The sequence below is a fragment of the Ambystoma mexicanum genome, chromosome 10 (assembly GCF_040938575.1).
Source record: "Ambystoma mexicanum isolate Mex_15411 chromosome 10, UKY_AmexF1_1, whole genome shotgun sequence".
NCBI lineage: Eukaryota > Metazoa > Chordata > Amphibia > Caudata > Ambystomatidae > Ambystoma > Ambystoma mexicanum.
This window is the reverse complement of record NC_090932.1, coordinates 1608514558-1608658736: the sequence shown is the minus strand read 5'-3', so window position 1 is coordinate 1608658736 and position 144179 is coordinate 1608514558. Positions and strand designations below refer to the sequence as shown.

At 45.4% G+C, this 144179-nt stretch overlaps 1 protein-coding gene across 1 annotated transcript; it reads right to left on the bottom strand.

Annotated features, from left to right (window-relative positions):
- Positions 1-62453: 62453 nt before the first annotated feature.
- Positions 62454-137824, bottom strand: LOC138492670 (catechol O-methyltransferase-like). The gene is made up of 5 exons (XM_069619987.1): positions 137648-137824; positions 106669-106839; positions 81867-82060; positions 79397-79528; positions 62454-63108 (listed from the first exon to the last, which is right to left on the bottom strand). The coding sequence occupies exons 2-5, from the start codon at positions 106805-106807 to the stop codon at positions 62929-62931; spliced, it is 645 nt and encodes a 214-aa protein (XP_069476088.1). The 5' UTR covers positions 106808-106839; positions 137648-137824; the 3' UTR covers positions 62454-62928.
- Positions 137825-144179: the final 6355 nt, after the last annotated feature.

Below are 144179 nucleotides of genomic sequence, written 5' to 3'. Positions count from 1 at the left end.
AAGTAGTTGGGTCACTCTGAATTCTTTTGCAAAGTTTGGTGAGGATTCGTTCAGGGGGGAAAAGTTATAGGGGGGGTCCCAAAACTTTTTTTTTCCCATAGACTGAATGGGAAAAAACTTTGCGCACGGCTACAGCCCGAACCGCTGGACGGATTTACACCAAATTTGCGGCAGGAGCGGCGGCCTGGTCCCATAAGCGAGCTTTTGTAAATTTGGTGTAAATCTGTCCAGTAGTTTTTTTAAAAATGACCAAAATGTAAGGCAAAATAATTAGTGATATCTGCGTTCGCTTCGCGGACGGACTTCCCTGTTCGCTCCGCGGACAGCACCCCGATTTGCCCATGGGCTTGCGTCATGTTCGCGGACATGCGACGTGTTCGGTGATTGGACGGCGAGGGGCGTGGAGCGCGTCAGATTTTCTGTGGCGCCCGCCATCTTGTATTCGCAGTCGACCGCGTACAGCGCAGTGAAACGTGTATAAAAAATTGTATTTAGTGCCGTGTGTTGGTGTGTAAGAGTGTTTGGGGAGGGTTGGGGAGTATGAGATAGGTTCAATGCTTTGTTTTTTTATGTGCTAGACCTTTTTGTTGCGTTCGATTTGTCCGCGGAGAACACGGCTGTTCTGACATTTTGTAAATAAACTAAATTTTGTTTTACAGGCGGGTGAAATCACCCGATTTTGTTTTTAGCGGGTGAGACGCCCATTGGAATGAATGGGCGTGCAGGAGGCTTGGCGGGTGAGTCTGCCCTTTACAAGGCGAGTGACACCCGCCAAAAGCGTGTGAGTTGAGAACTATGGTTTAGAGGACGGAGTATGTGTCATTTTTGTTCGCAAGGAAGGTAAAAATGAGCTATGAACACTCGCGGTGTACTTAATTGTTCGTAAATACACAAACTGGGGGTGTCCTCAGGACGCTGTCCGTATTGTAATCTGTCTAGTTGAATGTGTTCTAAGAACACTCGCAGTGTCCCGAAATGGTTGCAATTACACAAAATGGGGGTGTTCTGAGAACGTTGTTTGTATTGTTCGTTGTCAGGGTGAAAGTGTTTTAAGAGCACTCATTTTGTTCGCTAATAGTACAATTTCCTAGGGGCGTCAACCGACTTTTTGTCCACTAAAGAAACGATAAATCCGGCTGGTGTACGTCGACATTATGTGATAATCCTATGACTGGCGCTATTGACCTGGCTGACTTGCTTTTGCGACACTAAATCATATCTCCCGCCCCTAAGCCTGATATTATCAAAGCATTCATATTCCCCGCCTTTCTCCGTGACGTTATAGGGTGCGTAATGAAACGCGCCCAGTCATCTCCAGTACTACGCGACTTTACACAGAACCCGGAAGACAACACACATTATGTCACAACACAGGGCGCCACAATTCGGAATATGAAACTGTGATTTAAAAGCAAAGAGCAAGATTGTAAATGTTGTAAAGTACATTTATTTGACATCAAATGTTTAGAGAATATTCAGCAATTTGCATTTGTCTTTGTTGTCGATCCGCAAAAGTTCATGTTGAGACACGCGATATTCCTTTGCGGTACAGAGAGTGTTAGATCAGCTTACAACTCAGTGCGCCACAATTCGGAATATGAAACTGTGGTTTAAAAGTAAACAGCGGGATTGTACATTTGGTAAAGTACATTTATTTCACATGAAATGTTTAGTGAATATTCAGCGATTTGCTATTGTCTCTGCTGTCGATCAGCAAAAGTTTATTTGGAGCCACGCGTTGTTCCTTTGCGGTAGATAGGCTGTTGGTTTATGATAAAAGCAGTAAATGGTCGCTCTGATATTCGGAAGGTTGCTCCAACAATGAGCCATTAGACCACCCTATTGGTTGGTATGTTGTTTGTAGCCGCTAGTACAGCGTAAGGGCATATTGGTCCTTGGCGATTGTCCCATAAAATGGTGAGGGTCATGAAGTTGCATATTTGGACTTGCACCTGGCAGTTGAAGACCCCATCCGCTGGAGTCTGTAAATCGTGACATAGACAAAATGGGGCCACGTACCTGTTTTAAAAAACATAAATTAGTCTCACCAGCCGATCTTCATTAGAAATCATCATTTTATTTATTAGGGCGTGAAACTATTTGCTATCGAAGATAGTGCAACAGAGTATGTTAATAATAAAATAATAATATTTTCCCATTCATATAGCGCTAAGAACTGTGAGGTATGTAAGCGGTGCTTATTATTAACAACGGTGTGTGGTGCTCATTTATCGACCACGGAAGGATGAAAGGCTGAGTTTCGCCTTGCCGGGATTCGAACTTGCGTTAGCAAGCTGTGCACGGATGTCAAAGCGAGCGCTGTACTCGCTGTGCCACTTGACAGGCTACAGTGAAGTGGCACACCGAGTAGAGCGCTTGACCGCCTATAGACCGGTTAAATTATTTATATTAACCCAATCTGTGTCGTCTGCCTTTTTCAGAGCCCTCTAAACGACAGGGGATCAATTCGGCGGTGATAGTGCGCGGTAGAAAACATTATGCCACTTTCAACGAACAAGTTAAACTTCAGCGGTCTTTAATGCTACGCTATTGTAATTATATTTGGTATAAAGTAATCTAAAGGGTTACTTACAGTACAATTGCAATTTCCATTGTCTACGAGTGGTGCAGTCCCAAAATACGACTCCGCGTGTGCCAACGATCTTTCGCATAGTGATATAATATGTAAAAGTGGTTTCGTTTCAGAAATTTCATCTTTATCTTCTCTTACGTTTTAGCAACACTCCTTCAAGAGAAGTCTTTCATCACAATCTCTGTCTGTCAAGGTCAAAACACAATACAACCTTATAGTCTGCTTCGTGAGCCTCTCCGGGGCCCGAGAAAAAAATGGAAGCAGCTGACCTTCACTGTGAACGAGCATAAATTCTTACTTTGCAACATTCTGTGTAAAGCCATCTGTAGAAGTTGGTTTTTGCACGCCATGTTTGTATATTGTTTGCGTGATATTAAAAAAAGTTTGTTTAAAGGACGTTATGGTTCTAAGTACAGCCAAAAGACCCCTGAAAATAGCAAGTTATGGTAAGCTATGAAAAATAACTCACGCCAACACCATGCACTGCTAAGACTAACACCCAGGACATCAAAGATGACATCGCAAATGTCATTGATGAAATCACTGATGACATCACATGTGTATGTACTTTTCATGGAATTTGTGTACTAGGGATTTTTATTATAATGTTCCGAAAAAAGTGTCAAGGATATTGCAATAAATATCATACCGTTATTAGTGCTTTGAACGATGCATTTATATCAATAAATAGCATTGTATTATGGGATTCTATGTAGTATACTGAGCTACTAATGGAGAAAGATAGCATTGTGTGCAAAGTACAAGATAAAAGTATAATATTTGTAATGTTAATATGTAGAATAATGAAATGATAATTGTCCTGAAATGTTCGAAAATTCACAAAATGGGGGTGTTCTGAGGACGTTATTCGTATTGTGTGATTGCTTAGCTGTATGCAATGAGGGAATGGTACAGAGAGTAAAGTGGACGCCGTCCGCGGACGGGGACAGGGCGTGGTAAATCCGGGTTTTTCCAGGAAATCCAACATGGAAAGAAGACTGTACGGATCAGCCAATCAGATGTCGAGGTTGTGGATTTGTGTTGAAAGAGACTGTGTGTGGTGAAGATGGCAGAAGTGGAGAAAGTCAGGGTGTTGGTGCTCGGAGATATGTTTGTGCATGGTTTACAGCAGTACGCTGAATTCAGGCATGTTGCAAAGAACTTTGATGTGAAAGGAGTGGAGGTGGTGTGGAGCACTGTGCCTGATTGCAATGTACAGGGAATTGTACACGTTTGTGCGGATATGGCCACGATGAACAGTCCGCATGTGGTAGTTTTGCACTATGGTGCTTTCCATTTGGGCAACGTCAGTGCCCCTACTTTGTTGGCTGATTTGGAACGCTTGGTTCAAGCCGTAATGAAGATCCTTCCAAATGCGAAAGTCATTTTTTCTGGATTACTACCTAGGGCAATATGGGACAATAGTTCAGTTTTTTGTCCTCAGCAAAACATTGCTAGATGTGTCATCAACCGAGGCATGTGTGCCTTCATGCTTAGAGCTGGTATGTTCTTCTGTAACAATGAGAATATTGATGCCAGTAATGCTGTTAATTTTAAAGAAGATGGCATTTCTTTATCTTTTACCGGAAATGCCTTTCTATTTTGGAATGTAAGGGTTGCTTTGGAGAAGGTTATGTGAAGATTTTAGGAGTAAAGTAAGAAAACAAAACAAGAAAAAAAATATAAAATAACAGGTGTCTGTCAAGCATCTGTAAAAAAAAAAAACGGCTCTTTTCAGAGCCAACTTCAAAGGGGAAATGGGGCACACTATTTAAATTTACATTCACCACGCTCAGATTTTCGATGTGTCCACGGACATGGTGGTAGTCCGCGGACATGAAAATCACTACGAGGGGGTGAGTATGTTCTATGCTACATGTCAGGGATATTATGGTTAAGTTGTGCTACTAAAAACCTATGAAATTCAGTGAAAAAACTTTGTTAAAGGAACGTTATAGTTCCAAGTAAAGCCGAAAAACCCTTGAAATTCGCCAGTTATGGTAACATAAGCAACCATAACTCGCGCCACCGTGCACTGCTAACACTTACACCCAGGACATCAAAGATGACATCACAAATGTCATTGATGACATAACTGATGACATCACATGGCTGGCTCTCCCTTTTTATCCTTTACTGACATATCAAAGCCACATAGTTTTCTACAGTAACAGTCAGGAAGTAAAAATTGAAAAGGTACTATATTTGTAGACTTGGGGTCCTGTCACATCATATGAAACATGTACATAGCGGAAGATACAGGCTTGAAAGAGAGCAATCCTTTCTGTGCATGAAGATAATCATTATGGTTATCAGCACTTTGTCATAGTTTTATTTTTATTACTCTACCTTCCCTCTATATGCTCATATTTGTATACATTATACTCACTCTCCATAGAGTGAATGGGAAAAAAAATTTGCTTGCGCATACAGCCCAAACCGCTGGACGGATTTCCACCAAATTTGGACCAGGAGCAGCGGCTTGGTCCCGAAAGCGTGCTTTTGCAAATTTGGTGAAAATTCGTCCAGTAGTTCTTTTTAAAATGACCAAAAAGTAGGTAAAAAAAAATTAGTGATATCTGTGCTCGGTTTGCGGATACACTTCCCTGTTCGCTCCGCGGAAAGTGTCCTGATTTGCCAATCGTCTTGCGTGATGTTCGCGGACATGCAAAGTGTTCGCTGATTGGACGGCGTGGAGCGTGAAGCGCGTCAGATTTTTCGGTAGTGCCCGCCATATTGGATTCGCGGTCGTCCCCGGACAGCGCGGTGAAACTTTGTTCAAAATGTGTATTTTGTAGAGTGTGTTGGTGTGTAGCAGTGTTTGGGGAGGGTGGGAGTGAGTGAGATAGGATGAAAGTTGTGTTTTTTATGTGTTAGACGTTCTTTTTGTGTTCGATTTGTTTGCGGACATCACGGGTGTTCTGAAATTTTCTAAATAAACTGACTAGGGGGTGTTCTAAGGAGTCAATATGTGTCAGTTTTGTTCGCAAGCAAAGTGAAACTGTTCTAAGAACACTAGCGGTGTCCGGGGAGTGTTCGTAGGGGGTGTCCTGAGGACGCTTTCCGTATTGTTCCCTGTCAAGTTGAATGTGTCCTAAGAACACTCGCGGTGTACTGAAATGTTCGCAAATAAACAAGATGGTGGTGTTCTGAAGAGGCTTCTAAGAACACTCGCGGTGTCCGGGGAGTGTTCGTAGGGGGTGTCCTGAGGACGCTGTTCGTATTGTTCTCTGTCAAGTTGAATGTGTCCTAAGAACACTCGCGGTGTCCTGAAATGTTCGCAAATAAACAAAATGGGGGTGTTCTGAAGACGCTTCTAAGAACACTCGCGGTGTCCGGGGAGTGTTCGTAGGGGGTGTCCTGAGGACGCTGTCCGTATTGTTCTTTGTCAAGTTGAATGTGTCCTAAGAACACTCGCGGTGTCCTGAAATGTTCGCAAATAAACAAGATGGTGGTGTTCTGAAGACGCTTCTAAGAACACTCCCGGTGTCCGGGGAGTGTTCGTAGGGGGTGTCCTGAGGACGCTGTCCGTATTGTTCTTTGTCAAGTTGAATGTGTCCTAAGAACACTCGCGGTGTCCTGAAATGTTCGCAAATAAACAAGATGGTGGTGTTCTGAAGACGCTTCTAAGAACACTCCCGGTGTCCTGGAATGTTCGTAGGGGGTGTCCTTAGGACGCTGTCCGTATTGTTAGTTGTTAAGTTGAAAGTGTTGTAAGAACTATCGCGTTGTTCTGAAATGTTCGTAGGGGGTGTCCTGAAAACGGTGTCCGTATTGTCCGCTGGCAAGTTCAAAGTGTTCTAAGAACACTCACATTGTTCGCGGACATTAAAAGTTTCCCATAGATCATAGTTGAAATGTTTGACTCTATGGATGTGATATGCTGCGGTGGTTGTTGCCAGGGCATAGAGTCTTGGGTGCATGGCCATTTGGCCATGCACCCAAGATTGTATGCCCTGGCAACAACCACCACAGCATATCACATTCATATTTGCTTATAACTTTGAGTGAAAAACAAATGTATAAGGAACAAAGGTATTAGATACTATGGATGTGATATGCTGCTATGGTTGTCCTTATTATTGTATACTTACTGTTTGGTCTAGTAATGGGAGTCCATGTTTTTCTTCTTCATTTCTGTGATAAAAGAAAATAGCATGTTAGTATTAGTATTTTGTAATGACTTATTACATTGTATAAGCAATATACGTTTATTTTTTTTTTACCCTCATATTTAGTAGAGTACAAATCAGAGTGTTGTGCAATTTGCTCAGTTTCTGTATTTGTTGCTAAAATCATTGGGTCTGTGGGAGAAAAATAAATCCATGTTGGATTAAAAAAAAAAACTTTTTCTGTTATGCTACAGTTTATTTGTTTGCTTGTTTTCAGTGTTCACTTGTTGTTTCTGGCTAATGCTTTATACTTTGCTTTGTTGTATTTTTTTTGGAGCAGTAACAGATTCTTCATTTGTTTTGATATTATAAAATTTTGGAGCAGTTAGATACCAATTGGCATATTCTAACTGTCTATTTCTTTAATATATTTTAGTGGTTTTGATTTACCTATTTGGATATTGTTAAATTTTGGGACAGTTAGATACCAATTGGCGTATTCTAACTGTGTATTTTTTGGCCTAATTTAGTGGTATTCATTTACCTGATTAGTTGTTGTAGAATCTTTGAGCTGTTAGATAGCCTTTGGAGTATTCTAACAGTTTATATTATTTTAACACACATTTATAATTTTGGGACAGTTAGATACCAATTGGCGTATTCTAACTGTGTATTTCTTGGTCTAATTTAGTGGTATTCATTTATCTGATTAGTTGTTGTAGAATCTTTGAGCAGTTAGATAGCTTTTGGAGTATTCTAACAGTTTATATTTTTGTAACACAAATTTACTTAAAGGTTTAAATACAGTTTATTTATCAAATTTTGGTTTTAAGAACATCAAATAAGCGTTTGTAAGATTTGCTGGTAATCTCTGCTTTAGAGTAATGGTACTATCATTACATTCAAACCATCCACATTTCTTTTTTATGTATGCAGTGTAGTGCCCTGAATTGGTTGTGGCTCCTGAGTGGTAGATTATACCTATTGTTGTGAAGGTTTTCTTACCAAGTGATATTTAACCATGTGTGAATCCAGTCAGCTTGCAGTTGTTTTTGGTACCATCTGCATTGTAACGTAGAAGCATTAGTATTACGTATTTACTATGTGTTTGTATTACTAACGTGGAGCGATTATCTGAATTGCAGGTAGAGCATAATCTACCATGGTTTGCATTTTGTACAAGTTGCTGAAATGGAATGGATTCACAATTTGGTATTGATATATATATGAAGCGATCATTGGGGATTTCTTCTTGTGTCACATTGTTGCAGAGAGTGCATGTATGTTTCCACATGTATGAAATCTGAAAGATTTCATTTATAGGTATGTTTTTGTTTTCCAGTACTTGTAGTAAGTACATTAGAAATTCTTGTGGATCTTCCTGTGAGTTTATAGTGAATTTCACCATTCCAGCACAGTAGTCCAATTGTCGTCTTATTCCAAAAACACTATATGTGTTGTCAGGATTGTTTGCTGCATTTCTGTGAAGTACTAACATTTGCAAACACAATGGGTCTGTACTGTGTGAGTAAATGTTGTCAACAATTGGTGGTAATTGAAATAGAATATTCATTGCTACATTTGCATAGCAACTTACACCAACTATATTTGAGAATTTAAATGGTCCAGGTAGTTCTTTATCTAACTGCTTTTTTTGGAGTTTGTCTTCCTTCTTTAAAGAAGTACCTGGTTTACTTTCTCTAATTGATTCTTTTTTGTTTGTGGTACTTGATGAAGTATTAGTTTCTTTTACTCTCTTTTGAGGATTTGCAGTGACGTCCTGTTGCATTTCTGTTTGATTTAGTTTTCTTTTACAATGTTTTAGTTTTTGTGGAACAGAATATGTGTTTAGATGGGGAGTGTATAGTGAGCGAAGTCTATTATATTCTAAAATGCAAGGAATATCAGCGTTTACTTTACTTGCATCAAAGTTGATTAGAAATAGACCGTCAAGTGTACGTAAGCGTGATAGTGCTACGTAGCTCATGCCTTCTTTAAAGACTGTGTTACCAATATCTATCATTGCTTTGTCTAGGGTAAGACCTTGTGATTTATGTATTGTGACTGCGTATGCAAGAGTTAGAGAAAATTGTTCTCTGCGTACATACATATCTTTGAAGAGAAAGAATCTAGCTGTTGAGCGTCCTATCCGTTATACTTCTGAAAGTTTGTCAAAGAGTATATTGACAAACTGAATTTTGTTGTCACGTGGGTATGTTTGAAAGCCAACAACTGTACCCAGTGCTCCATTAACTAGTCCTTGGTCCACGTCAAGGTTACGTTTAAGCATTACTCTGCAATTTAAGGATAATTTTAACATCTTTTCTAAGCCTGCTGTGTTTGAGATTGATGTTTCTAAATTATTTAGTCTTGTTGTGGCTTGGTCACACATGGGTAGTGTCATACCATGTACATCTAGTTTGTCTGTGGCGCTAATTTCCATTATTGGTTGCATTTCTTTACTTAGCATGATTTCATTGAATTTGAAACAGCTTGCAAGAGTTGGCATTAAGGCCATACAATTGACATTTTTGTGGGCTAATTGTTCCATAACATCTGTAGCACATGCATTATCGACATAAAGTGCATAAATGTGCCGGGTTTTCAATGTTGCTTCTGCTTCTTTAGAAAGTATACCAACTCTCAAACTTTTACAAATGTTGGCATAAGTTAGATCTGCAGATTGGTGCATGTTTTCTGTTAATTCTCTGTATTGGAAATGTTGCCAAAGGTTGACATTTCCAATGCTGCCAACAGTTTTACGGCAGAGTTTGTGCCCTAATGTTTTAAAAATAGGTTCACCTTTTACTGGTGTTAATTGAAGCAGATCTCCAAAAACAATAATGTGTTTTCCTGCAAAGAGCTCTTCATAGTCTGTTTTGAGTACTTCTTGTAATCTGAGGTGAATCAAAGCTAACATCAGGTTGGAGACCATGCTCACTTCATCTATTAGTAGCATTTTCATTTGTTTCAATACTCTGCGTAATTCCATTGCAGCTTCTGCAGAAAGTTTGTAATAGTCTAATTTGTTCTGGTGTTCTACTGGTAATAGTAGTAATCGGTGTAATGTAACACCACCTATGTTGTAGGCAGCTAAACCTGTGGGGGCAGTGACAACAGCTGACACTTTGTTGTTTGTCAATTGTTGAAGGAACTTACTAATGATTTTGATTAGGAATGTTTTGCCAGAACCAGCTTCACCACTGACGTACAGTAGTATAGGTTTATAATTATGGCAGGAACATTCTTTATTTTCATGTTTTACACCATGTGCAATTTGTTTTGTTACTTCTTGAAAAATGCTACTTTGCTCATTGTTTAGTTTTGATTGTAGTATAGTTAAGTCTTCCTTATCTTCATACTGACACATGGTGTTTTCTACTTCTATCATAGCTAATTCTGCCTCATTTGTTATTAGTGGTTCTCCCAGTGGTTCTTGGCTTCCTGTTACAGAAGGTTGACTACTGTCAGGAGTATCCTTATCTAGTTGAGCTTGGAGTTCTTCTTCATGTTGCTGTTCATTGTGCAACATTGTTTTGTACTGTGTAAAGTTTACATCAGTTATAGTGCTTTCATTTGCTTTGAAAGCATCCTCATATGAGTCATAGTTATCTAGTAATTGTTCTTCTTTTCTCCATGGTTTGAAGAGTTGTAGCAGGGACATGTAATATACTTCTTTATGTTGAGGAGTCTTCCATGACAATTTGATATGATTAATTAAATTTGGTTTAGTGAGTTTAACTAAGCTGCCTTCACAGTCTGTCACTCTATATTTACCTTTTTTTCATCGGGTTTCATATTATTTTTGTATGTGTAGTTTTGGGCTATTTGGTATAGACACATGTTTTCCAAAGTATTACTTCTGTTTGGGTAGTATGTGTCCAATAAATTGTTTTTTAAAATGTCTTGGCTGTTGGGATCATGTTTGGCTATTGTTTCTATATCTTCATAAGATTTTAGAACTCTCAAACTTTTTAAAATGTTGGCATAAGTTAGATCTGCAGATTGGCGCATGTTTTCTGTTAATTCTCTGTATTGGAAATGTTGCCAAAGGTTGACATTTCCAATGCTGCCAACAGTTTTACGGCAGAGTTTGTGCCCTAATGTTTTAAAAATAGGTTCACCTTTTACTGGTGTTAATTGAAGCAGATCTCCAAAAACAATAATGTGTTTTCCTGCAAAGAGCTCTTCATAGTCTGTTTTGAGTACTTCTTGTAATCTGAGGTGAATCAAAGCTAACATCAGGTTGGAGACCATGCTCACTTCATCTATTAGTAGCATTTTCATTTGTTTCAATACTCTGCGTAATTCCATTGCAGCTTCTGCAGAAAGTTTGTAATAGTCTAATTTGTTCTGGTGTTCTACTGGTAATAGTAGTAATCGGTGTAATGTAACACCATCTATGTTGTAGGCAGCTAAACCTGTGGGGGCAGTGACAACAGCTGACAGTTTGTTGTTTGTCAATTGTTGAAGGAACTTACTAATGATTTTGATTAGGAATGTTTTGCCAGAACCAGCTTCACCACTGACGTACAGTAGTATAGGTGTATAATTATGGCAGGAATATTCTTTATTTTCATGTTTTACACCATGTGCAATTTGTTTTGTTATTTCTTGAAAAATGCTACTTTGCTCATTGTTTAGTTTTGATTGTAGTATAGTTAAGTCTTCCTTATCTTCATACTGACACATGGTGTTTTCTACTTCTATCATAGCTAATTCTGCCTCATTTGTTATTAGTGGTTCTCCCAGTGGTTCTTGGCTTCCTGTTACAGAAGGTTGACTACTGTCAGGAGTATCCTTATCTAGTTGAGCTTGGAGTTCTTCTTCATGTTGCTGTTCATTGTGCAACATTGTTTTGTACTGTGTAAAGTTTACATCAGTTATAGTGCTTTCATTTGCTTTGAAAGCATCCTCATATGAGTCATAGTTATCTAGTAATTGTTCTTCTTTTCTCCATGGTTTGAAGAGTTGTAGCAGGGACATGTAATATACTTCTTTATGTTGAGGAGTCTTCAATGACAATTTGATATGATTAATTAAATTTGGTTTAGTGAGTTTAACTAAGCTGCCTTCACAGTCTGTCACTCTATATTTACCTTTTTTTTCATCGGGTTTCATATTATTTTTGTATGTGTAGTTTTGGGCTATTTGGTATAGACACATGTTTTCCAAAGTATTACTTCTGTTTGGGTAGTATGTGTCCAATAAATTGTTTTTTAAAATGTCTTGGCTGTTGGGATCATGTTTGGCTATTGTTTCTATATCTTCATATGATTTTAGAACTCTTTTTCTAGATTTAGCTGGACCAAAACTTAGCCATACTATATTTTCAGATTTACCATACAATGAAGTACCAGTTAAACGATCAGCTGCTTCATAAGATCCACATTCTCTATGGGTGAGCATTTTTATGCCCAAGCTGTATATTTTCTGAGATACTGTTTTATCTGATGACAGGTCATTCCAGAGGTCTTGGAGCTCTGTCTTTTCTGCTTTAGTTAAGTATTCTGTGACGTATCGTGCAACTGCAGTAGAATTGTCTGCAATGTACTGCACATCTATGTTTGCATTCCATAAGTGGGCAATGATTGCATTATAATCATTGATATATTTTTCTTCTTTTCTTTTTATGTAATATGTATTTTTAGGTGACTTTCCTTTAACAGTATGTCTAACTGAAGACATGAGGTTGTTTACTTGACCTGTATTTGTAACTGGTCTAGGGAAACCAAAGCGGCATTTGGTGTAGTATTTGCCTTTGTTTTTGTATTTGCAACAACAATATTTTCCACATGTGTGTCTTTGAAATTGTAAAATCTGTGCACAAAGATCACTATTTGTGGCTTCTGATGGAATTTTACAAGTGACATATTTTTCAATAAACTGTAAAACAGTGGCATCACTGTCTTGACCAAATTTAGGAGCATCTTTAATCCATAAAAGCATGTGGATATGTGGTGCTCCTCTGGCTTGGTATTCTTTTCTCCAAAAGAAGTGTTGCACTTCTCCAAGGGGAGGAACAGTTTTATTACAAATAAAATGTAGCATAGCAATGAAGCGATGGTGAAAATATCTTGAAACATTAACAGGATCCAAAGAACAAAGTTCTCCAGGTGTTAGAATATCTATGTTTTGTTTTTATTTGATATGCGTAGGAAATCATGTAAATCTTCCCATGCACATTCTGCACAACTTAATGTAACAAACCAAGTGGGTGGGCCAAGGTTTCTGATCATACAACGTACATCTCCATGATGTTGAAACCAGAACTCTTTAGTACCACGCATATTTGCTAATAGATTTGTAATATTTGATTGTAAAACCTCATCCTTTTGTTGCACTTTCTCTAATAATTGTGTAGCTGTCATATTTTGAAAGTGTGAGCCTGATTTTAATATGTGTGCAACTCCGTAACATAAAGTTGCTAGTTCACTTTCAAAGAGTAGGTGGAATATGTATTCCACATTTTGTTTAAATCTGGGATCTTCAGAATGCATCCGTAATGAGCGGTATTCTGAAGCTGATATTTGAATAGGTCTATCATCATACCTTCCTCCTTTGCCAGTTGGAAAGAGTAGAGGAAAAGCACGTGCTTCTATACTTTTTTCCCATATACTGATTGGCGATCCTTTTGTTTGACGCATTTGGTAAGTTTCCAGTACATCTTGTACGGTGTCATTACAGTGCAAAGGATGAATTGTATACTGGTCTAAAGTATTTGATATTGTAGCAGGATCTAGTAGCTCAAATTGACCAGCTTCTTCTGTTTCTTGAATTATTTCAGTTGTATCTTTCAAGTTTTCTTCAATATTAATTTCTTTGTAATATTCATTATTCTCTTTAAGATATTGGAAGGCTTGTCTAACTTTATATAAATCTACCAGCTGTTGCCATATTTTTTTGTCTTTTGTAGGTACTCCATTTACTAATATAATTAAAGATTGCTGCATTGGACGTTGCACTCCTAGAGTATACACATTTTCTTTTAGATTTAATGGTAAATAAACTACTTTTCCACGAATGCCTTTTACCAATTCAGAGGGAGGTAATTTTGCTGTTTTTGGTTGAAGGCGTATTATTGATTGAAATGGGTGTACTGTTTGAATTATGATGCTCTCATATAAATTAAGTTGTTGTAGAGGTTTTGGTACTGGGTATAATTCCAAATTATTTGTGATAGAACGTGAAGGAGTTTGGTTGTTGTCAAGTTTTGTAGTGCAATAACTGCAAAGTATTAAGGGCTCAGTTATTTCATATTTGTTTTCTGCTAGAAGGTAGAGAGCTAATTCAAACCATTTAGAATCTTCATTGTCTTCTATTTTGTATGATAGGTCCACAGTTTTTGTGTTACTTTTATAAAAAAATTCTACGGCAACATACACATACATGGTTTGGTACTTCAGCTGATGTACTTTTAAATTTTAGTATTTCTTTTTTGTATGTGTTTAGCAAAAGGTTGCCATGTGTAGAATTGTTGCTTAATTGGTTTAAAGCTATTTCATTCTGTAAATGGCTCTCACTTCCAAAATATTTTTTCTGGATATAGTGAATTTCTTCAAGTAGGTCTTTTGCTGTACCATGTAGAATGATGTTATTTAACTTTGCTAGTGCTAAAGCAGGACTTTTAGCATAGTACAGTTTATAGACTAGATTTCTTATAGTTGAATGATGTGTTGATATCCGTTTGATATCATGGAAAGTGGTTTTACAAGTAGGTCCTGTAATGCAGGCCAATGAATGTCCTTGTAGTCCTGTGTACTTGCGCACTGGACAGGTATCTATATTTTGCAGTAATTTAATTTTGATTTTGTCTTTGCTTTTTACATATTTATTGAGGAATTGGTGTAAAGATTTGAAACATTGTTTGGGAATGTTACACATTGATGTGCATGGCCATTTGTACACTAGACGTTCTGATTCAGTTGAATGGAGGGGTAATTCTAAGTTTTCAGGGCATATTTTTGTAAGGAGTACTTCTTGTTCCATTATGGTATTATTCACTTTTTCATAACCTCGACCACTGCTATTTATGGCAATTGTATTCGTTTGCTTTTGTTTGTACGCTTCTTCATTAAAATATGGTTCTGTGCTCGTAGTGTGATTCCATTCACCTGCGCAGATACTTAAGAAGTTCTTTCTGTTGACATTTCGCTTATTGAGAAGTCTTTTTTGTAATTTAGTTATTAGTTTTGTTAGTGGTTTCATTTTGTTTAACAGTAAAATAAATAAATTTCTTTTGAGAAGAATTGCACTGTCCATCAATGCTTCTAAGATTAATTTCCTACGATAGGTTTTAAGCATTGAACCTGATTTCTCTCCTGTTTTTATAAGATTTTGAAGGACTTTGTGACGGTATATTTTGGCTAAAATACTTTTCTTGGTATGCTTACTTTGCACTATATTAAAATTTGAAAAAGTAGTTTTATCTGTACTGATAGCTGATTTTCTGTTAATTGTTTTTTGGTTTGTTTTACATTTTGATAGAGGAAGCGAAGTTGTTGTACTTGAAACTTCTTGTGTTTCACTAAATGATTGTATTAGCTGTTTTGTTTCAACTTTTTTTACAAATTCTGCTAGAGATGGATGCTTATGTTGGATACCTTTATTTTCATTTGCTCTAATTTTGCGTTGCTTTCTACGGAGTTGTCTTTTGGTAGGCATTCTTTAGGGTCTGTTAAAAAAAATAAAGAAGATATGGGTTGGGGTGTTCTGGAATGTATGTGTGCTGTGTGCATGAGTGTTTGAGTAAGATGATAAAGATGTATGTAATGGTGTGTGATTGTGCATTGGGAACTAAAACTAGTAGGGATAGGTATTCTTGAATTTATGTGTCACTAAACTGGGGTTCAGATGACAAAAAAAAATTAAGCTAGTGGTGTGGAAAAGTACAAATAGTAAATGTAATGTATACAATTAAAACAGTTGTTTGTTCTATAATATGAAAATTGTAGTGGTTCAGTTGGCTAATTTGTGTGTCCAAAAATAGAAATTTGTGGGCCATTCTGGTTGTAAATCGCTGTTTACGACATGGAAATTTTGGACAAAATGGTACAAAATCTCTATTTTAAGAAACCAAAATAGCTGGTATTAATGTTATAGTATATTTGATTAATAATATAAATAATATGGTGATATTTTACTTACTTTTTTTTTTTAATTAACAGGTAACTTCTTAGTTTTTCTTTCTTCTTCGAATTCGGCTGCTTCTTTGCAGGAAACTGGTCTTCACTGCAACTGTAAAAGCTTCAAATTAGTAACTTTGTTTGTATATAGCACTATTTTTAATTTAGATATTGATTTTTTTAATTGAAATCCTCAGTGCCTTCTGTAAAACCATTAAACTAATTTATTTACATAAGATACATTGCATCAGTTCAGTACATATGATTCTTAATGAACAAATTGTATTGAATGACTAACTGTAGCAAAAATAAAATATCTTTACTATGTCTTGTGAAATGTATAATATATTAGTGAATACCACTATTTCTGTAAGTAAACTGTTCTAGGTAATAGCGCCTCAATGTCATGTCTCATTTAAAGTAATTAAGTAAATAAATAAAAACAAAAAATATGAAATTGTATAAGTATTTTTATAAAGGTTTAAACATAGATTGTGTTTGCATGCAATTTTGTTTGAATATATGCAGTCTATATAGTTCATTTAAAAAATGTTAGTTTAACATGATTTGAGTGTGTGTGTATAAAGAAAGTAAAAAGTATAAAGGTGTATAAGTGGTAGTTGATTTTAGGAAATTGAAAAAAGCACAGTAAATTCATTTTACAGATTTTACAAGGTAAAAGTCTGTTTGAAAATGTGTTCATCTACCATAGCTCTCAACTCACACGCTTTTGGCGGGTGTCACACGCCTTGTAAAGGGCAGACTCACCCGCCAAGCCTCCTGCACGCCCATTCATTCCAATGGGCATCTCACCCGCTAAAAACAAAATCGGGTGATTTCACCCGCCTGTAAAACAAAAATGGTTGAGAGCTATGTCATCTACTATACAGAAAATATGCATACCTGAAGTTTGTGTTCATGCATATGCATGGAGCTGCAAGTAGAAATCTTGAAGACTTGTACAGTATTTGTGGTAGATGCTGCTTGCCAATGATATGACACTTGTACTCAGAGAGATTCAGAGTACATTTGCAGTGCTGATCTATGATGATGCAGTTAGATGTAGAGGTCTTGAATGTGATTGGTGCATGGTCATGTGATTTTTGAGGTACATCCAATGAGGGAATGGCAGAGAGAGTGTAGTGGAAATGGTAGAAGGGCTGTTCATGTTACGATATGTCCGCAGACATGGCGGTAGTTCCCGGACATCGGGAGTTACATCCGGGGATTTTTGGGTTCAGAAGTCATGCAAATGAGAATAAGCACTGAAAGGGATTGGTCAGGAAAGTTTGGTGGGTGTGTTGTGCCAGGAGAGATTTTCTGAGATACTCTTTTTGCTGAGAGAACAAAAGATAGCTATGGCTGTGTGTTTCAGAAAACAGATTGTTTGGATTTTAGGAGATTTGTGGATACATTGGTTGAAGGTGCATGCAGAAAGCTGTGGAGTAGCTGTAGATCTTGGATTCCCACATGTGGAAGTACACTGGCATGGAGTACGTGGAATGAAGTGGTTGGATTTGCTACCTCTCTGTGCTACTTTGGAGACAGATCAACATCTAGACATAATTGTAATTCATTGTGGAGGGAACAGTTTAGGGCATGTGACTGGAATTTTTTTGCAATTTGCTATGAAAGAAGGACTCAGGAAGGTTATGGACATGTTTCCTAATTCTCAAGTGATATTTTCACGGAATGCGCAGAGACAAATGTGGCTTCGTTCTTCTTCATTTGGTCCACAAATGGAAAAAGCAAGGCGCAATGTTAATAAGGCTGTTTGTGGCTTTCTAAGAGATTTTGGCATGTCTTCTTTTCACAATGAAAATATTATGTTTTGTAGTACATACATTTTTCGCAGAGATGGAGTCCATCTTACTTATGCTGGCAATCAGATTTTTCTGAGAAATGTACAAAATGCATTGCGACCTTTTTTGGAATTACAACAACGATTTTGAAGTAGATGTTAAGTATTTACAATTTTTGACTTACAAACACCACCCAAAGGCTCTTTTCAGAGCCACCACTTCTTTCCAGAGAAAATTACAATGTTTGTGATGGAGTAGTAACCCAATTTTTTTAATGTTCGCGAACTGTCCGCGGACTTCTAAAAAATACAAAGAGCCCTGCTTCATTTATTTTCACTTCTATTTTTTAACTGGGAAAGGCGGCTCTGAAAAGAGCCTTATTTTTTTTTGATTTTTGTAATTTTGTTTTTTTTTTGGTTTTTCAGACACGACACACTTGGAGAGGAGGGTAAAGGAGGGTAAAGGGGGGACACCAACCACAGGGATAAGAAAGGGCGAGCTGAGAGAGGAAGATGTAGAGTGGGTTTTATTTGGGTAGTGAGCAGGTCTTCTCGTGCTCTGAGACGATAGTCTCAAAAGCACTCCGAAGTCGCTCCCCCCTGCAGAGTACTGTGTCACAGTACATACATACAACTGTGACCCTCGAAAGGTAAGGGTCATCAGCATTCTGTATGGCCTGTGAGGCAGCTTGAGAAAGACGCTGTCCCACAGAGGTGGTCCTTGTGGTGACAGGATCAGAAACAGAGGATGAAGTAGAGGAAATCAACCTGCTATGTTCTTCGCAAGGTACAACCCTGCGAATAGCCCCAGAGTGAAATGACCTCATGTGTCGCTTCATAGTAGTGGTCCCAAAGCTGTAGTTACCGTGCTTCCCACGACTGAGTATCATTTTGCACTCATTGCAGTTAACATGGTTCGCACGAGCCTTAGGACCATTCCCATGAATGGTAAATAACCGCCACACCCAAGACTCACGCCTAGTGCGGGTAGTAGGGATATCCTCTACCTCATTCTCATCATCCTCTTCTTCCTCCTCCGCATCCTCAGTCCTGTTCCCCTCTTCAGGCCCTTGGGGAGGTGGTGGTGTTGGAGGGGGTGGTGGTGGTGCTGAAGCAGGTGCAGCACCAAGTGGCAGTTCAGCAGCCAAGGATGCCATGTCGATGATGGTGTAGTCTGCAGGTGGCAGCAAAAATCACTGTGTTCTGAAGAATAGCCAGAAACACAATGGGAATAAGCTCTTGGGCGTGGTCTTTTATGGCGGTGCTTGTGCGCGGTCCGCGGACATGCGCACTGTGCGCGGACAGATCGAACACAAAAAAAGGATCGGAACGTTTCAAAAGGTATATAGAAACTCAAGATTGCTATGTGGGACTTGTGGCATGGTGAGATTTTATTGAAAAATATTATGGATTAACTGAAAATGTACTTTTAAATTGTTTGGGGACACGAACAGAGTCCGCATTTCAGGACACACGATGAGCGTAGGCGCGGTCATATGATCTGTTTGCGAACTAGTCTGCGAAGGAAGCGCCTGTCCGCAGGACACCAAGTGCACGGAGATTGGTTAGCGCATGCGCATTGATGTCCTACGGACACTGTTCGGGTTCTGAAGTAATTAAAAGTGTGTCACACGTGAAACGAATATTTCAGGACACCGCGTGTGTTCTTAGAACAGTTTAAACTTGGTAGCGAACAGTAAGGACAGATATAGGGCCTCATTACCCGGTAGGCGGTGAGCCATGGCGCTATTAGCGCCATGGCTCATGCCGGTAAAATACCGGCACCGCCTTGGCGGAAAGGGGATTTACCGCCCCATTCCAAGGTTGGAGGGGCGGTAAATCCCCCTTCCACCATTGCCCTTCCCCATTCCCATTTCTGCCCCATAGGGCTCTATGGGAATGGGGAAGGCGCTAATTACGGCACCGCAATTTTGTGGTGCTGTAATTAGCTCCGAGGTCCCTTAGCGGGTTGGATTTTAACGCCTGCAAAAAGCAGGCGTTAAATCCCCCAACCCGCAAAGGGACCTCGTAGTAAGGCGGTAAGGATTTACCGGTACCAGTATTTTACCGGTACCGGTAAATCCTTACCGCCATCCGTGTAATGAGGCCCATAGTGTTCTTCAGGACACGTGTAATTTAGTTTATGTACGAACATTTCAGGACACCAATTGTGTTCTTAGAACACTTTCAATTGGGTAGCGAACACAACGAACAGTTGTACTGTTGTTCAGGACACATCATTTTCGTTTATTTACGAACATTTCAGGACACCAATTGTGTTCTTACAACAGTTTTAAGTTGATAGCGAACATTACGGACAGATATAGTGTTCTTTAGAACACTTTAATTTTTGTTTCTTTACGAACATTTCAGGACACTACGAGTGTTCTTAGAACATTTTGAACTTCCATGAGAACATTACGGACAGATGTAGTGTCCTCAGGACAGTTAAATTTTCGTTTCTTTACAAACATTTCCGAACAACCGCGGTGTCCGTGGACACCTAAATTGGTTTTATTACAAGGAACTGAAAGTAATTACAACACAATATAAGAAAAGTAACTTTATTTCATATATATATATACAATTATGACTGGGAAGGTGGGGCAGAAACGGAAACAAAAACAGGAGAATTAGGGATTTCTAGATAACTGGGATCAGGTGAAGAAGGGAAGGAAATGTCATCGAAACGCTTTGGTCCATAGACAGGGTTTGGGGTTAACTGTGTGGGATAGGATGAGGGGGGACAAGTGCAGGTTGGACAATGGTATGCTGTTGGGGGTTTCACATAATTTTCCACAAAGTTTTTCAAATCCATAAAATTTTGCATAAGGTCGTCCATTTTTTGATGAATCTGCTGTAGAGTGATATCCTCTGATTGTTGTTGTGAGATGCTTGGAATTTTTGTATGGTCTGTAATAAAAAAAAAAAGTATATGTTAAATGTATACAAAATAATATTTATTAATTGGTTTATATAGTAAAGTGTGTACCATTAGGTGGACTATTTTCTAACATTTCCTCTCGTGGGAAATGCTCCTCTAGCCAGTCGAGAGTACTACAACATTTCTGTGAGAAAACAAAAAAGTAATGTTTTTTTTTCTAATATAGAAAGTTTATAAATATATGAGTAAAAAGAAGTGCACTTAATATGTCTGGTGAGATATGTAATCAGTAGTGTATACGTCTGGTCTTGCTGTTGGTTGTGGAGCGTCTGTGAGGTAATTATGGTGGAAGCCACTTTATCTTCTTTTGGTATATTCCTTTTTAAAACATATTGTATTTACATGAATGGTTAGTGTGTTACATATATGGGTAACATTTTTTAAGTATTACTACATATACTTTGTATGTGTGCTGCTTTGTGAATTTGTTAAATGTTCCTATGTTATGATATAACTATTACACATACCTCCCCAGAGTTTTTAGGTGGTGGTACTGTTCTCCGAACATGTCCGCGAACATTAAATAAGTTCGCGGACATCAAGTTCATAAGAAGAGATCTAGTCAGTTCCATATGACATGTATATAAAGTCAAAGTCATTATTGTTAAGTTGTGCTACTAAAAAACTATGAAATTCAGTGAAAAAACTTTGTTAAAGGGACGTTATGGTTAAGTTGCGCTACTAAAAACCTATGAAATTCAGTGAAAAAACTTTGTTAAAGGGACGTTATGGTTCCAAGTAAAACCGAAAAACCCTTGAAATACGGCAGTTATGGTAAGCTAAGCAACCATAACTCGCGCCGCCACCGTGCACTGCTAAGACTAACACCCAGGACATCAAAGATGACATCACAAATGTCATTGATGACATCACTGATGACATCACATGTCTGGCTCACTATTTTATCTTTTGCTGACATATCTAGGCCACATGGTTTTCTTCAGTAACAGTCAGAAACTAAGAATTTTATTTTATTTGTAGACATATCCTTCTAGTAGGTTCTTACAGTAATTCCCTTAGAGTACAGTCACATCATATGAAACATATACATATGGGAAAACACAAGCTTGAAAGACAGCAATCCTTTTTGTGCATAAAGATAATCACTAGACTAATGAGCACTTTCTGATAGTTCTGTTGTTTTTTTTATGGCTGTACTTTCCCTGTATATGGTCATATTTGTATACATTGTACTCACACTACTTTCCTTAGGGTCCAATCACATCAAGTGATACATATACATAAGGTAAATAGCAGCTTTGAAACAGAGCAATCATTTATTTGCATGAAACTAATCAGTTAAGTTATGAATTGTTTCTGCTACTACTTGTGCTTTTTTGCTAACTTCACTTTCCCTGTATATACCCATATTGGTATGTGTTCTTGTGTCTTTGTGTTTTGTCTATAGTAATGCAATTATGTAATGCATGGGTTTTATTAGCTACTTATTACATATTTCACAGTACACAAAAATCTGTTAAGAAAACAATTATCATTTCATTATTCAACATATTAACATTACGAATATCATACCTTCATCTATTACGCTGCACACAATGTTATGTTTCTGTACGAGTAGCTTAGTATACTAGATAGAACCCCATAATCGGATGCTATTTATATCAATGCATCGTTCAATGCACTTATTAGGGTATATTTCTTGCAATGATTCTTGACACTTTTTTCGCAACATAATAAGAATCCCTTCTACACATATTTCATGAGAAGTACATACACATGTGATGTCATCAGTGATGTCATCAATGACATTTGTGATGTCATCTTTGATGTCCTGGGTGTTAGTCTTAGCAGTGCACGGTGGCGGCGCGAGTTATGGTTGCTTAGCTTACCATAACTGCCGAATTTCAAGGGTTTTTCGGTTTTACTTGGAACCATAACGTCCCTTTAACAAAGTTTTTTCACTGAATTTCATAGGTTTTTAGTAGCGCAACTTAACCATAACGTCCCTTTAACAACATTTTTTTCACTGAATATATATATATATACAATGATTGTGTTGTATCCTGCATATGTATGAATGAGGTCTGAGTCAGTGTAAGAGCTGTGTTGGAGTGCTAGGGGAGCTTGGAGTCTTGGGGCACCTGGCGATTCCAGGGGAGACGGTTAGGGACTTGGAGCTGGGCAGGGAACCAGAGTAGAAGCTACTTATGATCTCTCTCTCCTATATTCTATACTGAAGCTATAACCAAGACAATAAAGCGTGTTTCCTCTTCTACATACCTGGGTCAGCCTGGTTCCTGCTCCTTGTTGTTACTGGCCCAGGGCAGATCCTGCAGGAGGCAGGATACATCAGATTGCTGTACTGATATGAGAAAGAACGGCAAGAATATTAATAGTACTAATATAATGTCAGTATTATTGTACGTACTAAGGTCCTTTCCTCCAACCTCCTTGTTATCATGTTGTCTCTGTCTTTCCTGGTTCACGGTCCAGCACGGTCAGAGATATTTCTCTATTCTCATGTCTCCGTCTCCAATGGTACGCGCTCTCCGGCATTTAAACGTTGATCCAGCTTGCGCTAACTTTGGCACTCAAGCTTGAGCCCTGAAGCCCTGAAGCCTGTCGCCCTTTACCTATGGGGATCCTCGGTCCAGATCCACAGACTATGGACCACAGGGAGCCATCCGACAATGCAAGTGCCACAGAGACCCTGTGGCACGGTTGGGTCTTCCTCTCTTGGTCCTGCACATGTGCTGTTCTTCCAGCCACTTGTCACCAATTGATATGTTGCAGTCCACACAAGTATGTTTCTTTATCCTCTTTTATTATGACTCCAACAACACCACTCTGCCTTCTCCCTAAGCAGTGCAACTGCTTCTCTCACATCCAATCATGACTAGGGAAGCTATAAGCACCCTCACATTCTAATCCCATTATTACCTCATCACTACAATACACCTCAATGTTTACCTGTTAACCTGATCAGGCACAAATGGCAATTTCCTGTTTCCCTCTATGCTTCCAGGTCACTCTCTCATCTTCCTCTAAGCTTCCAGGTCTCTCTCTCATCTTCCTCTAAGCTTCCAGGTCTCTCTCTCATCTTCCTCTAAGCTTCCAGGTCACGCCCTCATCTTCCTCTAAGCTTCCAGGTCACTCCCTCATCTTCCTCTAAGCTTCCAGGTCACGCCCTCATCTTCCTCTAAGCTTCCAGGTCACTCTCTCATCTTCCTCTAAGCTTCCAGGTCACTCCCTCATCTTCCTCTAAGCTTCCAGGTCACTTCCTCATCTTCCTCTAAGCTTCCAGGTCACTCTCTCGTCTTCCTCTAAGCTTCCAGGTCACTCTCTCATCTTTGTCTGCCTAGTGGTGCTAGTTTCCTTCGGTGACATCAATTCCCCCCTCAGAAGGCAGTGCTAACCCATGGGGGAAATAAAGCAGGATTTGTTTTAAAATGCCAATGTTGGACAAAACGAACAAGAAATCTGATTAAATATTATATTTTGTAGTCATATCTTAACGTGATGGAATATTTCCCCTCCCCCCCTACACTCCAATATCGTTGCTTTTTTTCCAATAAACCCAGCTCATCGCCCCATATCTAAAGGTCCCAAGCTATGTAGCATTGACTTGTCCCTCTATGATTTCATGATGATATGTTTGTCAAGGTGACCTCTGCCAGGAAGACGGGAAGCCACGCAGAAGAGTCCTACATGACAAACCACGAGTCGCTACAGTATTCAGTTTTGAACTCTTCCAGCCATCTGATCTTGCAAATGTTTAGTTTGGAAACTGCTCATTTAAACCGAAGTTTTAGCAGATTTTTGGCAAAACTGGATTTTAAAGGGGCACAGTCATGAATAATTTTATTTTAAAACATTGAAGTCATGATTAGTAGCCTTGACTCTCCACTGCAGGAGAATGTCTACAACAACATATCAATAATATGCTTGACTGCTGGAAACCTTTTTCGACTCGGAAGTGCAATGATGACATTCTGAAATTAACTAATGCACAAGGAGTGTGCTATTGTGCAATGAAAATGGGACCCTATGTCAAATTCTTTTCTACTTTCTGCCCTTTTTTCTAGCCCCTTCCTTTGCATTTATTTTTCTATCTTGTTCTTGCTTTATCCTCATTTTACTTTTTTTACTTTTCTTTTAGTTTCTTATTTCCTTTCTTCCTTTTTACATTTAGTCATCTCTTGTCTTCCATTCTCTTTCCTTTCATTTCTTTTTTACATATAATTCCAAATATTTTCTTTCCTGCTTAATTTGTTCATCTTCATTTCCTTCTCTTTTCCTGCGTTGACTGATAAACACCACCTGTACCCCAACTTTCTTCTAGATGTTTTCCTTAACACCATTATGTAGTGTACAGTGCATTAGAAGATTGGACAAATCAAACTAAAATGGACAAGAAACTTTACTTTCTCACTAAAATCATTGTAAAATAAATTGAATCTGATCCCTTCTTTTGGCCGGCAGCAACGTCTTTGCATTCCTCGAACCTGGGATTAGATAACGGATCAAAGAATCTCATTACGAATGGGTCTATTACAAGTGTTTGTGCTGTAAGCACATTTTTTCCTTTTAGTTATACCTTTCCCTTTTCTATTTTTCGGCCTCCCTCCTCGAGCTTCAAAGAATATTTAGTTTGTTGTGTGTGTTATGTAACTGGTCACTATAATATAATCTTAGGAAATGTACTATTACATAATCTTGTGATCCTTGAAGAGCCTTCAACTCAGATGAGCAAAAGGGCTTCGAATTAAGTGCTATGGTATGAGCATTACTGCATTGGGGTCCTTTACAAATATAGTCAAAGCAACACACTCTAGTGGATTTGAAGTTTCTTTTTTTTCCAAATGCCCTGCTGTGATGCATCCATTTTGTGAGGAGTGGATGGTGGTACAGGGTGGTTTAAACGATAATCTAACTTTTCACAAAAAATAGACAATATTCCTCTCGACTGAGGCGTGCTGAAAATAAAACCGAATAGGAAGAGGTTGTTAGTGTTAAGGCTCCCATCCGCTTTAATATTTCCAGCCTTTGCTTTATTCCCGGTTGGAAATGTATGAAGTCTTTTCTACCAGTCATTGGAAAGTGTGGCATGGGTTTACTTTGATCTAAATATGAAGGGACAGGAGGTGAGGTTGTCCTCTAAAACATTTTTCTTTTTTAAAGATTGTGGTTTGATAGTTCAGATATTTTCTAATGCATCATCCACTAGATAATTGCCCAGACAACAACAAAGTTGAACCTGGTGGAGGTAGTGTTGTATATAAGATGCAATAAAAAAAAAGTATGAAAGAAAGATGGAATGAAAAAGTAAGCAAAGAGAAAAGAAGAGGAACGAAGGAAGGCAAAAAGATCGAGGATAAAGAAAATAAAAATGTATTTCAGTAATGACGAAGAAATGTTAAAAAAGAAGAAAGAGATGGATAGACGCAAAGAAAGGAAGTGTGTGGATGAAATCAATGATAGAAACAGATGGGAGACAGAAAAAGAAAGAATAATGAATGTAAGGAAAGCAGAATGAGGGATGGATGGATGGGGAAGTGAAGAAAACAAAGGAAACAAAATAAAAACGTAGGAAAGTAAAAACAAAAGAGACATCAATGGGAAATTAAGGCTAGAAAAGCAGATGACCAAGTGGTCAAAATAGCAAATTAGCCAAGATGAAAATGTTTTCTTGCATTCAGGTCGTTATTGTTAGTATAGGATAGGAGCGAGCCAAGGGCCTCTGAGAGTTTGAGAGCGCGTCCTGCTGTCCTGCACACAAAAGGCCTCCAGCCCACTGAGCGCATTATTGACCAATCTCTGGAAGGTGGCAGGTGTATTTTTCAACCCAAAAGGCATGACTCTAAACTGGTAGAGCCCCACAGGTGTTGAGAATGCAGTCTGTTCCTTGGCCTGGTCCATCAGAGCTATTTGCCAATAGCCTGAGGTAAGGTCAAAGGTGCTCACAAATTTGGCATCACCTATGTTGTCCACAAGCTCATCAGCCCGGGGCAATGGGTGCGTGTCAGTTTTGGTGATGGCATTGACCCCTCTCTAGTCCACACAAAACCGCCAATCCTTGGTACCTGCCTGGGAACTTGCCTTGGGGACAAAGACCACTGGACTGGACCAGGGACTGGTTGAGGGTTCAATAACACCCAGATCCAACATCTTGTCGACCTCAGCCTGGATGTGGTTCTTCAGTGTCTGGCATCCTGGAGCATCTGCTTTGGACAGATACGCTGTCCCCAGTGCCAATTTTGTGCCTGCACCATGGAGTGAGGCCTGGTGTCAGCGAGAACAGAGGCGCATACTGCTGAAGCAAAGCCCTGCAGGCCCTCTGCTGCTCTGGTGTCAGATCTGGAGAGAGATGCACTCCCTCCACTGAGCCATCCTGAGGGTTGCTATGCAGCAAATCAGGAAGGGGCTCACTCTCATCCTCTTCTTGTTCTTGCTCTGAAGCTAGCGAGAGGCATGTGACTTCTGCTCACCTATGGAAAGGCTCGAGCCTGTTATTATTATTATTATTTATATTCTTGTAGGGAGCCGGCAGCCTGCAGGCATCAGGGTGCATCAAAATAGAACATACAACAACAACAAACAGTGGCTTCAACTGATTTAAAACCTATTACTAAGCACAAGGTAGACTCATTTAAACAAATGAGTTTTTAGATGCTTCCTGAAAATCAGATAGTTATTTTCAGGTCAGAGAGACAGTGGTCGCTTGTTCCAGTTTTGTGCTGCCTGTACTGGGAAAGCCCGACCCGATTCTGTTACTCTACTTTCTAACCTGGTTTGTGTTCCCGATCTCAGAGACCGCGTCAGGATATATCTCTCGAACTGTTTCTTGAGATACAAGTGGGCCGAGACATACAAGCAGCTGTGCACTATGGTCAGGGATTTAAATAGAATCCTGTCTTCTATCCTTAACCAGTGAAGAGCTTTTCTTCCCTCCAATACAGGCTCTCTTTTCTTAATCCCTTTAACAGTGCGCACCGGGTAATTCTCCATGACCTGACCACTCTCTATCCCCTTCTTTGTGGCCCCTAGCAGCAATGCATTTCCATAGTCCAAGCGAGACAGAATAATGGCCCTGACGATATTAGCCATGTTCTCCTCATTTAGAAACGGTCGAATTGCTCTCAACAACCGTAAGTAGTAGGCATTGTTTTTATGATGAAAGTTAACCTGTGCCTCTACCCCCACTGAGGCCTCCACCATCATACCCAAGGTTTTGACCTGAGCCATCACTGGGATCCATGTATCTTTGATGTCAAACGCTTCATATTCTGTGCCCAGCTTAGCACGTGCCTGTCGAGAGCCGAAGATCAACAGCTCAGTCTTTTTGCTATTAAGACACACCCAGTTGTGCTCCATCAAATTATCTATTATCCTGTATACTTCCTCGATCTTAGCACTACCTATGGGATAATTCCCCTCCATCTCAAGCACCAACTGGGTGTTGTCAGCATCATTGGTGAAAAACACACTGATGCTTTCTAGACGGTCACACAGGCATCTCATGTATAAATTGAACACCAGGGGAGACAGGCTGGCTCCCTGAGGAACCCGAAAGTTGATGGATGAGGCCTATTGACATGGAATACCTGAGGGGCTACCCCAGGGACTCCCATATCAACCAGATAATTGACTTCGCCCATCTTGGAGATGATCGTGAAGGGTCCAGTCCACTTATCTGCCAAAGCTCTAGGCTTGGTAGGCTCCATCACAAGGATCTCCTGACCTGGAGTCCAATCCACTTCTGATGCTTTAAGGTCATGCCAGTATTTGTTCAATTCCTGGCTGGCCTTAAAATTCACTGTCGCCTGACCCATCATCTTTGTCATCCGCCGTCTGAGGCCTAACACATAGTTCCCCACTTGCTTGGCAGGACCTGGAGGGGTGACTTCCAAACCTTCTCTGATCAAGGCAAGGGGCCCCCTCATGGGATGTCCAAAGGGTAACTCAAAGGGGCAAAACCAACACCCTCTTGAGGTACTGCTCTGTAAGCGACCAGCAGGCATGGCAGGATGAGATCCCATTTCCTCCTTAGGGGCTCTTCCAAAGCACCTAGCATTCCCTTGAGAATTCTATTAAATCTCTCAACCAGACCATTGGTCTGGGGGTGGTAAGAGCTGGAGAACTTGTAGATTACCCTGCACTCTTTCCACATGGTTTTCATGTAACTCACATGAAGTTAGATCCTCTGTCAGAGACAACCTCCTTAGGGAATCCAACTCTGGTGAAAATGCCCAGGAGAGCCCTGGCAACCACCTTGGCAGTAACAGTCCAAAGGGGTATAGCCTCAGGGTACCTGGTGGCATGATAAACCAAGACCAGGATGAAACGATGTCCAGCTGAAGTGGGAGAGTCAAGGGGACCGACAATGTCAATGCCCACCCTCTCAAATGGTGTGCCAACCACTGGCAATGGCTGCAATGGGGCAATGACACTGCCTCCATTCTTGCCAGACAACTGACAAGTTGGGCAGGTCCTGCAGTGGGACTCCACTTCTACTCCCATCCGGAGCCAATTGAAAAAGGCAGAGAGCCTCTGCTTAGTCTTCTTGGTAGCAATATAACAAGCTAAGGGCACCTCATGCGCCAACTGCAGTAGGAAGGGCCTGTAAACCTGGGGTACCACAAACCTCTTGAGGGCACCAGGTTCAGGATTAGTGGGTTCACTACAAAGGAGCTCACCCTCCCAATATATCCGGAATACCCTAGGCACTTCTCCTTGTACCTGGGCCAAGGCCTGTTTCCTCAGACCCTCGGGAGAGTGGCACTCTCTCTGTCCCCTACAGAAGTCGCCCCTAGAGGGTTGAGCACCTCTCCCGCAGGAGGGTCTTCTGCCTCTTCTCCTTCAGGAGTGTATGGGTTCACCACTGGACCCAGCCCATCCGGAGCATGAATCCCAGTGGGTGCTGCTGAATCAGTGGGAAGAGAATGGGGGCCCCTTCGCAGAGGTGGCCTTCTTACTCTTCCTTCTTCTTGCATTGGGTTTCACTGTCGGCTTGGGTACCAGACTCACAGCCGGACCCGGTGTGACCTGAAATCGGGTGACCGCCACAGCAGCCATGGGTAGACCATCCATGATCATCATCATTTCATTACAAAATGTTAGCAGGCACATTGTCCTGAACCAGGACAGGAAGCTTTGCTGTCTTGTTTCCAATCGTAATGTTGACTAAGGCTACAGGCGATAATTTGGGAGGCCCAACAGCTAACATGGTGGCTCTCAGAGGAGCACCTACATAGTCCTCTGGCTTGAACAGGGTCCTGTCCACCACTGTCCTGTTTGCCCCAGTGTCGCTCAAACCAGTAAAAGGCTGGCCATTCAGGAGGACACTTCTCAAGAACCTACGGGTGTCCTGTGGGATTGTCGCCAGTACTTCTGCATACTGGTCCCAGGCCCGAAGGGACACTAAGGAAATCTCTACAGGAGCACCGAATGTGATCCCTGTAGAGGAGGGGAGGACAGTGGCCTCCACCTCAGGCATGGGGTAAGGGTAGGTCAGGCTGGCAGCCTGGATTCAGAGCCCCACCGTCCCAACGAGTGCCGGTAGTGCGGGGCACGGCAATGGAACCAGTGGGAGCCTGCTTTGCAGCTAATGGACCACTACTCTTACTCCCACCCACATAGGACTTAACCCCACTAAATATTTGGGTCTTAGGAGAGGAAGGTTTTGGTTTACTCGACTGTGATTGCTTCTGGGACTCCTCAGCCTTCTGAGATGACCCCTTTTCTTTGTCCTTGTCCTTCCCACTGGAGTCCTAAGGGGACACCCGGTGGGAGACCCACTTGTCAGCCAGCCTGGTCAGCTTAAAGGGATCTAAAATGCTCAGGCCAGCAACATACTGACGCAGCTCTGGTGAACAGGCTTCAGAAAAATGCTCAAAAAACAAAAGGTGGGACAATTCAATAAAAGTTTTCACCTTGTATCCATCAATCCGCCCCATCATGTTCATATGTGCAGCACTAACCCAGTCAACCCAAGACACAGTCTCTCTTTTCTTAAATTCCCTGAACCTTTTAAGGTATATGGTAGATGTCTTGCCAAACTTGGCAAACAAAGCAGACTTCATGCACTCATACTGACCCCTTTCATCCACACTCAGCTTCAGAATACAGTCATAACCAGTCTGAGGCACTCTGCTTAACCAACACTTAGCCCAATCTCTTTTATCAACATCATGGATTCCTCAAGCCATCTCAACGCTTCAATCCATTGGAGGATATCAGAACCCTCTGCATGCACACCAACCAACTCTTTCATAAACTTGGTGGCTGGGGACCTGAAACTCAACTGGTATTGCTGAAGTCTCCACTCTAGCTTTCTCTAGCTGGATTTACTGGCATTCAGTGTCCTTGTTTTTAAGTTCAAGGTCCTTATCTTTGAGTATCACTTGCTGTGCCAACTCCTCTTTTTCAAGTTCAGCTCCAGTTTCCATCTTTCTATATTCAAAGGCCAATTTCAGCCTTAATAATTCAAGTTCCAAGGAATTCCCTGAAGAAACATTGCTGGAGGTCGGAACAGAGGCAGCAGGAGTGGTGGCATTCCCAGATTCAATAACAACCCCTGTGGCAGGGGCCTCAATGGTTGCATCGCCCTCTTCAAAAGCTTCACAATCAGTCTAGTAGTCCACTGAGGCAGCTATCAGTGTAGATATTTTGTAAGTGGCAAGGTTACACACCGATTCTTAAAACCATAAGCATCCAACCGCTGCCGCCAGTGTACATGGCACAGAGTTCCATGGCATCGGACCGAAAAGTCCTTTGACACAAAAAGTTGATTTTGTTTTTCCTGAGCACATTTTTAACATCTGTAGATATACATTTAATGCAGCTTTTTCTAACTCCCCTGAATACAGTCCTTTTCTTGCATTTCTCACAAAAATGTTGAAAATGTTCACACTTTGTGTTACTGCTGACACAGAGATAAAATGTATTTTTCTTGGCGAAGGAAACACTTAGAGTGTTGAAAATGCACCGTGAGCTCACTAGCACCATGGCATTGCAGTACTAATGACGTATTTTGCCCGGACATGAAAATTAGTGACTTCTTGGTCAGAGCCGTCATTTTTTTCAAAAAGATGCCTTGCTTGTAAAATCTTCTTCACAAGATCCCAAGTGCTAAATATATTGGCTAGCATGCACAGTTAAGCTGCAAATATGCAAATTTAAGGTGTACTGGTGTCAACAGATGTCAGTCTCAGAATCAGTCCTCAACAGTGAGCCGAGCAATAAGGCTTCAGACTGGAAATTTCAAGTTTTCAACAAATAAAAAGTTGTATATATAGGTTAGATACATATGCGGGCCACTCCATCAATACCAATTTTACCCAACACAGAGTTTCATGGCATCAGACCTAAAATAAAACGTTCACACAAAAATATTCTTTTTCCCTATGCACTTTTTTAACATCTGTAGATACACATGCAATGCAGCTTGTTCTAAATCCCCTGAATACAGTCTTTTTGTGCATTTCTCATAAAGCCCTTGCACATCATCAGCAGGGACTGATCGTATGTGAGACTGCCCATTACAGGAAAGCAGCACATGTGATGCACAGACATCACTCAGAGACAAAAGGTGACTCCCAGACATCCTGACTCAAGTCCAGAAAGAAAGTTGTGTTTTGTTTTAGGACAGCCCCATTCATTTGAAGCTCACTTGGTTTAAAAATATTGAGGCGCTGAATTTTTTCAGAGATCATCATTGTTTCTCTGGCCTCAGGTCTAGTGCTTTTCAATTAGACGTTTTTTGTACAAATCGTCAAATGTATGAATTTACTGCAAAGTTCTATTTTCACCGAAAATAGTGAGTTTTTTGTAAAAAAGTGATTTTACATGGTTTTTTCGCCAGACTTAGTTGTTTTTGCACAGAATCATGTTAGGATTTGGGCCAGTATGTCTTTTTAATTTTCCATCTATCATCAACAAAATCCTTTGGAGGGCGCAAGCATCACATATGATGCTCTCTGAAAAAATGCACCCTCAATATTTTTTTTACAAATAAAGTGGGGTACAAATGAATGGGGGTGTCCTAAATCATTAAAAAACACTACTTATCTTTCTGCCCTTGAGTTGAAGGTCAGGCTATTAGGTTGACCTTTGATTCATATGTGTAGTTTGGGTTGCATATATGACATCTCTGTTAAATATGTGACGCTTTCCCGAAATGAGATGATGCATGTATTGAGATAAAGTGAGAGACAAGGGCATTGCAAAGAGCCTGGGAGGCAACAGGAGGGGTAGAGACTGCCGCAGGGCTGGCCAGCTCCTTGCAGATTTAAAAAGAGTTGAGCCGAGTTGGTAGATGCCACAGAGACACGGGCTTGAATATGGACTCTCTTCTTGGTGAGAACAGAGAGTCGGTATTGCCTTTGGAGCAGGCGACAGGTCAGTTTGTCAGAGGATGAACAAGAAGCCCTCCATTTCCTCTCAGCCACCCTACACTTACGTTTAAGTGTAGCTCGGTCGGAGTCATACCAGGAATTGCACTTTGCTTTGGACGTCAAACAGATCCTCATGACAGGTGCAAGAGCATAAAGCGTATCAGAAATTGAAGAGTAGAGCAGAGACAGGGCTATGTCAGGATTTGAGTCAGCCAGAGGTGGATGGGGGGTTAGGGGGGAGAGAAGGTAGCAGCGAAAGCCTCAACTGACACATGCTTCATGGGTCGGATGTCCGAGAAGGTAGGCGGCAATGTTGGGGTAGGCTTGGCTTGGGGGGGAAGAGAGGGAGAGATTAGAGGAGGCAGTGATAACTCCAGGAGAGAGAAGTGGTCAGAGGGATAGAGAGGGGGAGGCCAGAGGAGATCAAGACATCAAGTGTGTGTCCTGCAGAGTGAGTCGGTCCATAGGGGAGGATAGAAAGAAAGAGGGAATCGCAGAGGTCACGAAAGAGAACGGATGAGGAACAGGGAGAATCAAGATGGATATTGAGGTCACCAAGGAAGAGGAGTTGAGTGGTTGAGGCCAGGAGGGAGGAGGAGAGGTCCACCTCCTCAGAGAGAAATGAGGTGATTTGACCAGGGGGCCGGTAGAGTGGCAACAGTAAGGCATTCAAAAGAGTTTGTTTCCATTCCCCAGAGCGCCCTTGTATGGGTGTTTCCCTGTTTTCCCGGTTGTATACGACAGCGCCCTCTAATTTATTTACGCTCTTCGTTCTGCTTTCCAGCTTCTAATATCTCTGCACCTCGCTTGTGGCAGCCACATCAAGCACAGCTCTCTCTCTCTCCTGGAGTCCTATAGTGACTAGCTCCACACTCTCTTTCCATGCAGCAGCTACAGAGAGCACTGATCGCTCTCCTGAAGCCCTACGGAGACCGGCAGGCTTTGTTGGCCCACAGCTACTGCTGCGTGCACCTGACAGGGAGAGCAGCATGGTTTCCAGACCCGCTCATAGCCAGCCTTGGCCTCAGTGTCTCTCCCTCGCTCACTCCTGCTCTGCATGGCTCCTCTCCAGCCCGTTCATCTCCAGCCTGCTTCTTTCTCTCCACGTCATCTCTCCCTTTGTGCTGGGGGCCAGCATTGTTATACACCTTGAGATTGCTATATGACCGCAGTTGCGAGTCATTGAGTTTAATTGCCTGACCATTGTGAAACCTATTAACTGGACATGCCTGACTGGTCCAACTGAAATCCTTCATAGCCCTCTTCCTCATCTCAGTACCAGAGTGGTGTTTGGTGAGGTTTGAATTAAAGAAATTGTGTATAACTCTGTGTTGTCTCCTCCTTGTCTTGGTACTTGACTGATGTATATCTGTATTAGTAATATAAGACTGATTTCTATCGGTCTTACCCAAATGAGGATCTGTCCTCCTAGTTGGTCTCTTCCTTGTTCCAGTATTAAGGTGATGTTTCTGCACGTCCAGGACCCGCACTCAAGGGAGGCAAAGCCTGAGAGAGGTCAGGGAGGGGGTGACCCCTTACCCTGTGAACCTTTGCAAAGCCATAACAGTTACAAGTCTGAGGAGCAAAGTACAAGAGAGCTTAAGGAGAGAGAAAGAGAGCCCTTCACCTCATTAACTGTTGCAAAACCATAAGTACACAAGTGTATGAGAAAGCCCTGGCAGGAAAGCATACCAGGCAGATGCAAGTTACAAGTGTGTACATATGAGAGAGCCCATGCAGGAGAGTATACCAGACAGATGCAAGTTACAGGTGTGTTCATATGAGAAAGCCCTAGCAGGAGAGCATACCAGTTAAAGTCAAGTTGAACAGTGTGTAAAGTACATCACATGAGGAGATCCTGATAAGGATACATCAGGAATAGCCAAAGACTGAATAGAAGGCATTTTAGAGAGGAGAAGAAACCTGGCAAGAGAATATACCGGATATCCTATCAAGATTAAAATCAACAGCAAGTTGATTTGCATTCCAGTTGTTTTGTTGAATGAGAGAAACTCAAGAAAACTAAGGTCTATAAAAATGGAAAGCACAGCAGATAGGATTCATAGGTTAAGGGAAAACTCCCTGGAACTGTGACCTTTATCCTTTGGGAACTTTTATGTTAGAGTTGAACATTTGTGCACTTTCAAGGCCAAATACATTACCCTTTTCACCTTAGAGTTAATTTTGTTAGAATGTGAGGGCCAGAATAGTACTTTGGACATGGGATATTTTGCTTTGGACATCTTGACAATGGACAGACCCTTAGTTTTATGTTAGGTAGGGAAATGCCTCTTAGAGTAGGGACAGAGAGGCATTTTCCAAGCACTCAATAAAGGTTTGTGGCCAAAATCATGAACCCCCCTGTGTCCATGTCTCATTCCTGGATCTTCACACAGTGTTTCATAAAACAAAAGGTTCCGGCTTTCATTATAAAAGCTATTCAACTTTTATATAGTGGGATGTGGAGTGGGGGAAGAAACATCCCAGACGTTCCCCATATTGAGGGGAGGCACCATCGATGCTATATTTGTAGTCACGCCACCAGTTGATAGCTTGTTCCTCTCTCCTTCCTCATGGTGCCTTTCTCGCATCTGCACATGCTGGGCCTCCGGCGTCTCGTACTGGCGTTCTCTGCCTTGTTGAAAGTCTTGAGCTCCATGCCTTCCCTTTGTTCCGACTCCACAAGGTGCCATGATGTAAGGGGACTTCCCGAGTGCCCCAGGTTCTCCTCCTCCTACTCCTCTCTTACTCGACCCAGTTAAATATGCATCTCTTACTAAAGAGACATCATCCTTTTCTTTCACAAATGGATTTATTTTTGAATTGCCTTCAGCCAACGGTAAAGATGCCACATTATGCATTCCAACAGGTAGTCCCATGTGTGCAGCTATGATATGTGACCAATGGAATACCTCACAGCAACAGGAGTCCTTGTCCCCAAAAAGGGGCGTCTCTCCCAGTGAAGTCCCACTTGCCTCAACCCATAGGGAGGGTCTTGTGGGGAAGGCTCACCTCCCTAGCCTCACAGGAGGTTGGCTCGCCCTTGGGGAGTAGTGGTGAATAGCTGTGCGTTATCACACTTATCACCGCTGCTGTTCATTATAGCTATGGAACACCTTGCAGTTAAACTATAGGCCATGATGAAAGTGTAGGGGGTGGACGTTAAAGGTGCATTGCAGACAACTTGCTGCTGGTTCTTAAAAATCTGTCATCCATTTGGAGAGCCCTGCTAATAACTGATGGCATTGGAGGCTTATCTGGGCACCCAATTAACTGGACAAAGTCTAAGATTCTTCCTCTTTCAATAGCATGTCACAGGAGCACGTTGGAAGGACCAGGCATCACATTGTGCCCAAAATAACTACGATACCTAGGAGCGCTCAGGTGAATGGGACCAGCTCTGTGAGACTGAATATGGACACAATCTTGCGTGAATTCCCGACAATGAAAGACCGATGCTTTTTGATTACATTGTCCATGTGGGGAGGATCAACTCAACTAAGATGGTCATGGCAACAAAAGCTAACTATGTTCTGCCCAAGCTGCCCCTGCCCTTCAAGGCGCTCAATGCAGTTATGTGAGAGATAGTAGGCAAGCAAGGGTCCGCCTTAAGGAACTCCAGGTGCCCCAATCTCAGAAATAGGATGAAATGTCTGAATAAACATTACTGACCCCACCAAATGACATAAAACACACACCACAAAAAGTTCTAACTACCAAAAGTTTGAACCTTTCGTGGTATGTGTTTAGGTGTTTCGGTGGGGTCGGTATGGGGCTGGGGGGGGTGTCCCCTGCAACACCCCGCTCACTATAGTGAGCGGGGGTTGCGGGAGACATCCCCCCCGCCAGAAGAAAACCAAAAAAAGCCAGGGAATGCGGGGGTGTCCCCCGCAACACCCAGCTCACTATATTATGCAGAATAGTGCGCAGGGTGTTGCGGGGGACACCACTGCAGCTCACCTGGCAAAGAAAATAATAATAATAAAAGCCTGGGGCTGCGGGGGTGTCCCCCGAAACACCCTGCTCACTGTACTATACAGTATAGTGAGTGTGGGTTGCGGGGGACACCCCCGCAGCTCAGCCGAGCAAAAGTGACTCGCTATCACAGAGTCATGGCTGCACGACGCAGCAGGACCCCTACTCTCCCTAGCAATCCCAGAAGACTATACCATATTCAGACAAGATAGAAACCAATATGCGCGGTGGTGGCATTGCTATCATCGCAAAGACCAGCTTAGGCATGAGAATTACACCCACCATAGCATCCGATTCATGCGAAACGCTCACCATCAAACTTCCTCTAGCTAGCTCCCAAACACTAACCATCCACCTTATCTATAGACCACCGGGACCTATAGGGACATTTGAGGAGGATATCCACAACCTACTCTCTAACAACCTCAAAACTTCATCCCAGCTACTTGTCCTAGGGGACTTTAACCTGGGTTTCAATGACCCTCTAGACAAAAATGCCACTATCATTGCCAACTCTCTTTCTAATCTGGGTATAATGCAAAAAAACTCTAGAACCCACTCACAATAAAGGGAGAATCCATGATTGGGTAGCAGATTACAACTGCACCGCCAATATCAAAGCCATTGTCCCCCAACCCTGGACAGACCACTTCTTCTTGTCATTTGAATTATCTACCTCCAGACCATGTCCGCCAGTATCTATCATGGCCCCACCATGCCTAACAAGAAATAAAAAGAGCATCACTAGAGATAAAGTGATCCCGGCGATTCTACCCACCCTTAACCGACTAGAGGATCACTTACACCCAGAAACATTAGTCAACGATTATAACAAAATTATGTTAACCACCCTTGACAGTATCGCCCCTCTGAAACTTAGACAGAGTAAACCTAAATCTCACCTAAACAAATGGTTTACTCCTGAACTAAAAGGTCTGTGACTACTTAGGAGGAGCTGTGAAACAGCATGGAGGGTATCCCTTCAGAAGATCACAAAATGAAACTAAGAGAAATCTCCTCCCAATATAAAAAAGAAATCCACTTGGCCAAGCAGAACTCATTCAACAAGTGTATATCCAATGCTAATTCAAGCATGAGGGAACTGTTCACTATCCTTAAGGAACTAGGGTCACCCATCCCCATTCCGGACCCAACAATAGACCGAGCTCTAAAGGAACAGGACCCAGATGCGCAATTTAAGTTCTCTAAAACATCTATCCTTGAGGTGGAGAAAGTTATCCTCTCTCTCAAGCCTTCAAACTGTCAGGGTGATACCTGCCCTGCCCAGCTGATAAAAGGTGCCGCTAGGGATCTTTCTTCATTTATTTCAAAACTTGTCAACTCCTCATTCACATCCGGCATTGTGCCCACCAATCTACAACAATCTTGGGTGCTACCCTTGCTCAAAAAGCAAACGCTAGACCCTCTTATACCCACGAACTACCGTCCCATCACGACAGTTCCTTTTCTGCTTAAAATCCTATATAAGATTGCTTATAATCAAATCCAAAGGTTTCTGGAACAACACAAACTCTTAGGAGAGCGTCAATCAGGATTCCGACCCCAACACGGCACAGAGACTGCCCTCATTGATTTGAAGGCACAGATAGATGCACTGAGAGATAAAGGAAAAATGGCACTCCTTTTGCTGTTGGACCTCTCAGCGGCATTTGACCTTGTGGACCACGGGGTACTTTGCAGCCACTTAGACTCTGCCGCACATTTCTCCAGAGAGGCCATAACTTGGATTGAATCCTTTCTTAGTGATAGGACCATGAGGGTGTTCTCCCTATCGGCAGCGGCCGACCCAATTCCCATCTTGTGTGGAGTTCCTCAGGGTTCTTGTGTCTCCCCTACTCTATACAACATATTTACCAAGCCCCTTTTTGATGATCGGGACCTTCTTGGTATCACCTACACTAATTATGCAGATGATACCCAGATTCTCCTCTCACTTTCTGGGGATTATCGTAAGGATTTGGCCTTGGTGAATAGGTTGTATATCATCATCCATGCATGGATGGCTACCCACAGTCTATGCCTGAATGATGACAAAACAGAGCTCATCATCCTAGGGACACATTCTAACCTCAAAAAACTAAGCCAGGGCTACACCTCATTTGAGATATATGGTAATGTCATTAAGGTGTCTAAAGAGGTGAAGACTCTTGGCTTCTATCTGGATGCCACCCTCTCTTTCGACAAACAGGTGAAGTCTCTGGCATCTGCCACCGCTTACACATGTAAGCTCATTAGAGCAGGCAAACACTTTCTCTCAGACAAAAACTGCCTTATCTTAGCGAGAGCCTTAATCCTCTCTAGGCTGGATTATTGTAATGCCCTCTATATTGGAGCCAATAAATCCATTACCCATCGAATTCAAATCTTACAAAATAATGCCCTGCGAGCCGCCCTTGGTGTGTCTTAAAGATCGCACATTTCAAATATCAGGCGCCAAAACAACTGGCTGTCCACCCAAAATAAAATCAACTTAAAAGTGGCCTCCCTTGTTCACAAAGCCCTGAACAATGCTGCACCGAGCTATCTCACAAACAAACTCAAAAAAAGAAACCATACACGCCCAGCTAGAACTTCTAATGCCAATAGCCTTATCATACTTATATTTAGTCTAACTAAGGCGGGGGGAGGCAGCTTCCAGGTTCGAGCGGCCCAATTATGGAATTCACTGCCTCACCCTTTACGTGAGGAGCAGCCCTTTCCGAAATTTAGAACCAACTATATCAATCTGCTGAGGTCTGCCAATGATTAGCGCACTAGCGCTTACTCTTCATCACGCGACCCCTTCTATAGTCACATCACCGTCCTGCCTACTTTTGCTCTTGCGGACACTTTCACTTTGCCCATCTAGCCGATGAGTTATTGTCCATTTAGTGTCTGTACATATACTGTCTTTATCATACTGTGTACTTACTATGCTTGTATGTAAACTGCAATTGCTGCTCTAACTGTAACATATTGTATTTGTATGTAACCCATGACCCTGCCCTGTAACTTAAGCCTTGCATTTTCTGTACTGCTGCGCCCGGCTACCTTCGGGTCTGGTGCGCATTATAAGTGAATAAAACAAACAAACAAACAAAAGTAAAAAAAAAAAAAAAGACGAAGAAAAGAAAAGGACCCTGCGGCGCTGCTTCCCAATCACGGAAGTGAAAGAGAACCAGCGCTGCAGGGACACAGCGCGTCTGAAGGAAAGGTAAGTAAGGGTGTGTTGGGGGTGTATGTGATGGTGTGTGTTTGAATCTGTGTGATTTGTAATTGAAACGTTCGCATGGGAAATGGAGGAACATTTTGTATTGCGTACATTTCCCATGCAAACATTTCCGTCGTGGGACTCAGGGGCGATTTGGCAGACTTCAAGAAATACCACTTGATATTCACAGCCTTTATGGATGCCTGCTGGCAGACAATTTGATTAAAGATGTCTTGGCAAGAGCAGAGGTTAACGAAGAGGGATTTCTACCATCTGCAGCACCGGTTATCTGAAAACCTCGCTGACCGCCTTCCTGGGATCTCTTGGGTTATGATATGAATGGTATGACCTGGAACACACCTGTTTTCAGCAGCCTTGCTTCAGTGCAACTCTGTAGGCATGTGGATGGGAAAACCATGTTCTGGCCGAACTACTTTCTGAGCAGCAGGAGGCACATCCAAGACCTTCGGGAAGGCAGTGGATGGGGAAACTTTGCTGAGCTGGGAACGGTGGGAGGAGTACAGTCTCCAAGGCTATACCTTCAGTGGAACATCGCAAGCATTGAGTCCTGATCTCTCCGAACTTGGATGATAGAGTTCATAGATGGACGCAAACGGTTCTAGAAGGCCGGCTAAGTATTATGCTAAGGAAACTGCATGGTCTGTGATAATTTATGGAATGCTTCTAGACGGTGGACAGGAAAAAGGAGGCATTCCTAGATGCCTGGTAAAGGGGCCTTGGAAGGGAGTTGACTCATGGTGAACAACTCTTGGTACTTAAGTAAGAAGAGTGTCTCACGGTATAGAAAGCCAAATTGTTGCTTACTGAATGTCCGACAGAATGTTTCGAAGGGTCCTCGTGGCTGCAAACTGTGAACACTTGATGGACCTGTAGTAGAGTGACCAGATGTCCCAGTGTTGCCGGGACTGTCCCGGAAGAGGTTCCCAAGAGTTGTTACTTTCTTTTTTAAACCCCATCCCCGTTTTGGAGGGGTGAGGATGACCACTGGCAGAGTTCAAGCAGCATCTGCAGAGATGCACAATGCTAGTTTAGCAACTACTCAACATAGCAAACCAAATAAACATTAGGTCTCTGCTGTCCTAGAGTGGGCGCAACCCCCCTAAAACTTTAATTAAGAGCCACATGCATTAACGGAACGTGAGCCAGAGATTGCCTGGAAAGTGGTTACATAGCAAGGCCAGGAATAGCAATCTATACACAGTTTAACTCAGGTGAATGCCTGAAACATTCCGTGCCCCCTCATCCCCCCCACCCAAACCTTTTCCCACTGCTGAACAGTAGTCACTGTATCCACTGTGAAATTGTAGTCCTACTTTTATGTCAGGTGCTGGTCCTTTTTTTATTTTGTTTAATCTGGTCACACTCTCTTGTAGACACCTATTGCGGTTTCGTGCCAGGGTTCATGCATTTTGGCCTGATCTATATGTCTCGGGATGGCCTTATGGTTCAGGAGGGTGGCCGCGTTGGGCTGGACACAGATCCTTCAGGTCTGGAAGCCATCATGTCACCCCTCAATCGGGTACTGGTGGTGTGACATACGTAATGTGTGTGTCATGGAAAGAGCTGCCTTTATTTACGCGGGAGAACAGGAGGTTCAAGGATTAGTACATGACATGAGTTGACGGTGTGGTACTATGCACACAACCCACTTGTTTCAGTTATTTGGGCCATTCATTCTGCGTGAATAGCTTCCACGAAACGAACAATCTGCTTTTCTGATTATTTTATGTAGCATTAAAAACTCCTCTTGGAAATCTTTTTAGATTTCACAAATTATCTTTATTTAAAAGCTCGGGTGCCCAAATACTTGTTTGTGTAACACAAACAGTCTATCAGATCAAAGATCTGCAATGTTACTTTCATAATAAAATGAGCCAGTAACAAGGAGTTTAGATATCAAACACCCCATAATCTCTTTATACAAATATAATCTAGTTTATGTTAAGAGCCTTTTATAATGCTCGTGTGACTGCCGTAGTAGTCCTATAAAGCTCACCGTTGTCCATATAGAGACGAATTGGGACCACAGCCAGAGTACAAAGTAGACCACAGTCTATGATATGATATGATAGGTTATTTATAACACGCTTAATACTCAGAGGTTTCTAAGCGTGGAGCCGAGGATCGAACCACTGTTCGATCCTCCGTTGGAAGCAACCGCTCTGTGTCGTCTTGCTTCCAAGGCGAGCACGTTGCTGCTGAGCTATCCTCCCGAGACCATGTGTTGAAAAGAAAAGAGAAGAAGTTGGGAGGGAAGGAACAGCAGGAGTAGGAAACAGACCAAAAGCAGATGGCTGTGAACTCTCAATGTGGTTAACAACCACTGAACAGGTTATCATGCCTTGTTCGTCTGAGGGAGGGGCGCCTGCTACCTTTGTTGAACAGACCAACACCTGGCTAGATACAAGGGAGGTCAGGGAGGGGGCGGCGGGATAGAATAGTGGTCACATGGGTGCACGTGTAGTCAAGGATAATTCAATAACAGGAAGGTTAACTGAGAAAAGGGTGAAGCAAGCCACCCATGATGGTAAGCAGTTTATTTCTGAAGGCAGTGTCTAGAGCAAATGTCACCGGTTGTGTTACTAGAGTCAGTCGGAGATGAGTCGAGTGATGGCCTGGAGATGTGCTCAAGTGTGCCCGTCAAGAGTGGAAGCTTGAACTTCTCTCCAGAGTCCCAGAATTGCTAGTGGAAAGATTAAGCCGTCTATAGGCGAATGGGAGATAGAGGAGGGACACAAAGGAAAGTGGGAAAGGAAAAACGGAATGGCTCAGTCCCGTCCCATGCCAAACCTGCTTGGCCACCAGAAGGGTGAAACAGTTCATCTAACCTGTCTGGCCACTAGGCGAAGTATAGGATGCGCGATCCCCGATTTGGTATGAGTTTCTTATGTAAGGTAGTAATTTTGCATAGCCCATGACCTTATACTTGAGCTGAAACCTTCTGTAATATCAGGAGCCCCACCCCCCCCCAGGCTCACTCCAAGAGGTGCTAACGTGGCTGCAGAGAGTCACCTCCAAAGGCTCACCCACACCGCCGCCAGGAGAGCCGTACATGTGATTAAGAGTACAGCAAGACTGAGGAAGAGGCAACCTCTATGACTCACCAGAGACCTCTGAAAGCACTATAAATAACTGCATCGTCATTATCAGTTACTCTGAACTGCCTTTAGAAAAGTGGAGTGAATATAAAGAGGAATATTGTTGCTTGCCACGTAGCTGCCAAGTTTCCCTGTTCCATAATATATTTATTTCTTTATTTCTTATATAGTGCTACGCACCCATAAATCTCAGAGCACTCAAATAACAAAAGACATTATTATCCCGCAGAGTGTTACTCATGTGTGAGATATGGAGTCCATCCTGCTTTCCCCCCCGCCCCCCAAGTCCATACTTACAAAGGGAAAACGTAAACTTCAAGTCCCAGAATGCAACAGGAAAACCAGGACTGGCCCCAGGTGTCGCACATGGAACTGGGAACCTTGTGATAAGGATTTGCAAGGGATACAACAGGATGGTGGGACTGGCTCTGTTCCATGGGAAGGGAGAACGGTCTTGCCTAACACATCCAGTAAGATCTGTCCTGAAACCAGTAAGCAATTTGGGGAAGGTCGCTCGGCCCAGGACCGGGTATATGATTTGGGGAAGGTTTGCTCGGCCCCAGGACCGATTAGGACCAAGTATACAATTTGAGGAAGGTTTCTCGGACCCAGGACCGAGTATACGTTTTGAGGAAGGTCGCTCAGCCCTAGGACCGAGTATATGATTTGAAGAATGTTGCTCAGCCCCAGGAGCGAGTAGGGGCATAACACAACACGTAATTGACGGTTGTAACTGTGTGGTTAATAACGCAATCAAATCCCCAGTTTTTATTATGTTAAGGGGGGCCATTTTGCCGCAACAGGAAATCTCTCAAGGGGATGGGAGGGATTGTGATACGTATCCATCCTCTGAGGAACCGGCAACTGACAGCCCCAAGTAGATTGCATCAATTACTTTTGGAAAGTCGAATTAGGGAAGTCACCCCCCCCACTGTTAAACAAGTCAAATGCTTAGCCCCATTTTCAGAAGACCCCAATTGAGGGCTATTTCCACTTGTAATATTGCAAGGCTTGGTTTTATACATTACAAAAGTACTAATGTTGTAGTTCTGGATATCTTTTCCAAAATAGTTTTTGATATTATTCTATGGGAAGCTTCTCCATTACTCCCTTCAGGGCACCAATAGGGAATGGACAGGCTTTAATCCCAGTCATTCTGTGTGATCATAAAGGTATCCAGATTGTGTTCAGAACAGTGGGGCAGATAGAGATGTCCAGTTGGTTCCATTAGTATCACGCCAAGGTGGATAGGTATGATTGGACATGGTTGGCCGTTGCATCAGTACCAGTAGACGATAGGGGGTGGGGTGCCCATAAACCCCTTTAGCTGTGAGAAGCCGTTGAATCTGGTTTATTGGAATTCTCAAGGCCACATTCAATGAATTATATGAGAAACCTGAAGGTGTCTCCCGGGCTAAACCCCAGGGATCTGTCATCCAGATGGCCAGGACACGGCCATCACTATTGGATCCAGTTCCTGGGGTGAACCAGTGAGGGAGGATCACCTGGATGGGGGTGTCCTCGGGGAGTGGGACACTGACGGGTGAGACACAGTTGTCAGTCTAGAAAATTAGACACCCCTCGAATGGAAGGCAATGCAGGATAATTGGTTGGCCGAACACCAACCGCCTCATTTAAAGTGTTAAGAATATATGCTCATTAGTCATTGCATAGTTACTAGCTTAACTAGAGTGCGGCCATTTTAAAATGACCAGAATCGCCATTTTGTTTTCTCTCTCTGTTCTCTTCAACGTTGCTACTTTGCCTCATGTAAAACTGCTTTGCTGAAGATATTATTCCGCTTCAATGGTCCAAGGTTACTAAAGACATGTTGAAACATTACGCTGGAAAGCCAGACAGAAATGCCCGGTTCCCTCCCGCACATATCCTTGAAGGCAAGGAGCAAGGCATTTTAATCAGTACACGGATGCCAGTGAGTCTCCTTAAAAGAATAGCAATGCACAAAACTAATATTAAAGGGTTGAAATTATGTTCTTCTTGATGGCCCCCCCTTCTGAGCACTGTGAGGCCCCGGAGAGCAAGCTGACCTCTAGAGCGTGAATCGAAACGAGGAGATAGTAAGGCCTGGAATGTGCCAGTCCCCCTACGCGCAGCTTGTCCATGAAAACAGAAGCGCTGTGTTCTGACAAATAAAGAATAGTGTCTGTAAATTCGAGATTGCAAACTGTTATTAAATATGGTGATCTAAAGTGTCATATTCGTCACCATGGCCAATCATCGCCTCCACTTCAAAGGGAATGAATTAGGGGTGCATCAAATGTGTCATTACTGATTTTAAGATGCTCATTTTGTATATATGTAACTGATGTATGATTTTCGCTCTTTTGCATCCCCCGAGGTCTGTTAGACACACGTCGCGGGGCGTGAGACCATTTGGCCAACTGGGACTATTTGTTTTGCAATAAACCCTAGATCTTTGGGAATACAACCTCGTGTCTGGCGTATCAGTTTGTGTGTTGTGATTGTGCCTTGTTTCCACATCCGAGGGTCCCTCAGGGGCCCCTTCAAGATGGCACCCAAATAGGGACCCTCCCCCACTTGTTCCATCGTGTACGTTGCAAATTGATTAAGGCGGAAAGAACGGCGAGGAAGGGAGCGATCGAGCCGGGATCAAGAGATGTCCAGGGCGCCCTGCGAAAGTGATGAGACTCCTTTGCAGATCTGCGCACAGCTGATCCCTGATCGACGTGCCTGGCCAGCGAACAAGGGGGCGAGGGTCCCGAAACGAGGCAGAGCTGAGATACGCAGACACAACGTCATTGGTTGCGTCAGTATACAGACGAATTGTGTCTTGAAAAGACAAATTGACTAATCAGGTGAGCCGTGCCCCGATTCGTAAGTAATCCTGATATTGGTTGAGAGTTGATTTTGCAAAATCAAACGCCCACAGTAAGTTTGATTAGCCAAGGGTAAGGTTAAAACATGCCTGGGGTATTGTCCACCTTAGCGGGATTTTTCCGCTGCGGCGAACAATCTTTGGAAACTGGCCAGGTCGCGCCTCCGGGGGGCAACGCCGGCTTATGATATGTATGTGAAGTAAGGTGTGGGAGCGATAATGTTTTGTGAAATTTGGCATAAGCAAACCAGAAAGCAGGAAGACCTTCAATGGCCGAGGAATGGTAGTTTTGAGATGGATCGGATAGATAACCTGGAAAAAGGTTTTGTTAAGTAAGAAAGCGTGTCCTGCAGCACTCGATATCCTTAGGGATTGGAGGCGGGAAGCGATTCTCCGATTTAGAAGTAGAGAGAAACATGCGCGCAGGCATAAGTCAAAAGCAGAGAGAGTGGAGGAAAAGGAGGAGGAGGAGTGGAGCAATAGTTTGAGAAAGGCAAATAGATGGAACCAGTTGAATATTGAAAAAATATATCCACGGAGAGAGTTACATTCATCAGATGAATTAATAAACAAAATACTAACCGAGACAAAACAAGGTCCGAGGAGTGAAACTAAGAAGACCACGTCAGTAGTCGCCACCCAATCCCCTCCTATTGCTCAGCCTGTCCCAACTCCAATACAGCCACAGGCAGGGTTAGTAATAGCACCGCCCTTTAGTCAGCCAGCCCCGAGTGTTTTGCAACCATTGCAACCCCAGCAGATCTCTCCCGTGCCCACTGCCCCTTCCACACCTTCCGCTCGAGGGGGTAATCCTGTTCTGACTCCCCCCATAAGCATATTAGAACAAAGCGAGTGTGTGAGAGTGACCCGCAGCGCGATCAGTAAGGAGAGAAAGCATGAGCTGCAAGAGCAAGCAGAAATGTATATAGATAAGAACGATGGGACGGCCACGTTAGCGTCAATACATGACTTCAGGAGGAGCAATGAAAAACAGGTATTGTTGGAATGCATGGGGGAATATTTGTCGGCACAATGGAAAAAGTTAGTTGGGAAGTTACCACCTCAGCGATTGTTGGATTTAAATGCATTGGCCCGTTGTAGAGGGAGAGATGAGGAAATAGAAGAGCATGTGAAGCGACCGTTTCAATTGAAGAATTAACTTGATGAAGAATATTCTGAGATACTCGCCACAGCGGGGTATAGGAGAAAGAATATTGAGAGGGATAGACAGCAGCGATTCTTGTCACCAACAGCGCAAATTAGTGCGGAACTAAAAGTATGTATACGGGAGGCACTAAAATGGATTTCAGATCCTAGTATTCCCACAATGAAAATACATGGAATATTTGATGAATACACTCTATCAATGAAAAAGAGAGTGTTACAGACAATGGTTGAATATTTGATAAAGATATAAGCGAGAAAAAGGTCAGCCCTCCTGATCTGTTGGCAGTATATAAGAGGGCAATGGAACGGGGAACAGGAGAGACAGCTTTATCCCTCGATTTGGGAATATTGTTGCATATGAGAGAGGGGGGAGGAACAGTGAGTGTGGCATTCCCCATGAGAGAAGTGCCCCCTACCTTTGTACTGAAGGTACAGACTCCCGGGGTAGGCAATGCGCCACCTCAGGTAATTCCGGCACATTACACAGCCCAATATGTGCACGTTCCCTTCTCTAGACAGGAAGTGAATAATAAACAAACGATCCCTGACATACGGAAAAATCCATCATGTTTTTATAAAGAAGTACAGTCTTTATTGCAATCCTCGGTGTTCACTATGAGTGATATAGATCTAATATTCCCCGTGATTCTGCCAGCGGATATATGGAAATGAATAAGGAAGGTAGATGATGAGACGGCCTATGGTGCCACTTGGGCAAATTTAATGCTGGAGGGTAGAAATAAAGAGGTGGGTGCATAGATAGGGGCGAATATGTTAGCATTACCGGCACAAATAGTACAAAGGTTTAAAGAATTTGTCCCAGAGAAAAGAATTCAGTGGGACAAAATTACTGCGTGCGTTCAAGGTAAAGACGAGCTGGCCACAGATTATTTTAACAGATTTGAAGAAGTATTTACAGATTTCAGTGGGCAGGATGTGAGCACGGAAGTGGGAAAAAGGTTATTTGTTGATAAATATGTGAGGTGATTAATACTCCCGATTCAAAATTTGATAATGACATCAGAAAGTGCATGGCAAGCAAAAACGTTAGGAGAAGTATTACACATGGCCCAATATTATGGCCCAATATTATGAGAACCGGGTAAATACTGAGAAAAAAAGAGAAGCAAAGGATAGAACAAACTTGAAAACAAGGGTCTTACTTCAGCAGGTAGCAGGACATAACTGGGGAAGGGGAAATGTGCAGAGCAGAGGCAATTTGAATATGCATGGAGGGCCTCTGGAGTTAAACCAATGTGCATATTGTAGAGAGGAAGGACACTGGCGGGCACAATGTCCGCACTTGCAAAACAGAGACGGATATGGTCAGAGAAGACAACATAGAGGGCATCCAGGAACAAATGGCCATAATAGAAACCATATGCAGCAGCACCAGAATAAATAAGGGAATGGTGCACAGAATCAGGGCCAGGCGCCAAATCAAAATGCCTTTACTCAGAGTCAAAATCATCAGGCCGGACAAAATGGAAACAGAGGAAGAGGCGGGAATATTTTTGATACTCAGACAGGTGCATACTATAGTAACAGTAGTGATTAAACCTCGGATGATGTGTGATTACCCCAATAGAACAGCCCAGGACAGGAGTCAGAACCAGTATCCATTCCCGTGAATCAGAAAGGACCCTACGTAGAAATGAAAGTTGGGAATGAAGAGCATAGATTCCTCGTAGACACGGGGGCACAGAAGTGCTCGATAGATCATCACTTGGTTCCAGATATACCTCCGTCAGGCCGACAAAATATCTCAGTAGGGTTCGCAGGTACCCCAGTAATAAATCCTGAGTCCAAACCAGTAGCAGTGACATAGAGCCTTTTACTGAACATTGTCCATTTCTTTTGACAGAGAATTGTGGGGAAAATCTCCTGGGATTGAATCTATTGGAAAAGCTAAGCACGGTTATCCACTGCACACCAGATGGGGTATTTTTGACTATTTCTCCTCAGAGTGGGGCGACTTCTGAATTTGTGACAAAATCTTTAAAAGGGGAATTGAGTGAGGTGCCAACTTGTATTTGGGCCGTGAATGACAATGATGTGGGATGCTTGAAAATACATCCAGTGAAAATAGTTTTAAAAGAAGGAGTATCGCAACTGCGTATTCCGCAGTATAAAATTTCAGCAGAAGGGGAGAAAGGATTGAAAAGTATTGTTTCTGATTTGGTGAAATTGGGAGTGATTGAAGAGATTACAGGCAGTATATGTATAAGAAAGGGGGTAATGACGTACCGTACCGTTTCATAATTGATCTTCGTGCACTAAACAAAGTAGTAGATTCCCAATTCCCGTTAGTGCCAGATGTCACAACGATTTTGACAATGATCCCTACTTCGGCAGAATAGTTTAGCGTTATCGATCTGAAGAATGCTTTCTTCAGCATTCCAGTACACAAAGAAAGCAGATATTTATTCGCTTTCACTTTAGGAGGACGATCATTCACATTCCCACGCATTCAACAAGGCTATACTGAAAGTCCAAGCATATACAGTGGAGCATTGAAAGAACAGCTAGACATGTTAGAATTACCGGCAGACTGTGTGTTGCTACAATACATTGACGATTTACTAATCGCTGCTGACACGGAAGAGATTTGTAAAAAAGGTACTGTTTTATTATTGACTCACCTAGCTGTGCATGGCCATAAAGCAAGCTTAAAGAAATTCCAGTACTGTCAGAAGGAAGTAGCTTATTTGGGTTATCTACTTTCAAAGGAAGGGAGAAGATTAACGCCAGAGAGGATAGAGAGCAATTCTGGTATGCCTATTCCAACAACACAGAAAGGAGTGAGAGCTATAATCAGGATGGCTTCATATTGCCGTCAATGGATTGTGAACTTCGCCTTAATTGTAAAACCAATGGTGGGATTGACAAAAAAAGGATGCTGTGATGCCTTTGCAGTGGAATGAAGAATGTCAGAAAGCATTTGATTTGCTAAAAATAATTTTGATTTCTGCTCCAGTTTTGGGCACACCGAATTATGAAAAGGTTTTTAGGCTGTTTGTGCATGAGAGCGAAGGATGTGCGTTGTCTGTCCTAACACAGGAACAAGGTGGAAGAAATAGGCCGTGCGGTTATTTTTCTTCTGCGCTGGACCCTGTAGCGCGCGCACTACCACAAGCTTTGTGAGCTGTTGCAGCGGCTGCTGCATCAGTGAAACAAACTGAAGGGATGGTATTGGGAAGCACTTTAATTTTAATGGTGCCACATGCCATAGATGTTCTACTCAATAGAACGCAGATGCAACACTCATCTCTGCTAGATTGACTAGATATGAAATTGTATTGTTCGCCCCCCACATCCACATTATGAAGTGTAGCGCTTTGAATCCAGAAGAATTAATGCCAATGCCCGGGGAAAACATTGATGAGACTGAATCACCTCCACATGATTGCTCAATGGTTACTGAGGAAGAAACAAAAGGGAGAATTGATCTACATGATACGCCATTAAAAGAACCAGATGGAGAAATGTTTTGTGATGGTTCTTGCTTTAAATTACCTGACGGCACATCAACCGCAGCATACGCTATCACCACGTTAAAAAGCATCGTGGAGAGTAAAAGAATCCCATACAACTCTGCCCAAGCAGCAGAGATAATTGCCTTAACAAGAGCTTGTGAAATTTCAGAGAACTTAAGCGTAAATATCTACACTGATAGCCAGTACGTCTTTGGCATGGTTCATAACTTCGGCCGACTGTTGGCCGAGAGAGGTTTCCTAACATCACATGGGGCTCGAATTCATCATGGCCCTTTGATTGTACGATTACTGTCTGCACTTACGTGTCCAAAGCACCTGGCGATAGTGAAATGCAAGGAGCATAAAAAGGTGACATGCAGGGTGGGAGAAGGAAATGCATTTGCAGACAGAATTGCGAAACAAACTGCCACTGATTTGAATACAAAAATGTTAGCAGTACACTCGGAGGAAGTACTCTGTATGACAGAAAATGGAATTGTAACTGTCAGAGAGATGCAGGCAGAAGCTACCGCCGACGTAATACAGGGATGGGCCAAGGGCTCTGCAGAACTGGACTTGTAGAGTTGTTGGGTGGACAAGAAGAGCAGGAATTGGATGTTGCTGAATGCTTATGTAAATGCGATGGTAACAATGGCTCACAGTCCCACCCAAATCTGTGCGAAGAAAATAGTCCAACATTTAGCCACAGTCTGGGAAAATCCTCTCATAAAAAAGAATGCCGAAAGGCTAGTACAGAACTGCATAACGTGCCTACAGCACAATGTGGGGAAGGGAACGGTGACTCCAACAAGAAGTTTCGGACTTCCCTCTATGCCATTCGAAGTGACCCACTTTGACTTCATAGAAATGGAGAGATGCCAAAACCTGAAGTATGTTCTGGTGGTCATATGTGCATTCAGCAAATGGGTGGAAGCGTATCCATTGAAAGACTGCACAGCCATGAGCACGGCGAAAGTAATGCTAAAAGAGTATTTCTCTCGCTTCGGTCTGCCCCGTGTCATATGGTCGGACAATGGTCCGCATTTTGTAGTTGCAGTAATATTGCAGATTTGTGCAGGTCTCCAAATCGATAAGCTATTCCATTGCTCCAGGCATCCCATGAGTGCCGGACTTATTGAACGTCATAACGGCATCCTGAAATCCAAAATAAGTAAGATTTGTGCAGGCAGCAAGCTAAATTGGGTAGATGCATTTCCAATAGCGTTACTGTGTATGCAAACATCAGTGTAAGCCAGAACTGGGCTCTCCCCATACGAAATAATAATGGGGAGACCGGCGAATGTGTGGTGTGCACCCCAGCCGAAAAGAATGAGAGAGGTAGAATACCCTGTACTCAGCATTTACTGTAATCTGTTAGTAGAAAACTGTGTTTGATTCATCAGCAGGTGCAGGAGGCATTACCAGTGCGGTACACCGGCCCAGGACATGCATTGGAGCCAGGAACCTGGGTGCTGATTAGAAATTATGAGCGAAAACATCGCTGGTACCCAGGTGGCGTGGGCCCTACCAAATCCTTTTGACCACGCACACAACGATACGCGTGGTTGGGCGGAAAGCGTGGATCCACACCACACACGCCAAGAAAGTCCCACTGCCATTTGACACTTCGACTGATCCGGACAAAGACCAGAAAGAGACAGCAGCGGCTCCAGAAACGAAAAATGCAATTGCCAGTTCTTTGCCACAGAAACTGCCTGATCCTGAAACAAAGCCTGATGAGATTGCCATAAAAGAGGAAGGGCAAAGAGTGCCCCAACGTTGTCCCGCAGATTCTGCATCACTGCTGGCCGATATCAAGCGTATACCTCTGTGGTGCCCACCATCTTCTGTTGCGCCGCAGCCTGCATCATCGCCTGGGCACTCATCATCATCTGCCATTGAGCCCCAGGCTGACTCCAAGCTTGAGACCGGAAGTGCATCCGCACTATTTGTCGACCACACGATACCGGGAGCAAATCGGTATAACCTGCGGAGCAGAAAAAAGGAGTGATCACATCTTCATCTTTTTGTGATTTTATTGCCTCTGTTTCCTATTCTCGGATGAAGTAGGAACCGGAGGCCTAGAGGAGAATGGCGTGATTGGTTGTGCAAACCAGACAGCTCAACAAACGCAACTCCTCGGTGCTAAATCCATTTGTCATGAACCCGAGCGAACAAGCGGGGCGCACATGGTACAAAGGCAACTGCTCTGAGACTCTAGAGCAATGTGTGAATGCACAGAGATCTTGCCAAACGAGTAAGCAATCCAGGCTGGTAAGAACTGGCATCGAGAGACTGTAGACATTTATCGAACTCTTGAACATCCTAAGAAGCGCATCATCAAGAGCGATTCACGACGAGCACAGTAGAAGAAGAAGGACGAGAAAAAAAAATGTCGGAACCAGCAAATGCCCCCACCTGCACCAATGCTGATAGCGAGTTAAACGCAGTACATAGAAAGGTGAAAAAGGGACATGGTCGAAAGAATTGTATGTTGGGTTTAACGATAATAATGTGTATAATGAGTATATTAGTCCCGATATTGACCATATCAGTATTATGGTACCTAGAAGAAATGCAGCCCCTTGAGGTACTGTTGCTTATTGGGAACATTTCCACGATGGAAATCCCAGTTCATGTGATTTCCTATACCTTGTCCCCAATGGAAGAGAGAAATAGGGAAGGATACGGGAACAACACATTGTTATTGATAATGAACATGACACACTCAATACTAATAAAGAACAACTGTTGGGTTTGTGCCCACTTGCCCCAGCATGGTGGTAAGGGAATAGGATGGTATGTACAGCTCCTGCCATTGACTTTTGCATGTTATGCTTCTCTGAGTGCCTTATATTATGAGAAATGGAACGAAAGTGAAACTGGTCAACTAGACAAAACAAACATGAATGAATTCGAGGAAGTGATTATGAAACCGGTGGGTTGCTCCATATTTCATAAAAGACGATTAATTACACCAGCAATAATGCCACAGGATAGATTGTCTGTGCCTTATAAATGATCTGTGATCACGTTTCATATGAACCCAGAAGGAAACAAGGATGCGAAGCCGTCTTCCCATACAGTAAATTATAATCCACGTTCGGTCCCTTTTTGATTACAGAAAAAGGGCTCTTTTCAGGTGTGGACATTCACTGGTTGCAAAAACATAGCATTCCTTGATAAAGAAGTGGAACCAATATATGTGGGAGATCCTGTGCACTTTATATGTGGAGAAAAAGCATATCCTTTGTTACCTAGGAACTGGGGAGGCACGTTTTATTTAGGCTTTCTGTTTCCTGGGGTGTTTCTTTCAAAAACAGCAGACATAGCCAAATTAACAAGGTCACGACCTCGCCGGAATGTTGAAGGAGGGTTGATTGCAGAGGACATAGCAAAATCATTCATACCATTTTGGGACCAGGCGATAAACTCTTATAACATAAGACGACGGTCTAGAATATTGGAAGAAACAATAAATGGAACCACCGACATATTATATAATATGACTCTTGAGGAAAAAGGAATTAGATTGATGTCACTGCAAAACAGAATGGCCCTTGATATAATCTTCGTTGATCACGGCGGTGTTTGCAAAATCGTGGGATCAGTGTGTTGCGTATTTGTAAGTGACTCCTCCCCCACGATTTTCGAAGCGATAAGAAAATTGGACGTATTAAGCTCTGATCTTCACCCCCCCCCCCGAAGGAGGCTGGGAATTGAACATAAGCTCCTGGTTCTGGGAAGTGTTGCGGTCCTGGGGATGGAAGCTATTTGCAATCTTAGTAGCAATTTTAGGAATATTTGTGACATGTTGTTGTTGCATACATTGTCTCCCCATAGTATGCACTGAAATTAGTGAGGAATGTGTACAAATGGTAGAACGAAAACAAATTACTAAATCAAACACTCACAATAGTAATGAATCCAAAACCATTAAAGAATTCATGGTGATCGATAATGATAATAATGAGGAGGAGACAACGAGTGTATATGAGTCAGAGTTCGAATCAGATTCCGAGTCTGATCTAAACACTTAGTCGGAGGAAGATGCAATGAATGGATGAGGCGTTTGGCATACGGCCAAGAGGAGGGTTTGTCAGTCTAGAAAATTAGACACCCCTCGAACGGAAGGCAATGCAGGATAATCGGCTGGCCGAAGACCAACCGCCTCATTTAAAGTGTTAAGAATATATGCTCATTAGTCATTACATAGTTACTAGCTTAACTAGAGTGCGGCCATTTTAAAATGACCAGAATCGCCATTTTGTTTTCTCTCTCCGTTTTCTCTAACGCTGCTACTTTGCCTCATGTAAAACTGCTTTGCTGAAGATATTATTCCGCTTCAATGGTCCAAGGTTACTAAAGACATGTTGAAACATTACGCTGGAAAGCCAGACAGAAATGCCCGGTTCCCTCCCGCACATATCCTTGAAGGCAAGGAGCAAGGCATTTTAATCAGTACACGGATGCCAGTGAGTCTCCTTAAAAGAATAGCAATGCACAAAACTAATATTAAAGGGTTGAAATTATGTTCTTCTTGATGGCCCCCCCTTCTGAGCACTGTGAGGCCCCGGAGAGCAAGCTGACCTCTAGAGCGTGAATCGAAACCAGGAGATAGTAAGGCCTGGAATGTGCCAGTCCCCCTACGCGCAGCTTGTCCATGAAAACAGAAGCGCTGTGTTCTGACAAATAAAGAATAGTGTCTGTAAATTCGAGATTGCAAACTGTTACTAAATATGGTGATCTAAAGTGTCATATTCGTCACCATGGTCAATCATCGCCTCCACTTCAAAGGGAATGAATTAGGGGCGGCATCGAATGTGTCAAGTGTGTCATTACTGATTGTAGGATGCTCATTTTATATATATGTAACTGATGTACGATTTTTGCTCTTTTGCATCCCCGAGGTCTGTTAGACACACGACGCGGGGCGTGAGACCATTTGGCCAACTGGGACTATTTGTTTTGCAATAAACCCTAGATCTTTGGGACTACAACCTCGTGTCTGGTGTATCAGTTCGTGTGTGGTGATTGTGCCTTGTTTCCACATCCGAGGGTCCCTCAGGGGCCCCTTCACAGTAACCCCTTCTTTCAACACCTTTTCCCCATCCTACCATGTAGGACATTCAAAAACCACTGCCCCCCTTTTCCGACACGAACATTTTTGCACGACGCACCAAAGAACGGACTAACACCAGAGCCATTTACCTGACATGTCCCAATACAAGGGTCAGCCAAAGTCAGGCAATTGATCAGAATCACACATACCTGATGGCCCTTTCCCTTACACACATGGATAAAAGGTGGAGCCAGAGAGCACAGTACGAGCAAGGTAGACCGCACGACGAAACATCTATCCAGACCTGGCAGTTCAAGAGGGGGAGAAAGGCGGCAAATATCGGGAGGCTGACAAGGAGAGACACAACCTTACCCATCTGCAGAGGGAATCGTAAGTCCGAAGACAATAGCCCAAGTGTGCTGCAACAGATGTCAATGGTACACAGAGCGTGGCGACGCTGATTAGCAGAAGCAAGGGAAACTCCTTCTACGGTGGTACCGACCTTGACTCCAGCGAAGAAGAAAGCCAACCATTTCATCACAGCTGGTGAGTCGTGGGGAGAGCCGATAAGACCCGGACAGTGGTGAATGTAAGTCTGAACTGAAAAAGGGGAAACCAGCTGCAGAGTAGGACGGACACCACGTGGGTGCTGCTCCAAGACTCGAGCCCCATCTGAGAAAAACTACTGAGTAAAACTACAGAAACCAGAAGGCCGTAAGAGAGCCGCCAAGTTAGGTCAAAGAGGTCATACAGGAGGTCAAGCAAAATCCCTGAACAAAAGCCTTTTATCTACAAACTTGAGAAAGCAAGGGAAGTGAATCCTGCAAACTAATGTGAATGTGAAGTTGTCAAGTGTAAACCCGCAAGAGGGATGACGACGAGAAGGGGCAAAGTCTAAAGCCCCAAGAAACAGTGTGTTGCCAAATGGAAACCCGGCCGAGGGATGTCCACTATAAACTGATTGAAAAGACATTAAGAAGATAAAGAGAAGTGCACTGTCCCGCTTGTCTTATGTGGTCTGAGCCCGATCGAGGGAGAAACCAATAGACATTAAAAGGCAAAGAGAAGCACTATCTCGCTTGTCATTTGAGGGGGTCCGAATCCAGCCGAAGGAGACCCAAGGGTGGAAGGTTACCACCCATAATTCATTGAGAAAAGAACTGTTATACAATTTGTGGAATACAATTGGTGAAGGGTCAGTGCCCAGAAGAAGGGGACCCAGGGGTGAATCTATCACCCGAGAAATACAGAGACCAGAACTTTGTGTTTGTTTGTTGTTTTTCTTGATAATCCTATCCGTCCCACAGGATCAGGAAAGCACACGGCCATCACTGTTGGATCCAGTTCCTAGGGTGGACCAGTGAGGGAGGATCACCTGGATGGTGGGTCCTCAGGTAGTGGGTAACCGACGGGTGAGACACGGTATCCCCCTTCTTTCAACACCTTTTCCCCATGCTATCATGTAGGACATTCAAAACCACTGCCCCCCCCTTGCTTTACCGACGAAAACACTTTTGCACGGCACACCAGAGAACGGACTAACACCAGAGCCATTTACCTGACATGTCCCAATACAAGAGTCAGGCAAAGTCAGGCAATTTATCACAATCACACACACCAGACGGCCCATTCCCTTCCCCACAGGGATAAAAGGTGGAGCAAGAGATCACAGGAGGAGCACAGCAGACAGCACGATAAGACGGCTAACCAGGAGCGGCAGTTCAAGCGAAATAGAAATGCGATGGGAATCAAGAGTGTGGCGAGGGGAGATGGGGTCACTGTGAAGACGGAACTCAAGTCGCTCACCAAATCAGCTGCTAATCGTTACCTCTGGTGATTGACATTTCCTTACCCTGTGGGTTCAAGATGTGTCCCCAAACTTGCTGGTCTCCTTATCCAACAGGCTCTTTCAAAGTACAGGCTTTTGCTCCAGGACAGGTACGAATTTGAAATTGATGCGACTGTATCATGCCAGTGCTTTAGACTCGTAACTGGCACACTTTAAAATTGTGCACCCTGCATTGTGATTTAAATTTCGGCAGTAAGGTGGGTCGGGGAAGATGGGGAGGGAGTGCTCTCAGGCGAGGGATTTTGGTGTTTATTGTGGAAAATGGAATGTTATGTTTTTAAACTAACAATTCTGTTGTAGCGCTTACAGGCACAATAAAGCCTAGGAGAGGTGGCTGGAATGAGTGACTTAAATACAGTGAAGTGCGTGGGGTCGAGTTGACAGACACCAGTTCGAGTTTTGAATACAGTGCCCTGCGAACGGGGCCATTCAACCTGCCATTACTGCTAGAATGCAGTCCCACCTGCTCCTCTCTCCACCACCCGCAGTGCCCGCAATGTCTCCTTCAGATCCCACCCTGCAGAACAAAAGGAGAGACAAACATGCTCTCAGCACACTCGGCAAGGAACACTATTTCCCCAAGTGGGCTTCACCTTTTGCTTGATGGAGCAGGGATTTATTTGGAAAGACTGGCAAATTACTATTTTAAGTTGTTTCTTTTTTATAAGCAGGGCCTATTCTAATAGGCAAATGTTCAAGTAATTGGAGTTGAGATTGAACTTTTCGACTGAAAACCCGCACACAGCTCCAGTTACCTACTGAATTTGAAAGCGAGCAATAATAAAACTCCCCTTCTAAAGCTTAGTTACAGCTGTGATCTATTTATAAGCACTATGCAATAAACTTTATTATAATACGTGAATGCCTGCAATATGTTCCCACACAAGACCGAGAGGTACCTGATTCCCGGGATAAGTGTGATGTGATAAAGAAGTTCTTTATCAACAAAAACATTCTTTTTTCAAACTTTATTTAATTTGAAACCATAACTAACATCAAAACATATTGGTGAGAGTCAGAAAAGTAACAATTTACATAACATTTCCTCCGTTAAAATAATAACCATCAGTTCGCAGTAATCCCTCATCGTAAACCCCCCCCCTCACATTCCAAATTGAACTCCGACAGCACAAACAACACATCAGGCTCCTCATCGAGGGCTCCAAATCCTCTCCTTCCTCCCTCGCTCGCTCGCCTCCCTGCCACAGGTTGTTCAACCCTGGACTGACGTCTCTCACACACATCCTTAAAACGGACCTCTTACACAAGAACAGCCCCCAACGCCCGCCCAAGCTACCACCTTTAAGAAATAAAAACATACTGCTCCTGAAATCACTATTGGACTTCGGATAGTCAAGGCCACCCTCAACAAGGGTGCATTCCCAGACATCCTAAAACAGGGTTGAAATGACCACTCCTGAAAAATACCACTCTCAACCCAGAAGACGGAACATACTACCGGCTGATCACAAGCCTCTCGTTTATCGGCAAAGTCATTGAGAAGGTACTTGCTTATTCGAGCAAACATGTTCTCGCCCGTGATTACCCATCCTATTTACAATGTAACTGCAGCAATGGACCAGCCACCATCCAGGTGGTCGACATGGCCCTTCAGATTATCAATGAAACGGTAATGAAAACATTTGACATGTCCATTCATCACAAACTACTCATTCTCTGCGTATATCACATCTTAAGTATTTGGCAGACACTAGATTGTCCAGATGGGCACCCTCTGCTCTGAATGCACTACGTCACCTGTGGAGTTCCTCAGGTCGTCAGTCTCCGCCTGGTCCTCTTTAACCTCTATAACAGGAACGAGTGGGCTCACTTCTACATAACTGCAACATCACAATAACACCGTTTGGAGATGATACACAATTGTACCTAAAGGTCAAGTGCCAGAAGATATCACTCGCCTTCACTCATGCCTTGCAACCGTAGATGGCCAGTGCCTATGTAAATCTTATCCCAGCAAGACCAAATTCATACTCCTGGGTCACGCGCTCCCCACCCCCAGCCAGGAATCCACTGAAAGTGGCCGGACGAACTAGAGGCTCAACCATCAACTGACTTATCTAGCAAAATCCCAAGGCTTCATTGTGGATAGCAGTGTATCCTTTCAACAACACATCACAAAAAAGCTCAAAAGGCTTGGTGCCAGATCTCTCCACTCTGCAAATGGCTTGGTACCAGCTCTCTCCACTCTGCAAATGGCTTAGTGCCAGATCTCTCCACTCAGCAAACGGCTTGGTACCAGCTCTCTCCACTCTGCAAATGGCTTGATGCCAGATCTCTCCACTCTGCAAATGGCTTAGTGCCAGATCTCTCCACTCAGCAAACGGCTTGGTACCAGCTCTCTCCACTCTGCAAATGGCTTGATGCCAGATCTCTCCACTCAGCAAACGGCTTGGTACCAGCTCTCTCCACTCTGCAAATGGCTTGGTGCCAGATCTCTCCACTCTGCAAATGGCTTGGTGCCAGACCTCTCCACTCAGCAAACGGCTTGGTGCCAGATATCTCCACTCTGCAAGGTCATGCTCTTTCTCTTGCCCCTGCACCTCAGAACTGTTGTGCAGACTCCAGTCATCTTGCATATTTATGGGGGTAACACCTTCCAAGCAAAGCTCCCATAAACTCACCTGCCCGCCAACTGAAAAGGTTGCCCATCAGCCCAGCACACCGCTGCTCGCCTAATCACAGGCTCTGTCTAGGAAAATGTGGCCACATCACCCCCACCTTGTGCAAAGTACTTTCACCTACAAGGCAACCACCACCAGTATGCCAGCCTACCAGACGTGCAAACTAAAATCGCGGCACATGGACATCATGCTTTAAGACCATCTCTGGACTAGAAACAAGATTGGCTTGCATGGAAAAAAACAGGTTCTCGGAATGCCAACAGTCAGGGCCTTTGTGTAGGCAACAGAAAGGCACTGCCTTTGTGGTATTAACTGGTCATTGATGGTAGTAGGCGCAAAATGGTGCAAGCACCTTTGCATCTAATAGTAGTGCCTGGCAAACACAGAATAATTATACACAAGCCAAAACTGGAGGCTTTGTCAGGACTTCAGTGAAGGACACGCATAGTGCTTATAAATCGAGTGGTTGAAGGCAGACCTGGTTGACTATTTTACTACAGTGAGTTTACAGCACCTATTAAATCATTAATTCTCAGAAGTCTGCTTTGAAATCACACTGGCAGGAACTTCAACAGCAAAGTTTGATTGTAAGGCTTGATTAAGGTGTTTTGGGCGGAGAGGCGTAGGAACTGGGTGGGAATGGCCATAGGGATTAGAATGGCCATGGGCAGTCATTGGGTGGGCCATAACACCTACAAGCTTTGTGCCCCTCCTCATATGTCTATTCTCCCTATCCATAATCTAATGCAATAGTTGCAGCTGATAAACTAGGAAAGAGCTCAGGTACTTGTGTACAGGTGTATTATAGATGCTATGCCATATCATATCATGCTACACTCCGGTCCTCTGCAACTCCCTCCCGGTGGCGATCAGGACTGCTCCAAGTCTCCTTCAGTTTACGAAAGAACGGGAGACCAGGCTCTTCCAACACCACCTTGGTGTAACCTAGATTCCTGCTATCATGGGTGCACCCCCACCCGTATATTGTACTGTGATCATTCTTACTAATGTTTACTGGATAACTTGTTAAAACAGCGCTACAATGATGCTGAGCAAGGTTTGCGCAATACAAACATATAATTATAAAAAGGGCTTAAAAGGGTTGAAGTATCTGCACTGGCTCCCAGTGGATTTGAGGATTAAGTTCAAAACCCTCTGCATTGTCCACAAGGCCTTCTGGGGCCTGGGGCCACAATACCTTCAACTCTCTCTTCCTAAATACCTTCCTTCTGGAGCTCTTTGCTCATCCGCCTCAAACTCCCTCAGGGTCAGTCGCTTCTCCAAGCAACAAGTTGGTGACAGATCTCTCCCTTCGGTTGGGGCCTCCCTCTGGAACAGCCTCTCTGAAACTTGAGGAGAACCATCTCTGGTTCCGGAAGCAACTCAAGACCTTCCTCTTTGCTTCTGCTTTCTCTCCTCCTCTCCCCTGCTGAATTCCTGGTTGAAACTGCACTGGTGACCTGACTACTCTCTGATCTCAGGCCCAGGCCCCCTCCCCCACCAGCTGCACACCTGCACTGCCGCCAGGGCAACCCCTGCACTGGGGGCTGTTTCTGTATCCCTACAGACCCCCCACCCAGCTCTTGACACTGGATGTCTGCACTCACCCCTGCACTCGCCACTTGCTGGTCGCACTTTTACCTATTGTTTTATTTATTGTATTCATTCTTTACTGTTGATCCTATGTATTGCACTGCTCTGTCACTCTTTCCCCCGCACTTTCCCTTTCTCCCCTCCCTTTGCACTTGTGCGATCTCAATGACACCTGGCCTAGTAGGGTCGTTGTCTTTGTCTTCCCTCTGTTCCTCCTCCCCTGCCTCGTCTCGCCTTGAAACACCTCTGTATAGGCGCGATATAAATTCCATATCATATCATAAAAACACGTATGTCATTTTCTAATTACAGTTCAGTTTTGACATGCTTACTTACCCAAGAAACAAAAGTGACGTCATGATTCAAATGCTTCACAATTGCACTGAGATGTAAATACAGAATTTCAGCTGCCACTAAAACAAGGCTTAGTTCCTCCCGAATCCTTACTGCTGTACTTTCTTTCTCTGACAATTTACAGGCATTAGATCATAAAACATACAGGGCAACCTGTGTTCTAAGTGCGCTGATGGAGTTTAGTACACAGAACATGAATCTGGCCACATGTTACCAATTAATTTGAACAACTACCGCAACTTTTATTAAACTGCTTAAAATATGTTTGCAACACATTACAAAATACATGGGTTGTGTGTTTGCCAACAGTACATATGTTGCACTCCGGATATGAACAGCAGCAAACGCCCTTTCAGAAGAGTGACTACCAGGCCAAACACTGAAAAGGTGGACAGCATATTACATGGGATAAAATACTCCCTTCTGTATGTAAACAGGGTAGTACCAGTCCCTGCTTAGTTCTATGTTCTTAGCAAAGGATCAAAAAGGCAGTGTTATTCCTTATGGTCACAGAACTCCTCTGTGACTTGTAATCTCCTTAAAATAAATGAGTTTATATACATATTTAGAAAATTGTAAATAAATGCCTTATATTTAACATTGCTCTGCCACTCATCCTGAAGTCTGACATGAACCCCCACGCCCTCCATTACAGAGACCCTGCCATTGTGTGGTCAGCTGCGATTCCACACTCATCCCCTGTACACAGCCTTTTCCAGCGCATCTTCCTTAGTCGAGTATTCCAAGTGTGATGGGAAGTGTGTGCAGTCATATCGTCCGCTGTTTCGGACGTACTCCAGGAATTCTGGGGCACCAGGATATACAACATTGTCAGCCAGTAGAACAGAGCCAGCCTTGAGCAAGCCACATTCCTAGAAAGAAAAGAAATGTGGGGATTCACTCCAGTAACTCATTAGGGCTTACACACACAGAATGCTTATAAACACACACAACATTAAAAAAGACAAATAATATTATTGAGAAGTAAAATCAAAAGAAATTCATAAGGAGCTGCATGGAAAGTAAAATCATTCTCTATTGGAGGAAGGAGTGGGTTAGGTTCTTGGTTTCCAAGTACATTGACACGCGAGGCTTTGGGAACCTCTTCACCAGGAATCTACAGGCTTTGGCTTTCCAGATATTTTGGACCACATATTCCAGCAGCCCTAGTCATCATAGTCATGGGTGAGATCATACAATACTAGCCCAAAACATCTGGAAAGCCTCAGGTTGCAGACCGCTGCCCTATATGCACAGCTTCCCATTGTGTTGGGGCCAACACCTGAGACGCATCATTAGTGCTTTTGAAGAATCTCTGGGCACGGCCGGCATTGGTTTGTGGACAGACTGAGAAGGTGTTTGGCGATTTGCTCAGAAGCACTCTCAAGAACTTCCAAATCGTCAGCCTTACCTGCAGACTTCTCTTGCTTTTTCTGGGTAGCCGAGAGGATCTGAAGCAACAACCGGGAGCCAGTGGAGAGGTTTTAGGGCTGAGAGATGCGGTCCCTGGGCGCGAGGCCAGGAATAGGTCTTGCAGTCCATGAGGTGGTGACGGTTCCAGATTCTTGGCCAAACCCAGAATTTTTAGGCTGGAGCCAAATAATTCAGTTGATTGGATCGCACTGCTCGGAGCAACCTCTAGATAGCATTCTCTCCTTTTCCAGCTTAATCTTTCTTGCGCATGATCCCCTCTCTTCCCACTAGCCCATTGTTTACACTGGCCTTTGCTGCATGGGCAGCATTTCTGATGACATCAAATCTTGAGAGGTCGTCATTCCAGACTGAAAACTCTGCTTGAGCCGCACGAAGGCAGATCATCTTAGTGGTCTTATATAGCTCTTTATGGTAGATTCTTCAAACTTCAAAGCACTGCAATAGCCAGGGTGTTTCTACTCTTTTTGATGGTCCGCTGCAGATTTTGAACATGTGGGCCCAGTAGCTGATGCAAGTGCTTACTCAGGAGCGATCCACCAAGACCGCTACTGCCTGCGGCTTTCTCGTAGGCTTTGCCCACATTTAAGCACACCGTCTTTTCTCTAATATTAGGTCTTGTATAGAGAATAAAGCCTCATGCCTTGACTTTCAATCTGTACTTGCTTTTGTTTAACAAACAACTGCTAAATACAATCTGAGAAGCACTAGAACCTCAACACATTACATTTTAAAGTGAAATACATACATATATACAAAACCAATGATATATCAGTTCTAAACAGATATGCAGGGAAGCCGGCGACCTATCTTTCAGCAGATCTTAAGTGTTGGAAAGGAGGGCCAAATACACCATATTTCCTAGGCGCCATTACGGTAAATCCTAGCAAATATCAGACATCCATGGCCAACTATGAAGAAGGCACCCATTACTGCGCTTTGTTAAAGATGAGGGAAGAGCGAACAGCGCTACACACACCTCGCTCGACTACTTCCTTCCAATGTCACAACAGGGGTACCACAAATATGGGTAATAATGATGCTAGTTAGTAACACTGTGCTGTAAAACTGGAATTACAGGTACGCAGAGCTTTTTTTTAATCGTTTACATTTGTAAAGCGCACTAAGCCCATGGGCATCGAGGCGCTGATTGCAGGACAGAGAAACACATTGAGGGCCCAATTCCTAAACGGGTGTTAATTACCGAAAATGTCATAAAAAGTGGTAATAACATTTTCGGTAATTAACACCTATTCTGAAGGTGGTGCATTCTTCCGAAGTCGGACTGAATGCGCCACTTTCGGTATACTGGTGTCGGTTGCTAGGAAGGGCTGGAAACTGGCTTAGCAACCGGCACTTTCGTTATCTGTCCTTTTGCATGGGTATTCTTGTGCCACTCCTCCAATTTTGTAAGTGCGTGAAATTGGCGCCGAAGTACGGTATCAAATTGGTGTCATACAGGAGGAGTGCCAGAATAAGAGACTGCTCGTGGTGACGGATTAGTACTTTTAAGTACTGTCTTATTTTTTTTCAGCAAAATAGAAGGGTGGCCAACCCATAATGGTGGCATGGTGGTAGGTAGCCCCAGGGTATGTGCGTCGACACCGCAGGGGATCTTGCCACGCCAAAAAGAATGTGGGCCCTTTAAGGTATTACCCACTTTATAATTACCCCACAATGCCAGGACTTTACAGTTTTCCCCACCCTCTTGCCAGGCAGAGCGCATGTGCAATTGCTATTCTCTCTGCAACAGTTTCGTTAAATAACAAACTCCTCTTTATTTAACGAAAATGCTGCTATTCTCTCTGCAACAGTTTCATTAAATAACAAATTCCTCTTTATTTAACGAAAGTGCTGCCCGAGATTCGTCAATCCGCCCGTTACTGCCGTGCTCTGCGAAGACTCCCGGGCCCACATAAGATTGGCAGTGGTGCCTGAGCATCAAGAAATGGCGCAGTGAGTCATGCTATTTAGCACGCTTACTGTGCCTACATAAGAAATGGGCCCTTAGTCAGTTGTAACCAGTGTCGGGGTGTGGTACTTCTATAGTTCCATAGATTGAGAAGAGTCTTGAACCCCCCTAGACAAAGAGCCAGGTTTTGAGGTGTTTTTGGAAGGTCCAGTATGACTGTTCAGATCTCAAGGCCATCGGTAGGGAGTTCCAGAGTCTGGTTGTATGAAACTGCAAACATAAAATGGGGCAGTGGGAATTCTTGCGTGGCAGGTGATCAAATTCCGTACATAGTCAATGGGCTTCCAGGGTCTCCTGAAGCTTTGTTTAAGTGGACGGCTGTTGAAGAAATGGACCCTTAGTCAGTTGTAACCAGTGTCGGGGTGTGGTACTTCTATAGTTCCATAGATTGAGAAGAGTCTTGAACCCCCCCTAGATAAATTGCCAGGTTTTGAGGTGTTTTTGGAAGGTCCAGTATGACTGTTCTGATCTCAAGGCCATCGGTAGGGAGTTCCAGAGTTTGGTTGTATGAAACAGCAAACATAAAATGGGGCAGTGGGAATTCTTGCGTGGCAGGTGATCAAATTCCATACATAGTCAATGGGCTTCCAGGGTCTCCTGAAGCTTTGTTTAAGTGGACGGCTGTTGGAAGGCATTATATTCTGGTGGTGCCGTCATGGTCAGCTTGTGCTGTCCAGCATTTCTTGGCTTTATTGGTCAACCTCTGTCTCCCCAACACCTTCTCTCTTCCTTTTGTCATATTTGGTTTCCTATTCAGGGCTCGAGATTATATACTAAAGCAGGAGTATTGCATACTCAACGTTTCTAAAGTTCTGCTTCAAACCAGGCAGTAATAATATTAAAGCTTGTTCCTGCAACACCCCTCTAATGGCATCACTACAGTTGGGTAGCCTGTGTGTTGGCCAAAAGAGCCATTGCAATGGCATGGAAAACTCTGAGGGGCCCCCTATACGCCAAATGGTATAAAGAGTTTGAACACTGGTCGGAGGCGGAAACCAGAACCTGGGGAGAGGGCATGGGCAGGGGACGAACCAAGCATGCCCTTCGAAGCCTGGAAATCCTTGATATGGGACATGTTCCACCAGTCTGATGACAAACCCCTGTGAGAAACTGAGCCCCGCTATCGGTTCTCCTTTAAACTAACGGTATCACATCATCAGGGTTTGGAGGCCCGGTCCCAACCATTGGTCTCACATCTTCTTGACATTATGACTAAATCCACCCTGTCCCGGAAGTGACTCCAGCACCTAGGAAGAAGGCGCTAGTTGGCGAAGACTCTTATTGTTTGTTTAAAAGTTATTATTGTTGTTACTTGTTATTTGGTTTATTGATACATGTTTATAAGCACACTGAATGCTACTACTAAATGCCAATAAAAATATTTTAAAGTAAATCACTACAGTTGGGTGCATGGAAGCAGGAACAACTTCCTATGTGTCGCTCTTTTCCTTTTTAGCCAATCAGATAGCTCACTGGGTTGAGCGCTCACTGCTGTGACCCGTGATATCTGCAGGCCACAGGTTCGAATCCCAGGTAAGTCCAACTCAGCCTTTCATTCTTCCAAGGTCGATAAATGTGCACCGGTTGAAGTTGAACAAACACTGTAATAAATGCTGTCTGAAGATCTTTTGCAAAAGCGCTATATAAATAAATTGTTAGGCCTCGTTTTTAAGGTTGGGATATCTGCCTGTAATTGGGGACTGAAATTGAAGGGTACGTCGCTCATCTGTGTGGGTCCCAAAGGTATGGGAGGGTAGATAGGATTCTGGTCAATGCAGTTGATGCTACAGGGGCGGTCATGGCACTGCATCTCCCATTTCCTCGTCTCACTCAGAACATAGCCCTAATTCCATGCCCCTCTTCATCTTTTCAATCGTCAGCAGAGGCATTGCTGGGGGAAGCGGGGGGGGCTGAGGGGGTTATAGCCCCGGGTCTTTTGGTTGCAGCCCCGGATAGAAGCTCAGGGACTACAACCAAAAGGCTATAGCTAGCCCCTAATCCTGCCAGCTCCGACATTAGTGTAGCCCCTGAACTTTTCCAGACCTAGCAACACCCCTGATCGTCAGGCAGCACATGCAGTTGAATTGTCTGGGATTGCAGGACTATTGCCCCTTCTGGTCTATACGGTCCTTCAGAAAGGCTATTTCGCGATCACTGGTTCACTTTGGAGACTGGACGTCAGCAACCATGGAAACCAATCAAAAATGCAAGCTTCTCCATAGCTACTATCACAGCACGAGCCTCTGAGTGACAGCTATTCCACCCAAGCAGCAGAGGGTCAGGACCTGGGCATCTGGACCAGGCAGGGCCAGCATCTGTCCCTTTGCCCCAGGGGGAGGTGGGACTTGTTCAAAATCCCGGCACAGTATCCTCCCAGTGACACATTTACAAAAAGGCTAATTAGGCCTAGGCAGTAGATTTCCACTGGAGAAACATTTGTATAACAGTTTATTTTAATTTACTCATCCTTTTTAAATTAAAAGCAGTTTGGTTTCTTGGAGTCTGGCTGGTCCACAACATTGCACAGGTGTTAGCAGTAAATGCGATCTAACAGCTAAAATGTCTGCCAGCCTAACATGTATATATGTTCCATATATACAAAAGCTTAATTGTTAGGATGACTTTTGTTTTTAAGAGAAAAAAGAAATGTGTACAAACCCCAGCGTGCATTAGGTATTTAGTGATTCATACAACTCTCACTGACATATATAAACCTCTTTGGTCTTTCTTATATTCCCAGAATGCTCCTTAATATGCAAAACAGCCGGAACCTCATTGGTTTTATTGGTGCCCCTCCTCATTATCATTGGAGTTTGTTCTAATCAACACACATACACTGTTAAACAATCACTTTTATGTTAAAAAACATATGGCCTGCATTTTTTAAGCCATTGCAAAAATGAGGGTTTCCCTCCAGAAAAGTAAAGGTTAAAAACGATGCCTCATTTCACAATATTAAACGCATGCCTATGTCAAGCACAGAGATCCCACAGGTGGGAATTAAAATGATGTTCAGAAGCAAGCACTCATTTCCCTCCCTGACCCCACATTTCTGATGTCTGTGGACACCCAAAGGTGCAAGAATAAAGAGATCAAACAGAAGTTAAAATGGCGAAGAGTACATCTAAATGCACAAGTGCATCAAGAAGCATGTGAAATGATGGCCGAAGCCAAAGAAGGGTGAGAGAAAAAAACAGTAATAGCTACACAGTGTTTCACAGCTGTAAAGAGGCGAAAGGTCTGTGGTGTCCTGTCAAGATGTCCGTCCAGCCGGCATTACTGAAGCTTTCCAGTGCGAAGCAGGCAAATGGCTCCCTGCTCGATGTATCACGAAATGTAGCTGCACACACAGCACTACCAGGAGCACCAACTGCAAAGCATGCCACACAATGCATAACAGTCACGTTTATAAGTAACCTTCACATGAATTAGATTTTAAATACAAGGTGTGAAGCAGCACCTCAACGACAGCAGGGAATCGAGATCTAAAACCCACAAATCCCAAAATGTCCCTTTGTATTGTACAGACTAGCCAACACTAATGAATGAACCAAACATCTATATTACCACAAACGCAAGATGGCTAGACCCATAGCCTAAATATACCACACCCACAAACGTAATGTTGTGCTGGAAAGCCTGACCCATTACTCAGTGTCACTCTTGCGGTGTTGGCTATTTTGGACAATGGCACAAACAGCGATGATGTATCCGTATGTACTGTTTAATGTGTTACAAAAGCTGCCTGCGCTGCAAAGCTATGAGGAATACATTTGCTTTCCACTCATGAATGTTCGGGGTCAGCCTCATTCATTAACCCCACCGTGAGAATGCTCAGCCAAAGGTTCCAAGCACCTTCTCCAACTAGCTTTACTCGACTGAGGTGTTCATGGCCAGAGCTTCACTTGTGATTTTGCCATCTTTTAATGGCGTTCCAGTCCAAGGGTTTGGAGGTACACAGGCTGCAGCAGGTGGCAACTTGACTTATCTCCATTATGCCCCCTGCTAACCAGAGCTGTAACCATGAAAAGGGGGTTTAGTTATTTTTGTAATCTTTAAGGTGTGCCTGAACCACCTGCATGTGTTCCATAAGCAAACTATACCATTTCACAAGACCGTATGTAGAAGTGTAGTTACGTTGCCTGAAACTCATATTACAGAACAATCTAGGCGGTTCTCATGGGCTGACAGCAGGCAACTTGGGAGAAACCAGTGTGTTCAGCTGGCAGACAGTTTATGTTCTGATTGCTTCCTCTAAAAGCAGGTTTTCTGACCTAATCAAAAGTAGGCAGATGGCCTCAACAATACCTCTAGTAGACACAACTGTAGAACACACTGCCTTCTCCAAATCCTGGGCAGCAGAGGCCTGAAAACGCTCTTTCAAATAGTATAACGTAGAGGATAACATGCTTGAATTAATAGAGAGGTAGCAATATGTTTCTAATCCCATCAGCCTTAAAAACGTTCTTATGCCTCTATGGAGCCAAAATGGGACAAGATGGTGGTAAGGGGGGTAGTTTGGCCAAGGGGGACCGGATCCGTTGAAGAGGCAGAATCTGGTGAAGGTGCTGAACCTGGTAGAGGTGGAGTAAAGCTGGGGTTGAGGGGGGCGCATATACTTAGTTGGGCCTAGAGCAGCAGAAAGCCTAAATACGCCCCTTTGTTCTCCCAGAAACACCAGCTACTTAGGGAATGACGGTGCGTGCACCTGGTAACGCCCTCTGTACTTTATCCATCCAAGTAACATCAGCTCTGGTCGCACCCAGGCAAATGTATTCATTTGGGACACAGCCAAGAACTAGGAAGACTCAGTCTGAAGAAGAAGGTATGCTTACAATACCTCAAATCATTTAAACTCTAGACCTTGTAGTTCCTGAAATCTATGCAACGTCCCAAAACATCAAGCTCTACATGGTCTGGCATACAAAATAACTCTTATCTTTGTGATACAAGATCCGTACTTCAGAAAGAAAATTAAGAACCCCAGCCTTGTAAATCTTGTGGCGATACACTTCAACATTTGACATTAAAAAATTGTCAAGATTTATAGTTCTATTGAGTTTAAGCATGTAGCAACCCACACATGGTGATTAAAGCCAGAACCCATGTGTTGTTCTCCTAGCTTCACATGTAATCCTATGATACCAACAGATATGACCTTGTGAACTTTCTGATAGACCACAGCCCCTGGTGACTCTGGTCCCTCAGGAACTAGTACAATTCACCTGTATATGTTGGGTCCCATCTTAGCCAGTCTATTTAAAATTGTTGCTTATAGCACGAACCTTGCTCAAGAGCAATGGAGAGCTTTACAACAGGATTGTGGCAGAATTGGGCTTGGCATTTTATACAGTAATGCAGTACTGTTGGTGGAGGTAGAGCCACATTATTTAAAATTGTCTTTTGAGGAGGATTATATTCCCAGCAATAAAGAGATTGTGGAATAATCCGCCTCGAAGAAGCCTTCAGTAGACCCTGTATTGCACTCAGACTTCAGGCTAATTTCCAACTGTCCATTCCTATAAAAAAAACAATCCCGGACAAGGTATCTTCTGTTCAGGTAAGAGAATAATTTTGGGACAATGTTGTCTTGGGAATCTGTCAGTCGGCTCCAGGCCTCGTCAAATTACAGAAACAGCCCTCCTAGACGTAAACGACAATCTTCTGAAAAGAATGGACACCAATGGATCTTGAAGGCTGTGCTGCTCAGTTTGTCTGCAGCCTTTGACAGCATTGACCATCAGATCCTGCTCGATAGTCTGGCACTGAATCCTAGACTCAACCCTGCTACTTACAAGTGGCTCCATTCGACAAAACTGGCTTTCTGCTTTGAACATGGAGAGGTTTTGAATCATTTTGCCACCCTGAATTGCGGTGTCCCACAGGGATTATGTCTCTCACCCATCTTGTTTAATCTATACATGACCCGCTGATCACCACTGGAGCCATATCTCTGAACTCCGCTGATGGCATTCAGAGTTGCTTAGGCTCGGCAATTCTTATTGCAAACCGGATGAAAGATAATTATCTCAGTCTCAATCGGTCTTAGACAGAATTTCTTTTCTTGCATCCCGATTATGTAAAGCCCAACAGAATTTCCATTTACTGCCAAATCCTTCCCTCATCAGAACTTATTAAAGCCACAGACAAGGTTGCAATGCTTGGTGTCCTGTTCGATGATGCCCAGTCTTGGTAGGATAGCTCGGGGCAACGTGCTCATCTTGGAAGCAAGACGACGTAGAGCAACACCGGTTGCATCCCCAGGTCCACGCTTAGCAACCCTGGGTATTAAGCATGTTATAAATAACCAATTAAAATTACAATTCCACAAGTATGTAGCATGAAATAGTAGGACGGAGAGCTCAAAATGGAAATGAGACAAATTCTTCACCTACTGTCGGGGGAGATTAGAACTGTGCCATAGTGGCTCACACAATAACAGGCCCAAAATTGGATTACTGTAAAGTTCCACTCCTGGCAGCAAACCAGAAGAGCAGCCACTGTCTTCAGGTTCTCCTGGTGTTGTATCCCACATTGTCACCAATATGCCCAGGAGGGCTCACATCACACCTCTCCTTCGGAAACGGCACTGGCCCCTAGTCTTGGCCCGGGTGAAATTTAAGGCCATGATCTAAATGTTTAAAATCCTCCACAGTTATGCTACAGTCGACTTAAAAGAGAAGATCTGGTCTGAGCTAGCTCAGTCATTATACTCAAAGCTACGGTGCCCTGCTATAGGTCTAGCTGGGACATTCCGCTCAAGCTACGGTGCCCTGCTATAGGTCTAGAAAAGCCCCTGCTGCTCTTTGCAGGCTTTGGTTCCCCTTGCACACAAACTCCCACCTCTGGTGATCCATAGAGCCACTTCCTTGTTGACTTTTAGAAGAAAACTGCAAACCTATCTCTTTCATCAGCATCTTCATGTAGTGGTCTTTCCTCATCCCAGAGTAGAGTGAAAGACTCTCTTCCATTTCACCCTGCTCTTTGACTTGGGTTGAATGGCTTATACTGCATAAATACCAGTCTGGTCATTAACTCTCACAAATGAATTAGAACAACCTCCCCACCTCTACTATTCCACGCTCCCCTCCATTATCCTTTAGCCCATAGTGCTTTGAGACAGCTTGAAGGTGCTACTAAACACTACACACAAAAGAACCCACAAAAAATGCATCTTCAAGGGTGAAAGTAGGTTTTCATTCTTGTGAATTGCAAATGGGATCGGACCTTAAAAATGTTGCTATGTTACCAAAAAGCAAATGGTCTGTGTTTTCAGGGAGATTCAGGTTATCAAGTGGCAAATAATTTCTTTTTTAAGCAAATCCTTCATTTAGCTGAAAATCTATTTGGTTTCATTACTAATCCATTTTTGTTTATTTTTTAAGAATCGATTAATATTTCAGAAAATATCTTCTTTTAACAAATCAGTGTTTTCGGAATGGCTCAGTTGTAGAATCTGGCTGGGGCGAGTGGTGCAAGGGCTTAGGCCTGTAGTTTAATTGTAAGTTGCGGCACAGTTACAGTAAAGTTAATTTAAGCAGATAAGTAAGGATCACCAACAGGACAATGCACTCCCCAGACAGGATCCAGCTGCCATTCTCAGGACACTCACTCAAGGTTCCATCATGCACAGTACACTCGCAGCCCTCACAGCACTCACTCAAGGTTCCATCATGCACAGTGCACTCGCAGCACTCACCCAAGGTTCCGTCATTCACAGTGCACTCACAGCACTCACTCAAGCTTCCATCATTCACAGTGCACTCGCAGCACTCACTCAAGGTTCCATCATTCACAGTGCACTCGTAGCACTCACTCAAGCTTCCATCATTCACAGTGCACTCGCAGCACTCACTGAAGGTTCCATTTTTCACAGTGCACTTGCAGCACTCACTCAAGGTCCCATCATTCACAGTGCACTCGAAGCACTCACTCAAGGTTCCATAATTCACAGTGCACTCGCAGCACTCACTCAAGGTTCCATCATTCACAGTGCACTCGCAGCACTCACTCAATGTTCCATCATTCACAGTGCACTCTCAGCACTCACTCAAGGTTCCATCATCCACAGTGCACTTTCAGCATTCACTCAAGGTTCCATCATTCACAGGGCACTTGCAGCTCTCCCTCAAGGTTACATCATTCACAGTGCACTCACAGCATTTCACTCAAGGTTCCATCATTCACAGGGCACTTGCAGCACTCCCTCATGGTTACATCATTCACAGTGAACTCTCAGCACTCACTCAAGGTTCCATCATTCACAGTGCACTCGCAGCACTCACTCAAGGTTGTATCATTCACACTGCACTCACAGCCTTCACTCAAGGTTATCATTAACAATACACTCACAGCATTGACTGAAGGTTGTGGACCCTCAGGAGTGGAGGAAATTCCATAGAACAGGGTATTTGACCCATGTTTGTTCTCAGTAGAGGGGCTCCCACACTCTTGCTTAAAATTGTAAAACTCTGGGTTTCACCCTAAGTAACCAAAGCTCACTGTGCCTTAGAGAGGCTCAGCAGGGCCTCACTGAGGAGGCCCAACAAGGCCGAAACAGGTGTCTGGGGTTTATAGTAGGTCGGAAGAAGGAGGCAGACCAATAATTTCAATTTTAAAGGATGTTTATTGAAAACAATAGAAAAATGCCTACCTTTCCCTAGTCTAAGGAACTCCCTGCCTAACGCAACTAAACGAGGGTGCTCGTCGTCTGGTCTAGAGTCCAAAGTAATTCTGTCCTCCATCCAAAAGCAATTTTCCTTACTAACCCTACCACTTATTCTAAATAACTAAAGAACAGGAGAATGACTCCCTTCTCCTGGGGTTGCTTTGCCAGCAAGTATTTCTCTATTATAGGATCTTCAAATAGCTTCTCACTATTTGCTGTACCAGTCCTTTTAAGTGATTTCTCCACCCCCCTTTCTTTGGTTCTGTTCAAGCTCTCAAGTTCCTGTCTCTAAGCACTATGGCCCTTGAATATTTATTTTGTCTGTTCCTCTCAACTATTGTTGGAAACTGTTCTTTTACTGACACCAGCTCCTCCAATTTGCTAGCTCCTTGATTATTACTTCTTATTCCTTGTGGTGTCCGTGCCGTCACACAGGGATCTGTGCAATGTACCCAGTGGCCTGCTTCACTCCTTGTATAAGCTTTCCATTCATTGGGACAAGCAGGTTGAGTTCCTGAACAGTTCTCACTCTTATTTTATACTATCACTAGGACAAATATATTGCTTCCCTGTGTGATTCTCACTCTTCTTAGCAGATACACGCTCACTGGGACACGAAGGGTGAATCTCTGTATGATTCTCACTCTATTTAATGTATTCACAATCACTGGGGCGAGTAGTTTGTGTCCTCTTGTGATTCTCACTCTTCTTAATGCATTTACATTCACTGGGACGAGTAGGCTGAGTTCCTTTGTGATTCTCACTTTTCTGAATGCATTCACATTCACTGGGATGAGTAGGCTGTGTCCCCTTCTGATTGATTCTCAATCTTCTTAATGTATTTACATTCAATGAGATGAGTAGGCCGAGTCCCTTTGTGATTCTCACTTTTCTGAATGTATTCACACTCACTGTGACAAATAGGCCGAGTTCCTTTGTGATTCTCACTCTTCTGAATGTATTCACCCTCACTGGGATGAGTAGGCTGAGTCTGCTTGTGATTCTCACTCTTCTGAATGTATTCACATTCACTGGGGTGAGTAGGCAGAGTTCCTTTGTGATTCTCACTCTTCTGAATGTATTCACACTCGCTGGGACGAGTAGGCTGACTTGAATCTTTATATTTGCTCTGTTATTTTTATGAGGGATATTATCATTAGATGTGCCTAGTCACCCAGGTCTCCAACTCTCACCGTTACCTTTAGTGTAATACGGCTGCGTCACTGGGTCGGCACTCACCTTTGGTGTTCCTCCATGGTTCGCCAGAATGGCTGTTGCATTTGGTTTATTTCCTCTCTCCGACAGGCTTCTGTGTCTTTCTCCCTTTGTGGTCTCGGTGTGGATAGGTGTGGTCTTTCCATTTCCTTCCCAGCCACCTCCAGGCGAGTACTCTCTCTGTGTCCTGTCATGGCTCGGGCACTTCTCACCCACGGCGTCTCTCCTCCGTGCTTGTTTCTGAAATGTCAGGGACGGTCCCTTGTTTGGCAAACTCCCTCGCATCTGCCCCTCTCACAGTGCAGCCCGGGCACTAATGGGTTCTAGTTGGACACCTGCACAGACAACAGCGTCCTCACCCCGTTACCAGCATCCATCCAGCTGGCTTGGAATTCCAGTGTCTTTCTCAGGTTCTCTTGCTCCTCCCTCTTTCATGATGCTGCTATGGAGCTTCCCCAGTTTCCAGTAGCAGTCCTTTCTTTGTGTCAGACTTAGGCTCAGCACAACTCCTTTGGCTTTCTTCACCCCAGTGTCAGGCAATTCTGTATTCTTTCTTTAGGTGTTTACTCGTCTCCGTATCAGGCAGAAACTTAGGAGGATTCTGGTCAACTGATAAAGCCTTAGGGTGTTTCTGAGTGTTTCTGAGTGTAATGCAAAGAGAGTTCCTCATTGGAACGGGAATGCTTGTCCCCAGGAGGGGAGTCTCTCCCTGTGAGGACCCGCTTACTGCCACCCCAAGGGGGAATGTTGCATAGCAGGCTCACCTCCCTAGCCTCAAAAGGAAGGGCTCACTCCTGAGGAGAAGTAACTGAATCCCTCGATTCATCACAGTACTCTTGTTCAGAGAAGAAATGCCTAGCATTTTGGTGCTGGACTGCCCTTGTGGGTGAGACAAAGACTGATATGCAAATGGATATTTCTCCTCTGTGAAGGGTGCAGTGAGCTAAAACGTGGTCTTAGACCCACTGATTGGAACACATTCCATAGAACAGGTATTTGACCCATGTCTGTTCTCAGTCTCGGGAGGATAGCTTAGTGGCAACGTGCTCGCCTTGGAAGCAAGACGACACAGAGTAACACAGGTTAAATCCCCGGGTCTACTCTTAGAAACCTCTGGGTATTAAGCGTGTTATAAATAACCTATCATATCATATCAGTAGAGGGGCTCCCACACTCTTGCTGAAATTCACTCAAGGTTCCACTCACAGCATTTACTCAAGGCTCCATCATTCACAGTACACTCACAGCATTCACTGAAGCTTCCACTCAATCTTTCATCATTCACGTTGCACTTACAGCACTCACGCAATGCTCCACCATGTACAATGCACTCCCAGCATTCACTCAAGCCTCCATGATTCACAGTACAATCACAGCGTTCACTGAAGCTTTCACTCAAAGTTTCATCATTCACAGTGCACTCACAGCACTCACTCAAGGTTTCATCTTTCAAAGTGCACGTATAGCATTCAATCAGGTTTCCACTCAGAGCATTCACTCAAGGCTCCATCATTCACAGTGCACTCAATGGATTTGTTCAGGCTTCCACTCACAGTGCACTCGCAGCCTTTACTCAAGGTGTAATCACTACTATTAAGGTATTTATTGAGCTCGGACCTCGCTTCGGGAAGCAATGGAGTGCTTTACAATGATAAGAAGCATCGAAACAAGGGTACCTCCCCTCTTAGATCCCCACTCCCTTGTTTCTATGCTCCCTATGACTGCAAAGCGATAGTCAAATAACAAGCGGATCAGGTTATGGGAGTCCCTCCATGCCCCGACATTAAAAATCTCTGTTGTTTGTCTGGATGAAAATAATTTTACAATTGCTCCGAAATTGCAGATGCACAACCCCCAGTGGTTGGGGCTACAGTTACAGTAGTGAGGGCAAAGGTTACGTGCATACGATGAGTTGCATTAGAGATCTGGTGTCATTTGTTTGTGAGTTGGTGGGGGTGGAGTCTTAATTTTAACTTCCCACATATGAACTTTCTTGAGCTCAAGCTCTGCTGTTGAAACACAGAAGGGGGGTTTAGCTTTGAAACCCAGGAGGCTGTAAACTGGGAAAGATGGTCTACAAAAAATGTCCTTTAACTAATTTTGCATTGGTACCTTTATTTATTTATTTCATTTGTAAAGCGCACATACAACCTAGAGGCATTGAGGCACTGTTGCACGTACAAGTCAGGTACATGTGGGTGAAACACAATTAGTCAGACAGTAAGGTATAGGTGGACAGACAAGGAGCAATACGTGAGGTTACATTGGTTGCACAGTGAAGTGTTACATACATACAGGTCAGGCCGAGCATAACATGGTCGGGTGTCAAGGAGTAGTTGACTGGGTGGTCAGGGTGGGAGATTAGGAGAAGAGCTGGGTTTTGAGGGCTTTGCGAAAGACCCAGTAGGACTTCTCAGCCCCCGGAGAGGCGGGGAAAGTCATTCCAGAGTTTGGCAGCGCAGTAGGGGAAGTTAGAGCCTCCCGCTTTAGATCTTCTCACTTTTGGCACTAGCAGTCTGTCCAAGTAAGGGTTCCTGGTAGGTCTAAGGGAATGTGCTTTAGAAATTATTTGTGCGAGTCAAGGAGGCGCTGTTCTAGCGAGGTACTTGTGTGCAATGGACAAGGCTTTGAAGTGGATATTTCCCTTCATGGGCAGCCAGTGAGCTTCCCTTCCGGCATTGGTGATGTGTTCCCTTTTTGGGATGTTCAGGGCTGATCTCAAGGCATTATTTTGAATGATTTGCAGTTTTCTGATATTGCTAACGGAAATGCCTGTAAATAGGACGTTACAGCAGTCTAACTTTGATCCAATAACAGCCTGGGCAATGGTTGCGTAAGCTGCCGAGGATGCAATAGCGCTCACTTTTCTGGATAAAGTTAGAGAGGCATCAAGGTGGACACTATGTGTCTTTACTGTTTGTGAGACTGGAATCACACACTGGTCGATTTGAAAGAGGTGTACTGAGAATTCAGAGACTTACGGGCATAGGGAGAGCTGACAATTAGAATTTCAGTCTTGTCGCTGTTTAGACAAAGGTGGTTTTCTGCCATCCATGACTGGATTGTGGAGTAGATGTTGTTGAGAGTATTGGAATCTTCTAGGTAGTTAACGGAGAGGGCGATAAGGATTTGTGTGTCATCGACATAGTCGGTGTAGGCTATGCATAGGGGGTCTAAAATGTTGAATAGGGGCCTGTTGAAGATGTTGTAGAGGGTGGGGGTGATGCAGGAGCCTTGGGGGATACCACAGGTGATGGAGGAGGGAGAAGCATTGGCTGTGTCTGAGAAGACTCATGATTCTGCCTTCCAGAAAGGAGGTAACCCAGGCAATGACTGGCGGGGAGAAGTTGGCGTGGGTAGTGAGGTATTGGTAGAGGAGTTGGTGGTTGACCAGATCAAAAGCTGCAGATAGAGCTAGGAGCAGGATCAGGGCTCTGTTTCCTTTGTCCGTAATCTCGTCTAGCTGGTTCTTGAGGTCTAGAAGTGCAGAATCCTAGCCGTGTCCTGGGCGCAAACCGGATTGGCACATCCCTAGGATTTTGTTGTCCTCCAGGAATTGCTGAACCTGCAGGTAGTCTGCAAGATCTAAAATTTTAAGTAGGAGCGGGACTGTTGTAATCGGCCAGTAGTTGGTTGGTATGGTCCATGTGCTGAAGCTCCATGTTTGATTACAATTGATACGTCTGATTTTTTTTGTTTCACTTTTGTGCAAGTATTTGTGGGAAAGTATCACCCCACTATATAATAAATATATATGTACCAGCATATACGGTTCTGCAGGAGGTCGGCCAAGACCCAAAACCACAGGAACATGCACATGACACATGCATAATGCAATGAGAGACAACACTTACTAGAATAGTCTCCAGCTTACCTCCAGCAGCTTGGTGTCCGGGGCATATCCCTTGCCCCAGTGGTCAATAAACACAAAATCCAGCGTGTCCACCCCGTGCTCCTTCTTGAGTTTTGGGATTATCTCCTGGGATGCACCTTGAAGAACCTTGACCTGCAAAAATTGGAAAATGCAGTAATTCTTGAGGCAGTCCATACTGCCCTGCTCTACCCCCCTATACCTCTCGTGTCCCTCCAGCGGCCCTCACCCCTTCTACAGGAAACATTTAAGTAAGAGTATTGAAGAAACTTTCATTGGGACTAAGGACCAGGTCAGGTTGGACAATGCACTCAGCCATAAATAAAGTCATCAGTGATCACCGCAGTGGAAATATAGAAGTGAAATGAATCTTCTACTTGGAAAAGTATATTCAATAGAAAGACGGACGCTCCTCTCGATGGGGAATTACAAATATGTAAGAACTACAAGGATTAAAGCCTTCAGAGAGGTTGTATAAAACCCACCAGTTCTGATGCTGAAGCATCATTTTTGGTGAGGATTAAATTGGTGATCTCTAGGTCTTTAGCGCAGAATGAATTATCTCACCATAGACTAATGGGCATTTGTTGCTTTAATATAATAATAATCAAGCGTACTACAGATACACAAGGGCCTTTAACGAGGGTACCCGGTGCTGTTATCACACGTTCCAGCCTGTGGAATGGGTGATTATTGCTATTACCACACCAGGTTGCCAATCCGGCAACCTGCGGTGCTGATGGCAGTATCCTATGAATGAATTAACGGCACGCATCGCGGGGTCCCATTCATTCATACAAATTACTTTCTCAAGATGGCTGCCACAGGGCTCCCAGCGGAGCCCCTCTCCCATTTCCATGGTGGCCAAAAGAAGGAAGACAAAGCGGCAGCACGACTACCGCCACTGCCATCAGGTAAGTGGAGGTGGGGGGGACAGGAAATTGGACTTTAAGGGAACTGAGGGTGGAGGGAAGATGGCAGGGCAGGGGAAGCAGCCGTGAGGTTGCTTGGAAGGCAGGCTTGTATAGTGGGACTCAGCCCACGATCCAAGCAACCCGATTTGTTGCTCCCCCCGCCCTGGGTGCTAATGGACATTCGCTGCATTTAAGTAACAAATTACTCTGTCCTTTACAAGAGGTAACTGTTTTTATTAAATTGGACCTTTGTGGAGCATGTCGTTTCTTATGGATTTGGGGGACAGACCACTGAAGAACAACACTTAAAATTAAAACAGTGTGGTTAACCATATAACATCCAGTTTAGCGCAACACAAGCATTACAAAATTAATCCAACATTCCAAGGTTTCATTTATTTGCCTAAAGCTCCTCAGTTAGGCCTTCTTCCCTTTTTAATGTCTCAGTGGGGCGCTTATTCAGTTTACGAGCAGGGGTCAGTCACTTTAATGGAGACACCTCAGCTCCAGGCAGCACATACTGAACACGGGTTATTCTTGGGGGTCAATTGTTACCTCTTATTGATTGGGAGGGCCAGGGCATGAGAATGCTTCCTAGTATAAGTCATGCTCTTTATTCATTGGGTATTTATAATGCGCCTATACAGCAAATGGTGTTTCAAGGTGCAACGTGACAAAGGGGGAGGAGGGAACAGGGATGAAGAAAACAAAACCGGTCCTACCAAGCCTTGTGTCATACGGATCGTGCAAGTGCAGTAACAAGAAGTGTGGGGGAAGAGGGGACGGGGAATGCCGGTAAGAGCGGAATGCGCTAATGCGAAGGTGGGAAGAAGTGCAGGTTGGAGCAATGGCGAGCGCACAATAGCAGGGGGGCTAACGGTGACGGCCCATGGGTTAGGCGAGTGCTAAGAGGAGACCAGGTGGCCAAGTGCCAGGGGACTGCAGAGAGTGCGATGGAAAGAAGGTCCACGAGCAAAGCGCGAGGAACGGACTGGATGGGCTCAAGGGGTGCAGGCCCAGCCGGGGCAGGGGGAGGGAGCCCGGTAGGGCAAGTGCAAGTAAGGGGTGGGGGTCAGGGGAGACCAAGTGCAGGGGTAGACTGGTCGTGGAGGGGCTGGTGCCGTGTAAAGGTCTGAAGGGACCAGGCAGCCAGTCAAAAAGAGGAAGAGGGGGACATTAGCACGGTGGAGGGAAGGAGGAAGAGAAAAGGAGGGTCTTGAGAAGCTTCACCGCAATCTCATCTATGCCATTCTACCCACCATGCTTACTGGTATCCAGCACCGTGCCACTGCTTCACCTTTCTCTTCTCACAGATTGGAACTAGTCTGTTGGAAAATCAGGAGACCCTCTGGCGGGCTTCAACCTCTGCATGGTCTGGGACAAATGGGGCTTGCATCAGGGGTCAAGTCCGTGGGGAACTCATTAACATACCAATTGAATGTGGTGTCACCAGAAATTAGTATATCAAGGTGCCCTCTGAAAAAAAGGGGAGGGGGGACACCATCCACCCGCATGCTCCCTCGACTTGAGACGGACCTATCCTGCAGGTACGTACTTACTTTGTCCTGCACACCAGCAAAGTCGACCATCTGTTGGGCGATGGCAGCATGAGGCGGGCAGTTTTCAATGGTTAAAAGCTGGGCGCCAGACTTCAGGAGCCGTGAAACCCTTACTGCGGAATACCCACAGTACGTGCCCAGCTCCAGACAGGTGGAAGGGTTTGTCTCGGTCACAACCTTATCCACAATGGCACCTGAAAAACAAAGGAAGCATGTGAGGCCCGGACACCACCAATGCCCACTTGAATTAGCTGAAGTGCTCAGTGCCCTGGGCAGACAGTTTCTCTCTGTTCTTATTGGCTATTTTATAGGTCTGCAGTTTTCTTTTTCACAGTCCCAGGGCCTGAGATTTGCAGCCGGGGACCTTAAGAGCGTCTTTAGTACGAGAGTCTAAACACTCACAACCAAGAATATGGACTGTGGCACAGATTGGGAGTCACACATAAGGTAGCAGAATAATGGATGGGCAGGGCTTCCATGGCAGAGTAACAGATGGAAAACAGTATGATGGCCATGCCTTCTGATCTACGCAAAGCAATTTCAGCAAATGATGGGCAGGCATGGCATGCCATGTAACCGGTGAACCCATCTTCTGTGACCAACTAATGAATAGGTGGGCATTAGGTGCACATTAGCCATTGGCCAGGCATTCTGTAGCACAAGTCGCCTGTGGAAAAGTACTGCACACACAGCAGGCACCTGGGGCACTGGGCAATGTCACTTAGCCCAATTACTGTAATTTCTGAACGGGCATTAAGCATGCGGTTATTAATGCACAGGCAGTCAATGACAGAGGCCAAAAGGCAGGTATTCTGTAGCACAATACGTGATCAACAGGTCAACTACCGTGTAAGAAGATTCAATCCAGCACTACAGCCAAGTCAATGCCTAGCCTGGGATACTGAATGAAAAACCCTTATTGATATATCTTTATGTCCAGGTTCATATTCTGGATGGCAACCCCTGTATAACACCCCTCTCTTAGAATCCCCCTGACCCCACTGAGCCAAGAAGTAGATCTGTTTTGCAAGTTTAAAAGGTTTATTTGAAAAAAAATTAAACAGTACATATATATATCACACTTTTATAATGAATTAATAATTGCATATCACACTTAATCTGAGCAGTAATCAATAATGGATAGTCTGGCACTAGCACACTTCTTTATAAATCAATGATGAGTGGGTATAGGATGGATAAGATAGCAATACTTTTATGGTTTCAAAAAGATGCAATGTGGAATGAAAATGCAGTACAGAAAATAACTTGATAGGATTTCAGCAAAAGACAATGCAATCACTTTCTTGGACAATTCACCCCCCCCCTTTATGCAATGTAAGGAGATGAAGATGAGAGCAAACAGTTCTTAGGAATGCAATCAAATAGAATTCAGTTTGATTCCCCCCCATCAGCTTATACAAGCGATAGGAGTTTTGAAACACAGGCAAAATGCTTTGAATATGGTGACAATGCAGTGAGAAATATGCTGAAAATGCTTTTAATTCCCGTCAGGAGGTTCAGGGTGAGTGAAAGATACTTGGGATGAGCTCAGGCTCCCTTTAACAATGCTCTAGGAGTAACTAGCAGGTTAAACGAATTTTTGGCAAGGGAAAGCAAGGAAGCTGCTGTTTTCACACGTGGCTGGATTTTTAACCAAATCGCGAATCGCTGCAAAATTCGCGAAAGCGTGAATCGCGATTACGGCAAAAGTATAAGGAGAAGCAAGGCGGTTCTAGGTTCGTTGAAAAGCTAAGATTCTGAGCTTTCAGAGGAAAGTTGGACCAAGTTTCTAGCCCAAACGGTTCCAAAGATATGAACGATTTTGTAAAGGTCGTTTTTCGAATTAAAAGTAACTCAAATTGACAGGTGACAGCTTTTAAAAATGACAGGTGACAGCTATGCGGCTGCAGAATTGACAAGTGACAGTTAGGAGGCAGTTCTACTTAGATTAAATAGATTGAATTATATCACTGGAAACTAAGAGATTTGGTTTCACACCGTCCTAGCTGTACTCACAATGTATTTGGAAGGTCTAGGTCTCACGGATCGGGTCAAGATGGCTTCGGTTTCGCCCCGGACGGTCTCTGCGCACAGCGTCTGGTCTCTGCTCTGCTGGTCTGGTCTGACACTGCTCCTGGCCCGGCTCCTGGATCTCTGGGTACAGCATCTGTGCACAGCTCCAGGATCTTTCTGCACAGCTTTCTCTGGACACAGCGCTGATCTGCACGGCTCCTGGATGCTGCTACCGCTGTTAGGTTTGCTGGATGCTGAGGCATGCTGAGAAGAGTTCTCAGTTTGTGAGTTTAGGCCCTTGCTTTGAGTTCTGAATCAAGTTCTTTGGAGTTTTAAAATCTAAGTGTTGGATCTGGTATCTTCTGGATGTTGTGTGGTCCGGCAGAGCGCGTTGCAGCAACTGGATTTGAATGCCCCTACCTGTCCCAGCAGTCTCTTTTTATGTGTTTTGAAAATGGGTGTGTGCCTGGGCCTAGCAAAGCCTACCCCTCTCTACTTGTCATTGGCCCAATTCTCCCCTCTCCCATGATTGGGGAAGGAAATGTGAGTCAGAGTGTTGCTGTAGGTTTTATGGGTCAGAGGATCCTCCCCTGGTCAGTTTGCCCACAAATCTATATTTGATTCAAATACATATTGCACAGATACACAGTTGTTTAAAATTACATGCACCCATCACATATCACATGAGGTATACTCTGTTCAAACTCTGCTCTTCCTGGGGGCTTGCATTCAGAAATGGCAACATTTTGCACTTTGTAACTGGTTTTGCAATATCGGACATTTACCCAAATTTACACACATGTGCGCAAGGAGTATGGACATTAATTGATGAAGTGTCCGATTTTTAGCATGCAGACATTTGGAGTGAAACCCTATTTTCCGCTAGCAACCCCCCAGATCATACCACCAGGTCCTAAAACCTCTTAAAATGTGGGCAGAAAAATCACAAGAATTATGGTATCATTTAGCTAATTTTGACAAGTCCGCACCATGAGTTATACATCTTTCTTAAAATCATATTCTGGCCAACAGGGGTGTGTCTTCCCAGGTCACATGGTGGAGAAACCAGTCTATCCACTTTCTTTAAGCTCAGCCTGTCCTCAGAGGGGCTGCCCTTCCCCGTTTCTGCCAAGAGGAAGCCACTTTTACGACACCCCCAATATAACTTCTGCCTGAGTCAAGGAAGGGCTTTGTTCAAAAGGAAGCCATTTACGATCCCCCCCAATAAACCATCTGCCTGGGCCCAGGACAGGCCTTTGTTCAACTCCCTGCACTGCTCCACCCCTAATCTAATCACAGAGGTGACAACTCCTTTTGGCAAGGGGAAGTGTGGCTGAGCAGGTTTTAACTCCTGTGGGGGTAGATGTCAGGCAGAATTCAGTTTCATTAAGCCAGGTTTCAGCTAAATGTCACTTTTTGTCCCCCAGTTTAAGTATATTACGATTTTTACATACACATTAAATAATTACTTCCTTCAAGTCATTTCAGAGTATAGTTTTACATTGTATCCACCTCTTAGCAAGTCTTTCCTTGGTCTGGTTTTGTTTCATTTGTTCAGTTTTACACAAAGGTCTGGTGGTTTTAAAACGCCGGCTTTCTGATAGTGGTGAGTACTGGTAATGCAACCATTTTTGGGATTTAAGAAAATGAATTCCCCACTGTTCTAGGTTGCTTTTGGCAATCAGCATTGCCATTCCCAATGGTTTCAGGCTACTGTGTGGGTAGCCCAATGGTGGTTTTAGGCAGTGCCCTCCTGTGCACACAACCTAGGCAAAAATGGGTGGCAGCCTATTCTTCATGCATTCCCCAGTGCATTTTCTGGGAATTTCTGGCCATCATGATGTTTTCCATGCCAGTACTGCACAGTTTTCCTATTCTGGCGTACATGTGGGCTTTTTGGCCATCTTGGATTTTCTAAGCCCACAGCACCAAATGTTGCTCAAACGTGGGTCAGGACACCCAACAAAGCCCCCCCACGCGACTGCACTTTGAATTTGAGTCGATGGGGAGTCGGGTGCACAGAAGGTTATGACCCACGCACTGGTATGTCCGCATAATCTTCTTCCAATTCTGCAAATGGCACAGTTCAGCATCTTTTACTCCATCCGGTACTGATCGATCGGTTCTCCTCGCCGGTCCTGATGGGAATATTGGGCGGTACCCCGGGCCCCTTGGGTCTCTGCTCCCGGTCTCCAGGTCGTCCTCCCTGGCCAGTCTCCAGGTTTTCTTTCTCCTTCTTTCTCCTAGGACGACAAAGGAAAAGCGGCAATACCTATTCATGGACATTTCTCCCCCACCATTGATATAGTAGGGTGGCATATATATTTTAGAACTCAACAGATATGAACATGCACATTTTTTTAAATTAAGCGACAGGAACACAAACTTGAGAAACACAGAATTTGATAGGTTATATGTAGGATATTTTAGGGTTGGAATTGAATTACTCTGGAGCGGTACCCTCTGGGATTACAGAGGACTCCTCCAGTTGCTGCAAAGTGTGCCTGGGATGGCAACACTTCAACTGGTTGACGTGGACCCACTTGTCTTCCCCCTCTGCCCAACCGCCTTTGGGGATGCGGATCTTGTAGGCCACAGGGGAGATCTTGTCTGTAATCTCAAAGGGTCCCTTCCATGTAGGCAAATATTTGCGCTGTCTTGCCTGGTTTCTTTGGAAGTTGTATAAATAGACCCGGTCCCCCACCTGATATTCCTTCCGGGAAGTTTTGAGGTCATAGTGGATCTTCATACTCTCAGCTGATCTTTCTAGATTCCGCTGAGCATAGGCAAAAGCATGTTGAAGGTGTTTCCTTAAATTCTCCACATACTCATGAGTTGTGGAGGCATTTATCAACGTTTGCTCTTGGGTTCTGTAGAGCAAATGCTGGGGAAGCACCATCTTGCGTCCAGTCATCAACTCAAATGGTGACATTTTGGTTGCAGATGAAGGGGTAGATCTGATGGCCATTAGGACTAGAGGTAATCGGATATCCCAACTTGGCCCAGAATCTGCCACAAACTTCTTTAATACGCTCACAATGGTTCGGTTATATCTCTCTACTGCCCCAGAAGAAGCTGGCCGGTAAGCAATATGTAACTTCCTCTTGACCCCCAGTATCTCCCACATCTTTGTCATTACTTCACTGGTGAAGTGGCTACCCCTGTCTGACTCAATCCTTTGAGGTAGACCAAAACGGGAAAAGATGTGGTTAATCATCAGGGCAGCTGCAGTTTCTGCCTTGCAGTTTGGGGCTGGGAGACATTCCACCCACTTGGTAAACAAGCATGTAACGGTCAACATGTACTTGTTTCCTCTAGACGAGCGAATCACAGGGCCTACAAAGTCGATTTGCAAATCTGACCATGGCAGTGTCATTCCCCTCTTTTGGAGAGGTGCCCGGTGTGTGAGAGATGATGGCTGAAATTGTGCACACACAAGACACCCCTTCAAGTATTGGTCGAGGTCCTGCCCCATGTGTGGCCAGTATGCAACCTCTCTTAAGATTTCCAGTGTTGTGTGAAACCCCCTATGACCGGTGGTGGCCGCATCATGGGCGTGACTTAACATCAGGCTTCGGAATGAGGTAGGAACCACCCACTGATCGTGGCCAGCTTTGGATTTTCTTACCAGCAAACCGTCTTGGATTCGGAACATTTTTGGACATTTCATCAACACTCTTAGGTCCTCTTTCCCAATGTAATCGGTATCCGTCAGGGGAAAGTTCTCAGGGTCCTCAAGGTGTTGGTAAAACTTACCAATAATTGGATCCCCCTTCTGAGCTGTAATTAAATCAGCATCAGGGGTCTCCTTACTCCATTGTGCAGTTGAAAGATCATTGTGAGCATTTGTCTGGGACATAGTGATAGCAGTGACCTGGATTTCCCCCAACAGGGACTCTATTTCGATTAGATCCCCTTGGATGGCCCCGGTTTTGGCCAGCTGATCAGCTAAGTCATTTCCAGTTTTGTCTGGTCGCTCTACTTTGGAATGACCCTTGATCTTTTTCCAGTAGATGGTCATCCCATTCGATGTGACCAGATCATCAATGTTTTGGATTAACTTCCCATGTTTCAGGGGTTTGTTATTAGCGCATAACATGCCTCTGGTTTTCCAGTTGACCAGGTGCTCCACGAACCCGTTCCGTACATAATCTGAATCTGTGATTATGACCAGTTCGTGGAGTTGATGCTGGACAGCAGTGAGGGTTCTGGGAACTCCTTCACCCATGAATTCCCTACGCCAGCCACCAGTTCTTTCTCCCCGTCGTTGTCAACATGGTAAGAGCATCCATCCACATAGACAGTGGGCATTCCCTTACACTGGTCTTCTTCAAAGACTTTGTGTGGGGAATTAAGATATGCCTCCGTGTTGTCCTGGATTTTTAGACTTTTGTCCTCGAGACAGCTTTCTCCGGCACAATCATGCAAGTCAGCCAGACCTTGCGTGAGGGGACTCTTCTTGTTTTGGCCATATCTGACCTCCACAGGAAAGCCTTGCATTGACAGAATCCAGGAAGTAATTCGGGAATTACTCACATTTCCGGCCCGGATTCTGTCACTTTGGAGATATTGCAGAGGCTGGTGTGGAGACTCCACTATGATGTGTTCCCCATGGATAAACGGGCGGTAATTCTTCAATGCCCACACCGTTGCCAGGAGTGCCTTCTCACAATCGTTGAATTTTTCCTCCACAGAGGATAAAGTTTTGCTCGCATAGGAGATTACTTTATTGACCTTGTCATGCTTTTGGTATAATACTGCCGTCAAGCACGTATTAGAGAACCCTGTCTCCAGGAAGAACTCCTTGTTTCTGACAGGGTAAGCTAGGCAGGGTGCTTGTGAGAGGCTTCTTTTGAGTTGTCTTACTGCCTCGGCTTGTTCTGGACCCCATTCCCACTTGACCCCCCCCCCCCCCCCTTCAGGAGATGAATCAGGGGTCTGGTGATCTCTGCGTAGCCCTCAATGAACTTTCTGCTGTAATTAGTCAGTCCAAGGAGGCTCTTTAGTTCCCGCAGAGTTGTGGGGTCTTTCAGTTTCTGAAGTGCTTCCACTTTCTTTTCCTGTGGACAGAGACCCTGAGGAGTAATCTCATGCCCCAAGAAATTAACACGGGTTCTACACCACTGTGCTTTCTGAAAGGAAAGTTTTGCTCCGGCGGCCCTTAACTGGGTCAGAACATAACGGATCTCCGCTATGTGTTACTCCACAGATGACCTTTTGATGAGGACATCATCTACATAAGCCAGGTTACCCCTTGCACCCAGGTCAGGCATGGTCTTGTGTAGGGAAATGTTGAATTAATTGCCGGAGTTGAGGTATCCGAAGGGAGTCCGGGTCCATGTGTACTGCTGGCCCCCAAAAGGTAAAAGCCAGCTTGTATTGGCCCTCCCTACTGACAGGCACAGTCCAGTATCCATTGGTCAGGTCTATTGCAGTGAATACCTGTGACCCCTGGATCTGGGCCAGCCCTTGGTCAATGTAGGGCAGAGGCCATCGGGAAGTATGGACCCATTTGTTGAGCTCCCTGAGGTCGGCGCAGAGTCTCCACTGGCCGTTTGGCTTCAATATTCCCAGCACCGGATTATTGAAGGTGCTGTGTATTGGACGAATTATTCCCCGGGACTCAAGGTTCTTAATTATTTCAGTAAGGGACTCCATGGATGCGAGAGGCAAACGATATTGCTTCACAAACACTGGAGTCATTCCAGGGTCTGTGGGAATTGTTGTGGTGTGGATGTCGGTGCGACCACAGTCATATGAGTCTACCGCAAAGAGATCTTGGAAATCCAAGAAAACTTGTTTCAACTTTTGCTTCTGTTCCAGAGTCACACAGGCATCAGCTAGGTTGACTCTCTCTTCCACCATCTGCCTGAAGCCTGGAAAGACTTCTGGTTTGGCTATCTCAGCGGCCTCCTCCAGCTGGGTGGAGAGGTCCCTGGTCAGAGTGCTGATTTGGACTGGAGGCTTCAGGTGGGAAAGGCAGCCCTCATGGACCTGGAAAATCACCTCATCCCTCCTGAAGTCACAAGTCACATCTTCCTTAACATAAGGGCAAGAAGTGTACACCAAGAAGTCCCCCCCATGCCGGGTGAAATTCCTGTCTGGTGTTGTATTGTCCTCACTGTCACTGTCAAAACAGTCCTTGGGGATTGGTCCTAACAGTTCATTTCCTAAATCAATGGAGAAATGTCGGTCATCAACCGCCATTCCAATAATGGTGCCTGCGGCTAGAGTAATACTCTTTAAGTCGCTGTTATCCACCTCTATTGGAATGGTGTTATGTTCTATGTTGACTAATGGTGTTGGGTTTACCCCTAACCCTTGCTGTTGGAGAGAAGCGTTTAGATGTATGTAAGCATGAGGGTTTTTCAAATGTTGTCCTCTTTTAGCTTTCACTTCCAGGGAGAATTGTCGGGTCCTTTCTGGGATGGTGACTTCCTCTTTAATCTGAATTTCAACTGCATAAGGTAGCAATTGAGCTGACCTAAATGCTTTTTCTGGATCATCAAAGCCCATGGGATTATCCGCTAATCGGGACCAAGCTTTGAAGTTCATTAGGTCCAAACTAATGGCAAAGCGATTGAGAATGTCACTGCCTAAGTAAAAGGCGGCGGTGGCGTCTCGCACAACCCAACAATTATGGACTATGCTCTTGTTGCCAATGGAGATTTTGAGCATACACCTGCTTGGCAGGAGATGTTTGGAATTAGGTGCTTCCAGGTCTATTTCCCATTCGTCTATCAGTTTGACTGTGGGAATGGCTGGATCTTTTGGGAGTTGGCGGAACATGGCTTCGCTGATGAAGCTCTTACCGTTGTTCACACACACTCGAACGAGAACAGAGTCCTTCCCATCATTTAACTGAACAGGGATGAACAACTGCTCTCCAATTTGCTGAATATCAGCCAGGCTCTGAGCTGATTTCACATCTTTCTGGACTATAGGAGTGGGAGTTTATGATTGTGGATTGGTGAAGAATTTCAGAGTGTTTCCTTCCAGTGTGGAATACCACCTTAAACTGGAAGGAAGGTTGATTTTCAGAAATAGAGAGGACCCCCCCATCACCAGTCTGTTGTCCTACTGCTATTACTGTCACGTCTGGAGTTTGGTTGTTCTGGAAGCGAAATTCTACTTGGTCAGATTTTTGTTCAACCATGTGGCAGGTGCCGTTTAAACTAACATGGTTGACACTCTGTTTTAATTTTATTGGTCGGCTAGTCTGGGTCCAGAGGACTTTGTTTACACAATCTATTAGGGGTGACAACCTTCTCAGGAGTAAACAAGGGCCCTCTGGAGTCACTACTATGACCGGGTGTTTCACCTTGTGTCGCCCAATTTTAATGTCCAAGTCTGCAGTCCCCTCAACGGGAATTTCCTTCCTGTCAAAGTTCTGCACTTGTCCAGGAAGAGAGGTGAGAGGAATTTGGTAATTCTCCCCCCTTCCTGCATTTAGTTCCTCAAAGGCCCTTTTGGACAGAAGGGTAGCTTGGGATCCAGTGTCCACCAGTGCCAAAATTGTACCCTGCCCCTGTACTTGTACCGGGGCATAGTATCTTCCCTCCTTCTCCTCAAGGGGGCACAGATAATGCACATTTTTGGACAACTGGTGGGCTAACTTTCTGGTTTTGGACATTGCTAGAGAAGAGATTTGGGCAGAATTCTGTGGAGAGTCTTGGGAATCTGAAGGAAAAAGTTGGCAACTGGAGATCAGAGCCATTGTGGGTTCCCCTGGTTCCGTTTCCAGGCCGCCCCCCCCTTTTTGGAGGCAATCACCAGGATGGGTTTGAACCAGGGGATTTTGGTATTGTGGGTTCTGGGATGAGATGATGGGCGGCGGTAGCCCAGTCTCCATATCTCCCCAGTCTGGATTGGAATCCCTTGGGACCCATTTTTCTTTGGGAGGAGTTCCCCCATCTCTGAAGGAGAAGATCCTTTTCCCGGGATCTTCTGAGGATCCCTCTCCCTCAAAATGGAAGATCTGTACCTCCTCCACAAAGTGGGTCTGTTTGGGTCCTTTGTTTCTCCTACCCCCCTCTGCTCCTTGGGAGGCAGGCTTTCAGGGGTAGGAGATTTTGTTTCCGGTTCCTGGTTTTCCAGGGGTTGTTTACAAGTTGGGAAGGAAGCTTCCTCCAAGGCTTTACACCCCCCTTCCCCTTGTGCCTCCTCCCTGGGAACCGATGTGTTATCGGGGTGCTGCCCCCGTCATTGTTCTGGAGTACCAGGTCCAGAGTTTGGGGCATTCGGCGGTGGCATGCTCATCTGAGGGTTCTGTTGAGCCCTCAGTTTGTGACCCAGATCTCGTGCCATATTTTGGACCTGGCGCTCAAGTTGTGAAACCTGCTCAGGCTGATACGGGGCTCTATTTTCTCCCCTGGGCTGATCCCGGGAAGGGTAGCTATCCCTTCTCTGGTAGTACCCCTGGTTGGGAAGATTTTGGTACCCCTCCACCCTTGGCCTCCACTCTCCCGGATTAGGTTGTCTGGGATCAGGGAATTGGGGAAAGAAGGATGGATGATTTTGGGGCTGGAAATTGGGTGGATACCTGGGGAAAAAGTTCTGCCCAGGATTTGGAGAATTTCTGCCCTCGTGTGGGAAGTTGGGAGGGAAGTTCCCTGGGTTAGGTGCTTGGCCGGATCCCCCCCTTGGGCTGGAGGAGTCCACACATAACCCAGGATTGGTCGGTTTCCCTTGTAGCGGGGACTTACATAGTCAGGGGAGCGGGGGACCCCATTTGTGGGACTACCTCCTCGACTCCCTGTCGGTGACTGGCCCGAGGGCCTTCTGGTCTGTGAATTATTTGGTGCAGGCAGGTTTTTAGGCCCCCCCATCTCCAAATCTAAAACAGGGGCAACCTTTACCTCTGCCACCTTGGCAGCAGCAGGGGTGCTGTTGGTTTTGGGGGTTTTCGGCGCGTTATTTTTATTTTCGATAGGCTTCTGCACCTCATAGATCCGGGTAGCCTGTTCAATGACCCAGTCTAAAGATCTTTTCTCATGAAAATCTCTCACAAGCTGGGTCATTATATATTTAGGGAGAGCATGGAAAAATGTATTGACAAACTCTTTGCTGTCTGTGCGCACCCTTCTGGTGGTCTGCGCAAAAGCACGCTTTAATTCTTGCACAAACTCTTGTGGGGCCTGATCCTCCCCACATTGCAAATTGTAGGCTGCCTTGCGAGCCTCTTGAGGATTTCTGTGAACAGAAAAATGTTTCAAGATGGCCGCCTTATAGGTGGACCATCTTAAATGATTTTGGTCCTCCAGCCCCGCAAAGAAACTGGAGTATTCTGGGGAGAATGTCCATTTGACGTACTGGATGCAGCTACTGCTGTCCTTCAAATGGAAAGTCTCCATCATTTGCTCATAGAGCTCCAAGTGTTCCCAAACGGAATACTTGGCGTTCTTATGATAAGGCGTGATGACACTCCTTATTGCCTTTATTTGCTTCAATGGATCCTTGAGCAAGGCCCTTTTTGCCTTATTGGCCTTTTTGGTTCGGGTAACCCTGGTCCATTCATCCTCCGACTCAGAGGCACTGCTCCCAGAGGTTCCTGTCTGATCTTCCAGGTTTTCCCGGATTCTGCGAGCCTGGGAATGCCTGGCAGAATGTGGGGACCTGGTCTCCTGTGTCCTGCGCCATTCAGAGGAGTCTTCAGATTCCTCCTTGCTGCCAGGATGTGATGGGTACCCCCCCACTGACCTAACTGGGCAGAAGTTTTCAGGATGCCCTTAATGGGCCTACTCTTCTGGGGTTCCCCACTAAATTGCACTGTGCTTGGGTGCCCATACCCAGATGCCCGCCCATCCATTCCTGGGAGGTACTGGCCTATGAGCCCCATACTTCTGGTTGGATAGTAATCTGCCAACCCAGTGGCCCTGGGCTCATGTGCGCGAGGGGACATGGGGGTGGCAGAGTCCAGGGACTGAGAGATATGAAGGCCTCTGGTACTAGGGCTCCTGAGGTTATGCTCAGGAGTCTCCCTCTCCCAGCGAACCTGGTCTCTATCCGCCCCTGCTCCCTATTGCAATGCAAGAGCCTGCGCTTTCAGTTCCTCAGTTAAGGCCTTACTAGACTATCAGTCTCTCCTGCATCGCTACCTGTTGTTGGAGTCTATCATTGTGCTGACAGAGAGCCTCATTTTCTCTCTGTGCCTCCTGATTGGTCCTGGAGTACTGTCCTGGAGTACTGGGCCAGTCCTTGCTGCAGGAGGGTTACCTCCTGAGTCCCTTCCCTACTGGCCTGCTCCTTTCTTGCCAGAGCCTCCTCCACCCTTCTGGTGTGCTCTAACAAGTTCTGGTGTTCTTTTTGGAGGTCACCCAGTCCCTGGAGGGCCAGGTGATTTTCTTCCATTTTCCTTTTTAAATGGCAGACTTCCTGGCCTAAGGTGTCCCTTTCCTGACTAAGAGTCTGCATCTGTGCCGCCAGGTCGTCCCTTTGCCTTTGGAAGGCACCAGCTTTCTGGTGCTCCTGATCAAACTCTGCCTGGGTATCCAGGTCTTTCAGAATCAATTTATTGCTTTCCTCTTTCTCTCTGTCTAATCGAATTTGCAGGGTGGCTACCTGTTCTGTGCATGCCCTGTTGAAGTCCAGTTGTTGCTCCAGCTTTTTCTGGCTCTGCAGAAGGGAGTCCAACCCTTCTTGGTACTCCTTCCGCAAGGCCAGAAATCTGGTATCCTGATCAGCCTTCCCCTGTTGCAGTCTATCCATGTCCTCTTTTATTTTAATGATATACTGCCTACTATCATTTTCTGACTCCTGGCTCCCCTGCAGCCTCTGCTCAGAAGAGACCAGGTCAGATTGGACCTTCTCTAACGCCATCTGTCGCTTATTCGCCAGATAATGGCTTTCAGTACATTTATCCTGCATGTCTCCCATATATAGATACAGGTATGCCGCTATCCTGGCAACCTTATTGTGTTCATCTTTGGCTTTAGGAGCCATATATAGTTCACTCAGGGCCACATGTAATGGACCCTGATCTCTCCATATGTCTGACCCTGTTTCAGTGACCTGTTGCGCGATGGCCTGCAACCAGACCGTTTGGTCCTGGTGAGTCCACTCACCTCTCACAAATAGCTTATGTAAGAGGTGCTCCCTCGCTATTTTCCTGTCTACCAAGGTTGTCATTCTAGAGATTGATCTCTGTCCTGACTTACAGAAATTAGTATTTTATTTTTGCAAAACAGACCTTTTCCTTAGAGTGTCCCTTTGAAGAGTGCTTTACAGCGTAAAACAGCGTGGTTATCCGACCGGATGTATGTATCCCGTCAGTTAGCACACTGTATTAAGCTGCACAAGTGATAGATCTAACCCAGACGTCCGGCTCGAGCCCCCACTTTGTAAGAAGATTCAATCCAGCACTACAGCCAAGTCAATGCCTAGCCTGGGATACTGAATGAAAAACCCTTATTGATATATCTTTATGTCCAGGTTCATATTCTGGATGACAACCCCTGTATAACACCCCTCTCTTAGAATCCCCCTGACCCCACCGAGCCAAGAAGTAGATCTGTTTTGCAAGTTTAAACGGTTTATTTGAAAAAAGATGAAACAGTATATATATATATATATACATATATATATATATATATCACACTTTTATAATGAATTAATAATTGAATATCACACTTAATCTGAGCAGTAATCAATAATGGATAGTCTGGCACTAGCACACTTCTTTATAATCAATGATGAGTGGGTATAGGATGGATAAAATAGCAACAATACTTTTATGGTTTCAAATAGATGCAATGTGGAATGAAAATGCAGTACAGAAAATAACTTGATAGGATTTCAGCAAAAGACAATGTAATCACTTTCTTGGACAATTCACCCCCCCCCCCTTTATGCAATGTAAGGAGATGAAGATGAGAGCACACAGTTCTGAGGAATGCAATCAAATAGAATTCAGTTCAATTCCCCCCCAGCAGCTTATACAACAGATAGGAGTTTTGAAACACAGGCAAAATGCTTTGAATATGGTGACAATGCAGTGAGAAATATGCTGAACATGCTTTTAATTCCCTTCAGGAGGTTCAGGGTGAGTGAAAGATACTTGGGATGAGCTCAGGCTCCCTTTAACAATGCTCTAGGAGTAACTAGCAGGTTAAACAAATTTTTGGCAAGGGAAAGCAAGGAAGCTGCTGTTTTCACACGTGGCTGGATTTTTAACCAAATCGCGAATCGCGGCAAAATTCGCGAAAGCGTGAATTGCGATTACGGCAAAAGTATAAGGAGCCCAAACGGGTTCCAAAGATATGAACGATTTTGTAAAGGTCGTTTTTCGAATTTAAAGTAAATCAAATTGACAGGTGACAGCTTTTAAAAATGACAGGTGACAGCTATGCGGCCGCAGAATTGACAAGTGACAGTTAGGAGGCAGTTCTACTTAGATTAAATAGATTGAATTATATCACTGGAAACTAAGAGATTTGGTTTCACACCGTCCTAGCTGTACTCACAATGTATTTGGAAGGTCTAGGTCTCACGGATCGGGTCAAGATGGCTTCGGTTCTGGTTTCGCCCCGGACGGTCTCTGCGCACAGCGTCTGGTCTCTGCTCTGCTGGTCTGGTCTGACACTGCTCCTGGCCCGGCTCCTGGATCTCTGGGTACAGCATCTGTGCACAGCTCCTGGATCTTTCTGCACAGCTTTCTCTGGACACAGCGCTGATCTGCACGGCTCCTGGATGCTGCTACCGCTGTTAGGTTTGCTGGATGCTGAGGCCTGCTGAGAAGAGTTCTCAGTTTGTGGGTTTAGGCCCTTGCTTTGAGTTCTGAATCAAGATCTTTGGAGTTTTAAAATCTAAGTGTTGGATCTGGTATCTTCTGGATGTTGTGTGGTCCGGCAGAGTGCGTTGCAGCAACTGGATTTGAATGTCCCTACCTGTCCCAGCAGTCTCTTTTTATGTGTTTTGAAAATGGGTGTGTGCCTGGGCCTAGCAAAGCCTACCCCTCTCTACTTATCATTGGCCCTATTCTCCCCTCTCCCATGATTGGGGGAAGGAAATGTGAGTCAGAGTGTTGTTGTAGGTTTTATGGGTCAGAGGATCCTCCCCTGGTCAGTTTGCCCACAAATCTATATTTGATTCAAATACATATTGCACAGATACACAGTTGTTTAAAATTACATGCACCCATCACATATCACATGAGGTATACTCTGTTCAAACTCTGCTCTTCCTGGGGGCTTGCATTCATAAATAGCAACATTTTGCACTTTGTAACTGGTTTTGCAATATCGGACATTTACCCAAATTTACACACATGTGCGCAAGGAGTATGGACATTAATTGATGAAGTGTCAGATTTTTAACATGCAGACATTTGGAGTGAAACCCTATTTTCCGCTAGCAACCCTCCAGATCATACCACCAGGTCCTAAAACCTCTTAAAATGTGGGCAGAAAAATCACAAGAATTATGGTATCATTTAGCTAATTTTGACAAGTCCGCACCATGAGTTATACATCTTTCTTAAAATCATATTCTGGCCAACAGGGGTGTGTCTTCCCAGGTCACATGGTGGAGAAACCAGTCTATCCACTTTCTTTAAGCTCAGCCTGTCCTCAGAGGGGCTGCCCCTCCCCGTTTCTGCCAAGAGGAAGCCACTTTTACGACGCCCCCAATATAACTTCTGCCTGAGTAAAGGAAGGGCTTTGTTCAAAAGGAAGCCATTTACGATCCCCCCAATAAACCATCTGCCTGGGCCAAGGACAGGCCTTTGTTCAACTCCCTGTAGCTGCTCCACCCCTAATCTAATCAGAGAGGTGACAACTCCTTTTGGCAAGGGGAAGAGTGGCTGAGCAGGTTTTAACTCCTGTGGGGGTAGATGTCAGGCAGAATTCAGTTTCATTAAGCCAGGTTTCAGCTAAATGTCACTTTTTGTCCCCCAGTTTAAGTCTATTACGATTTTTACATACACAATAAATAATTACTTCCTTCAAGTCATTTCAGAGTATAGTTTTACATTGTATCCACCTCTTAGCAAGTCTTTCCTTGGTCTGGTTTTGTTTCATTTGTTCAGTTTTACACAAAAGTCTGGTGGTTTTAAAACGCCGGCTTTCTGATAGTGGTGAGTACTGGTAATGCAACCATTTTTGGGATTTAAGAAAATGAATTCCCCACAGTTCTAGGTTGCTTTTGGCAATCAGCATTGCCATCCCCAATGGTTTCAGGCTACTGTGTGGGTAGCCCAATGGTGGTTTTAGGCAGTGCCCTCCTGTGCTCACAACCTAGGCAAAAATGGGTAGCAGCCTATTCTTCATGCATTTCCCTGTGCATTTTCTGGGAAGTTCTGGCCATCATGATGTTTTCCATGCCAGTACTGCACAGTTTTCCTATTCTGGCATACATGTGGGCTTTTTGGCCATCTTGGATTTTCTAAGCCCACAGCACCAAATGTTGCAGCATGATAGCTCAAACGTGGGTCAGGACACCCAACAACCGCAATAACTGAGGGGCAAGCAATATGTGCTTAGGAACTGGTGGATAAGGTAGCTCAGTAAGTTAAGCGCTTGCCTGAGACAACTATGTTAGGTTTGAAGGACACAGGCTAAAATCTCAGCAGGACCAGCCCAGCCTTTCATCCTTCTGAAATTGGCAAATGGTGTACCATTAGTAAGAGTAAAACAACAACTACTTTAGCAGCACGCTGGCACACATTTTGAATGTGCCCATAATTTTAAAAAAGGGGTAGATGGGCTTTACTTACCGCAAATCTGCTCTTTCAAACCATTGTGGGACTTTCTGGTGTAAGCAAATGTCACCTACACAGTGTGGGGTACATTTAAGGCCCTTACAGTAATCCCCTTCTACCTAAAACTACATTTAAACAGTGCCCCCAGTACGGCTGTGCTTTTGTCTTCCTGGCACATGTGAGGCAAGCATTGGACAATGCCACCCAAAGAATAGCTCTGCATTTGCTTCCCTGTCGTTTGAATAATGAGAAAATGACCTGCAGTCAGAACGGCTCTACTCTGCTGTTCTGTCATTTGAAAACCAAAGTTGCACACTGTGTTCAAGGCGGCCCTGCAATTGTTTTTCTTCACATCTGAAATACCACAAAATATGTGCTACAAGTTAAGATGGCCCTGTGTTTACTTGATTCCAGCTGAATTGCGAAAAGTTAGGCAATATATCTCAAAAATAGCCTTGTCTGACTTTCCATTCACATGAGGGGCAGGGATCGCACATTGCAACTGAGACGGCTTTGTTTTCCATTGATGTGAATCGCCGCATTCTGAAACTCGGAAAATAAAAGAAAACAGCGTTCTATATTCATTCTGTGTCAAATCCCAAAACTCTCTGTAGTATCCCCTCTGTGTTTATGAACCAATATTACATGCAAACTTACTCAAAATGATCAATTGTAAGAGGATATCATTTACAGAACCTCATTGGAAGCAGCAAATGTAAGGCTTGCACACATGTGAATCTGTTCTTGGTCAAATGAGGAAAAATGACGTTTAAAACCAAACGTCAAATGACAGCTGTTGCTTGCATAGAATTGTTAATGAATATATTGTGGGTGGGAGGAGCTGACAAAGCCATCTATATTATGCTTTTCCCCCCACAAGACTCCAATTAACTTGGCAGAGGTCAGGGAATTCCAGTAAAACCAGTTTGGCAGGAAGGCTTGTCTCCCACTTTCACATCTAGAAGTGAACTAATTCTGCAAGGACATGTGGTGGGGCTGAGGGCATGATAATTACTAGTTCTACTAGACTATCAGGCATTTCTGTCAGAAAGGACAAAGGAAGGGAGTGGGGCTTGTTTTTGACCCAGAAGTGTGATTTCGTCCAACACCCATTCCCAGGATGTCCTTTGTGCAAGCTGAGCCAGGAGGAGACAATTTGACTATGAGGGTTTGAAGCACTGCCCTCCCATGTGACCAATCCTCTACAGTGACATTAAACGGACTACTCCATTTAAGACATTTTTCTCAGCACTCTGAATGAGTAATAATTTTATATTATGCTAGTTTTCTATGTAATTTTTCTGTGAATAGAATGAGACCAAGTGTGTGTTTCTAGCACATCGTGAACTGAAATGGCCAGGAAAAATGCGGTTCTGGCTGATCTATAAATGGGACCAACAGTTAAACTGAGGGAAAGATGTGAAATGTACTTATGATATGTGTGATCATTGGCAGAATTTTAAATATGATGCCTTTCCTAAAAAGGGCAAAAATGTGCTAAAGGGCGATGCTACATCGCACAGAGTCGGCGATCGGACTGTCCAATTCCCTGTGACCTATTGCATCCGCATATCTACTTCTTATGGCAGTGGCTAGTATAAATTTGAACTTTTGATCGATAACTCATTTTTGGGAAAAAGTCACTTTGAGAGACAAAGAAAGGTCATAAATGCAAACACACACATTATGTCATTTCCCCAGAACCAATCGCCCGGGGGGAGGAGGGAATACTGGTAGGTTGCCCTATCCCAGGAGAGGGGTAAGTCCAAAGTACTACCCCCCCAGATTGTAAACTGATGATGTCATTTTGGCTATATATTGGGGAGACCGAGAAACACAAGGGACAATCCACTGAAACTCCAGGAAAGCAGAGATATATCCACCCTTCCAGATGCAGGCATACACAAGAATCCAGTGGGAAAGGAGAGGAGGCAGCTGATCCCATTCAAGAAAGCATAGTGACCATATCCCTTGCCTAGCTGTCCAGTATCCCATCCAGCTGTCCACAGTGACCAGACCTTGCCTAGCTGTCCAGCATCCCATCCAGGAGAGCCCAGTGACCAGATACCTTGGCCCAGCCATCCAGAGTGACCAGATCCCTTGGCATACCTGTCCAGAAACCTTGCTGGCTGTCCAGAACCCCAAACTCAAGCTTACAATGTGAGTATCACATCACCCAGTCCCCCAAATTGCATATCCCGCTCTTTTGACCCTTGCACCCCATTGAAATCCCATACAAAATCCCAAATTTACAGTATAATCTGTTCACCTTTCCATAGACAAATCTGTATTAGCCCATTTATGTTAGTGTATTCCTTTAACAAGTCCTTCCATACCCTGTTAAATCCTTAGTATTATTTTTCAGTAAATCAATAAATTCCCCTATAAATTAATTTACGGTGAGCTGGTTGCCATTTGAAATCAACCACCAAATGTCAAGTGCATTTCTTTGATAATTATAGCCATTAAAATATAGTCTCAACAGAAATAGTCTTTGTTTACCAAAAACTGAATGTGCCTCTGTATTGTGCTTTCCTACAAATTCTGATTTGCATTTATCCCATAGAAAAACCCAAACTGTATTCCCATTAAGAGTACCCCTTTCTATCAGAATCCTATCTGTTATGTGCCTCTGTTCCTTGTCCTGAAAACCAATTTTCAATTTTGACAGCCAAGCCCTTTCCGTGGCTGCCTGTCATCAAAAGCCCTGTGTAGAAACGAACTGCCATTCTGCCGCGTGCATTTTCTTTAGCATTATGTCTTTTTCCCAAAAACGATGTTCTTACCTGTGTTCACGTTGCCTTGGTGCCCTGCTTAGTAATCTGTAAGCTTCCTTATCACTTGAGTGTAGCAACATGAATTTCTGTCCTAGCAATCCCATTGGAGTTGTAAACTGCTGTGCAAATAACAAGTGTAATCCGATTATGCCATTTTGCTCCTAATTAAGGTTTTCAATTTGTTTTCTGGTCTCCCCTCTTGGTATGGTGGGCTGAATTCTAAATCCAATTTTTCCCTCTTCATTCTGACTCCTTGCCACTGCCTTCCATCCACAAAGAATTTAGTTAGCTGACGTTTGGGGCTGAGTGTTGTGGGGGGGTGCATAACTGGAGTGCTATCTGTTATTTTAAAAAACGATTTTGCTTATGTTTGCTATTAACGGTGTCTGTATATTAGTTTAGGAGTTTGAATTAACTGTATAGTGGGAATATTTGCATTTGTATTGCCACAACACTGGTGATTGCTGCCCAATTATTTGATTTTGCGCTGATTTTTCATTGAACCATAAAATTAATAAATATCTTATTGTTACCCACCGGCCTGGTTCCTGGTCCATTGCGACACAGGGTGTTTGTTAAGGTGGGTGACAGACGGGTCAGGGGTCTACTCAAATAAAGAACCCAGGGTTGAAATAAAAATAAAAAGCATTTCTATTGTGCGCCACATTCATTGTCAGTGGAAGAAGTCCCTGGCTGGAGTGTGCCGTGTTATCAAACCGATACAACATAAAGATCATTTCCCATGTGAAACCTGCAATTGTGGAGGAATTTCACAGGCAAAATACAAATATTTGGGTACCATAGTCCAGTTACACCATTTTTCTTTTTGGCAAAACAGGAGAAGCTAAATTTCACATGGAATTGGCCAATTTATGTTCACCCTCTGTAACAGCTCGTCCCCACATGGGAATAGTACGGAGGAGACCGCTACGATTACACTTTGTGAAAGCAGTCCTCTCTGTGATATTTATTTGGATTGGTTTTGTCAATAGGTGTACTTTTTAATAAAAATAAAGAAAGAAATCTCGGTGTGCCCGGGTTTCCATGTGAGATTGTTCACCCACTGACAACACAAATCACGAAATACCACTTGCCACATTCGTGCATGGCTGGCGGCATTTATATGGATTCCTATGGAATCTGGATTCCCTAGGAGTCCAAAGCATCTCTGCTGCCACCAAAAGCAGATGACGTGACCAAGCTGTCGGATCCGTCACATGGAGTAGATGGGAGCAGGGATGTAATTTCACCAAAATGCCAGCGGTAGCGGAAGTGACGTCACACGACCCTTGACCTCTGATGACATAACAGGAAGTGATGTAATTTGATCACACTGCAACGTTGCATCACGGGAAGCGATGGAACTCAACCTTTCTTTCACCCCTTCACAAAACATGAAGTGGCATCACATAGCACTGTTCCTAAGTACACTATGAAAAATATAGTTACGATATCACTATAATGTGATATACATTTCATACAAGAATGGATCACCACATGTATCGTTAATATCAGTGTGAATAGGCACATATTACCAAATTACTGTGAATGCAAATGAAAATGATGTGTTATTATATAGCATGTTCGCTTAAGTGCTTTGTATAAAACAAATATACATACACCCAACCTGAGAAGGAACTCTCATTTATCGACCTCAGATGGATGAAAGGCTGAGTTGACCTTGCCGAGATGCGAACTTGCAGATCACACACATCGCAGCAGCGAGCACTCAACCCACTGAGCTATCTTACCGGCTATAGCTTTTTTACCGGCATTGTATGATATATGATATGATATGGCATTTATAACGCGCCTATATACAAGTGTTTCAAGGTGCGACGAGGCAAGGGGGGAACAAAGGGAGGACAGACAACGATCCTACTCGGCCAGGTGTCATTCAGATCGCGCAAGTGCATGTAAAATTAGCAATTACATGTCCGAATGTTTTCAAAGTCAGAAAGCAAATTGCCCCCTGTAGTGGATACCATTAAACTGGTAACTGAGATTTAACAGCAGGCCAGTTCATCTGCAGGTCTGGTGCAAAGTTGGCCACATGTCAAGCCTGCGTGGATCTACTTTTCGGGCTTCAGAGGTTGGCAAAATACATACCATTGGGAGGGTTCATAACACTTTATTAAAGAATTTAGAATAGCATAGCAAATGCAAGGCACTCACACAGCATCCCGTACTCTGGGCAATCGTTACCTCATACATGCAAACAAACATCCTGAACAGCATGCCAGGGAGATAGGAAAGATAGAGACATTACAGCAAAGCATTAATGGTGGCACAATGAAATCAAGGGCCACTTTATGTGCTATGGTCAAACATTTCTACACTATACACAAGCTTTTAGGCACAGGGATTTTGTCAAGTGACCGAGGACACCGAGATGGAATGTCTTGTGATGATCATAACAGAGAGAGCGGCAGAAAAAAACATGCTATAACTGCAACCTGCGAAAAGCAAAATACATAGACCGAAATGGATGCTTATTCTACTCTAGATGCTTTTTGGAAGTTTTTGTCTGCATTGTGAATTTGAAGTGTTTAAGAACAGACTAAATCAGTCATTCACCCCCTGAAGTGGGCCTGAAATAAACATTTAATGAGCCTAGCAATTATTGTAGAATTCCTACTTAAGGAAACCTCACTTTGGGGCCAAAAACCCTTTGGAGAAAATTGGAGTACCCCAGAGGGGCCAGAATAACTTTGTGCTTAAGAAGCCATTGGTGCCCTGGGCAAACATTTTAGGAACCAAATTAAATTGTTAGGAGCCACTTTTTAAAAATAATGACCAATTCAAAATGTAATCGTAAGAAAAACAATTTCCAAGATCATTTACTCAACAGGCATTGGCAATGCCAACAGTTTGGGCTTTTGTGTAGGCATGGGAAAGGCACTTACCAGAAACTGCTGTAGTGGTATTAATGGCTATTGATGGTAGCAGGTCCAAAATGGTCCGAGTACCTGGGCATATCATAGCAGTGCCTGTCAAATGCCTAATACTTACACACAAGCCATAACGGTTGGCTTTGCCAATGCCTGTTTTTGTTCACTGAAGGAAGCGCATAGTGCATATAAATCGGGTGGCTGAAGTCAGACCTAGTAGTGTGTTTACAACTACAACTAAGCCATTATCTCACAGAAGACTGCTTTAAATAAACACTGGCAGGCCCTCTCGTATGCTTTCTCATCAGCGCCTATTGAAAAATGTGGTGCCCCCCCTCCGCATGGCGGGGGGCGGGGGGACACGTTTTTGTTTTGCCGCTCGGGGTGCTGCCGCCACTAAGGCCGGGCCCTGGTCGCACCCTTTAATTCCCGCCCACTTTGACCTCTGGCCCCGTCAATCCAACTGCGCCACAGCTCACACACCCACCCCCCAACTCTGAGTGATCCGCAGTCCTGTTTCCCAGCCCCCTTCTCTCGAGAGAGTCAAGCCAGCTTCTATCCTTCCAAGTCCATCCCATGCTCAACCACCCAAACCCAGGGCAGGGACTGAAATTCAGCTCCCCCCTCAGACTGTGCTCCCCCAGTAAGACCAGGGATGAGCCACTCAGATCTCTTGCAAGAGTGGCGGCCTTTGCTCCTGCGCTATACCAAAGTGTTTACTCAAAATTCCCCTGCGTGCAAAGTCTCCACCCACGGGGAATCTATACATTAAAACAGGTGCCCACATGTAGGACTCGAGCGGAATAGTGATTTATCCACACGTAGAGTATTTAGACGGTAAAAAGACTAACAGTTCCAGGATTACTCATTTACTCTTTCGGTTTGATGCATGTGGCTGCGACATGCCCCGTGCTGACACTCATGGGGACTCATGAGGGACCACAAGGTACTCCAGTGAGAAATCCTTCATCCGTGTATACTCTGCAGCAGTGAAAAGGCCTCTACACTCGCCCCCCCTCCCCCCTGCACCATACCAGCGGCCTGGAGAGAAGGCCTGGGCAGCGGGGTACCCCCACCCCCTCATGTATGCCACAATTCCCCCATGTACCCACAAGGAGCCACTAAATGCGAGTGTGGGGTCAGAAAACAAAGTGGATCACCCAGAGGCACCAGTGGAGATAATGTCCTTGAACTCCCACTACCGAGAGCCCTCTGTCCCCCAAAACCCCCACCAGAAAGAGTGGAAAGTCACTGAACAGGAAAGCAGGAGTGAAAGGGTGTCCGTGTATATGGCCAAAGGGAAGAGAATCAAAGGTCCTTCCCTGAATCAGAGCGATCCAGCGTGGCATGACCCATCTGGCCGCCATCTTGAAGAGGTCCTTTTCAAGAGTCCAAACAGTGCTGCGCTGCAGAAATCACTCTAGAGATTTCTATCTACTTGATGTGGCGAACACCAGAGAATTCAGACAAGGCGAGGAGAATATCACATCCTAGTGCGGAAACAGAACTTCTTAGGGTAACCAAAGAACAGAGAGTTGCATCTCTGGCCCCCAAGATTGGCATACTCAAGAACTAGACTTCTTGGGCAATGGGGAACTTGAAGAAAATACAATGGTGTCTGGCAAGCCCCTGATCCTGGAGGTCAGACAGCGCTCACCCTCAGGCATGTGTTTCTGCTTCTGAAGGCCACGCTCAGATGTTCCTTCTGAAGGTCTTCAAATGTTATCTCACCAGTGGCAGCAAATGTTAAAGTGGAACTGTGATCATGGCAGAGCAGTTGGGGGGGGGGGGGTTTGGGGGGGTCGCTTGACCCCTCTCGCGTGTTCTAATGCCATCCTCTGCTCCACCAGGATCATAGCCTTTAAACATGGAACCACAGGTTTGGAGTGGGACGCTTTCCCATCATCAGGGCCCCATTCTCTGAAATGAAACCTGGTCATTAGATTACAGGATGAAGGGAAGGCACGTTATGTTAAACTGGAATTCCCTTGAATGGCCTTACAGAACCCCCTGCTGGCAGCTGATCAACAACCAACTAAGAGTCTTTGGCATCAAGCCGTTAACAAGTCACACCTGCAGCCTAGTGTATTTGACTATAACAACATGTTTGTATATAGCTCTTCATGACTGACCACTCCAGCTTCTAACTTCTAACATAATAGCAATCACAAATACCAAAATCAATGACACCCAATGCATCAAGCTCGGATAGATAAAAGGCGGAGTCGGCGCCAATGCGATTGAAACCTGCAACTACATGTCTGAGGGGAGCACTTACATTACTGAGCTGTCTCAGTAGTTTACATAACAAAGAAAAGTATTCCAATAAAACTACTAAATTGAGCTTAATTTGGACTTCTGCCTAATAGCTTCAATCTCCTTGCAATGCAGTGAGTGGCTACCTCCAACCCCACGCTAGCCCGTACCTTTCTCGTCCCCCACGTGCATCGCCCACTCCTTCTCGCCGCAGTACTTGTCGATGGCATCAATGGCACTCTGAGGGTCCCCTCGGACTGCATTCTGCAGCACGTAGTTCAGAATGCGCTGTTCCTTGGTGTCCGCCATGAAGGTCTGCGTCTCTGCCGGGTTGTGCGTTTCTGGCGACGAGCATTACCGTAGCCGGGCAGAAGAGAAGTGACCACAAAACAGAAGGTAAAATAAAGGTCTGTGTTACGACAAGCCGAGCCAGTGCGCCCGGACACATCTACCCTCATGCCCCCAAAGAGTTCTAGGTGCAGTGGACTGGCCAGTCTGGTTTGACACCAGCAATATCGTGTTCCCACCCAGAACATGCAGAGACGCGGTCCCAAATCAAGCCTACACACCTGAAATAATTGAAAGAATTGGAGGATGTCCAATATTGCAGCTTGATCTGGTTTGAATGGAACAGTCCAAGCGTGCGGCTGCTCGAGTGTGCTGCATGGTCAAGCAACCAACGCGCCTTGAAGTCAATTGGTTTTGCGTGTTAGCGCATTACAACTTACCAATATGATATAAAATAAACAATTGAAGGACAAACGTTGGTATCAGAGGCGTTGCTAGGGAGGGGGGCTAAGGGGCTACAGCCCTGAGTCTTTTGGTTGTAGCCCCAGATAAAAACTCAGGGGCTACAACCAAAAGGCTAGCGTGCCCCGAGTCCCGACAGTCCACACTCCAGCATAGCCCCAGATCTGTTCCAGGACTGGTATACAGTGTTTATATCGAATCCATTATATCAAATGACACAAATCTTTTATCTTGAAAACCTTTATAGTGAATGTATTTAGGGTGGGGTAAAGGGTTAATACACTGCACCTGCCTGAATGTTTGCTTATTTTTCACCGACTGCTATACTCCCTTTCCCCCACTCTCACGAAAGCAGGTCAGAGTGCACAGAGATGCACCTCGGGTGTGTCCCCCGATAAACCCCACGCGTCTCGAGGTTAGGTGAAAGAAAGTGCACGGTTAGCTGCCAAGTGACCGATTTACCGACCCTGCAGTATCCCGCGTATTTGTTTCTAAGTTGGAAAATGTTTCCCGAGAGATCCACTGGAGGGCGCCCGTGTGTTACTAATCTATAGTGAGTTTTTCAGCTAAATGTTTTCCCCAGCTCTAGAAATATGTGACATTAACAGGCACTTCCACTCCGTAAAAACATCAAATGTTCCTGACAAAATAAAATGAATAATACAAAAATAAATGAAATAAAATAGAAGTGGGCACAGGGGCATGTCCCCTGATCCAACCCACACCGAGCTACCATATGATCCACAGAAAACAAGCATTGGCAATGGCAACAGTTGGACGTTTGTATAATCATGGGAAAGGCACTTGCCAGGCACTGCTATAGTGGTATTAACTGGCCATTGATGGGAGCAGGTGTGAAATGGTGCGAGCACCTGGGCATCTAATAGAAGGGCCTGGCAAATGCCTAATACTTATACAGAAGCCAAAACTGTTTTTCACTGGACTTTAGGGAAGGACACGCAGAGTCCTTATAAATCTGATTGCAGAAGGCAGACCTGGCTGAGACATTATTATTACACCCGTAGTGCGGGTTTACAACTCCAATTAAGTCACTAACTCTTAGAAGACTGCACTGAAGTGCCTGAAAGTGTTTTTTCAAACTCAAGTCTGAAGGGCATGCTTGATTAAAGTGAGCTCAAAGAGTTCCCACGTGGCAGTGTTTTGGACAGGGAAGGGCATGAACTGGGTGAGAATGGCCACAGGGATTAACATGGCCATGGGCAGTCAATGGGTGGGCAAATAACCAAACAACAACTACCAGCTGTGTGTCCCTCCTCACATGCCGTTCCTCCCCATCTGTACCCTAATGCAATAGTTTGGGTTTATAGGCGGAGCAAGCGCCATCAAGCAACCCACACTAAAAACTCAAAACTGTTACTGGTGACATTGAAGAGAAACTTTAAAGGAAACACTGAGTGCACAAAGAAGTATGGATGGGTTATAAAAACATTCCTTTTTAGAGTGGATGCATTTCTATAAATATCCGGATTAGGAATAGGAATTACTTTTTCATGCCCAGCCCCTCCCAATCCCCACCCAAAAAATGTCATTCCAATACAAATGTTTAAAAAACTACAGAATTAAATATTCACCATTTAAAAATCGTATCTAGGAATCTGATAAGTGGCTATTGGGAGAAAGAAAATCGATTTGCCTTTATTTGAAAATGAAACACATGTGTATAGGCGCGCTATAAATAAAATATATCGTATCATGGCCTCTGCCTGTATTGGCGTTCAGATGAGCATCTGCTCAGAACCGGATCGGGCGCGGAAACAAATAAGAACTCCAAGGCTCCTGCATCCACATCCTGAGAGAAGCCCGGAAAGGTTGACATGCAGTAGCCCGCGAGTGATTGGACAGCCACCATGAACCCTTTCCACTGGAATGGCCCAATGACCTTCTGGAAATCTTCATCAGGCGAAGCCCTACTCTTCCTCGTCCCAGTACTACACAAATTAGGTGATCCCCACCTCCCAGTGAGGTTCGATAGCAGGCAAACTAAAGAAACAATGGCAGAAAGCCACTCGCCGTATCCAATGGGAGTACAGCTCCCCCAAAGACGTCAACTTTGGGGAGGGAAAAGATATTGGTGGCGGGAGAGTGGTGCGGCATTGTGAAGCAGAATTAGACCACTTCTGTCTCAGAAGATTTGGGCATAAAACAGTAAAGTATAAAACAGATTCCTGAGTAGAGGTCCTGGGTGAAGGAAGTGAGACAGACGAAGATCTGTCCATCGCTGGCAAACAGGTGATGTTCGAATCCATAGGAGACGAGCAGGCTCAGCGAAAAGGTGTAAAGACTAGCAGGCCCAGGACGGAGCCTGGAGGACTCCACCTGGAGAGGGCTGGGATCAGAGGTCTCCATGCTCCAGGAGATGGAGAAGGAGCAATCAAGAGAGGTGGGAGACCATCTGGCAAGTGTGGTGTCCTACACCCCAAGGTCAGAGAGGATCAGAAGGGGAGTGCTAGATGACCATGTCGAAGGCTTTGGAAAGATAGAGAAGGATGAGGCTACAAGAGCGCTTTAATTGAGCGCAAGTGCAATGGTGCACGGTATTACCACTAGGGAACCGCTTGACCTACTGTAAAAAACAAATTTTAAAAAACCTGATGGAATGCTTGTTTTTTTGCAGAATGGGAGAAGGTCATGTAAAAAGGAAATTAACAGACACGTTTATGATTCCAGAGTAGTCTCTTTAGTTGCAAGCATTTCAAGTACACCCTCATGCCAGCACTACAAGGAAGGACACGGAGAGGGAGTGATGGCTGAGGAAGAGAACAAAGGGGAAGAAAACACTGGCATTCACTGAGAAGGAGAACCAGAAAGAAACAACGGGGAGAGAGTGCATTCAAAATGGCCCAGTGTATCGTACTGCAGCCTCCTTTCCTACAAACACCAGCTACGCCAGCCCTACCATGGGCCCAGTGGAGAGAGAACTTTAGGAGGGCAATTTGCTGTCCCACGCCCAACTCAAAGAACAAAACCATTCATCTCCCAATTTTTAGCACCCTTCCTCTGCCCTCCCCAATTTATTTTCCCTCTGTGCTCCCTCTCCGAAGGCATGCCAACCTGCGGTGCTCTTCGGCAGTGATCTAAAGCCCCATGATTTAATCATTCCTACAGCCACTTCCACCAGGAATAATGTCCTTATCATCCACAAAACTGTCCCCTCCTCACCTCTCTTTCTAGAAACTCCATCTCCACTCTGGCCCTCAGTCGCCCTGACTATTCTTGAAGCTGCCTCTTGGGGCGCCTTCTCTACTGCCTTCATTTCATTGGCAAATCCTGAGACACAGGGCTTCACCGTCCACACCCTGCACAATCCTCCCTGCTCCGCTCCTGCCCCCTCCACCACCCGCATGCTGAATATTAGCACGTGCACCTCCGGTCCCGCTACAAGTTCTGTCCTGGATTCAGATCCCTCGACAGGTCCACCCCTCCTGCCAGGCTACCTCCAGCCCCCACTAGTTTTCCAATCCGTCTGTCCCTTGCACACCCTCCATATACTATTACTTCTACTCAGTCCCTCCCTTAGTGCCCCTGAACTCTCCCCAGAATCAAAGCGGACACCAGCATTCAACTGTTCAAATCAGCCTGAAGCGCCATCTCCTACCCTGTGGAGGAGGCACTCCCTTGCCCCCTCCACCATTCCACCACTGCTTTAGGCTAGGAGGATATCAAAAACACGTGGGCAGGATGGGGTAAACCATGTTTCAGTGATGAACATGGCATCAGTCTTGTTTTCCGAGATGAGGTCAGCGATCTCTGCAGCGTGAGCGACTGCTGAGCGGGCATTGATCAACATGAGAGGGTGTGTGCTTGTGGCAAGTGGATGTTGGATGGCAGCAAGGGCAATGTTGATGGGATAGCTTGCTGGGGCTGCCCAGGGCACTTGGCCATTCAAACCCTAGTGAGAGTGGGGATTGGCTGTCGAGGGAGGAGACACATTGTGATGTCTTTTGGGGAGTACCAGTAGTAGCGATGAGTTTGTAGGTAAAATGCAGTTTAGCGGGCCAGGCCCTTGGCCCAATCAGGCCCGAAAAGGTGAGGTCCTTGTTTTCACCCGTCCTTTGCCGAGGACGCCTAAGAAGGACTGATTAAATAGGTGATGGGTGGAGCAACTGAGTGGCAGGGCCTGGTCACGTGACCAGCAGCCTACTCAATGCCGTCTGCCTGGAGCTGGCCTGGAGGCCCTTCGACTTCAAACACTAACATGAACTATGCAATGTTGCATAAGGACGGCGTCTTGATCCCAGCCCAGCCAAGGCATACGCACCCAACATTGGACTGCCAGACAATATCAGGGAGTACCTGGAGTTGGTTTCTATTACGGGGTGGCATATGTGTGATGCAGCAGTAGCATTCCCACGCAATGACTATGCCCACAGGGTATCCGGTCATTGCATCGACAACCAAAGCATCAACCTCCATACCATCTAAAAAAAATCATCTAAAAAAAAAAAAAGCATCTAATGCATTTTTTTAGATGGTAATGGGTTTAGTTTAATAAAAATGGGGTTTAAAGGTTTAAAAAAAAAGGGGTGTTCGGGGACCCCCCCATTAAAAAAAAAAAAAATGCATTATGCTTTTTTTAGATGGTATATCATTAGATGCTTTCACTGTCGATGCAATGACTATAAACCTTGACCTGCCCACGGCTACACGCTACTGGACTTCGACCCAAGACATGAAAACGCAGTATCAGGACATTTCAACCTATTGGGAGTGGAAACCTACGAGCCGATATAAAGTTTGAAGGAAACCTAGCAGATATACACTTGCTTAGAGTGAAGAGGGTTTTCAATAGCGTTCCTGAGATCAACGCGCAGCAAAACACTCTGATATATAAAATGGATAGTCTGCAGTTAAAAGGATTCCCGAGTGTTAAGGATTTCTGGAGGGGCAGAGTTTCAGAAAGCCAACCTAGTTTCTTGGAACATGGTAACCTCTGGACAAGCCAGACCAATCAGGGTAGCTATGGCAGGCGGTCAAGACTAAGTCTCAGGAGGGGTGAGGGTGACTGAAGGACCTCAATGAGCAAGGACACTTAGAAATTACTCCAGGCAGGTGTTCTATCAAAAATATAGACACATTTATTACAAGGCCTTTGTAAAATAGACCATAGCAAAAGAATCACAGTAACACTAAGTAAACCAATACATCACACTAAATACAATATATATACACAAGACCATTGGGGTCTAAAGGGTTAAATGCATGAAATATGTTGACAACCTAGACGGGAAGGAAACAGGCAGTGTAGATAGTCTTTAGGCCCAGTTCGCCATCGACAGTGCACCTAACTAAGAGGCAGTCCAAGCCCTAAGAAGAGAGGAGCCTTGTGCTCACTAGTACATGCAATGCAAACGCACACGGTTGTTCCAATGGGCAGAACAGGGTCTCTTCAGGGGTCTCTAGCAGCTCGGGAAGGTGGATGAGACGATGGAGGACAAGTTCTCATTATTCAAGAAGGACCTCCACTTGAGGGCAGAGGCAGTTTGAGAGTGCGGGATGGAGTCGCTATTTCGCAATAGCTGTGGAAAGGAGAGGGACCCCCAGGGGCCACTCGTGTGTAAAAATGGGCTCTTGTGCTAGGGGCCAGCGGTTGGGGTAAGGAGTACTCAATGGTGCCGACGGAAACAGGTCCAAACCTCGCCAGTTCAGTCCACATCGTTGCGGCAAAAAGGACGTCTCAGCACCTTTCATTTCCTGAGATACAGCAATGATTCCCAAATGGGACAGTGGCCAGTTTCACTGCAGCAGGCTTCAGGGGCAAGAGGGTCACAAATGCAGCGAACTTGCGCAGGTCGTTGCTGCGGCAGGGCAACACGGTAACCGCGTTTACTCCAGTCCTGGTGCACTCGTCTCAATTTAGACCTGGGAACGTCAAGTGTACGAAATTTGGTATGAGGGTGCCGTGGACACAGAGCTAGAACTTTACCAAGTTTCGAGGGCCTCCTCGAAACGGCGGTGGTGACAGAGCAAAGCAACTGGGTAAGCTGGTCAGTCCACTGGTTGGCCCAGGGACACTTCCGAGAAAGTTTACTTGCAGGGTTTGATGAAGGTGCCAAGATTAGTTGGTCCCACTATTCCAATGGGTCAAAGCGTCTTCGCAGGCCTTCTAGGACGACTAGATGCAGAGGGGTTCCATGGGACAACAGGGGGCTCAGGGTGCCAAACCTTCCAGCGGTTCACCAACGGTTCCTCGACTCAGCTTCGTAGTTGCAGGATACTTGGATCTTATCCTTTGTTGGGTGAGAACTCAGGAGATCGACATGGTAGTGGTGTTTTCAGCCTCCTCTTATCCAAAGTTCCCTTCGCGCCAAAACGGAGAGGACCCAATGGGAGATCTGCTCACAAACACACACTCCATATGTGGACCAATCACGGTGTAGAGGAGGTCCCAGGCATGGCCTGCACCCCTACCCCCCATTTCGAGGTAGCAGGAGCATACTCGCCAAAGTATGTGACATATGGGGAGCAAATTAACCAACAGAGAACTGCACTGGGACTCTGCTCAGTGTACATCAGAAGAGCCGTACCTGTTGAAGCGCCCATAACCAGACAGCCATGGGCTGCACGATACCCTCTTAGACAACCATACCAGCAGCCGAGACGAAATGAAGAGTACCTACAGACGGTCCACGAAGAGACCCAAAGAGCCTTAATGGATGGCCAGTGGAAGTGACACAAGGGCCTGGACAGACTCGCGGATGAACGAAAACGGCTATCAAGGATAACAAGCCAGTGTGAGCAGCTATGAAAACTCGATGTTATGGACACGGGAAAAGAGACGATGTTAAAACGTAAGGAAACGTTGCTATGAGGCAAGATGGAAGTAGCCAACCAGTTAACGTGTGTAAATAGGCTCGGAACACAAGAAGCTGAGAAAACGATACTGCTTGCAATGCTTAGTAGACGAATAGAGCGGCAAGCGCCAACCATATATCTACCTCAATAAGGCACACTATGCAAGTGCAACTCCATTTTGTAAAGCAGAAGTATGCTCAGGCGGCCAGAGGCCTAACAGGCCAGGTTTCATATCCCAGCCAAAGCCAGGAGAAGGAGTGGAATCGAAACTCATCAAAGAGCAGCTCATGCCTGGGAATTCGAGGTCAACCCAAGGAAAGGGGGAGAGCGGCAATGCTGCAGAATCGAAACTTCAGAGCATACCAGCCTGCCCCGTGAAGGTCCTGGTAAGGGGTGCCCATGCAGGTGGCGAGGCTAAAGAAGAAACAAATACACGAAAAGCTGGAAACTGAAGCAGATTCACGGTGAACAGACATGTGACCAGTCAGGCGCAAAGAGTTACCAACGGCTGATGGCACCCAGATCCAAGGGTGCTATAACTTCTCCAGATAAGAGGCTACAGTTTCGAGGCCATCCTCAGCCAACCAATTGACACATAGCCCAAAAGCACCGATTGATGGAAAGGACGTAGGGTTAATCTTGGGACACTAGGCACCTGGGTGTCCAGTCTGCATACTGCTAATTAAAATGGAGATTTATGTCTAGGTGTGTAACCCACCCAATCACAATGGACCATGTAATCTAAGGTCCTATAGATATTATAACCAATAGAACGTCGTACTTGTAGTGACGTCTATCTCGCGTGATGTAGAGGGATGGGCATAGATGCCCACCCGATAAGAGCTGTCCAATCCGCATGCTTTGTTACCATATACAGATATAGCACCTAAACTTAAGTTACCTTTCCTAACCAATTAGATGGCATGACAAATTTGTAGAGTTAGACGTCAGTGATGACGAGTTTAGTGTATAAGTGTTGCTGTTCGACTGAAGTTCGAGGAAGTTGGAGCGAGACAGGCGATCGCAACGATGCTGATTTCCAATTGTTTCCCTGTTTGATGTACTTGTCATTAAACGGACTTCCCTTTGCCAAGCTACTGAGTCCTCATTATTGAGTCGTGTTGGTGTAAGTGAATCCTGCACCCCCATTCCTCACATAGTGAAGCTATCTTGTCTTACAGGTACTAGAGGGTGAGCACTGACCCATGGGCCGTCAGTGGAAATACCGCCTTCCTGTACACTTGGGAGCATAGGATGGTTTCGGCCATCGATTATATAATTCTAAGACACCCATAGACCGACGGCACGAGGTAACTCTAGGCATTCGGCAATATCACGAGTCCTTTCGCCATTCCGGCTAAGTAGACTGAGAAGCTTCCCGTGGACAATGATAGTATAATCTCGAAAAAATCTGCAGTGGGTCTGAAGGAACCTGCCTTTCCAAGCATAACCCTTCTCATTCCCACGGGCAGCCAATCGGACGAAAAGACCGCAAGAGGCTGAAGAGAAAGGGGCGGTGATCCCGAAGCTCCAGAGAGGATAAGATGCGAGCGGTGAGTGAAACGATAAACTCGTTACTTTGGCAAATGTCTTGCAGGCATTAGAACAAGTAAGGGAAAGGTAACAGAGGGTGGCGGAGGAAGAAAAAAAATATAAAATTGTCAGAAGTAGAGAAGACTGTATATATATATATATATATAAGGGGTAATGACTCGAGCATAAGAGATAAAAAGTGGTTACAGGGGGGGCACCCGAGAGAAAAACGAGTGGTTAACGGGGGGCACCCGAGTGAAAAAAAAAAAAGATTACCAGGGGGCACCCGAGAGAAAAACAAATGGTTACCGGGGGGGCACCCGAGAGAAATACGAGAGGATACCAGGGGGGCACCTGAGATAAAAACGAAAGGATTCACCTTGTTCCTGTGCTTTAATACAGCGGTCAGAAGAAACGTGAACTCATAGCCCACATAATGGGGGACAATTAGACTACGGTGACGTTTAAAGACGGCATCAAAGGAGTTTGTTTAAACTCCACGACAGGGTACTGATTCGAAGGCAGGTATATGTATGACCAGCTGGTGTCCGTCTAGTCTGTCAAGTGTCTGTCATATGTGTTTTGTTGTATGTCAAATGTAAAAAGAACTGTATCATTGATTGGTTGAAATGAAATTTGGTTTTACGCGATTCTGTAATTAAGAGGGAATCGACAATAAATTGATGGTTTTGAGTAAATTGATAGTATAAATTTTGGAGGTAAAAGAGTGGATTGGAGCTTGCGTATTTGGTGCTCGCTCATACTATTGGTAGGATAAAACCTGCATAAATATTGGTGGTGACGAAATCGAAAATGGAGGAGGTTACCCCACTCGTGCATCTGTGTAAGCAGTTACCCAAGCATGCACCTAAACTTAAAAAGTACAGCACAGAGTGGGTTAAGGGTACCGCCTACAAGATGTTTATGCCTTGGCCACAAAATGGTTCCCTATCTAAAGCCGTTTTACAACATATGACGACTTACTTACATGTAACATATACGGGCAAAAAATTAGAGAAACGGCTCGCTGTTCTAGAACTTTGGAAACATTTTCGAACAGACGAAGGAGGAAGAACTGCCCGCAGACTGGTTATTAAACGTATGCATGGAGGTGGGTGAGACGCCTACCGCGCCACCAGCCCCGCCTGAGCCAGTCATCGAGAGAAGCAAGTCAGAGGGACTCTCCCTGCTAAGAGAACTAAAGGCAGCCACGGGGTATAGCAATCCCGCATATGAGTCACCTACGTACAGTAGTGACGAAATCAAGGAGAAGGATCAGGAAATCAATCTTGCCTCCACAGTCCCGAGGGACAAGGAGAGACACGAAGATGAAAGGAAGGACCAGGCACAGATTAGTGCACCTCTCGATAAGGAGAGAGAGGGAAAGAAATGGAGAGGAAACTAAGATAGAACTAATAAGATAACATTCTCAAAAGATGAATGGATGGGAGGACAGATATTGTTGAAACTTGATGGAAAAGGAAGTGATGATGTGACACTGAGGGAGAAGCCTGATGAGACGCAAAGAAGGAAGAGAGAAAAAGAGAAGGAAATGAGGGACGAAAGGATAAGAAGGAAGGATAGGCTAAAGCGAGAACAATTATATTGCAAAGAACAAGAGAAACAGCTCGATCGCAAACAGAAGACAGCCTATGACCAGTACAAACAAGCAAAGGTTGGAAGAAGAGCAAAGAGTACGTGAGAAGAGAGAGAAGAGAAGATGAGGAAGCTAGAAGGGCAAAGGAACATAGAAACGAAAGGATGAGGGAAGTAGATAAGGCTAGAGAAGAAGCGAGGAAGGGCAAAGAAATAGATGAGGAAATAGAGCGTAAGCGCAGACAGAGGGCACAGGACCTTGAATATTTGGAGCGGGAAGTTAAAAAACCCAATCCTGTTGTAGAATGGGAAGACATAGAAGAATTCTTTCCTGCAAATGACTCAGTACCAGGTACGAGTGGGACAAATATTGAAGATGACTTCGACACCAGATGCATCAGGGAAACGATTGATCAAATATACGATGAGATGGGGCTGGAACAGATATCCCAAGGGGGAAGGGAAGACGAGTGCTTGGAGAGCACGCAGCTATATGACACTGAGGATGTCACCCGAAGTAGTGAGAGCAGGGGATTGTCCCCGACAGGCTGGAGATTGGGCAGAACGAAGAAGATGCAAGGAGTTGTGTAAACTGGGAGCATTCAGAATCTGACTCCGGTGGGGAAACAGAGAAAGAGCCACACGAAGAAGGGAGACGGCACGAAAAGCAGCTCCCAGGGAACCAAGGGGTACGATGGTCAGACGCTAGTGTGTCCGCAACTAGGACACCGAAGTCTGCCGCGCAGTCCAGCCAACATGAAGGAACACCCCACGGTCAGAGGGGGGCGTCAGCACCTGCCTATGCAGACAGATTGAGGGCATTGCCAGGTAGACGGCAATGTGGGAATGCTACCCCAGCGGTAGACAGGAGAGCTATGGGAAGGGAGAAGGAAGACTGCGCATTCCAATTCCCGCTGCTAGAAAAGGGGGGAGCAAGACCACAATATATTCCATGGCCACACATGGATCGAGAAAACCTAAAAAATAAGCTTCCAATGCTGACATCGGGAGCCAGGAAGTGGATACATGAGTTAGAGAAAATGACAGGAGGTGTCACCTTAGCTATAGGGGACATTAAGGGCCTCCTGATCGCCATACTTGGGGAAAGGGCAGACGATGTATGGAAACGAGCCGGGTACCCTAGGGTAACCATAATTAACACTTCCCATGATAGAGCGCCATTTAATAATTGTAGAGCAGCAGTGTGGAACGAACGTTATACCCGACACTTCCGATATGGGAGCTATAATGACTCGGAAAATGAAAGAGTCAGAGGATCTGTTGATTTATATCCAGACTTTTCAAGACGCGTGGGTGCTCGAAACGCACGAGTCTTGGACAAAATCTATCCCTGTATTCTACCACATATTATGCCAAGGGTTGCTTGAACCGGTGCAAAAACAGCTCAAGAAATTAGTAGGAGTAGAAGCTAAACCTTGGGCCGAAATAAGGTTGACAATTGCGCACTATTGTAGATTGTTGCAAGAAAAGAACCGAAAAAAGGAGGCAACACGGAAGAGTGAGAAGGCGAAGCTGGTGCAAAAGAAACTCTCAAAGTATGCTCTCGAGGGAGCCATGCTGACAAGCCCCGTTGAACCAAGCACACAACAAGCTGCTAACCCATCACAGAATAACCAGGGTAGTGTGGGATTCTACCCAAGGGGTAGGGGATTTAGAGAAAGAGGATGGCAGAGTAATCAGGGTGGTTTTCAGAATGCGCAGATGGGCAGTCCAGCTACGCCAGATGGACAGATGGCCTGACTACCGCCAGTGTGTTGACTGTGTGGAATGACAGGGCACGTGGCGCGCGTGTGCAGAAGCCAAGGCATGTGGCAAAATGGCCAAGGAATGGGAACGGCCATGGTGAATCAGCCGGGCGGTGCACAAAATCACACAGTGCAGCAGCAGGCGTCAGGCTTGCAGCAAGGTGCACAGCAAATGGTCAACCCTCGAACATGGGGAACTTGCCACAGGGACAATCGCAACAGGCACCGCCGCAAATGCCTCAGGGCACTAACTCCGGAGGGGGAGTCATCCCTGGAAATGGGGGAAATCCACAAGTATACAGTGGGCCTAACTTATATATGAAATAGGACAGCTCATGGGGGGACTCTGATGTGCTCTATCCTATCAGTGACACCAGACCCTAATAGGGAACCTAGGGTGAATGTCGTAATGGGGGTAAAGAATATTCCTTCTTAGTTGACACGGGTGCAACAAGCTTGTGCATATAAGAAGGCACGTTTTCCTTGTCCGGTGAAACCATAGATACTCAGAGTTTCACAGGAGCTCACAGTAGAGTTCCCTTTACAGACGCGCTCCCAGTCTCTGCAGGTGAGTGCGATATGAATGTACCCTTATTGTATTCAAGTCAGACCCCAGTAAACATCCTGGGTCGGGACTTGATGACAAAGTTGAATATGACAATCTCGTTTACTGAGAATGGTATAGTGTGCTCCACTCCACGAATGCATTATTCAAACGTGTGCAAAATGATTAGAGCATACTCAGGACACATAGCCATGAGAGCTATACCCTTAGAACCAGAAGTCTTCGCATATGGTGTGCGTGTGCTTATGGCGGGATTGCCAGGCCTCGCAGATAAAACTATGAGAACCCCTGATGAGTTCCTTTTCAGACCAAGAATACCTATGCATGAAAAAGAGGGACAAGTGTTTCCCTTAATGATACAATCTGCCGCAGTGCGAGGGAAGGTGGTATTGGTCAAAGGATACAATGACGAAGGTAGACAATGGTGCGCAATTATTTCCATCGAAGAAGGGTATCGAGTGACTGACGTCACCGATGACGATCTGTTCGAAGAACACCATGACCTAGAAGAGACCAGGGTGGAAGTGAGTCTCAGATTTTGGGTCAAAATGATCAAACGGGAGGTGCCACAGAGAATGATGTTGGCACTGATACGTCCAGAATACTTTGATGATGACATGGCCCAAGTACCTGTCACAGTATGGACTACAGGGCCCTATGACGTAGTCCTCCTGAGGGGGGCAGGTGAAGTGAAAATTAAATTGAAACCAGGAGCAATTTTACCAAAAGCATGACAATATCCCATGTCCAGAGAAGCGGATGAAGGGATTGCGAAGACAATTTCCACCAGGATGGAGCAGGGCATCCTAGTGACGTCAGAATCACCTTGCAACACAGTGATTTACCCCATCAAGAAATCGAAAGGAGGGTCTTGGCATTTAATCCAAGATTTAAGAGCATTAAGCGATATTGTTGAAGCCGAGTTCTCTCTAGTCCCTAATCCATCCACAATTTTATGCAACATACCCACTGAGTCAAAATATTTCACGGTGATTGACTTGAAAAATGTGTTTTTCTCAATCCCGCTGCACCATGACTCACAAGACCTGACGTCATTTACTTTCAGACAAATGTGTCTGAAAAGCACGAGGTTGCCACAGGGGTAGTGTGAGTCTCCATCCATTTTCAAGCAATATTGCAGTAGACAGCGTTGTTCTGCAGTATGTGGATGATATTCTGATCTGCAGCGTCACAGAGGAACAATGCAGGCGCAACTCTGTCCAACTATTGACTATCTTGGCTGGGAAAGGAAATAAAATGGATAAGGAAAAGTTACAATACTGTCAACAAGAGGTGCTGTACATAGGCCAGCTAATCTCACACGAAGTGAAAAAGGTAACCCCAGAAAGGGCTGAAGCTATCATGAACACGGCTAAGCCGCTCACGATAAAACAAATGCAAAGCTTCTTAGGCCTGTGCAATTATGTCAGAGCATGGGTCTTCGATTATAGCTCCTATACCAAGCCCTTGCTTCAGGCCCTAAAAAAGGCTCAGGCAACAAAGGGAAAGATCGAATGGACTGAGGCAATGGAGAAGGGGTTTGCAGAACTCAAGGGGCAATTTGTAAGGCGCCAGTTCTAGGGATTCCAAACTATGCAGAGGAATGCTACCTGTTTCACATACTGATGGCAATTTTATGATGGCAGTGCTCGCTCAGCGAACCTCGCTGGGGTAGAAGCCCCTGGCGTATTACAGCGGGAGTCTGGACCCAGTTATGAAAGGCCACTTCCAATGTGAACAAAATCTAGCTGCTGCCACGTTCACCTTCGAGAAGGCATCATCTATTGTGATGGGGTGCTCCATGACTTTGTACTTCGAGCACTCATTATTCGCCATACTAGAAAAACCAAAGGGCACGCTGACATCTCAGAGAGCACCCGCCTATGAGGTGATTATCTCTAACCCATCGATCAAAATAGTTTGATGTAAAACTGCAAATCCAGCTACATTCATAGCTGAGCCAGTCACAGAGGGAGAACCTATGCATAACTGCGCGAATTATTAGAAATTCTATGATGAAATCCCCAGGGTAAAAGAAAATGCCCTGGCGGGTGGTGAGATCGTGTTCATTGACGGTTCTTCGAGAATCGACCAAGAAGACGGACAAAGATATACAGGCATTGCCGTAATAAAGCACATGGCAAATGGAGAATTTCAATTACTCGTTAGTGCACGAATGCCATCTCATTATTCAGCACAGGCTGCAGAATTATTGGCGCTGATACTCGCCATTGAGAATCATGCAGACCAGGAAGTAACGGTGTACAGTGACTCCGCCTATGTGACGTCCACAGTGCACACAGGATTAGCACTTGGAAGAGGAGGGGCTACCTCCGAGCAGACAGCACGCCAGTGCAACATGCAGCCTTATTGGACAGGTTGATAAAAGCACTACAGCTCCCAGTGGGCATAGCAGCCATGAAATGCGCCGCCCACACCAAAGGGACGGATTTCGTGTCACATGGAAACCATGAAGCAGACACGGAAGCCAAGCGTATGGCATCCAAGAGTGAAACAATCATGGAAGTCGAGGTGGCACGTACCCATGAGAGAATGATGGTAGCACGAGCCACACCCGAGGCCTATAGCAACATGGGGCAGACTCAGCTAATGGAGCTCCAAGGGGTGGCACCTTAGGAGGAGAAGAATGTATGGAAGCATCGTGGGTGCTCTTTAAGCCCCTCTGACGGATTGTGGAGGCAAGACAGCACTGGTACACCAGTAATGCCTGTCGCCCTACTGAAGGTAGCATTGGAGCTATTACACTACCCAATACATATGTCAAAAGAAAATCTCGCTGCAACGCTCGCAGAAGACTGGTTTACACCGAATTTAGCAGAGCATGTTGCATTCTTCATGGTGAACTGCATTATCTGTCAGCGATTCGCCGCTGGGCACACATTGAAAGTAGTGAGAGGAGTTATCCCCCGGACCAATGGGCCATTCCAGCACTTGCATATCAATTATGTCGACATGATTCAAGTGTGCAATGGGTACAGGTATTTAATTGTGGTGGTGTGTCCATTCTCTAGATGGATAGAGGCAGGTCCCTGTACACACCCAGACTCTACCTGTGCTGCCAAGTTTCTGGTGAGGGAAGTGTTCCCTAGATGGGGGGTGTGCGAGGTAATGATGTCAGATAATGGGGCTCACTTTGGCAATGCAGTATTCGAGCAGATCAGCTTGTTGCTTGGTATAAAGCACAAGTTCTCGTCGGCGTACCATCCGGAGGGGAATGGCATATGTGAGAGGCTGAAGGGCTTGTTAAAGGAGAGGATAGCCAAGCTAAAACTCACATTAAAAAAGGGATGGCTGCACTGTCTACCACTGGCATTGTATGCACTTCAGAACCAACCCGGCTCCGACCATCATCTCACGCCGCACGAGATAGTTACGGACAGAAGAATGAGGACCCCTCTTACCCTCCGAGATAGTGCTAGATGTGATGCCCAGCCAACAAGAGAGGTCTTGGGGACAGAGATGTAGGAATACTTGAACTGTATGACATCCAGCGTCTCTGTCATTACAGGCCAACTGCAGCAACGGCGAAGAAGGTGCAGTGCAGAACAAAACACAACAGGAAGTGCTGAAACAGACATCGCGCAAAGTCTATGTGCGCCTCTCATCTTCCCTGCTGATGCTGTGCTTTTATGGAACTTTACATTGAAAAGGTGGGACGAACCAAGATTTAATGGCCCTTTCATCGTGGAAGACTGCTCTCCTTCAGCTGTCAAACTCCAGGGCAGGAGGGCATGGCTCTTCCAAACCATATATAGGTGAGAGCCCTCCAGCTGCATCTAACGCAAAGAAACCACAGACAATGGGGAAGAACATCAGCACGTGCAGACAAGATCCATGGCGAGGAAGAAGGATGCATGAGCAGCAAAATAAAGGCAAAGGAACTCTGTTTTAAATTGTGGCTTTTAAACAGGACATTTCTGTAAACCAGAGAAAGGTGATAAAGAATAATATTACGGACACTCTGTGCACCACAGTTGCAGGGTGAAGGAAAGAACTACACATCCAAAGCCACAACAACGTGATAAAAACGAACTTTTGAAATCACGTCACACTCAAGTAGTATAAAGAATCAAGACTCTGATAGTCTGCAAATAAGACATTTCTGAGAGCGTAACACAGTATCCTGAAGCAACCAGTGTCAAGACTCTGTTTACAGAACTTATGGTATCTCCCAGCAGAAATCTCACATGGGATGTGCTCACTTATTTCCAGTTAGTGGTAATATCATATCCATCACTCGTAGGGAGAGTAACCAGTGTCACAGACTTTATTCGAGATCCTGCTAACAAGAAAGTAATCTGGCAACTGCTGACCGTCATCGCGGAAGCCTTCGCCGAGCTACCCGAGCACAGTGAAAAGGACGCAAATGCTTCCACTACCGGTAGACATTGATGAACTCACCTTCACGCTGTTCTTTCAAATAATCGAGAAGTGCCCGGCACTTGTCGGAAGAACCACGGACACACGTACTTTCATCAGAGACCCAAGAAATTGTGCACAATTGAACCAGCTGTGGACTAAACTGAATTACCTAGTGTCAATCCACGCAACAGAAAATGCAGAGAATGTTCGAGTCAAAAGAAAAGCTTGTGATCAGGACCCAGCAAAACAGGACAAATGTCCCTATCACCCGAGGACACCCAGCTGGCACACAACGTCCTGTTCAGACTAGACACAGATTATCCAGAAATGGTGGGAAGGCCTGCAGATGTTGACGTCACCACCTTCCTCAGAGATCCAGCCAATATCTCACACATGGGCGAAGAAACCACAGACAACCAGGGCATAATGCTCCAGGTAAAGCTATCTAACTTCCAGCGAGAATACCTAAGGAGGTTGCAGTGAGACTTTCCGCCGTGGGACAGATCGAGGAGACAGAGAGACAGTGCTTTATCTTTCTGCCGTGGGACAGATCGAGGAGATAGAGAGAGAGTGCTTTATCTTTCCGCCGTGGGACAGATCGAGAAGAGCGGAAACGAGAACTCCACCATCTGGCTTTCTTTTACTTTTATTTTTCAAATTTTAATTTTCATGTTCACTTATTTTTATTTTTACAATATTTTATTTTTGCGTGATTTTTAGCAATTCTACCTTTTCATTCCTTCGTATTGAACAGGTTCCAGCATGTCCTCAGGACCAAAGCAGATTCGAGGAGTGCACTGGGATTTCACCTACTATAGATATGCATAATGAATGTGACGTGCCAAAGATGCTAGCCTAACTTTTTTCCATAGTCTAGAAAAAGAACTGTACTCCATACTCAGAGACTACCGTCATCACCCGCAAGAGGGGGGGGACACTTGAGAAGCACGTCACTTTAGTAATTCACGAACTCTTGAGGAAGGAAAAGAATTGAACGCGGATAATAGACGTATGTTTGAAATGGGGGCCCAGAACAGTAACCTGGTTTTACCGCCAACAGAGGGGCGCCCCCGCTTCCCTGTAAGGAAATGCTGCCAAATGTCTTATAAGTGCATAGTGTGTATATGTATAGTAATTATCATTGTTTTCTTGTCATTGACCATCAGAACTGCATTTTCTATCAGTGCACGAAGCACCCCAATTTCAGTGCACCCACCAGATATTGAACGCCTGGGTCCCACAAAAGCAGCCAGACCCTATATAGTTATCACAGTTCCAAGAAAGCCTGATGGTAGAGTTAGTGAACTAAAATTGAATGTAATTAACAGTGATTCATACACATTTGAGGTAACGAATGAAGAGAAAAGCTGGAGGCAGGGTCAGCGCGGAGTGAATGAAAACACAGCACTGACCACTTCACGCACCCACACACTGAATGCACATGAACAAGGGCAAGTGTCAATGGCTACAGGGCCTCAAACGAAAGCAACAGAGAAAACGAGACTGCCTACCGAACAACCAGTCCCAGAAAATAGTGGAAGTAACCAAGAAGAACCAAGTGAGAAACCAAAGAGAGAGGGCATAGCAAAATCCCTCAAAAGAACAGAAGTAGCCACAAAGGAACTCACAGAGAAAACACAAATGCTGATAGATTACTTGTTCCCGTTCATAGTTAGAGCAAAGAATCTGCACGAGGAGCTGAAAAATAGAACTACAAAGACTATAACAGCAAGCACGCCAGCACCAACACAAGGAACAAGTCCAGGCCTACGACACAGCCACGCATTGGGAAGTTGGTGAGCCAATGGTGGTTGGAGGAAGTCTATGAAAAATCTCAAAGGGAAAGGAAAAGGAATGTAAAACCTTCTCCTACCACAGCGATGCAGCCAAGGAAACCTGCTCCACCGAGACAGCCAGAGTGGAAAAGCAGCACAGATGCATTTAGAGACATAGTCATAGCAAACTACAGAAGAACGCTAAGAATCAAGAGAAGCCTGTACGAAGATAGCAATGAACTAAACGATTACCTGGACAGCACAGCCCATCTCGGAAACAACATATGGTACCAGCACATGAAGGAAGTAGGACGAAGTCAATCAGAAGGAGAATGCTTCGTCTGCGCTCTTCTACCATACAGCATGGGAAAATCCAAAATCTTCGTGGCAGTAGAAATTGATGTCCCCACAGCACACTGTATGTGACACGTAGCAATGTGCAACACCAGAGGACAATTTATGGGAAGAGATGCCTCGTTGATATGGGCCAACGAAAAGGATTACCCAGATGAAGATGGCTACGTCCAGGACATTAAAACAAGAAACAGGGCGCACACCAGGAATCATGTGATCAGATGCGAGAATCCTGACGTCAAAGGATCAGGAATAAGATGGGAAATAAACCCAAGACTGAATGTTCAAGGAAAACTGCAGAAGAGGCTCAAATCTGGAAGAACAGAGGCCAAATGCAGATCTGAGGAACAGTAGTCTACACAGATGGATGGGAAGAAGGAGTAGTAATCTGCCGAGCTTGGATGGTCATTGGAGCATGCCAAGAAGCAATAGAGAATTCACAGAGGTTATGCAAACCTCTATGGCCAAAACTAGTAAAGCTGCTAACATGGGTCGAGGACAGAGGAGGGCCCCTGCAAATAGTACCAATGGAAAGCCCGAAACTATGCTTCAGAAGTAATGGCACGAGGAAGATGGGAGAGAATGTAAGCTGCGGATGAATCTTTGAAGCCCCAGGAATGACACAAGGAACCGCAGTCATTATGGACTATTAATGGGCGTGTGGATCCGAGGCATACATAAGACTGCCGAAGAACTGGGGAGGCATATGCACACTGGTGAACGTCCACGTTCCCGCATTAGTGATCCCTAAAAAGGACCTGAATTTGGACAGCTTCCCGAAAGCAGATGCTCATCTAAGAAAAAGGAGATCTGTGGAACTGGTATCCAGGATGAAGAGGGAAAATTACTTTTCTGCCAAATCAGAAGAGGCATTCCATGCAATCCCATACGAACACAGGCTGTTCAGCCTCACCTCAACAGTATTCACCACACTGCTCCTGCCACACATCCAAGTTGGAGTGAATGCTAAATGGCTGCAGATAACCAGATGGGAGTTATTGCAGACGATCAACAATACTATTAAAGGATTTAACGCAAACAAAAAAGAACTGAGAGCAATCAGACTGATGACCCTCCAAAACAGATATGTACTTGACATATCACAGCGATGGATGGAGATGTTTGCGCAAAAATCGGAGAATCATGTTGCACATTTATACCATCGCACGATGAAGAAAAGGGAACCCTAACAGAAGCCATAAGTATGTTGACAAACCTAAAGAACCAGATGATCGATGAAAGTGATGAAGTGGACGATGACAGCTGGTTTGGAGCCCTGTTCTCATGGGTCCCACAATGGATGGCAGATATATTCAAGTTTCTGGGAGCCTTACTAGCAATGGTACTACTAGGATTCTGTGTTATTAAGATAATCATCACACAGTGCCAGAAAACTGCGAACAAAGCCATTGGAGTGAAAATCATGGTCGATGTCAAACCAGGATGGAAGCCCAGAGACCTGACTGATGAAGAAATAAGAGACTTTGTGAAAGCCAGTGAAGTTGCGCCAGAAGGAACAAAATTTACGTACCCCAGGAAACGAAGAAAGTATGAAGGGAAATGGATCTACTGCAGCCCAAATGGACAATGCCAGTTGATGACATGGAATAAAGATGAACATGTAAAAACAGCAGGAAGTTTTGATGGGTGTGATAAAAATATGGACCCCAAAGACGCACACGTTCACACCATCATGTACAAACCCTGAAGACGATGAACAAGACACTGAAGAATCTATGGAAATAAATACAAAAGAAGAAGCAGAAGTGGTCGATGAACCGACCAGAGGGGGGAGTGTAGAGGAGGTCCCAGGCATGGCCTGCACCCCTGCCCCCCAATTTGAGGTACCAGGAGCGTACTCGCCAAAGTATGTGACATATGAGGAGCAAATGAACAACAGAGAGCTGCACTGGGTCTCTGCCCAGTGTACATCAGAAGAGCCGTACCTGTTGAAGCGCCCATAACCAGACAGTCATGGGCTGCACAATACCCTCTTAGACAACCATACCAGCAGCTGAGACAAAACGAAGAGTACCTACAGACGGTCCACGAAGAGACCCAAAGAGCCTTAATGGATGGCCAGTGGAAGTGACACAAGAGCCTGGACAAACTCGAGGGTGAACGAAAACGGTTATCAAGGATAACATGCTAGTGTGTGCAGCTATGAAAACTAAATGTAATGGACACAGTTAAAAGAGACGATGTTAAAACGTAAGGAAACGTTGCTATGAGGTAAGATGGAAGTAGCCAACCAGTTAACGTGTCTAAATAGGTTTGGAATGCAAGAAGCTGAGAAAACGATACTGCTTGCAATGCTTAGTAGAAGAATAGAGCGGCCAGCGACAACCATATATCTATCTCAATAAGGCACACTATGCAAGTGCGACTCCATTTTGTAAAGCAGAAGTAGGCCTAGGCGGCCAGAGGCCTAACATACCAGGTTTCATATCTCATCCAAAGCTAGGAGAAGGAGCGGAATCGAAACTCAACAAAGAGCAGCTCATGCCTGAGAATTTGAGGTCAACCCAAGGAAAGGGGGAGAGCGACAACGCTGGAGAAACGAAACTTCAGAGCATACCAGCCTGCCCCGTGAAGGTCAAGATAAGGGGGGCCCAGGCAGGTGGCAAGGCTAAAGAAGAAACAAATACACGAAAAGCTGGAAACTGAAGCAGATTCACGGTGAACAGACATGTGACCAGTCAGGCGCGAAGAGTTACCAACGGCTGATGTCACCCAGATCCAAGGGTGCCATAACTTCTCCAGATAAGAGGCTACAGTTTCAAGGCCATCCTCAGCCAACTAATTGACACATAGCCCAAAAGCACTGATTGATGGACAGGAGGCAGGGTGAATCTTAGGACACTAGGCACCTGGGTGTCTAGTCTGCATGCTGCTAATTAAAATGGAGATTTATGTCTAGGTGTGTAACCCACCCAATCACAATGGACCATGTAATCTAAGGTCCTATAGATATTATAACCAATAGAACGTCGTACTTGTAGTGACGTCTATCTCGCGTGATGTAGAGGGATGGGCATAGATGCCCACCCGATAAGAGCTGTCCAATCCGCATGCTTTGTTACCATATACGGATATAGCACCTAAACTTAAGTTACCTTTCCTAACCAATTAGATGGCATGACAAATTTGTAGAGTTAGACGTCAGTGATGACGAGTTTAGTGTATAAGTGTTGCTGTTCGACTGAAGTTCGAGGAAGTTGGAGCGAGACAGGCGATCGCAACGATGCTGATTTCCAATTGTTTCCCTGTTTGATGTACTTGTCATTAAACGGACTTCCCTTTGCCAAGCTACTGAGTCCTCATTATTGAGTCGTGTTGGAGTAAGTGAATCCTGCACCCCCATTCCTCACATAGTGAAGCTATCTTGTCTTACAGGACTGACCCATGGGCCCGTCAGTGGAAATACCGCCTTACTGTGCAACAGACCACGGTGGTCCCAGGCATTCATGGCACTCCAGACTCTCTGGCACCCAGAATGTGTATTAGAATCAGACATTCCAGCCCACATCCTGGAGGCACACACACAAGGCATGCAGAAGCCCACAAAAGCATTGGGATTTGCGGGAAAGTGCATGACCAAATAAGTACTGACCCGGGTTGACTCGACCTGGGTAAGGTGAAGGGGCAAGATGGCCAAAGGACAGGACAAAGAACCTCGTGGCATGGCCATTTTGGAGCTAGGCCACCTATTCGTGCCAAACGCGGTTAACGCAGTTAAAATAGCGGGAAAGGGTTAAAAATCATGCAAAAAGATAGCTGCCACCAGTCCTGTCCATGACCCATCTGCACAGTTCATAAAAAGTCCAGCGAGAGTATCTAGGGCCTGTGGAAATTACTATAGACCCAAGTGTGCTGTATGGTAAGATACATTGCACACTTGTTACATATTGCACAAAAGCTGCAACATGAGGAAAGGACTAAGGGAAACAAAGTCTCCCTGGACTAACTGTCTTAAGGGCATGTCAGTTTCCCCATAAAAAGTGAGCGAAAGCCCAGAGGAGTGCAGCTGAAGGCTCTGCTTCTCTGGCAAAGTCAGTCAATGGTGTCTAAACAGTAGCAAAAAGTTTGGGGGTTGACACATGGAGGGAAAATTACATACAATTATGAAATCTTTCCTAACACCGAGTAACAATAGACATGTCAGGAAAACATTTTATGGTGTGTATGCCAGCGATACATGCCACATGTGACTACCCTGCAGACGCCCTGTTAGCCTGGGGTTGAAAACCGATCCGCAGGCCCAGGGTGCAACACATTGGATAGCTCTATAGCTGGAGGGGGATACGCCAACAGTGTTTGCAGCTTGGCACACTTTCCCCAACACCCCATATACACCAATGTTTTAATATTGATTATGTGAAAAGCATTGCAAAGTATTTACAGAATATCACTCTGCTGGTCCAAGACTAAAGCTATTACATGAGGACAACACTGTATTTTCTTTATCAATCAAATGTCAGAATGGCGTTCGCTGTCAGGCTGTGTTCAAAATTTACTCGAGCAATCACAAGCAAAACGATCAAATGGTGAAGACATTTGTTGATAATGGTAAGACATTACACAGCGTGTATCGATCTTGCAGTCTTTGTAACCTGCGTCAGAAATGCAGGTGTGTGTTCTATTTATTGTTAAGTTTATGAGTAATAGAGTGGTATACCTTTCATCAAAAATTTCAAGTGACAGGTGGCCCGCCCCTTTAGCACGCCCCTGTACCCCTATGAATGTAATCCCCCAAAAATGTTATATACATTTTATACAAACGCTATAAGAAACCTGCTGTAGTGCATATAATATTTGATTCCGATGTATCCAAACTCCTATACATTTAATTGGGGGCTTTAACAGGGCTGGGCATCCTTCAAAAAGTGCTCCCGGACCGGGGTTCTGCCGGGCTACCCTCCTGCCCCTGACTAGCCGTACAAGCACCAAACACCTCACGCAGCCCTTGAGCGCAACAGATCTGCATGGTTAAACGACTGCCTGCAAGGATGGAGCTTCAGATTACAAAAAACTGAGCGGTCCCCACCTTGCAGGCAACCCTTTAACCACACAGTTATGTTGAGTTAATGGGCTGCCTGAGGGGTTTGTACTTCTCAAAAAGAAACAAAAAGGCAGGGCGCCACAATTATTTTGCTGCGCCCTCTCCCTTTGTTTCTTTATCACTGTCTCAGACACTCGCAAGCGGTGCCTGCTGTGGTCCGAGACAGTGATTAAGAAACAAAAGGAGAGGGTGCATCCACACACCCCGTCCCCCTTTGCTTATCTCCCACTATTCCCCCTGTCTTATTACCCCCACCACTAAGGCCATACACCCTTGTCCGAGCCCCCCCTCAAACCTTTACACCATTTAAAGCGCTGTCTATTAGACATGGCATGGACCCACACCAGCCCACCCTAGGAAGGTGGGCTATGTAGTGGCTTTATGATCAGCAGGCATTGTAATTCTTTTTATCCTGGAATTTCTTTAAAATGTTTTATTGAACGTTAGCATTGTCTGCTCATTTCTACTTGATCAGCAGCACCAGACAGGCAGTTTCTTAGGACATGGCTATAAAAAAGTATGTGCAAAATAAAGTAACATATTAACAGATGACTAATGAGTACCCAGGAATGCACGCCGAAGGGACTCACATCCGTGCAGCAGCATGTCCACACCCACATGTTCCATACAGTGCACATGTTATGCTATGTTACTATGCTTTTATAGTGCACCGATATCAGCACCGGAGTACTTTCAAAACGCCAAATCCTTAGCCCAGGCCTATAACCGGGCCTCAGTCTTCTGAGAAGAAAATCACAAGAAAGGGTGATGTAAAATGGAAAGGAAGAGGGGAAGGAGTTTGCAGACGCAGAGAAGGAGTTAGGCATCTCACTTTCTGATCACATGACAGCACTACATGGGGTTGTATCATTTGCTTTTTGAAAACATTGGCATAAAGAACAGTGATGCATTGGAGAACTGCAATAGTCCATATGCAAATAAGCCTCCAAGATGGCTCCAGAAATGGATTGCTACGGGCGGCCATTTTAGAAAGAAGCACTGCCGTTCTGCAGCAATTCTTACAAAGGAATAAGAATAGATTGAGGACGGGAAACCTGGCACTGTTGCGGTGAGGACACAGCCTGTCCGAAAGTAAACACAGCTCAACATTGTATCGCTGCACTACCAAGTAGGCGATATAACTAGACATGACATTTCTGACGAGCCCTCTGTCTCCCAGTCCAGACAGGATGTTACCTCATCTGAACAAGGTCAGTCTTCCAGCTGGCAATCTATTCTTGAAACAGTTACTTCCGAGTTGCAAACATTTCATTCTAAAATGGCTCCCCACAGGAGTCACATTGAGGGCTAATTTACACATATAACCTCATTGCAAGGTGGGCGGTGGGGGGAAAAAGTGGCAGCAATTCCGTTGCTGCCACTTTTCTCGAACCGCCAAATTATAATGTTTGCTGGATTTACTGTGCTGTAATTCTACCAGCGGTAAATCCATCAAACATTCCCATGGACTTCAAAAACAGTGAATTAGCACCACTTGTAATCCCATGCTAACTACACAGGACCAAGAGGTGATAACAGTAATTGAGTTTGGCGGTATTTCAACAGATTTACCGCCAGAATACCGCTTAACTCATAATGAGGCCCATAGTCTATCGCTATTCTCCTGGGTGCCACTGGTGATCACTTCAATGTTTGCTTTTAGAAAATCGATGCACGACACTACTTGAAATAACACTAAGACGCGATTGCAAAAGGCAACTTTCAAACTTTACCATTCTATAGCGCTGATCTGTTAAGTGGCTCCGTGCCGCCTGTCTTTGTGTTCAGCGGCTAGATGCCGATTCGGGCAATTGCTTTACCACACCTTCCAACATTAAGGGTTGTTTAGGTGGTTTAAGGTTAGATATTATGCAACAATTGTACACGTGTGCTTTTTTCCCAGCTTCAGAAACCTTCATAAAAAAGCATAAACAACTCAATTGTTAAGCCAAAGCAGATGCACTTAACATGGCTCCTGTCCGGTCTATGGCTGGGGAGGGTGCAAGTGCCAGCACTTCTTGGCAGGATGGCTACATGTTAATGTCCCCCTCTGCCGCGTTTTCACTGGCTGCCTGGTCCCTTCTGAGTCATACAGGCCACCAGGCCCTCCTCGCCGAGTATACCCTAGCACTTCGTTCTCCCCGACTCCCTCCCCACCCCCTAACCTGCACTTGGCCCTTCTGGGCTCCCCCCACTTGCACTTGCCTGGCGGGGCCCACACCCCTACTGAGCCCGATCCATCCCTGTCCTGGCACTTACCATGTCGACCCTTATTCCCTTCACTCCCTGCTTTCCCCTGCCACTTGTCCTTCTGGTCTCCCCTTGGCCCTCGCCGCTCCCAGGGGCCCTCTCCCCCCCCCCCGGCACTTGCATGCTCTCCACTCTTCCCTTCCCATCTTTTCATTAGCATCACGCTCTGACCGGCAGCAGGGCTGCTGCGCTTTTAGGAAGACAGGAACCCAGCACTTCCCAGCGGGGCTGCTGCACTTTAGTGAGGCAGTAACCCCGTGCTTCCCAGCAGGGCTGCTGTACTTTTAGTGAGGCAGTAACCCAGTACTTCCCACAGCACTTCCCAGCAAGGCTGCTGCACTTTAAGTGAGCAGTAACCCTGCGCTTCCCAGCAGGGCTGCTGCGCTTTTAGTGAGACAGTAACCCAGCACTTCCCAGCAGTGCTGCTGCACTTTTAGTGAGGCAGTAACCCAGCATTTCCCAGCATGGCTGCTGCGCTTTTAGTGAGGTAGTAACCCAGCAGTTCCCAGCAAGGCTGCTGCACTTTTAGTGAGGCAGTAACTCAGCACAGCTGCTGCCCTTTTAGTGAGGCAGTAACCCAGCACATCCCAGCAGTGCTGCTGCACTTTTAGTGAGGCAGCGTCCCAGAGCTTTCCAGCAGTGCTGCTGCTCTTTTAGTGAGGCAGTAACCCAGCACATCCCAGCAGGGCTGCTGCACTTTTAGTGAGGCAGTAACCCAGCACATCCCAGCAGGGCTGCTGCACTTTCAGGGAGGCAGTAACGCAGCACTTCCCAGCAGGGCTGCTGCGCTTTTAGGAAGGCAGTAATGCAGCACTTCCCAGCAGGGCTGCTGCGCTTTTAGGAAGGCAGGAACCCAGCACTTCCCAGCAGGGCTGCTGCACTTTCAGTGAGGTAGTAACCCAGCACTTCCCAGCAGGGCTACTGCACTTTCAGTGAGGTAGTAACCCAGCACTTCCCAGCAGGGCTACTGCACTTTTAGTGAGGCAGTAACCCAGCACTTCCCAGCGGGGCTGCTGCACTTTCAGTGATGCAGTAATCCAGCACTTCCCAGCAGGGCTGCTGTGCTTTTAGGAAGGCAGGAACCCAGCACTTCCCAGCAGGGCTGCTGGGCTTTTATGAAGGCAGGAACCCAGCGCTTCCCAGCAGAGCTGCTGCACTTTCAGTGAGGTAGTAACCCAGCACTTCCCAGCAGGGCCGCTGCACTTTTAGTGAGGCAGTAACCCAGCACTTCCCAGCAGGGCTGCTGTGCTTTTATGAAGGCAGGAACCCAGCACTTCCCAGCAGAGCTGCTGCACTTTCAGTGAGGCAGTAATCCAGCACTTCCCAGCAGGGCTGCTGCGCTTTTAGGAAGGCAGGAACCCAGCACTTCCCAGCAGGGCTGCTGCACTTTTAGTGAGGGAGTAACCCAGCACTTGCCAGCAGGGCTGCTGCGCTTTTAGGAAGACAGGAACCCAGCACTTGCCAGCAGGGCTGCTGCACTTTTAGTGAGGGAGTAACCCAGCACTTGCCAGCAGGGCTGCTGCACTTTCAGTGAGGGAGTAACCCAGCACTTGCCAGCAGGGCTGCTGCACTTCCAGTGAGGGAGTAACCCAGCACTTGCCAGCAGGGCTGCTGCACTTTCAGTGAGGCAGTAATCCAGCACTTCCCAGCAGGGCTGCTGCGCTTTTAGGAAGGCAGGAACCCAGCACTTCCCAGCAGGGCTGCTGCACTTTTAGTGAGGGAGTAACCCAGCACTTGCCAGCAGGGCTGCTGCACTTTTAGTGAGGGAGTAACCCAGCACTTGCCAGCAGGGCTGCTGCACTTTCAGTGAGGGAGTAACCCAGCACTTGCCAGCAGGGCTGCTGCACTTTTAGTGAGAGAGTAACCCAGCACTTGCCAGCAGGGCTGCTGCACTTTCAGTGAGGGAGTAACCCAGCACTTGCCAGCAGGGCTGCTGCACTTTCAGTGAGGGAGTAACCCAGCACTTGCCAGCAGCCACCCAGCACTTCCCAGCGGGGCTGCTGCACTTTCAGTGAGGCAGTAATCCAGCACTTCCCAGCAGGGCTGCTGTGCTTTTAGGAAGGCAGGAACCCAGCACTTCCCAGCAGGGCTACTGCACTTTCAGTGAGGTAGTAACCCAGCACTTCCCAGCAGGGCTACTGCACTTTTAGTGAGGCAGTAACCCAGCACTTCCCAGCTGGGCTGCTGCACTTTCAGTGAGGCAGTAATCCAGCACTTCCCAGCAGGGCTGCTGTGCTTTTAGGAAGGCAGGAACCCAGCACTTCCCAGCAGGGCTGCTGGGCTTTTATGAAGGCAGGAACCCAACACTTCCCAGCAGAGCTGCTGCACTTTCAGTGAGGTAGTAACCCAGCACTTCCCAGCAGGGCTGCTGCACTTTCAGTGAGGTAGTAACCCAGCACTTCTCAGCAGGGCTGCTGCACTTTCAGGGAGGCAGTAACGCAGCACTTCCCAGCAGGGCTGCTGCGCTTTTAGGAAGGCAGTAATCCAGCACTTCCCAGCAGGGCTGCTGCGCTTTTAGGAAGGCAGGAACCCAGCACTTCCCAGCAGGGCTGCTGCACTTTTAGTGAGGGAGTAACCCAGCACTTCCCAGCAGGGCTGCTGCACTTTTAGGGAGGCAGTAACTCGGCACAGCTGCTGCCCTTTTAGTGAGGCAGTAACCCAGCACATCCCAGCAGTGCTGCTGCACTTTTAGTGAGGCAGCGTCCCAGAGCTTTCCAGCAGTGCTGCTGCTCTTTTAGTGAGGCAGTAACCCAGCACATCCCAGCAGGGCTGCTGCACTTTTAGTGAGGCAGTAACCCAGCACATCCCAGCAGGGCTGCTGCACTTTCAGGGAGGCAGTAACGCAGCACTTCCCAGCAGGGCTGCTGCGCTTTTAGGAAGGCAGTAATGCAGCACTTCCCAGCAGGGCTGCTGCGCTTTTAGGAAGGCAGGAACCCAGCACTTCCCAGCAGGGCTGCTGCACTTTCAGTGAGGTAGTAACCCAGCACTTCCCAGCAGGGCTACTGCACTTTCAGTGAGGTAGTAACCCAGCACTTCCCAGCAGGGCTACTGCACTTTTAGTGAGGCAGTAACCCAGCACTTCCCAGTGGGGCTGCTGCACTTTCAGTGAGGCAGTAATCCAGCACTTCCCAGCAGGGCTGCTGTGCTTTTAGGAAGGCAGGAACCCAGCACTTCCCAGCAGGGCTGCTGGGCTTTTATGAAGGCAGGAACCCAGCACTTCCCAGCAGAGCTGCTGCACTTTCAGTGAGGTAGTAACCCAGCACTTCCCAGCAGGGCTGCTGCACTTTTAGTGAGGCAGTAACCCAGCACTTCCCAGCAGGGCTGCTGCACTTTCAGTGAGGCAGTAATCCAGCACTTCCCAGCAGGGCTGCTGGGCTTTTATGAAGGCAGGAACCCAGCACTTCCCAGGCTGCTGCACTTTCAGTGAGGGAGTAACCCAGCACTTGCCAGCAGGGCTGCTGCGCTTTCAGTGAGGGAGTAACCCAGCACTTGCCGGCAGGGCTGCTGCGCTTTCAGTGAGGGAGTAACCCAGCACTTGCCGGCAGGGCTGCTGCGCTTTCAGTGAGGGAGTAACCCAGCACTTGCCGGCAGGGCTGCTGCGCTTTCAGTGAGGGAGTAACCCAGCACTTGCCGGCAGGGCTGCTGCACTTTCAGTGAGGGAGTAACCCAGCACTTGCCGGCAGGGCTGCTGCGCTTTCAGTGAGGGAGTAATCCAGCACTTCCCAGCAGGGCTGCTGTGCTTTTATGAAGGCAGGAACCCAGCACTTCCCAGCAGGGCTGCTGCACTTTTAGTGAGGGAGTAACCCAGCACTTGCCAGCAGGGCTGCTGCACTTTCAGTGAGGGAGTAACCCAGCACTTGCCAGCAGGGCTGCTGCACTTTCAGTGAGGGAGTAACCCAGCACTTGCCAGCAGGGCTGCTGCACTTTTAGGAAGGCAGGAACCCAGCACTTGCCAGCAGGGCTGCTGCACTTTCAGTGAGGGAGTAACCCAGCACTTGCCAGCAGGGCTGCTGCACTTTCAGTGAGGGAGTAACCCAGCACTTGCCAGCAGGGCTTTTTACTCCAGTGTGCATATAACTATGTGAAAGTTAAAAAGGCGGGGGGCGGCAGCGAAGCGGGAAAGCTCGAGCTGCGGAAATATTCTGTAATGCAACTTCTGGGGTGAAACCCCGGGATAAAGACCCGCAATGGGGTGGCGGGGGTGGGGCGATGGGATGGGTGTGGGTTGGCGCCATCGCTTGTGGCTTTCACCTGCACTAGGCACTAGATAAGGCCCGCCTGATATGGAGGCGCTGTACTCACCAGCTGGGAAGTCTGCTCAGAAGTCACGTGACCGATTTATACAAACAGCGAATAAAGAGAATGGGCAGGAAAAAAGCGGTGAGGAGGAGAACCCACGAAACCCGGCTTCCGATTGGTGAATCCTCCTTGCGAGCAGCATGAACACATGTACCAGCCAATCGCGCGGACGGGCGGGGTTTGCCAGGGGCAGGGCAGGTAAGTGGGAGGGAGGGAGCCTCCCTCCACCCCCACAGGAGGTATTCAGTTTGGCTGGGAAATGCGTATTTCGTTCAACGTTTCGAAAGAGTCAGGGCAGTACAATGTGTAACCCATAGCTGGCATGATGCTTCCCTTTGTCATGCGTGGCACACCTCGAGCAAGTCACGTTTTCCTTTTGCATGCTGGGACTTGTAGTTCCGCTTTTCTCATTGTAAGCATGGGCTTACATATCCCAGCATGCAATGGAAAAAATCCCGGTCGGTATATGGGTGTCACGCAGGGTATAGGGCAGATTGGCAGCTATACAAACTTTCACTTTCGCCCTTTTTCGCACTTTCATTTTTTTGGCATTGCTCTATAATCCTTTTTTAATTTTTCTAACTTTTGATAGTTGTTTTGTTTTCAATATTTGCTTGACTGTCAGGAGTGTAGCCCAGGGCATTCAAGCTCCTGCTGCTTCAGAGATCTCGGGTGTAACCAGAGTTGAATTCCAGCCGGGCTACCCCTCACTTTCATCCCCCACCTGACCTGAGTGGGATGAAAGACTTGACTGGTGACGAAAGCACTACCGGCTGCAGGAGTGCAGGGGTGAGTAGTCGCAAAGGTGCCTACTCAGCAGCCCCACACTACTATTTACAATGTCTGCAACAGCGCCACGATGCCTAGGGGCTGATGCACGCCTTATAAATGTTAATAAATAAATAAATAAATAATAACCCAGCAGGAATCCCAATCATAAAGGTGAAACGGGCACAGCTCGACAGGCACGCCTCCTTCACCCCCTTTGGTGGCGCAAGCTACTCTCTTCAGAGGGGCTGTGAGGTGGTACAGAAGCAATCCAATAACCCCTGCAGCCGTCCATTTGCCTTTACTGCCAATTATTCTTGGAGCATGCACCCCAATGCATTACTCCTTATCCCCACAAATTGGCATGACACAGAATTTCAAATGGCAAACTTGGCCGCAGTTTTATTTCCATGACAACAGAATTATTTGTACACATTTGTGAACTTCGGTCTGTACGTGTGGCGCTTGCTTGCCGGATTTCCTTTGCTTCCCCCTATACTTGGTATAGTAGGCCCCCCAACTCCCCCGACCCATTGTACCTGTTCCTATCCTGCCCGTGCAGGTGTCCGTGGGTGGGGAGAGCGTCGTTTGTTTTGGGGGAAGCTGAGCCTTATTTGTCCCTACCAGACGCCCCCGCCGTTTAGGCCCCCAAGAGGCGCTGGTCCGGAAGAGCGAAGACCCATTGCGTTTCCTTCTGGCTCGTCCGGAGTCTATCATTTGTGCTTGGTTGCCCAAACACCGCCACGCCACTGAGTGGGTTCTCGCCCACTGTGGCTCCCCTCCTTCCTGTCTCCTTCTCACAATTCCAGTAATTTGGTAGAAATGTCCCAGAAAACGAGCTCCGTTCCCTTCGTGGACAAGTGTACTCCATCCGTTAGGAAGTACTCGGGTGTTTTCCCATCAATCAAGCCATGCCTGATCTGATGGAAACCCCTGCCCCTGCAGAATTTTGCAACGGCCCCGTTCAGCTTCCTCCTTGACTTCTCAACTGCTGCATGGCTCTCTGCCCCCCTCCATTGCGCCCGGGGAATACCTTCCGACCATCCAATTTCAGTTTCGCCCAACTGTGCTGCGATTTCCTGCAATGAGCTCGTAATGTCCCTCACAACAGGCTGGTCAGGTCGTTCCCTCCCAAGTGTATTACCAACACCTCTGGCTTCTGCCGCCTACTCAGCAATTTCCATAGTTGCCTCTCTAGCTGAGCCCACTTCATCCCTGGCACCCCGTGCCACTCACTCTTGAACTCGCCGGCCGTCAGCGCCTCCTGCTGCTGAGTCCAGCTCGCCTTAGCCTTTGAGATGAATGAGTGCCTCACTACCTACACGGTACGTTTCCTCCTTCCTTGTGCTGCTGTGAAATGATAAAAGGAGGGAACGGCATGGTTAACTTATATTTTTGCGGGCCTGATATATCGTTTGTAACATCCTTAAGACCATCTCCCCAATTTCTTGATGTCTTCCGGCCATGCCTGCTCGGGGACACTTCTGCCCCTACCACCTTTCCATCTTGCTCCACCTTAACCAGGATGGGCCTGCTCCGGGACACTTCTGCCCCTGCCACCTTCCCACCTTGCTCTGCCTTAACAGGGCGGGCCTGCTCCGGGACACTTCTGCCCCTACCACCTTTCCATCTTGCTCCACCTTAACCAGGGTGGGCCTGCTCCGGGACACTCCTGCCCTGCCACCCGCCACCTTACCATCTCGCTCCACCTTAACCAGGGCGGGCCTGCTCTGGGACACTTCTGCCCCTGCCACCTTTCTCCACCTTAGCCAGGGCTGGCCTGCTCCGGGACACTTCCCTGCCCCTGCCACCTTTCCGTCCTGTTCTGCCTTAACCAGGGTGGGCCTGCTCCGGGACACTCCTGCCCCTGCCACCTTTCCAACTTGCTCCTCATACTGCACCCGCAATAGGTTCCTCACCACTTTTATTCAGCAAAAGCTCCCAACCAATTTAACCTTGCTCTGCCTGCCCTTGCAGGAGTTACCCTGTTGGGAGAGCGCCATTCCTGGCGGGTGTCATGATCTCTGCTTCCAAAAGGTCAGGGTTTTCCCAACTCCCTTGGAAGCAGATCCATAACCCAGGTTCCGAGGGCCAACCAGTCCCAATTGGGACCTTTTGGACCCAGTCCTGGCGCCAGTGGCACTAGGCTCATGAATATGCCCAGTCCCAGCGCTGGAAGCGCCGGGCTCATAATGCTTGGGTGGACTTACCTGCAGCAGACCATGCTGCTTACTTGCCTGCCAGTTGAGCCTCTGATCCTCTTCTGTTTGGAACTACTTTTCCTGTTGGGTGGGGCAGGAGCCACTCCCTAGGTTCAGAACACTGGAACTCTTCTGGAAAGCAGGAACTCTTTTCTTACCTAGGCGTGGCTGTGGAAGGAGACACCTAAGCACTACAGGAGGCTATTTAAACCACACCCGATGGATGAATCTTGCTTTGCGTTATTCTGCATCCTCTGCAGCAGAACGCTCATCGTGTCTTCTGCATCTGATCCTGGGCCTAAGGAAAAAGGCTTACCATCCTGAATCCAGTCTTCAGCAACACCTATAAAGACAAGAAAGAACAGGTTAGCATTACGGTCTTCAGTGACAGCGCTTCACTTACCTGGTCCATCGGCTGTCATCAACGCCTCGCGCTGCATTCCGGCATCTGAAAGACAAAGGCTTACCTACTCTTCGTGCGCTCCGGAGGTCTTCGCACTGCATTCCGGCATCTGAAAGACAAAAGCTCACCAACTCTTCGCACGCTCCGGAGGCCTTCGGCGCTGCATCCCGCATCTGAAAGACAAAACAAGGTGCGTTTAAAGACATTGGGGAACTTTAATACTCACGTGCCATTACTCCTTTCCACATCTAACCCAGTGGGTATTCCGGCACCCTGCAGCCGCTCCGAACTTGTACCTGCAAAATAAAAAGACAGTTAGAGCGCATCGTGAAGCAGGCAACAAGCGCTTACTTACGTGCTTCCAGGCGCTTCTATTCATCACACGGGCTCCATCTTCAACTCACTTCAGCCCGTCATCCGCCATCGCCGGAACCCTGCAAAACAAGAGACATCATTACTAAAGACTTTTAAAGACATTAGAATTACTCGAAACTTACCGTTCGTGCAGTAAACGACGGACAGCAGTCCTCTGAAGTCAAGAGGCCTGCTCCCCTTATCCAGTGAAGAAACTGGTTACAGCACCCTGCCCCGAGGCAGATGGAGAGCACGGCGTTCACTTACCTAAGGTGAGAGCGTTGACCTTTGGGGTTCTACAGGAGAAGAGAAAGGGAAGAAGAGAGAGACATTCAATAACCCAGTTCATTAATCCCATATTTTCTATCTGCAGACATCTTACCCTTCGAGTCAGACATACAATGCACAGAGGTCCAGCCCAAAGAGCCAGCCGTGTGTTACACATCACCTTTGAAGATACGGCATACGCCCAGTCAAGACCGGCGCCTCTACGGGAATCAGGTGAGCGTTACAGCGGGTGAGGTTGAGCTGAATTCCCTTTGCTTGATTTTCCAAAACCACTTTGCCTCCATTGCCCCTTCTCTCACTCTTATCCCTTCCTTTCCTTTAAAGGAAGGCTCTACCTTTCCATATTCCTTATCGTGTTGGCCCAATTCCCCTGACCTCTACTCCTTAACGGGTTGCTTGAGCTTTTTTCTTGATATAGTCAACCAATACTTTAAAATGGGAGGTTCCCCATTCCATTGTCATGTCCGGCCCATTTCCCCCTTCTTAATCATCTGCGGATGGGACCTTTCCCTTCCTTCAGCCGGCCAAAGCTCTCCCGCCATAGACCCAGCAGCCTGCCTCTCCGCAGCTGATACTAGGCTGATGGGGTGCTGTTCCCGACCCCCACCATCTGACTTGTCCTTGCTTCCCGTCAGCCACCCTTGGCCCACCTTCTGGCATCCAAGTAGCTTCTTATTACAAACCGCTCTGCTATCTACCTGATGAACCACGAACATTGTTACTTGTTTTTCGATCCCGGAGGGGTGAAGGCTGCGCTGGCCTTGCTGCCCAGGTCAACTAAAACCCCACTCCCAATGTTTAACGATGTACCCCACTGTATGCCTGATGGTAGTGGTAATACCTGACTCATGGCCCTCAATCACAACTTCGAAAACCCGGCTGCCCCCTGGGCCAGCCGCCAATGCAAAAAGAACCACGTTTGTCAGTGTTTTAATCTCCTACTCGCGCACACTCTCCAGTACGCATTAATTTCAAGACTCAAAACAGAACTGGCCTTCCTGACAGTTAACTCGTAGCCAGCGTATGGCGTGCCTCCTTTCCTTACACTACTGTACTCAGCGTGGGCCATGGGTTCTACCCCAAATGTACCCTCCACCATCTACTTTGCTCGATGGGGCGCGTACCTGATACTGCCCTTAGACTCTGCTATTAAACCCTGCTGCCCGCTTCAGACCCCGTCCCGAAGCATGCGACCCCTTGCGGTATCGAGCCCTCACGCAGGTTATTAATATTGCGGCCTTGCCGCCGATCAATTAATTTCGTAGTCTATTCAACCGTGGCATTGCCGCTGGTCCACCCACGGCTGCCCTTGGGGTCCGTTGTACTTGCGCCCCTTCCGTGTATGAGAGCCCCAACCCTGTTTTAATAGTGGTAACCCCGCAACCCTTTTAAAATTTCGTGCCTCCAGAGGCCGGGCTCACCTGATCTAAGGACACCTTTTTGACCAACGAACACGTCCATTAGGTGTTCCAAAGAGGCCTTAATCCACACAACTGCCCTCAAAACTCTGGCGGCCTGGTTGTGTTACCTGGCGTACCTACACCCATAGAAGTACCCTTTGCACGGTCCATGAGTCAAGTGTGCATAAAATAGCCCCCCTGCCGCTTACCAATGTAAGGACCCTCTACTGCCACGTTTCCCCTATTGAGTGGAGCTGAGGCCATAAATCACCCAAGGAATACCTTACCCATTACGGAAAACCCATACGCGCCTCTACCCCAAACGTGCTGAAAGACCCCCATAATTTAGCATTTATATAGCGCCACGAACCCTCGGTTATTTGAGCGCTGCTTATTATTACCCATGGTGTGTGGTGCTCATTTATCGACCTCGGAAAGATGCAAGGTTGGGTTTGTCCCTGCCGGGATTCGAAGCAGGAACCCCTCAGCAAATGGAAGCCCTGTACCACGCCAATCTAAAATCTTTACGCTGCCTGTGATACTTTGACATCAATGAAACACACATGCGCTTTCTCTCGTATTCCTATAACAATCCAATTAATCAATCTTCATCAAGCTCCTTCTCTTATCCAACAGTAAAACCAGTCAAACCATCTCTCCCCCGACCCACAGATCTCGCGCTAGCCACCCCATGAATTTTGAATCACACACTTAGACCGTCTTTTCCCATTTAACTGTTTACCATGCGACCTGGGGATACGAACTCCCAGTCGCCAGCTTCACCGGTTGGGCCCCTTGGCCGCTACTCCATATAGCCTGGTGAAGCAATGTCATGGAAGTCGCCTTTCGAACTGCACTTGTTACCGTAGTGGCCTCCCAGTGTCGCGGCCAGTCCACCGCACCTCCCCCTCTACCCAGGAGTCACCCATCGGGATTGCACGGCGCTCACCACCACAAATGAGTGTGAATAATCACATTTGATATAAGTGCGATACAAGTGCCATATCATTTACTCCCTTCGGCGTGAACAAGTAATGTGGTGGAGAAACCCGTAAAAGCGTTTTAAAAGGACTTTCTGCATGCCGGTGTGGGCTGTCGTACACGGCAGCCCCAGTACAGCG

Excerpts from the sequence above, each read along its gene's own strand:
- LOC138492670 (XM_069619987.1), bottom strand. The coding sequence starts at position 106,807 with ATGGCGGACACCAAGGAACAGCGCATTCTGAACTACGTGCTGCAGAAT. Across the intron at positions 82,061-106,668 it reads GCACGTGGGGGACGAGAAAG|GTGCCATTGTGGATAAGGTT; the intron begins GTACGGGCTAGC and ends TTTGTTTTTCAG. Across the intron at positions 79,529-81,866 it reads TTGCTGGTGTGCAGGACAAA|GTCAAGGTTCTTCAAGGTGC; the intron begins GTAAGTACGTAC and ends CAATTTTTGCAG.